We start from the raw sequence: 144,179 nt of genomic DNA, 5'->3' as shown, positions 1-144,179 counted from the left end.
AACATTCCAGAAGTCCAAATGTCTTCCATTGTGTCACCTACCTCTGTTTGATCATAGGACACAAGGACATACAGCTTGGGAGGGTGAAGAAGACAATGCAGTCCTAGTGGATTTTGTGGGTATCTGAGAGAGGAAAACAGACCACAAAAGCCAGGGCCTTCAATGACAAATTGCCTCCTTTTCTTCACATCTAGGACCAGCACTGCCTTTGGATGACACATCAGTGGCAATCACCCCTTCCTTGCTGACCTCTGGGTATCATAAATCACCATCTAGTCATGCTATTAAAATCTACCCAAATATTTCAGGGACCCTACTTAAATATTTCCTCCTCTCCCTGCTCCCATTTCTTCTAGTCCAGAGCACTCAAACAACTGTGTATCTTGAAGGAAATGATTCTTAACCAGGCTATGAGGACAACGATGCCATCAGAGACGTGCTTAAACCATGGTCATATATGCCAATAAATCTCTGGGATCCGAGGGCTCTCCAATAGTTACTCCTTAGCTGGACTTCTTTATGTATGAATTTGCAAACGCAAACACAGGATACTGAATTTAATTCCTTATATTAAGCCTCATTTTCAACAAATAACAGAAACTCAATCTTGGCCAGTTCAGGATGATCTCAGCCAATTTTGGCTGGGTTTGTGCCCACATTTCAGGGACACAGGACTGCCAAAGTCTGGGGTGGGGAGGGAGGAATCTGGTCATGGGACAAGTCTTCCCATCCACACTAATACCTTATGAGATGCCTAAGATCCACTGTGTCTCCAGCCATTGGGTCCCACACATGGTTGTCCTTGTCCCTGCAAATGCAAAGTATCTGCTTTATAAATATTTGCCTGTCCCTCCTGGATACCAAAGAAATACTGGCTGCTCTCTGCAGTTTACTGGGTACAGTGTATAATCTAGGATCTCCTTGGATGACCCTCACCTGAGACTCAGGCCAAGATCGGGGTGTGGGGTGAAGGCCCTATCTCTGGAACACCTACAAATATCTAACTCTCCTCCCTTCCCTCTCCCAATTCCTCCCTCTTGCCTCTCCTTCTCTTTCCTTCCCTGTGGAACAAGGAGGATTTAGAATCATTATTGAAACTGGTTCTAAATAACCAGGTACTCATATATCTTTTAAATGTCATAAATCTTGACTTCCTAACAATGTTTTCTTACTTTATTAAGATTTTTTTTAAAGATTTTATTTATTTGAGAGAGAGAGAGAGAGAAAGAGCACAGGCAGGGTGAGTGGGAGGCAGAGGAACAGGGAGAAGCAGGCTTCCTGTGGAGCAGGGAGCCTGATAGGGGGCTGGATCCCAGTGCCCTGAGATCATGACCTGAGCAGAAGGCAGACATTTAACCAACTGAGCCACCCAAGTGCCCTTATTTTATTAAATTTTACTAATATTTTAAGAGATAAATACACAGATGAGTAGGATACTGTGAAGAAAGTATTAAGGAGCCACGAAGATACTACCCAGGACTATCTCTAGTGATGCTCCTTATCTTTATTCCAGGGCCCCAGGTAATACTCAGCGCCTGCCACTGTCACCAAAGCAGTGAATCCCCACTGAATCTTGTCTAATAATGCACCAATAAAGGAGACTGTTTGCAAAACCACTCGTGTATCCAAGCGTGGCCCCCTTCTGAGAATCCTCTGGTCTCCATCTTCAGAGATGCCCAGGCAAAATTTTAGCACGTGAGGTCTCTCCACGGGAGAGAATACTAGGTCTGGTTCACCCTTCCACACGGAGCAGGCCAGTGTCCTCACCTATGTCCAGGCCCTTTGCAAGCACCCCAGGCCTCCCCTGCTGGGACAGATTCGAGTGCCTGGGTTTGATGGCAGACAGTAGAGTCCCTCAGTAGGCTTGGTAGTCATGTTTTCCTCTTGTGGAAATTCCTTTGTAGCAAAAGCTCAGTGGTACCGGTTACCCTCATGCACCGACCCTAAGAGGGCGTCCAGGCCAGCTTCTTGATCCTCCACAGAACACTCTTTAAATCTCAAAATGTAAAGCATCCAGCAGTATTTTTTGAGCTCACCTTCAGGTAGTCCCCTCATTTTTCTTCTGTGTCCCTGGTTATGCAAGCGGTCATGAACACTGTCTAAATACTGACTCTAATTCTAGTCCAAGTTTTCATTAGCTACGGACCAACATGGTTCCAAAAAGAACCAGAGAGATCCCAGGTGACATGAGTAATAGGCCATTAAATTCAGGCATGGGGGAAATTTCTTATTTTTCCCTGAAATTAAGTTTAGTTTCTGTTTAGAGTCCCTGCTCCTTCAGAAATGGAAACCACCTCCAGCCTCGACTCATAGCATGCCCTAGGACTCCTATGACCTAGACGCAATGTGAGGGAAGGCATTCAGCAATCTCTACTATAGTTGGCGGAGAAACATACATAAGTCAGATAAAACTCTCCTGGAGAGGGGATCCCTGGGTGGCGCAGTGGTTTAGCGCCTGCCTTTGGCCCAGGGCGTGATCCTGGAGACCCGGGATCGGATCCCACGTCGGGCTCCCGGGGCATGGAGCCTGCCTATGTCTCTGCCTCTCTCTCTCTCTCTCTCTCCCTCCCTCTCTCTGTGACTATCATAAATAATAATTAAAAAAAAAAACTCTCCTGGAGAAAAAATAAGGAAGAGAAATTTGTTTCCATTCTATTGACATGTAGTGAGCTACTTGAGATATTTTTTAAACAAAATGGGGATTAGACATGGGGGCGGTTCTGTCAACATGAGCTAATTCCCATGCCCGCTGAACAATCTGAAAGCTATATGTGGGGAAATCACGGAATATATTAAATACATAAGCTATGTGGAACATTTTAACCTCCTGGGTGAATGGTTATTAATAGGAAAATAGTAAATCATGACCAAAATAATTAGAATAGATTACTGCTATAACACGGATCATTATTGCATCGACAAATTCATAATGCAGGTCAAATCACAGAGCCTGAAGGATAACAGCTATGAATAGAAATAACCAAACATAATTCTGTGAAGCTATAAGTTGAGCGTTCAACTACCATAGTGCTGTAGAGGTCTTGTGAACCTGTATTTGCCGATGATGTTAGGCTATAGGGTACTAGAGGAACTAAGCCAGACATGGTCAGCACCTGCTGGGAACCGATAAAATCTATAGGCTTGCTTCACCTGGAGGAGGCAGGGGATGAAGATGGAGACATTGTGAGGCTGCCTGGCTGACAGGTTGTTGAAAGCCAAGGGAGATACAAGCATGGGATTACCTTCAACAGTCTCCACTAACCACATTATATATTTTTCCCCAAAGTATTTTCCTGTGTACAACTAAGCCCCGTAAGATTCCCCTTAGAAAGAGACTACATGGTCAAACCCACCCAGGAAGCACTGACGACAATGTCCCCATAACCCCAAGCAGAGCTGCTGGGCTGCATTGTTCAACCCAGTATCTGCCAGAGTGATGGGCACACACAGCCTTGCATGACCTTTTGCTCTTTTTGCTAGCATCCTGTACATGTGATATCCTGAGCACCACATCAGAAATGCTGGTCTTAATTCCTATCCCAGATGGATAGGCACATCTTTTCCTTTTTTTTTTTCCAGCAAATTTACAGATTTGACCTCTACACAGCATGCAGTTTTATTTCTAAAATTTTGAGTGCAAAGAGGCCCAATGATGTGATATCACCAGGAGGTAGACTTCATCTCAACATCAGAAAATCCGCATAGCAATTTGAACACCCGATTCTGCTGTTATTCTGCTAGAAAGCTGCCAACTCTGGTTCTCGATTCTGTATTCCAGGTCCTTTATTCTGGTGTAGCTCTCAGGGACCAATCTGTCCTCACCTCCAGTCAATGTCCTTTGTGCTAGGGGCTTCTTGTGCAGAAAATAAAATTATTATTTAAAACCGTAGCTGCTTCTGCTTCCTAAGAAAACTGCAATATGTCAAGGGAGAGAGGAAACATCCATCCTGTTCCTTCCCCTGTTCTGACACTGGGTGGGACAGCAGGTTGAAGTGTGGGGCAGATACTCCCTTGCAGAGGTGAGTGCATCAGGCGCAGAAGAGCAGCAACCTGGAGCTGTTTGAGGTATGGAGTGCATGGGCACCATTTTCCAAATCTAGAAATACAGGAAGAAAATTATGGAGGGGAGATGAGAGATTTGAAAAGAGGGTGCTGACCAAGGAAAGTAATGAAGGGCTGAAAGGCCTTTTAGAACGGGGTGGCATGATATTCTCCTTAATTTGTTTATACTTTCACAGTGTAATGTCCTCCCCAGCTCTTCCTATGATGCTCTCCAAGCTACATCAACAGCCTGTGTGTACGCCTCAGAGAGCACACACATAGCTAGAGGTGGGATCCTCATTCCTCATTTGAGTTCGTGTGCATAGAACCCAAGAAATCCAAAGAGGCTGGAACTCGAGCCAGAAGTGAACAAGTTAAACACATGGACCTTCATGTCTAGGTGGCCTGGGTGAAGCTCTCTCCGTCCTGACTGAGGCCTCAAAGGACCAGCTGATGGTTCTCTGGTGTGAACAGGCCGATAAAAGTTGAACATGGTCCTGACAATCAATGGAAGGTGCTAATAAAGTGAGATTTTATTTTTCACTTAACAAACTGGAGAACATTTTTTTAAAGTTTATTTATTTAGAGTAGTTCTAGGTTAACAGGAAAATAGAGGAAAGATACAGAGAGTTTCCATACAGAGACACCCTCTGACCCACATCCTTCACCAAATGGTACATTTGTTATAACCGATGAACCTACACGGACGCACAGTGATCATTAAAAGCCCATAGTTTACATTAGAGTTCATTCTTAGTGATGTACATGCCATGGGTTTAGACAAATGTATAATGAATGACATGTGTCCATAATTTTGGTATCACACAGACTACTCTTCTCTCTATATCACACACAGGCTGTCATAAAAATCCTCTGTGCTCATCCTATCCATCCTTCCCTCCCTCCTATCCCCTTGGAATTACTGGTCCTTTCACTGTCTCCATAGTTGTGCCTTTTCTAGAGTGTCACAAAATTGGAGTCACACATGTATGTATGCAGCCTTTTCAGATCGGCTCCTTTCACTTAGTACTGCTTCCTGCATATTTTTTCATGGACTGATAGGTCCTTTCTTTTTAGTGCTGAATAATAGTCCATTGTCTGGATGTATCACAGTTTGTTTACCCATTCACCTACTGGAGGGCATCTTCATCTCTTCTTGTATGGCGAAAACATCCACATGCAGGTTTTTGGTGGATATAAATTCTCAGCTGCTTTGGGTAAATACCAAGAGCATGATTACTGGATCATATGATAGGAGTATATCTAGTTTTGTAAGAAAATTGCCAAACTTTCTTCCGAAGTGGGTACACCATTTTGCATTCCCAGCAGCAGAGAAATAGAGTTCCTGTTGCTCTACATTCTCACCAGCATCCGGTATTGTCAGTGGTCAGATATTGGCCACCCTAATAGGTGTGTAAGAGAACATTTTTGATGATAATATCCAGGATGGGAGTGAGTAGTGAGTAGGAGGGGGAAAGAGCCTTTTCCTATTTGCCTGGTACAAGGGGACACTGGTACAGCCTTTGTACAAGGAATGTGGCAAGGTGCACCCAAACATGACTTACTCATATGTGTTGACTCAAGAACTCCATCCCTAGGAAATCAACTACAGGAACAGAGGTTCTTTGAAAATCTGGAGACATATATTTTACACAATTATTAATAAAAGCAAAAGATGAATATACTCTAAACTTTTAATAAAGGAGATTGACTTAAATATCTATTATACAATGACACAACAAAATTTGGACCACCATTACGAGACACACTGTGGAAGGATGTTTAATCATATAGTTAACAGGATAGGTTCTCTTCTAGAATGGCTGTGAATATATTATAGGACATGATTATCTCCAGATGATGAGATAAGGAAGATTTTTGTTTTTCCCATCTTTTTTTCCTATATTTTCCAAATTTTCAACAACATGTATGAAATTAAACAAGCACATCGCTGAAGCCCACACATCAGAAAGGATATACAACACTTTTGCTGATCTTACCGCCTACTTAACTGCTTAAACACACACACACACACACACACACACACACACACACACAATTCTTTTGATGGTTTTTGTCATGTTTAGAGGTCCATTTTTTATTCCCTGATGGAAGAATGGGTTACAAAGCTTGAAAGAAAAGTGACGTTTTGGTTTGGTCGGCCCAGTACAAGACCAGCTCAAACTCAGGTTTTGAGCTGATGTATCGTGTTTTAGGACAGTATATACAGTGTCAACAAGCAAAACAAAAACAAGAAGAATGCAAGTAAACTTTACTGTAGATACATTTCCTATTCCACATATAATGTGTTTGGGTCATACTAGCATCAGGCTGCATAATAAAAAAAGAAATACAAGAATATAAAGTAATCTCTATTTTTCTGTAATCAAAATAATCTCCATTTCATTTCAGCCTGCCATAACCCAGCTAAAATGCACAGCTTCCCATGGAAAACCCCGGAAACGGGAGAAGAGAAGAAGCAAGGCCTTCCTTAGGATTAAAGAATAAGGGAAACAAAAACAGAAACAAAAGTCTGTGCCTCTTCTTCCCCAGCAAGCGCCTCCTTCAGCTCTCAGCTAACATCTAACTACAAGTATGTAAAGGCAGGTGATCTCCATTTGATCCCTCCTCCCTCTAGAATGTTTCTCTTCTAGAATCTCATTAAATCACATGACCAGCAGCACCAAGTTGTTATGGCAACAGGAATTTTAAGAGTAAATTAATTTTGCTACAAGGTGTTATTAAGACCAGGTGAGGATGGCCTTGAATCACAATGGCTCCTCTCTGCCAGCAAGAGCACCATGGCTCCCAGGGGCTTGCCAGAGCTTCTCCCAGAAGGAAACACCCCAGATTTACGATCATCCCTAACAATTCTCACAGGAAAGGTGATCATAAATTGTGTTAGTTTTATTACAAATTTGTATATTCCATTTTAATCCTCCATAAAATGATAAAGGAAAGATAGATGAAACTCTGTTGAACTCAAACAGGAAAAGAAGGGATAGTTCAGACAGTTTCCCTTGGGGGAGGTTACAATATATTCTTAAAGGGAAAATGTTGACCTTCCAATTTCAGAGACAAGAGTTAGAAAATGTCTGGGACATAAATTAACATAGGGGCTGAGCTATCACACAGATGGGCACACAACACAGCACAGGCTTCCCGTTGCAGTCGGGGGAGACGGTTCTAGTGCTCCCCGCTACAAATCCCGTATAACCCTGGTAATTCTGGATTCTCCAGACTTCTGTTTCCCACAGTGGCATTTAAAAAAACCAAAAAACAAAACAAACAAACACTATTCCTAAAAAAGTATTCTGTGGTCAAATAATTATGAGTTATAGGTCCATAATAGAGCCCCCCACTCCCCCGCCCCAACCCTTAGAGAGTCATGAAGCAATCCAGCAGATTAGCAGTACTGCCAAGCCCTGCAGAAAAGAACCCATTTCATAAGGATTTTTTTTTTTTTGTCATTGAAACTATTTTTAAATATTTCCTCAGTTTTTAGTTACATTAACATCAGGTAGACACACTTTGAGAAATGGTCCTTAGGGGCACATGGGTGGCTCAGTTGGTTAAGCGTTCCACTCTCGATTTCAGCTCAGGTCAGGATTTCAAGGCCTGCATTGGGCCTGTGCACTGGCATGGAGCCTGCTTTAAATTTTCCCTCTCCCTCTGCTCCTCCCTCCACCTTTCTCTGAAGAAAGAAGGAAAGAAAGAAAAGAAAGAAAGAAAGAAAGAAAGAAAGAAAGAAAGAAAGAAAGAAAGGAAAGAAAGAAAGAAAGAAAGAAAGAAAGAAAGAAAGAAAGAAAGAAAGATCCTCCTTAGATTAAAAATTTGAGGTGGAAATGAGTGATAACTATATAGGACTACTGCATTCAAAAGGCTACTCCAAATTTAGAAATGTTTCCTTTTATTAATTTCTAGTGCCAGTAGAACCATTACCTGTCCCTTTCTCCTTTTAAAAATATTTGTGATGTGCCAGACAGTGACCTTGTAGCTTCACGCTCTTCTGCGTTGGTACAGAATGCACATTCTATGTCCTCGAATGCACAGGGACACACACACGTGCACAGGCACCCATGTAATCACACTCGTGCACACACATACTTCATGAGAAGGCAAAGCAATCAAGGAAGGAGCCACCTGAAATTCCATTCTCAAGCATTATGTGTCAGGATAAAGACTGGAAGGTGGGTTTAGACAACAACAACCTGGATTTCTGAGTGACATTGCAAAAGAAAGAGTAGCAGAGGAATGGGGTGGCCGAGATGCGGAGCCCAGGAGGTGGACGGATGAAAGCCTACCGATCTCCTTTCTCTGCCAAGGACCCGCAAGGCACATGGAACTGGCTGGGAGAGACGATACACTTTACAGGTTTGTAAGCTGCCATAAAAGTATCAGCAGCAAGAATCTACCAAAAAAAAAAAAAAATAGAAAAGAAAAAGAAAAATGTATATGTGTGTGTAGACGCGCACGTGCGCAAGTGCCACTTTACTTCCCTAATGAATGTGCGGCTTCAAGTTTTCTCATCCGTTTTCCTACGAGTCTACCCTGGTCACCTGTCCTTGTTGAAATTTATACTCAGAACTGTATAAATCTGAAATCAAAGCTAATTTGAAATGACTTGAAAAAACACCAGACCGAGAGCAGAAAGAGAGATTTCCCACCCGCATCTGTGCGCATTTCATCAGTCCATACAATTATACTACTCTCCCCACACCCACTCCTTCTGAGGCCCCCGGGAAGCATTTAAAAACCGTCTAACAAGAGGCATAGAGAAGAGTGGCTTTGGGCTGGGATAGCCGGGCCGGGCTGCACCCTCTGGACGTGCCACGAGTGGCATCAGCATCGGGGATGCGGGCAGCATCACGGCGTCCAGCAGGGAGGAGCAGCCCCGCAGGGCCAGGCCCATGGGCGTGGGGACAGAGTGTGAGCCAGGCAGGGGCCAGTCTCTGCAGCGCAGGGTCGCAGAAGGCCAGTGTCGGGGGGCTGGCTGTCCACAAGTCTGGCCGGAGTGGAAGGATGCACAGAGCTGGAAGGACAACTGCCTGGCCTACGGAAAGGACACCCGGTGACAGCCCCGCCGCAGCAGAGCCCCAGACACCCCGCTCATCTGCAGCAGCAGCTCAGAAGCCGAGAGGACGCTCTGCTGGGCAGGCAGGGGTGTTTTCTCCATCCTCTGCCAAACATCATCCAAGGAAGGGACCTTTACAATCTGAGTTAATGGATGGAATCGAGGATCTTGCTCACAGAGAGTTGGCCCAAGGCACCTACATGGATTGGGGGGCTGTCGTCAGAGGGGCAGCAAGGAGAGGGCAGGGTGGCGGGGTCTCGGGGCCCGGCCCAGCACGGCGCTGGTGCTGCTGGAAATGGCTCTTCTGGCCTTGTGGAGTTTATGCACAAAAGAAACTTATTGCTATCCCCCCTTCCTACAGTCCAATTTTTCTACTACATCACTGCTTGGGTTAGACATTATATGGCTTGTAATGAGAACGGTAAAATGCCTTGTTCTTATTATGGCAATTTGAATAACAAATATGGAATGACACAACAAAACAGCCCAGACGATAAAAATAATTGTTAACCCATTTTACCATAGCGCGGTGGCCAAATTATATTTTTATAAATTACAGTGCCGACGGAGGTAAATGTGCTCACAGGTTCCTTGCTAACAAGGTCACCGGTTTAATTTGAATATTTTCCACAGCTGTTGCTCTCACACCTAAAGAGGGAAGCAGCGCCAGCTATGTAGGGCAAGCGACCGGGAATGCTAATGAGTCTAACAGATGGGTTAAAATAGAAGCAAAACCCTTCAGTTCATGAGGACACGACGGTTACGAAACCAAAGCCGGGGAGAAGCGATCTGTGTTGAGGAATTCAACGCTGCGGCATTGCTGGAATTTTTGACATAGTTCCTGGGCCAGGCTTGGCAAACATGTGTGCACCATAAATAGAGGGACAGGGAGAAAGGTTACAAGACACCACACAATCCCATGAACATGAACGTCAGTCTCTGAAAACTCAACAAAGACCCCATTGAGCACATGCATCGGGTCCTCTCTCCCGGAGAGAAATCCTACGTAGAGAGTCCCCCGAGCAGCGCTACCACGTGTTCAAGGACACAGTTGACATTGGGAGTGGCAAGGACACGAGGGGCGTTGAGTAACGAGAACAACCCAAAGTCTAACTGGAGGGTAAGGATAAGCCATCCTAGTCTCTGTGTGTGTGTTTTCTGTGTGTCTAAGTAACTTCAATAACACTCCCAGGTGATAAACTCCACGCAGTTACGCTCTTGCCCTTCCCCGTGGGTTGAGGTACTGCTCATGAGAACTCGCACAGGGCACCCAATGGGATGGGCTGCAGCCCTGGGCACAGGAGGGCATCTCCACCACCACGGCTTCCGGGGGTGGTCCTGACATGGCGTGGAAGGCCAGGGGCTCTCAGGGCCAGACTTGAAAGCACGCGTCCCAGCGTGAGGAACACGCCACTGAACCCCCACAATCATGCAGTGTGCGCGTGTGCACGTGGTAGGGATGCGGGCATGGACTCTGTGCGCCTCCCTCAATGTCTAACCCTTGGGAATTATTGCAAGATGCTGACTCTCCAACGATTCCCTGCTCTTCAGGGGAGGGAGGAAAGGGTTTTTCCAATCACTCCAGGGAACAGACTTGAGATGGTAAACGTCCTAGAGCCAGCTGTGACCCTTCACATGGGTTTCTCAGGACTCCTGGCTGGTGTGTGAGTCTACTTGAGGAAAGGCAGGTACTTAGATCCTGTCACTCTTTCAGACCACTAAATTTGCATTTTAAAAAATCAGCCTAGAGGCTTGTGAACAAGAATGAGAGGGACAAATGGAGATTATCCCTTAATGACCTAAGGGAAGCATAAAGAGATAAATTATTCTGAAATACAAGTGATGATTTACCTAATTAGTCTTTGACAGCTTGAAATGTGTCCTAAAGAAAAAGGTAATGCAGCAATCTGGGAGTAGTTTGTGCTTAAGAAAAGCGAGATTAATTAATTGTAAATACAAAAACAGCATCCATTGGATTATATGATTTCCTCTGAGTGATTTTAATTACTTGGTATTTCAGAACCTTCGGGAAATTCCTTAAGCTAAAATTCTTTTTATTTTTAAGAAAACTCACCTTGACTTTTGTATCATAAAAAATAATTGACTTATCAAGCCGCACCCCCCCTTTTTTTATTATGAGGCTTTTTTTTTTTTCTTTTCCTGATTTGGTAGCAGGGGTAAAGTCAGCTAAAAGAACATCGAGAAATCCTTTCACCATTTGTTTCAATTTAACACTCAACAAGGGAGAGATTTGTTTCCTCTGCAGATTTTAAGAGATTTAAATAGGGCCGTTTATGTTCAGCTCAATTAAGCTACTGATCATTCCACTCTTTAAGGAGCAAAGTGTCCTCAACCCATTATGACTTTAGAACAATAAAATAGCCTGGGCTGTCCAAGCCCTCCTCCTCCACCACGCAGGAGACCCCATGTCTACAGTTGGTGACTATTAATGGGATGATGAATGTGTACCTACAGTTCTGGCTCTGCTAGGTAATGGTGAGTGAGGCTGATGATCTGCAGACTTGCTCCTTGAGCAACACAAAGCCAGCCAGGTCACGAGGAGCAGAGAGGGAAAATCCACATAAGGAAAGAGACATCAAGAACTGAACAATTTCAGTCTTGGGACATAGAGAACGCTAGACAGAGCTGCTGGTGGCATCCTAGGAGAATCCTTCTACCCAGCTGAAGACGGTAGCTGACGTCCATCACTCGCCAGAATGATGAGTCTTGTCTTGCCATTTACCTGAGGTAGCAGCCCAGGTAAATGGCAGTGTGAGGTGGGTGTGCTTGGAGTCTGCAGTGGGTTAATTCATCTCCATCTGGCCAGTATTTATTCTGCTTCTTAGGACAAAGAAGGCAAGTGTGAAATGAGGCATGTCCAGTCCTCCAGAACTCTCAAGTTAGGACTTTCTGCCATGGGCGCCTGGGTGGCTCAGTCAGTTAAGCACCTGACTCTTGATTTTGGCTCAGGTCGTAATGGGGGGGGAGGTTGTGGTACGGAGCTCCGCGTTGGTGGCCACACTCAGCAGGGGCAGGGTCTGCTTGAGATTGTCTGCCCCTCCCCTTGCTCTCTCTCAATATACAAATGAATAAAATCTTTAAAAATATATTTATTTTTCTGCCAAAACAGTGAGAGTTCTTCTTCAGGCAATTACCCAACTATCTGGTTTCTGACCTGCCTTCCAACTCAAAACAATGAGGCACACTATGAAATATATATATATATATATATATATATATATATATATTTTAAATAAAAAGCTAAAAAAATAATAAAAAAATAAAAAGCAAAAAGCTGATGGAAGATATTGTAAATCTACCAAGGTAGGATCTCCCAATTTCACAAATAAAAATACAGGACATAGTTAAATTTGAGTTTCAGATAAGCAATGAGTACTTTAAAAAAAAATTATGTATTTGAGAGAGAGACAGTGATAGTGAAAGAAAGCATGAGCAGGGAGGACAGGGAGAAGCAGGCTCCTCATCGAACAGGAAGCCAGGACCCCAGGATCACATCTCGAGCCAAAGGCAGCCGCCTAACTGACTGAGCCACGAGGTGCCCCAGCAACCAGCAATTTTTGATCAAAGTATGTCTCTGCAATCCTTAGGGCATACTTACACTAAAAGTATTTATTGTTTCCCTGACATTCAGATGTCATGAGGCATCCTATGATATTATATATCTACATTTTTACCAGGATGCCTTTAAATAAAGACACTGACAATAACAGGTGTAGGCCAGGATGAGAAGCAGCTGGAACTCTGCCTTTCGGATTGTAAATTGGTTCGAGTACTATGGGAAACATATTGGCGCTATCTGCAAGGTTCCAACACGCACATCCTGTGACCCAGCAATTCCACACTTGGGCATATACTCAGTAGAATGTGCACATATGTCACCAAAAGACAGATACAAGGATGCCTGCAGCAACATTTCTCATAACAGCCCCCAGATGGAGACAGCTCAAATGTCCATCAGGAACAGACACGTAGAACCCTACGCAGCCCTGAAGTGAACACGCTGCAAAAGCGCACGGCAATGTGAGAAACACGAGCATGATGCTGGGCGTGAGAAGCCAGATGGAAAGGTCTATGTGCTCTATGGTTCTGTTCACGCAACTTCAAAATGGTAGCAACTAAAAACAGTGCTAGAGTTGGGAACAGAGGTCGCTTTGGGGACCCAGGGGAAGTGAATGGTGAGAAGGGGGCATTCGTCTCCTGTGGTTATGCTCTGTCTCAAGCCAGAAAGCAGCTATACTGGTTCACTCACATTGGGATCATTCATCAGCCTGTATGCTTAGGATTTGGGCATGTTTTTCTGTACATTTTGATGTTATTCATTTTAAAGAGTATTCTTAAGTGCTTAAAAATGAGTTTTAGGGGATCCCTGGGTGGCTCAATGGTTTAGCCCCTGTCTTCGGCCCAGGGTGTGATCCTGGAGTCCCCGGATGGAGTCCCACGTCGGGCTCCCTGCATGGAGCCTGCTTCTCCCTCTGCCTGTGTCTCTGCCTCTCTCTCTTTCTCTCTCTATGTCTCTCATGAATTAATAAATAAAATCTTTAAAAAAAAAAGAGTTTACTTATCTGTTAAAAAAAAAAACCCACTTCTGAGAGATGCAGGAATTGTGAGGTATTACCACGGTATTAGTGTTCTCCAGAGAAACCAAACCAATAGGATCAATAAGATACAAATTTCATATGAATTATAAACTATTAAATATATGATTTGATACCTCATTGGTTATAAGGAATTGACTCACAGAATTATGGAGGCTGGCAAGTTCAAATCTGTAGTGTGAGTCAACGGGCAGAGAGACCTAGGAGAATAAGCGGTGCAGATTGAGGCCAAAGGCTGCCTGCTGACAGAGTTCCCTCTGGCCTGAGGATGCCCATCTTTTTAGTTTACTCAGATCTTCAACAGATTGGGTAAAGCCCACTCCCACTGGGGAGGGCAATCTGCTTACTCAGAGTCCACAGATTTAAAGGTCAATCCATCCATAAACACTCTCCAAGACGCCACGCACAGTTACCCATCACAATACACCATTAATAAAGAAAGAAAATAACCCGATGGTATGGTGGGCATCGGGAAGGACTGATGCTTACAGACTTCAAGATAATCTTCAGCAATAATCCGTCCAAACCAAGTCCTTCATAGAGATGCACAGCTTTCATATGCCAACCAGTAGTTCCGGAGTTCTGTTTACTGAAGTGAATGTGGTGGTCACCCGTCATTTGTCCATGCACAATATAGAAAGGTTAACTCACACCTACTGCACTGTGCAACACTGCAGCCCTGCCCGAATTCTGGTTTGACCCTACTAGACTGGGTCTCTTTGTTACGAGTCCACTGCACACACCGTAATCAGAACACTCTTTCCAAATCTAAGTCCACATTTTTTACGTTGGTTGTGAGTGGAAAGTCTCTCCTCAGCAACTCACTGCCCAGAGGCAAAAGCTCCCAAACTCCAGAGAGGATCCTTTAAATCCCTCCTTTTCCTTCATACCAGCTGCTCGCACACCACCTGCACTACATTCTGGGCTCACTTCCCTTCCCATTTTCATGTATTCTACATATTATGCTACCTGCTTCTTCCACTCAGTGGGTGCTGGGCATGCTCTCCGCTTTCCAATCTCCATGCTTGCAGTCATGGTGTTTCGGCTGTTTCCAAATCCTGAAACTAAGAATTCCTAGTCTGTCCCCCTCTCTGCCGGATGGTTGGTGTGGGGAAGAGGCCTAGACCGAGCATAAAGACCCCTCTCCAGCTCAGCAACTGAGCTACCTGACCCTGAGCAAACTACATCTCTTCCCAAGCCCTAAACATGTGCCTCAAAGGAACACACCGAGATGCAGTCATCGAACACTTCTCCTTATGGTCTGTCTGCTTCATAAAACTCTTGTCTTTAAAAATGCAAATGTGCATAAATATACACAATAAAAACTTCCCTTCTCCACCCTGTCCTCCTTTCCAGAAGCAACCAACATCAACAGATTCTCATTTAATGTTTCCAAGCCATATTATCCACATACAAGAAGACATGAGGTTTTTTTTTTTTTTCCTCCTCTTGCACAAGTGCAGACAGACCATGTGGACTACTTTGCATACTGCTTTTTTTTTTTTCACTTAACAGTATAAAGAGATAATTCCATCTTTTTACAAAAAGAGTCCTATCCGTTCTTGACAGCCACCTAACATCCCACTGTGTGGATTTTCATAACTTGTTTAACTACCAACCTAGTGATGGGCATTTATATTATTTCAGTGTTTTGCTATCAGTTATAATGCTGTAATAAGTGGCCCATTAGAAAATCTATTTTACACATATGTGGATTACATCTATGGGGTATATTCTTAAAAGAGAAAATGCCCGGAAAACGGCGTCCACACTCTGCAACTTCTATGCTCGTGGTAACTCTCACTTCCTAGAGGTGTATCCGTCTGATGTAAGGGACTTTCTATGATGTTACACGTTTGCCAACGGAATGTGCATTCCACCCTTTGTGCTCTAACAATAGGATTGGCAGAAAATAGCTCCGGGAGGTTTAAATCTGCACTTCTCACTTATTTAAAATCTATTTCTATTTCCTATCCTTCAACTGATCACAAAATGTGCCCTTTCATCTATTGAGTTCTAGGCATTTTCTTATTGATGTTAGGAGCTTTTCATATATTGATAGAAAGAGCCCTTTGTAATAGAAGTCGCAAATGTAGTTGACTATGGCAATTTTCCACATATAGTTTTGATTTATGGAGCACAATTTAACAGTCTTTCTTACCCCCTTTTTTTTTCACAGCTTTTGGGTTATAGGCCATATTAAAAAGTTTTCCTTGTTCTAAGATTATTTACTTATTTATATAGAGACAGGGGACAGAGGGAGAGGGAAGGAGAGAGAATCTTAAGCCCCCTCCATACCCAGCACTGAGCCTGACACAGGGCTCAATCTTACAACCCTGAGATCATGACTCAAGCTGAAATCAAAAGTCAGTTGCCTATTGACTGAACCACTCAGGCGCCCCCAAGATTATTTTTAAAAATATTTTCCTCTGGCTTTTTATCATAGACTTACTTATATTTTACATTTAGGTCTTAGATTCATCTGAAATTTGTTCTGCTCCAAGGCATGAGATATGAATTCAAATTTACATGTCGAGGGGATCCCTGGGTGGCGCAGCGGTTTGGCGCCTGCCTTTGGCCCAGGGCGCGATCCTGGAGACCTGGGATCGAATCCCACATCGGGCTCCCAGTGATGGAGCCTGCTTCTCCCTCTGCCTATGTCTCTGCCTCTCTCTCTCTCTCTGTGACTATCATAAATAAATAAAAATTAAAAAAAAAAAAACAAATTTACATGTCGAGGTTCAAAAATCTCATGGGCCGACTCATGAGAGCAGTTACATTTTTTTTGCAATTTTAATTGTCATTTGGAAAAAAAAAATGTAATTTCCAAATTCAGCTATAAACTTTATACAGCACTTTTAAGTGTAAAGAGGAGAGGAATCCACACCTGTGAGATAATTATCACATATGGATTTGTGGTTTCCTGTTTATAACACAATGCACTCCCTTCTCCCCCCCGGCCATTATTCCCTTATAACCACCAGGCATTTGGAACCCACAGGCTGGCGAACCCTGTCACAGCCTCTTGTACACCAAATTGTGATTCTAAATCTCTCCCTTCACCTGCCATCATCCTATCATCTTAAACATGATTTATGGTAATATAAAAGGCAACCCTCATTGTTATTTTATCCTGCATTTAGAATTAGAAGGTGAAAAGGTATTTGAAGCCAGATTATTCAAGAAAAGCATTGACCCAGTGGCATCATCAAACCTCCAGGAAGAAACTTAATTATATCCCATTAAAAAGCTCAATGCTCTCTTGTGATTTGAGCATATTAATGCAATTCAAGGTTCTTTATGCAAAACTCACCTCTAAAAACCTAAATGGAGCTCGTGGCCATTTCTTCACTTGGAATGCCCAATTGGCATAAATAACGTCTTCTGTTATTTTTGGAGAGGGGCTCTCACTGCAAAATTTTTACTCTCTTGATACAAATTGTCAGCGTTATACCCTTTCCACTTCAATCACCATGTATTATGGCTTTGTGAGTTTTCATTTCATTCCACCTTAGTTTGACATACATTTTTTTTCTAAAAATTTCTAACACTTTCAGTGCATATAATCTTAATTTCTCCTTAAAGATATGTATATGGTGGTTGAAAGAAGATATGAAATCAAGGACACTTTGGCTTTTACTGTAGATAAGGGAAATGAAGAAAAATACAGAAGTGATTTGGAGGCAGAGTAAGAGTTGGAATATCATTCCTGAGATGTTTGTTAGTCATGGGAGAGGACGTGTCCAAAAGGAAGCCAGGAGTGCCCAGACTAGATATAGAGACTGGGAGATCATCCGCACAGAGAAAACAGTATGAAATCCCTTAGAAAAAAAGTGAAGGCAGAAAAGAGGAAAGACCATGCTCTGGGGCTGGTAGAGGAGAACATCTCCAGGAGGGAGAGAAGAGCCAGGTGCTGTGGGACTCCAGATAGGGAGGTGGTGACCACAGTGGTCGATGTGGTGATGGCCCTAGTAAGTGAACATGGCATGGGGAGGTTTCAGGGATAACGACGACACAGGGCTGATTGGACTGGAAGGTGATTTGGAGACATCAACAAGAAATTGGAGACAGCAAGATCAGACAACCAATTCCCAAATAACCGAGTGATTGGGTGGGAAGAGGGATGGGCCAGAAGGAAGAAACAAGCAAGGAAAGGTCATGTGACTTGTAAGACCTTCTCGACTAGAAGGCAAATATTAGGAAAACAAACCAGGACTGCTAGTTGATAGGAAGTGCCCACTTGGGATTTGTGGGTGTAAATTTACACAGAAGCCTGGTGTGATTTTGTGCATCAGGGATCAGCTGCTGCTGGGCAGAGAAGGAGAAAGGTGATGATTGGCCTTACCCAGAAACACGGCTGCCCAGGTGAAGAGCCAATCTTCAGCGTGAGAGAGAAATGTTGTGGCAGATGGTGTCATGTACCTCAAAGAAACAGAGGGTTTTGAGGGAGAAAGAGGGATGGAGTCTCATGCCTTCCTCTTTCTTGCAAACAGGAACATATCTGAGGAAGGCGATGCTACGCCACCCTGAGTGGTGGGACCTCTTGTGCGCTTCCGCTCCCCATCCACCACACCTGATTCCCCTCTTGCCTATTCTGACAGCCTCTCAAATGTGAGTAAGGGAGACGCAGTTTCTACGTGAAGGTGGAATGGCAAATTCTGCGACCCAGCTGACGGTAAAAATTTCATCCTGAGTTTTCCAGACAGTCCTCTAGGTAAACTATCATTTGGAAGAAAGTAGATCATTAAATTCCCCAGTTTGGAAACTGCGATTGTACTATTCAAATGAGTCAGGTATGTGGTGGGCGTTGGTGGGAGGACCTTCCAAGATTTTGATACATGAAGTAACTGATTTACCTGATAACTCACACGCCTTAGAAATGAGCAGTTGAGCTCTCTGCCAAATTTCAGTCCTAAATCAAGATCCAGTGATTCAATTGTGCATTTATAAAAGTGGAGGGAGACAGCATGATGCATTGGAGCCTGTTTATTGTCATGGGCGTTAAGACGCGAGAGGGAACAGGAAGAAAAAGAAAAAGCCATCAGATCCTGGGAAGCATTCAAGCCAGAGGCTCCACTGAATATCCTTTCTATAAAAAAAAAAAAAAAAAAAAAAAAAAAAAAAAAATCATAGTACAAAACAAACAGAAAACAAAAGAAACCAATCTAAATCTTCTAAATCACCTCCTATTTGTTCAAGTGTCCTTTCTTCCACTTATGCAAAAGAGTGTTGCCTCCTAAATTCTGACCCCACCCTCCAGACTTTGAGGAGGATATTCTTGAAAGTTTTAGCCAATGTTTCCAAGGAATAATGTCAGGTTGGCTGCCTCAAAGTCTCCTCAGGAACTTTGGAAAAATAGAGATTCTAGAGTCCTGTCCCAAAAATCCCTATTCCGTGTGCTGTAGGTAGGGCCTGGGAGTCTGTAATTAAAAACAGACTTGCCCCACTGACTATGATAACCAGCCAGGCTGAAGAATCACTACTCTAGACTTCTTAATGAATAGTACCAACAGGTAATTTTAGGTTATGTGTGTAATAAAACAGATCAAATTAATAAAGTTAGAAATGCTAAACTTCTGTTCCTCCGGGCTGTGCTATTTCAAGGGTGGTTTCAAGGATGATGCATCCCATCAAGAGCGATGGCTGTGATGAACTGTACCATCCCTCGGACTCCACCAGGGAAGGCGGAATATTGAGTTTCAGGCAGCATGAGTCTGGGGGCCTTTCTCCATATTCCCGGAAAGAACAGGTTGTTCCACCTCCTGGCTGCCGAGAAATATATTTTGTACCTGTATTTTATAAAATGGTTCTTAAGGGTTAGGCCGTTCATGAGGATGCTCGACATCTATTTATCTTGAGCTAGAGTTTCTAACAGTATCTATGAAGGAAACTTCAAATTATCAGTGGAATTTCCACTGTCAATTACTGTTTGAATCATCACCACAATCAACAAAGGGACAATTATCTATTTAGGTCCTAAGCAGTTGAGATAAACATGAATTCTTAATCTTCTGGGTAAATCAAGAATCCCTGAAGATCAGGAAATCAATTTGTGCTACTAGCCACGCACCATCTTCATTCTGGAAAGAGAAAGGTGCTGGTGGGTCTGTTCTTTAAAAAATATTTCTTAAATTAATAAATCACCTTAAGTGATTTTATTTATTATTTTTTTACATAATTTTTATATTTTTAAAAATTTTATTGATTTATTCATGAGAGAGACATAGAGAGACAGTCTGGCAGACAGAGAGAGGCATAGACACAGGCAGAGGGAGAAGCAGGCATCATGCAGGGAGAACCTGATGTGGGATTCCATCCCGGGTCTCCAGGATCACGTCCTGGGCTGAAGGCGGCGCTAAACTGTTGAGCCACCCGGGCTGCCCTATGTCTTTTTTTAAGATTTTATTTATTTATTCATGAGAGACACACACAGTGAGAGGCAGAGACACAGGCAGAGGGAGAAGCAGGCTCCCTGCAGGGAGCCAGATGTGGGATTCGATCCCAGGACCCCGGGGTCACAACCTGAGCCAAAGCCAGATGTTCAACTGCTGGGCCACCCAGGCATCCTTATTTAAGTGATTTTTAAATATTGGCGATCAAATTCATTAATCAAGGATTATGGGTATCTATTTGAGTGTATCATCTATCTTACAGAGCAAATGAATGGGTCACTTCACATTAGGCGTAGCATCACATTCACTGCCCTACACTCAATGGGCAATCTCGGTGTGTCGATACCTAAGCTAATCAGGCATATAGATCCAATTGACTGAAGGATTTTGGAGGCTCTGCTGAAGCTCTATTTAGTTGTTCCTCAATATTTGTGCCTTCTTTTTTTAGTAATGGACCTTCTGATTTTCAAGGAACTCCAGAGCCACTTGGAATAAAGACCACATTCCAGCCAGGGGTAGGAGGCCAGGTGACCAAGGGCCACCCCCTTGGATGAGTTCCAGTGATTGCCTCAAGGGTGGGGGCTGAGCATCCCCCTTCCTTCCCCGTCTGCTTTTCAGCTGGAGGAGTTCCAGGGGTGGCAACCCAGGTGTCCAGCTAGCAGGGTGCAGGAGGGCATCTCCCGGTGTCCTGGTGTCCATATGTAGATAATTAATAGTTGTCTGGAGCAGGTAACCGAAGCCGGGTTGATAAAGCCAGAGGCGAGTTACCTCCACGGGGAACGTGTGTCTGCTGAGGAGCAAGGTGGAGTGGAAACCCTGATGTAGTTGATGAAAGGCACTCCGCAGGTCTAAAATATTATTACACACCATTACTAATGGGAATGGTTTGTAGCAAAGACAGTTTCTTGGAGGCGACTGCCTATAGACTCCCTTGTTTTTTAATAACATATGTGTCAGCCAAACAGACATATGCCTTAGCAGCTTTTAATTATTTCTACTGTTTGCTTCCTTCTCTGCATTAAACACGGCTTTGGTCGTTTGCATATTCATCCGAAATCGCCATGCCCTGATCCTCAGTAATCACTTCTTTAATAATCGCTGCCAGGTCTGTGGGGATTTTTGTGAAAACAATCAGCCTTTCTTTAAGCTGAAACCGTTCCATTTACCTTGAAGTTCTTCTTCTTCTCCTTCTCCTTCTTCTTCTTCTTCTTTTTTTTTTTTTTTTTTTTTTTCTACTCATAGTTTCTGCTGATCTTTCCTGGCAGAAGGGAAGTTTCGATTGCTCCCGCACTGACTTGTTTTCTTACCTGCGGTTCAAGTATAACCCTGTTTTACAGCCATCCCCCGGCAGCTTCACGTTGCAAGGTGTGTCTCTGGGCAAGAGGAAGTTGTCCCTGGGACAGGAGCTGTAACTCTGGTTATTTCATAGGGGATTTTGAAAAGGGCCTGTAGCGTTTACTATGACTCTGCTGGTTTGAATTTAATGGGAGGTATGTGTCACGGGGGGAAGGACGAGAGCTGGCTGATGTGGTTTCCCACTGAGTTACATCAGGATAACCCAGATGACCAATTCCAAAGCCACCCCCCAGCAACTACAGGCTCAGCCTAGTGTCGCCCACAAAACAAGCACTGATTTGAGCAGCAGAGGAAAAGTTGGCCTTGCTGCCTCGGCCAAAAATTGCCCTATATGGAAGCTCAGCCCTCTCCGTGAGTAATCCAGACGCGTGATGAGATGCGTAATGCATAAACCTGATACAGGGGCCCCTGAGTGAAGGGGACACGGCAATGACAGAGGAAGCATCTTGAGATTCTTTTTTCAGGACACCTGAGAGAATGGCAGGCGGGCTGCCAAGCAGCCAGGAGTGAGCAATCCCTTGCATATTTTTCAGAGTGCGTCAAATGCTTGTCCTACCCAGGCACATCTCTTCCCATCAGGCAGGGCCGTGTCTCATGTCCCTTGGGCTTCAGTGGACAATCTGGCAGTGCTGTGAGTGTAGCCACAGGACACTTGATCACATCCCTACACGTGCACACATGGCTGGGTCTTCCAGCCAGCCAGCTCCCCCTGCTCTGACTTCTCCCCGCTTTCCTTCTCTAGATGGGCACAGAACTAGCACTGGGTTCTGAGGGGTTTTATACAAATTAGAGCTATCAGATAAAATTCAAGATTCCCAGTTAAAGCTGAATTTCAGGTACACCCTTATTTTTTTAGTGTTCTGTTTCACGTAGTCACTATTGCCTACTTACCTAAAGTTGAAGTTGAAGTGGACATCGTGTGTTATTTATTTGCCAAGTCTGGCAACCTTCATCCAAATTCAATTTCAGCCACTGACTCAAATGCAGCATTGAATGTCAGAGGCTCTCAGTTTCTTTGTGGCCAGAAGGCAGGGGGTGAGGCTTCCGTGAGGTGGGAAGAGATGGCACGCCCCTTACCTGGCTCCGTGCTCGTCGGTTCAACGTATGTTCGTTTGGCAGATTCTTATTTCATATCTCCCATGTGCCGAGCAATGTCTTCTGCAGAAGTCATCAAAGATGAATAAGACATGGGTCTCAGCAATTAACTGCAGCACCCCCTCTTACCTCTGTAGTAATCCTGCGACAAAACAGTTATTTCTATTCTACGCACGAGGAAAAGGAAACACAGGGAATTTGTCACAGAACAAGTCGCTAAGGGAGTTGGATATTGATGTGATTCCAAAGCTGAACACTTTCCCTTATTCCATTCTGCTTCCACACGGCTCTCGAATTACAAGGCAGAATGAAGTCTCAGCACTGAAAGCACTTCGACTCTGCAACGGGTTCGCTCCGTGTTGCTTCATCTTCCCTGTGGATGCTTCACAGCTTGCTGCTATTCCATTTTAAGAGAGCTCTTTTTAATCATGCTGTGTCCAAATGCCACACTATGAAATGTCAGCAGAGAACGTGTTATCAGTAAGACAACTGGATTCTTTTTTCTCTCGCTGACCTTCCCGCGGCAATCATCCTTAGATGGGATTCGGGGAGTTTTAGGAAGGGTTGAGCCCATGGGGAGAGGAGAGGATGTTTGTTGAGCACATTACGTGGAATAAAAATAGCTGAACGTTTAATGATATCTTTTTTAGGTCGTGTCAAAATGTCCCTGGGCTCAACGGTGGTAGCAAAAGGGTTGTATGAAAACATAATGTTCGCCCAGCTGAGGAGATGACAAGGGTATGCCTAATTGTTCATGCACCACCTTCTAAGAGAGGCCATAGCCTTCTGGGTGTGTTATGACCAGGAGCTGCAAAAGGGGCCAGAGCTCCCCCATGATCAACTGACCTATAGCTCCCCAAAGGGACTTCTATGATTGTGTGCAGTCTTACAAGTTGTCCACGTGATGCAAATGTTTTGCTGGTTTGGTTCCTATTTATATATTTTTAAAAATAGTTGCTTATGGTTTAAAAATGTTTTAAAAATGATTCTTACAAAGTTTATCAGGAAAAGAACAGTATCCCAACATCCTCCCCTATTTCTCAGAGTAACCAAACTCAATCTATTTTGTGTGTTTGTTTCCACTTTTAAAAAAAATAAAATGGTTATATTGCTACTAGCCACTCTGGAAACCAGGATTTAGCTTTCTTTCATCATACTGTTCGAGCATCAAAAGCACCCTAACTGTCCTCCCTCCTCCTAATATAGTGGATTTTGGTTTTATCAATCTTCTGTTTCTGTTGTTTTAACTATATGAATACTAGCCACAGGTGAGGCAAGTAGTATAACATGATGGCCTTTCTTTTCCTGTACATTTTATTATCTTTGTTTTAATAATTTTTTTAATTTTTTTTTCATTTATTTATGATAGTCACAGAGAGAGAGAGAGGCAGAGACACAGGCAGAGGGAGAAGCAGGCTCCATGCACCGGGAGCCTGACGTGGGATTCGATCCCGGGTCTCCAGGTTCGCGCCCTGGGCCAAAGGCAGGCGCTAAACCACTGCGCCACCCAGGGATCCCTTTGTTTTAATAATTAATCATTATCTCCACTTTCATTGCTTAGCTATCTATATTTTCCATAGATTTAACCCCAAACAGTCTGCTCATTGTCTAAATCTCCTCCCAACAGTGTCAGATGTATCAGGTATCTTGTCAGTTTGGGCTTTTTGAAGGACAGCTCCTGGAGCCCTCTGACCCAGCCCTGGCCATACTCTGGGTCTGGTCACTCTCTGGTTCCCTCACCAGCATCCTGGGAACCACTGATGCATTGGAAACCTTATTTTTGATTTATGCCTCCTTCTTTTTTGTGGGTAGTGTGCTCTTCAGTACCTCTTCAGAAAGGATTCTTGAAGATAAATACCAAGAACTTGCATATTTAAACATGAATATGTTTATTCTAACCTCATTCTTAATCAACAGTTGGGCTGGGTATAAAACTTTAGTTCAAGGTCACTTTCCTTTAGGATTTTGAAGGTATTTTCTATCATCATTCAGCTTCCACTGTTTTGGTTGAGAACTTTGAATATTTTCCACCTTGTTGCTTTATGTTGACCTGCTTGTTTTCTCTCTGGAAACTAGTCGGATTTTCTCTTTGTTCCTAGTGTGATGGCCATGTTAATATTATAATCATAGTTAAGATTTATTTGCTTAATAAATATGCAATTATATCAACTATTTACTGGACATTGTGCTGGATGTCAGGAAGTCCCTTAAAACAGGACAGTCTCCAGGCAGCTCTTGGACTCAAAGAGGCAGAGTGTAGTGAGAACCAGAGATGCAGCTTTCTAACTCAGACATTTTTGTGGATTTAGACAAATACTAGGAATTTGCAGAGAATTTTGGCTCCTATAGCAGCATACTTTGCATTTGCAAAAGCCATTTCCTGCTAACACATACACTTGGATTAAAACCAACGTGGAATAGAGAAATATAGATCAGCTATGCCAGCCATAAAGCAAGGCTTGGCAACCAGATTACAAGACAGTTTCCTAATATCAAGAAGGGAAATGATTAAAAAAAAAAAAACTTCTTGCCTTTATCTTATGACAACAAACTAAGACATAAATTTGCTACTGGTGAAAGCAAATAAAGGTAGGATCTAATTCTGTAAGGTCATTGCTCTTTTTAAATTGTTTACCGATGCTTTCTTCCAGAGTTGAATACAATTCTCAATAATAAGCAGGAATGCTGCTTCTTCATTACTTCATTAGTAGACTAAGCAACTGCTGATGCCAATAGGAAGCATAGTCATAAACACGTAGTTACATAGACAAAACCCCGTAGGCACCTCTGTCTCCACAGCCAAAGCTTCCAGACACATTAATAAACCCAGTAAGGGAGGTGATGCCAGAGCATTTAGCCCACCTTCTGACTCATCAGTTTGTCCACCAGAAGTAAATTTTTTTACAGTTAAAAATAGGAGACACGTTTGAGGAATTATGAAGTTTGGAAATCAATGTGATAGAGGAAGAGTTAACCATGAAAATAAAAGTGTAAAAAGAGAAAACCTGAGGTTAACCTCAAACATTTAATCTTTGCATGGGATGAGCAGGTGTGAAATGCAGCATCAGAAGATGGCAAGGAATCCAGGCAATCCCCATAGCCTGGGTTTTTAAACTATTCAAATGTTCATACACATCTGAATCTCCAAAGGGGCTTGTTAAGGAAGATAAATGGTGGCTCCTATCCCAGACATACTCTATTAGAAATTGACATTTAGGGGGTTTTGGCTGGCTCAGTCAGTAAAGCATGTGATTCTTAATCTTGTGATCATGAGTTCAAGCCCCACGCTGGGCATAGAGCTTCAGAAAGCAAGAAAGCAAGAAAGAAAGAAAGAAATCTGCATTTTAATGTACTTCCCAGATGATCCAGATAAGTATGGAAGTTTCGGAATGACTGTTTGATCTTGATTTATGATGGGGGGGAACAGAGACAAATACACCACTTACCTGGAGGGGAAGAGAGTTTCCATATCACATCTGTGGCTCTTGTTCAAACAAGATTAAGGGCCAGCATCTAGTCTTTTCCTTGTTTCCTATCCCCCCCATCCCCACAGATAGACTTTAGGATGCCATGCTCTTATTCTTCCCAATCTAAAGCTGCTTTCAACATTCATTTATAAAGACTTATTTATATGAGAGGGGGGAGGGAGAGAAACTTCAAGGAGATTCCCCCCTTAGTGGGAAGCCTGACATGGAGCTCAATCTCATGACTCACGAGATCATGACCTGAGCTGAAACCAAGAGTCAGATGTTCAACTGACTGAGCCACCCAGGTGCCCTTCAAAGTTCATTTTAACCTGCTTCTATTGTTGTAGAGTTAAGAGAATGTGCACATGTGTCTCATGCATGCTTGCCTGCCTACATGTGTGCATGCATGTGTATGCTTGGTGAGGTACCAAAGTAACTGGGAGCAAATTATCTTAGTCTTGGTGAATAAGAAAATAAATAAGAAATGAAACTTTTAAAAATATTTTATTTACTTATTTGAGAGACAGAGAGCAAGAGAGAGAGAGAGTATGGGTGGGGTGGAGGGCAAAAGAAGAAGCAGACTCCCTGCTGAGCAGGGAGCCTGATGCAGGTCTCAATCCCAGGACCCTGAGATTGTGACCTGAGCTGAAGGCCGATGTTCAACCACTGAGCCACGCAGGTGCCCCCCAAAAGACTTTTATTTCATGACAGGAGGTACATTTATTTTATTTATTTATTTATTTATTTATTTATTTAATTTATAATTTTCTTTTAGAGAACTTGGAAGATTGACCTGGGGCTGGGATGGTAGGACAGGTTTGACCGACAACCATATAACAAGTTGAAAGATGTCCCTTTGTGGCTACCAGTGCTCTGGGCCAGATTGCAGGTGAGCCACTATGCTCCCTCCCCCAACGTCCAGGAAACTCTAGCCCACTAGGTGTGCTGGGTGCTGAAACTGGGTTCACAGTAACAGCTCTCACTTGTGCTTCCTCCACTAACTGTAGAGCTGTGCCTGAGAACCAAGACAAGAAGGTCACGTTCCAACACCGCCCAGGGTCCAGCCAGGATGCTGACTGGAAGGGATAAAAATCCAACTCAAACTACATAACTAGTAATGGGATTTGATTTCTCTGTGGCTGAGATAACTAGACATGGAGCTGGCCTGGCTATTTAGGGAAAGAGGCACCTCTGGTCTTGTCTTCCCTCTTTTTGCAGCCCTGTGGCAGAAGAAGCCAGGCTCCTGCAGGCTTTGGGGTAGGACCCACTCTGTTTACCTTGCCTCAGCCTGACGACTCCACCAGAAAGAGAACACAGGCCTTTCTCAGTGGCTATTTCTACGATCCCAGGGAAGGCCTGTTTCACAGAGTGTTTCACTGGGCTCACTTATCCATCTTCGGACCAACTGCTATGTCTGGAAAGAACACAGAATTGGCCAGTCCTTGAGGCTATGCCCACCCATGGATTTGGGGTGGTCCCTTTATTCAGAAGCCCCACAGGGCTGACAGAGGCCATTCCCCACATTAAGAGATGACATTAGCAGAAGGTGAGGGAGAGAACAGGTACAAATATCCATCACTGTCATTCGCTGACTTTGTGACTTCTGCAAATTAATGAATTCCTCTATGCTGCCTAGGGTTGTTATACGACTTAAAGGAGATAAATTATGTCAAACCCTTGGCAAAACCCTGTAGATAATCAATACACAGTTATTATTGCTGCCAACCATTTTCCTTCTTAAGAATTTACAAGCCATGTAAGTATATAAGCTTAATTAAACCCAACTTTATTTATATGATTGAAAATCCCCGAGAATTCTAATTTGATCGTTTTACAAGAAGGTGTTGGAGGTGAGACTGGCACCTCCCTTGCAAGCTAAACGGCAAGTAAATCAGTCCAATTGGCCTGTTGTCCAATAGAATTGCTATGTATCCGAGTCACAATGCAGATCGTTAAACAAATTAAATCTGGAGAAGATTCTTCGCACTCATCTAGTCTAATAGTTGTATATCACAGATTAGGACACCTGCTGGAGAGAGAGAGAGAGAGAGAGAGAGGTCTAAGAGCCCAGACTTTGTTAGAGGGAAATGGATCTGATTCTGTAGGCCAGGAACCAGAAGTTTGCATATCTATTAAGTTCCCAGAAGATGGGAGGCTGCTGTATGGGAGCTACGGTTTGGGACCTGCCACTCTAGCTGGCCCTGCTTTCTCAGTTTGGCCACAGAATAGCCTAGGAGGGAAGGTTCTAGTGCCGGAAAAGAGGTAAAACTGACCCCAACTTCCCTTGGCTCCCGTAAGCATACACTACCATTATAGCTACCATGATAGCTGTAGCATTGGCTAAATTAGATGAGGTGTGTGTGTTGGAGAACGCCATCGATCATTCTCACGGACTCGAGAATCAGAACTACCAAGTCTGAATCCTGATTCTGGAACTACTAGTTACCTAGCCATAGGGACATGAGGCATGCCCCTCCCCACCACCCCCAAATCTGATTTCAGAATTATAAAGTAGGCATTAAAATGCATCCCAGGGACATTACCACATAAAGTTAAATGAGATAAATTGAGTGTCACGCACAGCACGTAAGAAGTGCCTTGTAAATGTGTGGCAGTAACTCCAATCAAGGAAAGAAAGGACGTGCGAGCTGCCAGGGGACACTTCGGAGGGCCCGCTCACGCTGCACCGGGCATTGCTGAATCAGGACCCAGAAGGATCTTAAAAAGTGAGTGTATCCTGCAAGACGTCAGAAGAGGCTTCCGGGCAGAGGCATCGAAGCCTGGAAGTTCATGTTCTAATACTATCGTAAAAATAGTGAACATACAGAAAATAAAGATAACGCAGTCGGGATGCTACCGGAGTGTGCGGGGAGGGACGGTGAGGTATGAGGCTGGGCCAGCAGGATTAGCGGCCTGGAGATGGGCCTTCTGCGTGATGGTGGGAACGTGGGCTTCATTATGTGAGCAGGTGGGACAGCCAAGGGCCCGCTTGGCCAACAATGACATGCCACAGTGCTCTTGAGTCCAGGTCTGTCCATAAACAGTAGAAGGAAGGAAGGCTTCTCTGTCTTCACGGTTTCCTTACATGGTGACACTTTGTTAAGTGTTCTTATTACAACCCCTGTGACGTAGCATGGATCCTTTGGTCTTTTTCTTCGATGAGCCTAGTTTTTCCTTTCCATCTGGGAAGTGTGTAACCGTAACACCTTGTGAGGGACCCTGCTCTGCCTTGGGGGTTCAACAAGAGCAGGAGATGACCACAGATACCTCCCCCAGGTATGACCTGGGGTCTCCGCAGGTTCAACCACTCACTGCTTTTCAGTATCTCCTGATGGCTGGGGACTTTGAATGTAGATTTGTTTGGATCTGAATCTTTTCACTGTCACATCTACCCTGTAGGAACTTGGACAGGTCACTTAACCACTCTGAGCCTAAGTCTCCTTTTATGAAAAGCTGTCCTACTAATGCCCATGTTTTAGGACTACTGTTAAATAAAGTTTTACATGCTCTGGATATATAACAAAAGGCCAAGAAAGGGTGCTTTATATTATGCAAGCATCTTCCTTTTTTATTGTTGAGCACTGCATCCACCATGGTTCTCTTGGTAGAGAGTAAATGTCCTCACAATGAACCCCCTGCTGACATGTACCATCACTGATAACTGGATAACGACCTGCTATGTTATGAAACAGGAGACTAGTTTTCAGGGACTAGAACCCAGGTAACATTTTAGAGGGGGATCTGTAGATGCTTTTCTGGAGGTCAGAGGACATCAGAACCCAGAGAAAGCAGAGTCCTGGAGGAATTTTCAAAGGGATGAAGGAGACCAAGGAGGAAGAGGTGGGCTTGTAGGGAGCTAACATAGGGGGGGTCATGAAATGTTAAGTCTCCATTATTTAAGGGATGAAGTGACCCTCAATGCCCTGGGTCATAGCCCACTCCTGGGACAGTCAGATAAACACAGTATGAGGGCCACAAAGGTGAAAAAGTAGAAACTTTAACTGTCTGTGCCAAATCCGTTCATCCTGGCCACTGGCCAGCCACTCTCCAAACCACTGCCACCTCCTGTTCTTTCCATCTTGTTAGAGGAGGAATCAGCGTTCCATTGTTACTAGAAGCTTCTTTTTATGCTGACAAGTATTATAGGCTCATGCACTTAAAATATTGATGGGCAGACAGGATATATGATAGTTGAGTGATGTTGCGATACTTGTCCTTCCAAGTATGGAAGACGCTAAGTTATGATATTATAAAGGAAGGGCTGAATTATTGGCTAGTCTTTAGGAAAGAAGGAAGTCATAAAATAATTTCTATGTGAAAGAAAATTTATTTTCAAGAAGGAATAGTGTTTTCAGACTTCCAAAGAGGCTAATAATAAAGCCCTGAATCTGCTGATAAATGCACTTTTTTTTGGTAAGTTGTGCTATATCTCAATAGAAGGTTCACATCCAAAATCACTTATTAGGGGATCCCTGGTGGGTCAGCGGTTTGGCGCCTGCCTTTGGCCCAGGGCGTGATCCTGGAGTCCTACGTTGGACTCCCTGCATGGAGCCTGCTTCTCCCTCTGCCTGTGTCTCTGCCTCTCTCTCTCTCTGTGTCTCTCATGAATAAATAAATAAAATCTTAAAAAAAAAATCACCTAGTTAGATATCACATCATCTTCGTAAGAACACCCAGCCCTTTCTGTTACGAAAAAATTCTCTCTGAGGCGCGAGCAGCTCACCGCTGGAACTATTCTGGGGAACCCCCTGATTCCGACCCAGAGCTGAGGCATATGTAAAAATAACCTCGGCAAATTTAATTTTACTAAGTGGTTTCTGTACCAGAAGATTCACCTGCTCCTTCCAAGTTGCCTGTCCACACGAAGGCCTGTAAGTAGATCTTAGGATGCTCTTGAAATAGCACATCCTGCCGAGAGCAGGTGAGGAGTGGGGGAACACTCTCCCAGCGTGAGGCCTGTGTCCTACTTAATCAGATGTGATTAAAAAGAAATCCAAGTTTAGTTGCTGCTCTGCTTAGCCAGGAGAAAAAGGCTCATGGAAGTGCCCAGGTCCTCTTAAGACCGTGCTGTTGCAACCCTAAGCCAGGAGACTCAAAGCCGGGCAGTGCCAATTCCCACTGCACCTCAGAGGAGTCGATCTTTGGGATTAAAGCCTGCCCGTGGAGCCAGCCTCAGTGTGCACACACTGTGCACATACACATGGACGCGTGCACGCACACGCGGGAGCATCAAGCGTCCACTGAGGCTACTGCATGGTGCCACGGCTAGAAGAACAAGTGCCACTCGCCGCCAGCAGCAGCATTGTGATCCCAGGACACATGAGCCCACGGGAAACTAGGTCAGCCACGGTTCTTAAGGGATTAACACTGGATCTTCCTACCAACTCTCCAAGATGAACATGACGCAACATTAAGGACCTGCAAGCTTCCATCTCTCCTGATTATTTTACTTGCTTCAACTTAACCACTTTATGGGGGAATACATTGCGATCATCTTTAATTTTATTCTATATCATACATTTGACTGCTGGGGGATCTAAATTCAGTGGACATAAGGCTCACGTTGTGGTTTAAATAAAAATAAAGAAATAGGATACTTTTCAGACTTTTTGCTCGCTTATTTTTTCCTTAAATTTGGAAACTAGCCTTTCTCCATGTTGCTGAATTCAAATCTACCTATCCCTAAATGACACCATTACACACACACGTAGACACACACACACACAGTCTTTCTTTCCCAAATTAATGACTGGTAAATACATTTATGGTCTTTATCTCCAGTTCTTAGAATGCTGATCCTAAAACCCTTGGTATCTCATGGAGTGATGTGCATCTTTTGCATACTAATGAGATGACCGATAGCTGGGAAGCCCTTGATCATTTCAGAGGAGGGCTGGTCACCAGAAAGGCCTAATCACACCCACACGATCGGAACTTCCCAACCCCCTACAGAGAGGAGGGGGGCTGGAGAGTTCAACCACCACTGGGCTGTGATTGAATCAATTGTGCCCATGTAAGGAAATCTCCATAAATACTCCTACAGGATGACAGTCAGACAGCTTCTGGTTGGTGAACACGGCCAGGTACCAGGAGGGTGGTGCAGAGGGCCTGGAAGCTCTGGGCCTCGTCCCCCCATTCCTTGGTGTAGATGTCACCTCCACTTGGCTCTTCCTGAGCTCTGCCCATTTGTAATAAACCAGCAATAGTAAGTAAAGTGCTTTTGTGGAGTTTTGAGGGCCTTTCTAGCCAATTCAGGGACCTGAAAGAGGGGATGTTGTGGGAATGCCCGACTGGCAGCCATGTCGGATGGAAACGCATGGGCACCCAACACTTGACGACTGGCATCTGAGGTGGGGGACAGTCTTGCAGGGCTGAGTCCTTACCCTGTGGGGTCAGAGCTGAGTCCTGGTGATTAATGTCAGGATTGAATTGAATTACAGGACACATCGTTGGTGTCCAGACAGCTGGAGAATTGCTTGGTGTGGGAAACCCACACATTTGGGGTCAGAAGTGTTGTGAAGCATAAAAACACTTTCAATTCCTTCTCCCCTCCCCAGGGAGCCTTCCCCAGGCTGACTCCTCCAGGTCCCCAGCATCAGCAGTCATATCCTCCGCTCCCTTTTATACAGCATCTTTTTTTTAGCCCACTGTTAATTTTAGTAGTAACTAATGATAATGAAAATAGGAAAAAAAAACAAACAAACAGAAAACAGGGCACTGGGGTAGCTCTGTGGTTGAACATCTGCCTTTGGCTCAGAGTGTGATCTCGAGGTCCTGGGATCAAGTCCTGCATTGGGCTTCCCACGGGGAGCCTGCTTCTCCTCCTCTGCCTGTGTTTCTGCCTCTCCCCGTGTCTCTCATGAATAAAGAAATAAAATATTTAAAAAACCCAGAAAACTAATAAAAATAGAAACAGAAATTTATGACTTACTACCTACTGGGCACTTTATTATGTGTTTTATAAACACTACCTGGAGTTAAGCTTCACAAATGTCCCTGAAGCTGGATATAATCACCCCCCATTTATAAAAGAAAAACTCAGCTTTATTGTCAGTCTACCGCCCAGAGTCTCCCTTCTCTCAGCCTGTTTTAGATCAGAGCTGGGTCTCCTTGTCCGCTTTCCTCATCAGCCACTCACCCTTCAACCCCTCCCATTCTGTCTTCTTTCACAAAAGGTCGCCATCGATGTCGGAATTGTCAGTTCAACACCTTCTCTTTTTTTTTTTTTATTTATTTATGATAGTCATCAGAGAGAGAAAGAGAGAGGCAGAGACACAGGCAGAGGAAGAAGCAGGCTCCACGCACCGGGAGCCCGACGTGGGATTCAATCCCGGGTCTCCAGGATCACGCCCTGGGCCAAAGGCAGGCACCAAACCGCTGCGCCACCCAGGGATCCCCAACACCTTCTCTTTGATTGTCATCCTCTATAATTGTTTTTTCTTATTTCTAATTGTAACCCACTTCCACCCCTTGAAACCCTTGTGCTCTTAGCCTTTGAGTCTCCACTTTCTCATTTCCCCCTGGCCTCTCAGATCTTCCTTCTGACTCTCACATTGTCTTCTATCCTCCCTTAGAGGGATGCCTTCCCCTACTTTCTGCCTTCTCTTTCTCTTTTTCAACCTTTCCTGAACATTCTCAACAACTTCTAAGGTGCTGAGAATCATCTGTGTTGCTAGGACTGAGGTCTCTCCTCAAACCCACACCATATTTTCATCTGCACACAAGATATGGCCCAATGGATATTCCACATGTGCCAGTTTTCCTTTCTGGTCTGTTTTAGCAAGGCACCAACCACCAAGTTACCAGGCATCTCCGTGGGATCATTTATTTATTCTTTTTGACAAATGTCCTAGTACAGCTCACCATCAAATCCCATCAATACCAGCTCATTCTGCTGTTCCCATTGCCATTTTTCCAACTCAAGCCTCCAACACCTCTGGCCAAAATAACTCCTTGAATGCCCCAAAACTTTCTGCCACTTTGGTAAACCCTTATATCACCACCACCAAAGACTTCTCTATCTCATTTCTCCTATTTTAAAACTCCTGTATATTACCCTTACTCATCGAAGAAAATTGATGTGTCCCAATATGGCATTCAAGATTCACCTCATTTACCTCAAAGGTAAGATTTTTACCAATTTTTTGTGCCCCCTGCCCTCTTGACCCTATCATGTAGCTAAAATAGACTTAGGTGTTCTTGATCTCTCTTATTAGACTTCCTTGCTATTCACTCAACGGACTATAGGTATGGCTCTGAGATGAGAGTTCAAAACAATGATTTAACTTTAAAGCTGCTTAAGTGACTTATGAATATTAGCATCATTTTATTTCTTACTACAGCCTAGAAGAAACTAAAAGGAAGTCTTTTTAACACATACAGGTACACTCTACTTATATGATCCACTTAGCCTTGTTATCCGGTGCTGTTGTTGAATACCGTAGCCTTTGTTGTACTTGAGATAACTTACCTGAAGAGTACTGACTCCTTGCTTCTAAGGGAAGAGGAGCCCAGCTGGTTCTTAGAAGGCACCCCCCAAATGGTGAATGGTGGCATTAGAATGGGTTAATGAGGTCAATTTATGACCTTAAAAGGTGTCTTTATATATATTTTTAAATTGCAATAGAAAAAAAAAGTGTTTCATGTCAATAATTCCATGTGTTTAAAGTGGTATCATCGTCACCGAAATACTGAGTTTCCTTGTGAGGAAACAGAAATAAAAATGGGGAGGGGGGGATATTATATTGTATATGTTATATATTAAACAAATATAAATATGTGTTGTATAATTACATAATATGTTGTTATAATTATATAGACACACACATACACAGATTTATTATAGGAATTTGCTGGCATAATTATGGAGGCCAGGAGGGCTCATGATCTTCTTCTGCATCTTGGATAGCCACCAAAGCCAGGGGTGTAATCTAATCTGAGTCCAAAGACCTAAGCCCTAGGAACACTGATGTCTAAGTCAGGAGAAGACACATGCCCGAGTTCAGCTTGAGCAAGAAAAAATAAATAATAAATAATAATAAATTTGCCTATCCTTTCCCTTTCTGTTCTATTCAGGCCCTCAACTACTCAGATGAGGCCCACCCACACTGGGGAGGGCCATCTTCCTCATTAGTCTATTGATTCAAATGCTCATCTCTTTCAGAAACTCCCTCGCAGACACATCTAAACAGAATGTTTTACCAACTATAAGAGCATCCTTTAGCCCAGTCAAGCTGACACACAAAATTAACCATCACGGAAGTAACAAAGTACTCATGTCAAAAGGAATAAGGATCTATAAAACTTACCAAAAGTGCAACCAAACAGAAAGATTAAATTGACTTATTGAATTACTTTCATTCACCTAGAAAATTTACCAGTGTTACTCCTTTCACGTTAATAAGAAAATAATTATAAATTTGTTCTGACCAAATGACTGTGATTAGGTGATTCTTTGAAAAGATGTATTTCCACACAGTGGGAAGGAAGGCCTGATTGCTCAGTATTTCGTGATCAATAATTCTTTCAATATCTCCATCTGTGAAAGGGAAGTTCAACAAAATAAGCAGAGCTATAGAGTATGATGATGAGCTTGTAGCAGGAGCTGGGGAGGCAGAACACACAAAATTCCTCCAAAATAGACATTCACATTTTAATTTAATATGAGCATGCTGGTTGTTCACAGAAGCTATTTAAGAATTACTAAAGTAGACAGAAGACGGGAGGAGCTTTCTGAAGGCTGGTTCCCTCTGGCCCTCCATGTTGGCCTTAGACGGCGACATCATCTATAAATTAGGCAAACCAACTGACTTAACCAAGATCTGATGGGCATAACGTTGAGCAGATGGGGATGCGCAAGACCTGGAGGCCATCTAGCAAACAGGCATTTGGGGAAGGGGTTCAGGCAAACACAGTGACTCTTTGCTGAGAGGAGACTGGAGGAGGAAACGCAAGGTGTGGCACTGCAGTGAAGCTCAACTAAAACAGAGTTGCCAAGGCCCAAGATAGAGGCCAGGTGAGGGGGAAACAGAGCCTCAGTTGTTGGTATCCTTGGGACAGAGTCAAAGTGGGCACAACACAGGTAGATACATATGCACACCCATTCACCTGAGATGCTTTCCCTTGTAAAGCAGGTATGTCCTGAGTCCACAGATATGCTCTGAGTTTACAAGTTCAGTCCATCCTGGGATAGCCAAGGGCAGAAAGTCAAGCAGGTAGATGTAACACCACGGCTCTTAACAGAGACTTTCCTTTGCCTGTGGCTTCCCTGAAAATATAGGAAATATCATTAAGGGCTTTGGTTTAAAACCTCTTTCCTTTTATGTTTCACAAGTCTGAAAACTACATAGGAATAAAACAAAATGGTGACAATATCCACAATAAATAAATAAATAAATAAATAAATAAATAAATAAATAAATAAATTCACAAAAAGGAGTAGATACCATCATCTGGAAGGCTAAAATGACATTTATGACAATCTCCAGGTCGCTCTTGGAGCTAATATAGGACTGTCCTCAGGTACCTACCACCCAAATATGGAGGATAGAGGGAAAGTTGCAGAATGCTTTAAGTTTTCCTCTGAAATATCATCTCACTACTACGATGATGTTTGCAGGGAAGATGTGAAGAGAGAGCTCTTTTGCTTTCTAACTGGAATTTATTTCCAATTCTAACTTCAAAGTTTCCGAGTGAAGCATTTGTTAGGAATAGTATTTTGCCATAAGGACTAACCCTTGAATCATAAGGGAAATTCAAGGAAGTGGAATACAGTGTTTTCCAACTGTTATTAATTTTTACTTACTCATCCAGTCCTTCTCTTTGCTATGGAAGAAGTGACATTTCCCTGCTGGAATAAGGATCCTGCTGTGTAAGAGCCCTGAATCTAATTGTAATAGTTGGATTTGTTTTTGTTGTTGTTTTGTGTGTGTGTGTGTGTGTGTGTGTGTGTGTTTAGACTGTTGATCATTATTTTTGTATTTTTTTCTGCTGCCCTTATCACGGTGAAATACGCCTTTCTAGAATTCTCTCCCCCATATCTTTGCAACATGTATTACGTTTGGATTATTTCCCTTTGCTACTTATATTGCCAAATTCTTAGAGACCATCTACATGTCTTGGCAATGTAAGGAGTGGTTCAAACTGCCATTTGTTTTGCCCTAACTGGCCCGAGTCAGCTGATGGGAATTCTGATTATATGCACTTAGGCCAAGATGTGAAGTTGGTTTGGAAAACTTTTGGAAATATCAATCCAAGAACATTTCTTTCCTATTTATGTCTATCAGTCACTTTATTTCCTACTGAGACTTATTTATATCACTCAGAATTTCCAACTACAGAACATGACTTTGAAATCCCATAGTTTCCAGAAATCTCTTAGAAGTAAAAGGAGATGAAATGAACCCGTAATCACACAGATGAATTTCTTTCTCTGCTCTTTGAAAAGCAAACATTTTCTTTTCTTTTCTTTCTTACAACCCTTCCTTCTCGCTTCTATCCTATTCATATTTTATATTTTATGATTCTTCTAAGTTTACATATGATCAGGATATTGATTGAAAGATGGTCTTAACATACCACACACACAAAATAGCCCAGGAAGTTGTCATGCAGTTATCTGCGTATGTGTGTGTGCATACACGTAAAGAGTGGGACAGATATGATAAATATGATCAAGCTAGGGATCATCTCTTTGACAAAAGCTGAACATCAGTGAAGTTTGTTCTTCTCTCTTACATTTAATCCAATCCAAGATTCCACTGAAACCGAAGAAATAGTCATTAATATATCTACTCCTCTATACCTGGATTGAGCCCCTAATAAGAATCGGACACTGTTCTAGACTCTAGGGATGCCACAATGAGTAAGCAGACAAGTCTATCTCAAGGAGCTTCCACCAGAAGGGAGAGAGTTGGACCACACACACAAATGAAACCTTTAACATCAGATGGAGAGGAGTGGCCTGATTACAACAAACCAGGGCAATGTGAGGATGATTCAGCAGGCTATGTAAGATTGTGTCCTCAGAAGGCACCTCTCTGAGAAGTGATGTTCATGCTAAGACGTGAAAGACAAGAGTGTGTGTGAAAATACGTAAAAAAAAAAGAAATTAAAAATTTTAAAAATCACTTAAAGAGGAGGAAGTGACTCATTTAAGGGCTCTAAGGCAGGAACAAGCTTGAGTTGTTTGGGAAACATCAGAAGTCCCAGGGTGATGGGGTAGGATGAACAATAAGGTAGCAAGGAGCAGTGGAAACACAGATGGGTGATAGTGGCCACCATACAGACCTCTCAGGTTAGGCAAGGAGAAGCAATTGCATGGTATGAAAGGAATCGATACTACCTCATTATAATTTTTCATGGCTCACCCCCTCTGCTTTGTGGAGAGTAATACAGGAGGCATAGGAATGGAGAAGGAAGACCACACAGGGAGCTGACCTGATGGTTCAGGCAGATGATGATGTGCTAGCAAAGCACAGATTTGAGACATGCTTTGGAAGCAGGCTTTGTAGCAGGAACTACAGATATGGATGCATTTTCTGAGATGGGACAACTGAGAGGCAATAACACTGTAGGGTTCAGATTGGCCACGTAGGCAACTGGATATAAGCATGTGGAGAAAAGTTTGGAGTAGAGATATCTGAGAATCGTAAACTCCTGGAGTACTTAAAACTATAGAATTAGATGCATTTATAAGTGGTGCATGGAGATAAATGGGGATCCCAGATCCATGACCTGTGATGCTCCAACATTTCCAGTCAGGGCGAGGAGGAAACAGGCACAGAGAAGGGGAGGCTTGCGTGGGAGCATGGCAGGAAGGGATACCAAAGAACACTGTTCTTTTTCTCAAACCTTTCAGAAGTCATTGAAATCAATACGTAATGAATGCTCCTCCCCCTTTTTTGGGCAGGGGCCTAGGTGGAGATCATATGTGTATTTTGTTTAATTAATCCGGAAGGTAATACAGGCAGAAAAATTCAGCGAATTTAGGTAGCTGGGTAATATGCTTACGAAGTATTGGTGGAGTTATCTTCTCCTCTTTATAGTGAACTAAAAATTTTTTTCTGTTTTTTTTTTTTTTCTTAGATCTTATTTATTTTGAGAGTGAGTGAGAGAGCAAGAGAGAGTGCAGACAGGGGGAGTGGGAGGGAGAGAAGCAGACTTCTCACTGAGCAGGGAGTCTGATGATGCAGAGCTCCATCCCAGGACCCTGAGATCATGACCTGAGGCAAAGGCAGATGCTCCATCCACTGAGCCACTTGGGCGGGGTGGGGGCGCAGGGGGGTGCCCTACCTAACACTTTTTCATGTACTAAAGTCTACAAAGGTCTTGCCAGGAAAGGGACAATGGTGAACCCAGCCACAAGGAGGTGGAGGTGACGAGCAGAGTGGTGATAAGCAGGTCATCACCCACACTCTACAGGCACTCTGGACCTGTGGAAGTTTAAAATCCAGAGAACAATAAATAAATAAATAAATAAATAAAATCCAAGGAACAAATGAAAAAATATAGTCAAAATTTAGAGGACAGGGAGTGGAAAACTGATTTTTATGGTAGTCCATGAGAATGCGTCTCCTTCTCTAAGAAAGAAATCGGCCCCGGGGCCAATGAACTACGATTAAAACAGTCCAAACTACACAGGTGCTTGCATATAGAGTCACCCGTTAATTTAATTGCAGAATGCCAATTTGGTTTTCAAAAAATATATATAAAAAAATCATTTGTTGGCCGATGTGGTCTCACATCGGCTTTAGTCCAGAAGGTCATGCTGATTGAGGACCAAAGTCAGCTCTGGGAAGATGCTAAGACACCACACCTCAAAGCTGGGCTTCCACAAAGGTCTGGGTTTCTGTCCTGAAGACATTTTTCGAGACCGATGTGTTATGTTCTTAGATTTAAAACTTTCCATTGACTGATTCCTTACGGAGAATCTTGAGTCTCCGTAGCTAGCTTGCAAAATGTGAAGATGTCATGCCTCCTTAGTGGTGACATGTCATGATCTTACCAAAATGGAATAAAATGGATACGTGATAATCTGGAACAGTTTCAAACTGCTTCACTTTTCCTGTCAGCAAAGTTTATCTGCAGTCATACACATTTGTGATTCTTTACTCGGTGTAAATATTGAGCGAGCAGGACTGTGCACATGGGCTTGGGCCATGGTCTGGGCGATAGTGTTTAACAACCAGCTCTGGGGGTGCCCGGGTGGCTCAGTCGGTGAAGCACCTGCCTTCGGCTCAGGTCATGATCTCAGGGTCCTGGGATCAAGCCCCACGTTGGGCTCCCTGCTCAATGAGGAGTCTGCTTCTCCCTCTTCCTCTGCCCCTCCCCCTGCTTGTGCTGTTTCTCAAATAAATAAATAAAATATCTTCAAACAACCACCGGCTCTGGGAGTGATGATAGAGCCCTTGCTGTAGTGTTTGCCGATGTCTATGATGTGAAGCTCCCAACAGGGCCAGTTTCAGGCTCCCAATTCCACACTATTCCCCTGAACACAGATTTGCTCATCACACCCACACTGGGTCCTCCAGAGCCCATGGGGGCCAGTTCAGCCAGAGGCCAGAAGCTGGGCAGACAGGACAGGTCACTGAAGAAACCAGACCTGGTCTCCATGCTTCGCAAAGTCAAGAATAGCTTACTGAGCAAGATCGTTCGAACAATGCCTTGTTTTCTTTTAAAAACAAGGTTTTTATGATGATGGGTGTGCACACAGAAGTTCATCAAAAGAACGGAGAAAAAAAATGTGACCTACATGGACTGGAAAGCGTTTTTAGATGTGAATGAAAGCCGTGTGCATGTGTGTGTGCGATTAAGTAAATTTAGCATGAAAACAATTGATAATTCCTGGAATACTTATTTTTAGGTGTCGCACTTCTGCGGAACCCTTTCTTTGGCAGTAGGTCATTTCAATAGGACCTCCCTCTTCCTCACTTCAGAAAACGATGGTAATAAAATCACAAACCTGGAGCATCGGAGCCTGGACAGGCTCTGTAAGAGATTTTTCCATAGCCTGGGCCTCCATGGCACAAAAATCGACGAGGGCCATCACACGTAGGCAGGGCTCATAAGCAGAGACCTGTTGGGATCAGAACCGGCCCTTGGGTGCAGTCCTGAATGTGAATCCACATTTGTAGAGACTTAACCCTTTCTCAGACCCAACCTCTGTGTCTCTTTTTCTTGTGTTTAACTAATTCCCTTTGTCTTGCCTTAAATGAGGCAATTATCCTGCCACCTTTACAGATAATTAAAGATCCTGAAAAACCTGATGATTTCAGGCCCCACTAATTCACAAACTGTGATCAATCCCACAAGGCCTAGATGGCAAAAATAATTAGATGAGCCAACGTAGGGTAAACACATAGGATAATGGGTGCATTGCTGAGCCTGCGTGGGGGAAAGTGCATCCGAGGCCTTGTAAACCTGCCGGAAGGACAGGCCTCCTACAAAACAGGCCGGCGGCAGACCTCTGAATGGGCTCCACGAGCAGACCTCACAGGCAGAGGCCCTGTGAAGAGCCCCGGAGAACCTCGCTCAGGGATCATGAGGAGGGCTGGGGGCTCCAGGGGGCCGGGACACAGTGAAGGTAATCAGAGTGCATTGACCGAAATATTTCTCTAGAAGTCAAGCCTTTTGTGACTTATGCAATGACCTCCATTCCTTATCATGGTAACCCGCATTTTGTGGGCCTCCTTCATCCCCTTAGACGTCATCCACTGGCAGCCCACTGGGCTGCTCCCCAAAGAGAGGGTGAAAACTCAAACTATATGCAGTTCTTTTCATTCAACTTTTCAACAATTAAGTCACGTTTAGCACTAGCAGGCATGGTTTTGAGCCCGTTACAAATAGTGACTCATCCGGTAACGTTCCTCGGCGAGCTCACGGTTTGGTGCAGAAGACAGTTTATCACAAAGGAGATGCGAGGCAACGCCTCCTACCAGCAGCTTGGAGGGTCCGGGGTCCCAGCTGAAAGTGCCCTAAAGGATAAAGGGGAGAGTTTTTAACTGAAGCAGAGGGTAGGTGGGGGTTGGTGAGGCCAGAGATGCAGGCCGGGGTAGCCTGGCATCCTCAAGCTCCTCTGGAGGCACGAAGGATGAGAGGAAGATCTTGGTGGGTTTCCAGCCCCCATTTCAGGTGGCTGTGAGGAAGCTGGATCGAAGACCAGCATCAGCAAGCATTCGGTCAGCCGTCACTTATGGAAACCCAGGAGGGAGGAGATGGGTGTGCGCAACGTTTACACACTTAGGCCAATGATGCATGAGCAGGAGGGTGTTCGGGTTCAAGGGCTAACTCTTGCAGTATGAGAGCATTGGGCAGTCCCAAAGGTTACCTAAGAAATGATTGCAATATACTCCAGCATTTTGTTTTTTATGCAAGAGCAAGGTATCATTCATAAGGCTAGGTACTTGCTACGATTTACTCAGTAACTAGGTAGCACCTACTTTGTGCCAGGCCCTGCATGAGATTCGAGTGGAAATGAGAAGAAGTAAACGGGCATAAGAGGCCGGACTCAGGGGACAGGCCCAGGCTGTCGACAGGTGGCCTTCGTCAGTCCGGGACGGTACTGAAAGCTTGTGTTGTCCCGGGTCCTCACGCGGGCTTCCCTCCGGGCACACCTGTCTCCTAACCTGTTATAAACACAACGGTCACACCCCACGAGGACCCACCAGAGGACCTCGTTTAACTTAACTTCCTCCTTGAAGACCCTCTCTCCAAAGACAGGTCCTGCCCGAGAGCCTGGGCTTGGGGCTTCAGCAGGTGGATTTAGAGGGAACCCGCTTCAGCCCTAAGGGCCACCCACAGCCCAGCTGAAGTCCCGGCCAGCGGCCAGCATCCACTAGGATCCGTGGGAAAGGCGTCGGGCCACGTCTCCCAGACCCTCACACTGAGGCCCAGAGGAGAGCTGGCCGCTCTGGCTACGTCATCCCCTGATCCACAGACTCCGTGGACCCCGGACGCGTGTTTTACTCACTGAGTTCTGGTGTCCCTCACGGCTCGTTCCTTAATAGTAGTGACTGAAGACGTCACGTACCATCTTGCTCTTTGCGTCTACCAGATGCACATCCTATGGTTTGCAAGCTGAGGCCTACAGGATCTCCAGCTGCAGGGTTCAAGTGCCCCAGCTGCAATGGGGCCCTTGAACCCAGGCGGACTGACCACCCGCTCCCCGCCGGCCTCCCTGGGGGCTGGTCTGGGAGGATGCACAGACCCTCAGTGCCAGTGGCTGGACTGGTTTTGTCAGGCCAGTCCTGGTCTTCCCTGGATTCAGTGCCCTGCACGCCTGGGCAGCTCACCAGATGCCTGACCAGCTCAGAGGATGCCCAGCAAGGTCGTGGCCCATGGCTGATGCGCACACGTGTGGCACACGCTGCGGCAGCAGCCAGAGCCCCCAGAACAGCGACACCTGAGCAGCTACGAGGCTTCCTGGGAGCCTGGCTGGCTCTCCACAGCTGTGTGCATGTTTGGAGAGGCCTGGGGAGCCCTGAGTGCAGGGGCCTGAGGATGCACTTAGGGACACGTGTGCAGCAGGGTGCAGGCGGGCACCCCCCCATGCAGCCCACACAGAGCCCCGACGTGGTCTCCTGACCTTATTTCCCAACCAGATGGGCCACGTACAGGGCTCACTGGTAAAAAGGAACAATGCCACTCCCTGGTCTTTTTATTCTAAAGGGTTGGTTTCTACTGACATGAGCAGCAGCAAGACACAGGGAGACCCCAGCTGAAGTTTATTTTTAACCACGCTAGCCTGCTGGCCCGGTTTGTTTTGTATTAAGAGAAATGGATCCAGCATCCTTCCCCTTTGCTCTCTCCCTCTCAAAAACATCCAAAGGCTACAAGACTTCTATTCCGGTGCTCCCTCTGGAGGAAAAAAAAATCTTCATTTTCACCTCTTGCAGTGGTAAACCCGGGTTAGATGCACGGTGCCCCATCTCCACGCCGCTCACTGGCGGGCCCCTTCCCGGCAGGAACAGCCCTGGGGGTTGGTGGGAGGCGGATGCTGTGGATTCTCTGTACATCGCTACCGAATGCTCCAGCAACCGCAGAGGTGATGTCCACTTAGGTGGGGGGCTTTCAGCTCCCTGCTCGGAGCCCCCCCCCCATTGCTGCTGCTTCCCTGGGCTCTGTATTTGGAACCCGTCCTTTGCAGGGGCAGGAGAGGACCACCTTCAATCACATAATCCTATATTGGACCCCATGTTCCTGGTCTAGAGCATTGGATCTGAGTTTGACCTACATTACGGAGCGAAACAGCCACCAGCGCACCCTGGATGGAGACGAATTGATTTTTCTGGCTCTCTTGTTGTCAAGGGGGATCTACTGCAATGATTAATAATTTATCTGATAAAAGCTTTCGCTGTGGTCTTTGTTACACTGGAGATGCCAAGATTTTACTGTCCCAGGTTTGAGCACTAACCGGGAAGGAGTTCACACTTAGAGCTTGGATAAAAACCCGCAACAGAGGATCGTAGTTGTGTTTCTACGTGTCCCCAAAGAAGAGCAACAGAGGCTGGGGCTGGGGCATACAGCAAATCAGATATTTTTAAACTACTTTTTCACTTTATTTTTCATATCTGGCTTCCCCACTGTTTCACCACCCCTGCCACCTGCCTTTTTCCATTAAATGAGTAAGCGCTTTAGATCTTGAGCTGTTTCTCTGGGTGCAGGGAGTCGGAGAACCAGATAAAAGAAAGCACCAGCTTCCAGATGAGAGGGCTAGAATTTAGCTGGGATGTGTGCAACTCTACTCCCGGTCCTCCAATGGGCTTTGGTTCTAGAAGACAAATATGGCAGCATGAGATGACAATGCCCCATGCATTGCGTCCACTCCAGGAGAAACTTGACTAGATCAACAATATTACAGAAGGAAAGATATTTTCACATGGTAAAGAGAAAAGAAATCTCACTTGTATCCTTTGAGCTTGTTGAAGATTTGTCAGTAAGCTGCACAACACTGTTTGGCATTTAGACGATGTATGACTGGGGGCCTGCCTTGAGGCTTTGCAAATCTGCACCCTTGACTGTGTTCTGCATCCTAGAGATGCAGCACCAGGACAGGCCTTCTGAAAGCAAAGCGCCGAGTTCAAGGAATGGAGGTGCCATACACAGCCGTATGAGCGTGCTCAGAGGCTCGGCGTGAGCCGGTGGTGATGCCAGGACTGGTTTCAGGTGATCTCATTTTCAGGTCACAGATCGTGGCCAAACTATAACCTAGACATTAGTATGTTGATTTTGAGTCAAAAAAAGTTATGTCAATAAAGAACTAAATGGTCACCTACTGGAAACATCTCCAAAGATGGAAATAATACCTACTTGGGTGTAGCTGTATCAGATATATGTGCGGTCTCCTCCACAGGCGCTCCTTCCTCTTCTTGCCTCTATCAGAGAAACACATCTTGTATTGCTAAATTACAGCTTGAGAAACTACCATGTTGTGTAAATAACCCATTGTGTATCAGCACATTCTGTCAAACCCTAACGTCGCCTGTGTTCCTTATTAGCTGTTCACAGCAACTACACAAGGGAGAGTCCAAGTCCCGGCTTGACTGTGTCTTAATTATGTGACCTTGGGCAACTCACTTCGTCTCTGTGCTCCGGTACCTTCACGGCTAAACCGGAAAAACAATTTGATGTGCCTCAGAACATGAAGGTGAGGGACATGTGCCTGATGCTGGGGACCATATTGGGCACTCAGGGGGGTGCTGCATGCACACTGCTTGTCACTGGCATCATTATGTAACAGGGGAAGACACTGAGGGTAGCTCCAAAGTCCTTTTCAATTCTTAGAACTTGACCTCAATCACGGAGAGGCTCTGTGAGCTCAGGGTTCACACAGCTAGTTAGTGAGAGAGGCTATTCTAGAGCACGATGCTCGTATCCCCTTAGTCCTGCTTTCTTTATGTGGTTTCCAAGCTGGAAGACTTGCCTTGACTGATTTTAAGACTTACGATAAAGCTGCAGTAATCACGACAGCACAATGCTGATGCGAAGATGGAAATGTGGACAATGAAACAGAACAGAGAAGTTGGAAATAGAAATTATATATATATATATATATATATATATATATATTTGATTTTTTACAAAAGTGCTAAACTAATTCGATGGAAAAAGATGGTATTTTCAACAAATCGTTCCGGAATAGCTCTATAACCCAATGGAAAAGAAAACCTAACTCACTTCTCATTACACACAAATGAGCCATGGGACCAAACATAAAATCTGAAGTTATTGAACTCCTGAAAGCAAACATAGGAGAAAACCTTTGTTCTCATGCCATCCTATGCAAAGATCTCATGGGTAGGATACAAGAGAATAATCTATAAAATTTAAATATGGGTAAGTCGGACTTCACCAAAATTTTAAAATTCTGCATTAGTAACATCATGAAAGCACAAGCACAGATTGGGGGATGAATACTTAAAATCCAGATATCTGACATTTAGGGAAGAGATTTGATCAAACACTTTAGCCCAAGAAAGTTGGTCCAGAAACACATGACGATGCTCATTAATACCAGTAGTCATCAGACAAACCCAGATTAAAACCATAGGGGGTTGGGAGGCATCTAGGGGGCTCAGTCGGTGAAATGTCTGTCTTTGGCTCAGGTCATGATCTCGGGGTCCTGGGATCGAGCCTCACATCAGGCTCCCTGCTCAGCAGAGAATCTGCTTCTCCCTCTCCATCTACTCCCTGCTCGTGTGATATCTCTCGCTCTCTTTAAAAAATAAATAAAATTTTTAAAAATAAAGAAAATCACACCAGGATTCCACTTACCTACTAAACCATCTGTCAAATGAACACATAAGCAAGAACCTAAAATGTGCGGCGGAAGCATGGAACAAATGGACCCCTCCCACATCTGAAGGCACAGCCACTTTGGAAAACAGTGGGGACATTTCTTATAAAGTGAAACCTACACTTATCACTTAAGTTACACATACACTTTCTCAAGCATAATAGCCCCAAACTGGAAACAATTGAAATATCTATCACATTGTGAATGCGTGAACAAATTGGGATTTCTCTCTATCGTGGGATACCACCAACGTACTACTGATGATGTGCAGTGTCACGGATGGATCCCAGAACATTTAATTCAGTGAAAGAAGCCACACACAGGACACCACGCCCAAGGTAGGGTTTATTTTTGTGAAATCCCAGCTGAGGCCAGATTCATCTGCAATGACAGACAGCAGAGGGGTGGTTGCCAGGATTCACGCAGGGAAGAGGACAGACAATCTGCAAAGAAGCACAGGGCGCTTTGACAGGTGATGGAAATGTTCTAGATCTTGACCAGACTGGTGACCTGTAATGGATACATTTTATTGCATATAAACTACACATCAATAAAATCAAATTTTAAATTTGGAGGCTACGTCTGAGAGCTCTTAGGAGCAGGGAATTCTCATTCTTAGGGCTGATACTGCCTTGGATGTTTTGCATATGTTAAACCACCAATTGGTGGCAAGACAAATCAGTAGGTCTTGTTGTATTTATAACTATAGAGAAGTAGACTGAAGCCCAGCGAGTACAGAGCTTGTCCAGGGCCACCGGGCTAGGGTGTTTAGTAGCACAGAGATGTTTATATCTCTTGGTTCTGACTCCAAAGCTTCTCGGAGCTAAGCAGGGGCCATTTTCCGCTGGTGTTTGCAAAAGCACAGAGGTAGAAGCTCAGGTAGGAAGTTACCTGAGCATCAGCTATCACTCAGAGTTCTCTGAAGGACGTTATATGTGTGTGCGTATATACAGACACTGATACTTATATATTATATAAATATATATGCTATTATTTCATTATTGGCAAACCTCCAACAATCGAGTCAAGTAGAGAATTCTGTGAAGCAATTAAAACCTCCAACCACTCAATTTCCCAGGTAGATTTTTAGAATCCCTTAAGACATTCCTCTAGCCACATCGCCAGTACTGTCCTAGGTCAGCAGGGCAGACAGTACTTCAATCATACAGAACCTCAGAGCTGAAATGCTCTGTAGGGATATAATATTTTAAAAAATCAAAATATGAAAAGAATAAGAAAATGTTGAACACCGGGCATAAGGAACCCACAGGGGCCTATGAGCCAGACTGGCCACTTCCCAGAATGGCGCCACACTGGTTCAAACTCCTTACTTCCTTTCATTTTCTTTTCCGATGCGTTTTAGAGCAAATCGCAGACATCAGCATGTAGTTCCCTCCGTACATAAGTACACGTCTCTTAAAAGGAAAGCTTTTTGATGTAAACACGAAAAGCTAATACCTAACAAAATTATACCTAACAAAATTAACAATGCGAGCTAACGCAGAATCCTTATTCCAGGTTCAAGGGAGGCCTGGACAAGGTTGTATTAGGGGTTTCCCCCCCACACAAGCCACATTCCAAAGAAGCCCACACGCTCACTGGTTGCTGTGGTTCTCTAGTTCCTTCCATCTTACCCCAGTCTCCCTTTCTTCTTCCCGTGGTGCTGACGTGCTGAAGAAACCAGGCTGCTGGCCTGGAGAAGCCCACGCTCTAGATTGCTCTGTTTGTTCCCTCCAGGGAGATTTCAATCGTCCCTTGGCCCCCACATTCCCATAAACTCAAGTCACTCTAAGGCCTTCATCAGACTCAGGTCCATTGTCTGGGTCACAGTATGCCACACCTGGAGCTACATGCTGTGTTTTGACTTTACGAGGAGTTACAGGGTCTGTGCTTTAAATACTAAGTTAGAAAATAAAAAAAAAAATAAAAATAAAAAAAAATAAATACTAAGTTAGTTGGAAACCCTCTTTGCCAGTTGCTCCCACTCAGAGTGAGGTGCCAAGCTACTGAGACTTCAGGGCTTCGGTGTCCACTCAGCTCCCCAACAAGTGGAGCTGCCAGTGCTGGGAGCCCAGAATGAATTCCCCACCATGATGAAACACAAGGGCCTGTCCTCCACCAAGACGCCCTATACATGCTGCCTTTCATGCTTTTTGCACTGAGCTGTCCACCATGAAGGACAGCCACTTCTCCTAATGAACAAGAGAAAAGACAAGCTGCGTAGTAATCATTTCTAATTGGATACGGATCCAACAGATTGATTCATTATTCCCAAGTACGGCTGTCAATGTTCTGCGTGGTGCTCCTATTAACCTAATATCCTAAATGTCTCTACTGCTGTAGCTGTCAGATTAGGTTAGCCCCAAATTAGCAGCCTCAGTCTCCTTCCCACAAAATCAGCTGGTGAGGTGGGGCGGGGTGATAAGTTAATTGCTAGATAACACTACCCATCTTCTCCCCCATTTGGGTGTCCCTGACCCAGGCCTCCTTCTACCCACACCTTAAGTTTGCAACAGAAGAAATACCCCCGTCTCTCCTGTCCCTATAATGGCCGTGTTTTCAGGATAGCCTCATCCGTGCTACTGGTAGGAGACCATGCTCTGCCCGAATCATTAAGACTAAAGTGTTAGGGACTGACCATGTAGTTTCCTTAACAGGGAAAGAGAGAAGACAGGAAGGAATGATATTAAGCAGCTGATTTTTCAGTCACCTGTAGGAAACATTGCTGGAGATGGGCTTTGTGGTAGACCTGCCTGTCACCCAACCGATGGCCATATTCCCTCCCCCTTTACTCACACAGGACATGGTTTATTTGGGGCAGCAAAGCACTCAACTCAAAGACTATATATTCAGGTTTGCCTGTAAGAGTATCTTTTCCAGCCTGATGAGCTGACACAATTATCAATAATGATCCACATGGTGCTTTCAAAAGTGTCTGAGTTTGCACAATTAAAATATTTGGCCACCCAACGTAGTAGTGACTAATGATGTAAGAGGAAGTCTTGGTGAGATGCTTCTGGAAAACTCATTACAGGTGTCCGATTCAAATTGGACGTGCACTTTTGTGCACTCCCCACCCTCCTCCTCCCGCATCCTGCAGGAATGCAGAGAGAGAGGTGTGTGCTCCGGCCGGTCAGATCGTGCAGAGGGCTTGAGGATAGAGCGGAAGCCCAGAGCTGGGGCCTAATGAACTGACCTGCTGGTCAACTTTAGGATAATTATTCCTGAATGGCCGTCCCTTCTCTTCAGCCTGCTGCCAACTCATGCTCACCGTCTACAGTGGTGAGTAGACACAGGTCAACTCTAGGTGGCTTTCTTCTTCCTCTCTTTGTAGTTTTATGGTTTTATAAGCACAAATACGACATGCACACAAACCGTCTATTCATTTTCTTCCCTCTGCAGCCTGGCACTGGGACAGGTGACTTCAAATACTGTCTCTATGTTGACCCAACCTGGGACTGTCACAGGCAATGCAGGTGTAAGCCGTGGGCAAGCACACACCACTTGAGCCCCTCCTCACACACAGCACATCACTGTCTGTGCTCAGAACTAGGTTCTGAAAGATGAATTTCTTTGAATAAGGCTCAGTGTAGACCAACCTCCTCCTACATTCTATTCTTTTGCGAACGTGTTACTGTGATGGACAACACTTTTGTGTCCCTGCCAAGATCCGTGTGGAAACCTAGGCTGATGGTCTTCAGAGATGGGACTTTCCAGGGGTGATGAGGTCTGGAGGGTGCAGCCTGCATGATGGGGTCAGTGTCCTTATAAAACAGACCCTAGGGAGCCCCCTCGTGCCTACCCACCCTGACTCCCTGAGATCACAGCAAGAAGACAGTGGTGTTTGAACCAGAGCATGAGCTTTCACCAGACACGAAATCTGCAGATGCTGGGACTGTGGAGCTGCAGCCCCCAGAGCTGCGACAGAGCAGTGCCTGCTGTCCACGAGCTACCCAGTCTACGGCACTTTGGCACAGAGTCTGCACAGAGCCGAACAATACGTAACTCCAGATGAACAGAGATTTATGATTATCCATGCGATGCCACACATTACACACTCAGCTCTATGTGAGCAGTCACAAATATGAGAACATCATAAATCACTTCAATTATCCACATACCTACATGCCTAGGAATAAATTAAACTAATATTGAATACCCAACTGTTCACACCCAGGGCAAAATCTAAATTTTGTTGTGAAGTAACATCCCTGCCTATCACCACAATCCATCCTTCCAGAATTATTTTTCCAGGTTAACTGGACACCTGAGTACTTTAAAGACTAAATCCTGGAGGCCACTGAAGATTTATCAAGAGTTGAGAAACCGCTCAGTGGTTTCCCTGAGTGCATTGCACATCTCAGGCCATGAACAGGGTTCTCCGTTGGTCTCCCAAGGATCCCAGGGTAGCTCTGAAGTCTACGCGGCTGTCACTGCTATGGCATCTTGGCTGTAGCGTGATCCAGCCCACCTTAACATCTTGAAGCCATGAAAATGCCAGTTACTAGACTGTCTGGTAACCTGGCTATTTTTTGACCTGGAATCCTCATCTCTGTGAGTACACCTTCCCACTAATGCACCAGGATCCCTGCTCTGAAAGAGCAGCTCACAGCTAATGCTCTCTGCCCCATGCCATGAAAATCACATCGAGGATAAGGAAAAAAATGTTCCTAAAAGCTGTATCAGGGGCACCCTGGTAGCTCAATGGTGAGTGTTTGCCTTTGGTTCAGGGCGTGATCCTGGGGTCCTGGAATCGAGTCCCACATTCTGTTCCCCACAGGGAGCCTGCTTCTCCCTCTGCCTGTGTCTCTGCCTCTCTCTGTGTCTCACATGAATAAATAATTTTTTTTTTAAAGAGCCATATCTACATTTCCTGTCTCAGCTTACTTGGAAAAAAAGAAGCTTTCCAAGCTTTCCTGCAATAAACACAATGGATTTGGGCAGGTTTTAGCAGAAGCAGGCAAAGAAGTGTTTTTGCCTGAACCACTGATGAGCCTGCAGGCCACTAACCCTCCCCATGGAAATCACTCTGAAGGATGAGAGAGAAGGGAGGGCTGGACGCCACAGGTCTCTGCTAATTGCTGTCCTCTTGGTTTTGTTCGCTCTAAACTTTAAATCTGGGTGGTAACTCACAGGAGAAAAATCACAAGGTGGTTTGCATTTGTTACCTTTACATAAGAAGGATATTAACACGTGAAAAAATTTTTAGGAAAACTGTAATTAGGGATGCGTGGCCTCACGAAGAGAAAGAAAGAGCGCCCTGTCATTGGTAAAATGTCAAGCGGATTGGTTCTGCAGTAAAACAAGCTTTTGTCTCCAAAAGGCTCGGGGTATAATTAAGAGATTGGTGTGCCAACTGGGGCCGCTGATTCAGCAAGCTGGGTCCCCCTCGCTATTACCCCGAATGGCACGTCGCTGCATCTATAAACAGAGTGCAAAGGGGCTGGCCATATTAGGAGTAATAATAGTGATAAAGTTAACAAGAGGGCCGTGAAGAAACGGATCAAGATAAATACTGCCTTCCTCTCCACCTCACACGGTCTCTCTCTCTCTCTCTCTGCTTCTTCTTGGCTCTGAGCTGCATTTCAGGACCCGGTCCTGCATTTGCACAGCAGCATCCACGTTTAGAGCAGTGACCCTGAGCAGCTGTGCTCTGCATTCGGCTGTACCAGCCACTGCGCAGTTACTGGGGTCAAAGCAATAAGGCATTTCTATATTTCCCACTTCTATTCTCTGCAAAAAAAAAAAAAAAAAAGAAAAAGAAAAAGATAGAAAAAGATAGGGAAGCACAAAAGGAAAGGCATATCTTGAAGCTTGAGGTTTTGTCACACAAAAAAAGAAACAAAAAAGCCCACAGTAAATATATATACAAAAAAGAAAAAGCCCACATGGTCACACAGCAGGTGCGGGCTGCAGATTTCCTCCGGAGTGTGCAGGCCCGACAGGCACAAAGCAGATCAATCCTCAGTGGCCTGTCTCATCGGCCAAGTGGTAACGATCTGCATGTTAACACACAGCCCCAGACGTGGATTCCGGCAGCACGGACGGTGGCATTTGGGCCCCAGCACTGAGAGCAAGGGTGAGTTTCCAGGGTAGACGAAGAAAGCCACACAAAATGCAAAATGGTACGACCGCCCTGGAAGACAGTTTGGTGCTTGATCATTAAACTACACATTTTTGCCATATGATCCAGCAGTCGCACCCCTTGCCGTGTACCCAAAGAAGCTGAAAACTCAGGTCCACACAGAAAGCACGTGGATAATTATAGCAGGTTTATTCATAATTTCCAAATGGCAGAAGCAGCACGATGCCCTTCAGTAGGTGGATCGGCCAAGAACTATGACACGTCTATAATGGAGTATTACTCAGCACTGGAAAGAAATGAGCTATCAAGCCAAAAAGACATGGAGGGAACTTAAATGCGTATTCCTGAGGGGCCAAAGCCAGTATGAAAAGGCTCCATGCTGTGTGATCCCAATTCCATGACATTTCTGGAAAAAGCAGAACTATAGACAATAAAGAGCTCGGTGGGGACAATAAAGAGCTCGGTGGTCACCAGCAGTGGGAGGAAGGAGGGATGGACGGTGGAGCAGAAGGATTTTCAGGGCAGTGAAACTACTTGGATACTATGATACCCTAAGTACGGACACGTCACTCTACATTTTCTCCAAACCTGAAGAATGTCCAGCACCAAGAGTGAACCCGAATGTCAGGTATAGACTTTGGGTGATGATGATGGTGATGAGTCAATGTACGTTCATTGACTGTAACAAACGCACCACTCTGGTGGGCACGTGGAGAGTGAGGAAGGCTGTGCCTGTGTGCGGGTCAGGGGCGGAAGGGAAATCTCTGAACTTTTCCCCTTAATTTTCCTGTGAACCTAAAATTACTCTGAAAGACTCAAGTCTTAAAAAAAAAAAAAAAAAACAAAGCCATGTTGGAGCCAAATGCACACAGCAAAGATTACAGAGGTGAAGTTCCTGAGACTCAAGTCCACCTGTGCTGAAGGGACTGAGTACATTACAAGTGAAACCAAAATCTGTGAACAGACTGGTTCTTACTGGTTAGCGAGAATGTTCCAATATATTAGCAGAATTAAAGGAAACCCTTTCTTGCGTTTCTTAGTGAGAAAACACCTGGCTGTATTAAAAATCATGGTTTTTGCCTTCACATATTTTAAGTACCCAAAAAGAAGATAAAATTTTAATTAAGTAGATCCTTCTAATGTATAGATTTTTAGCCGTAGCTCACATAGTTATGTCTTCCTGGGAAATATGATTTGTATTTGGTCATTGTTTTTTTTTTTCCCCCAAGATTTTATTTATTTATTTGACAGGGAGTGAGAGAGAGAGATCACAGAAGGAGGGGCAGAGGGAGAAGGAGACACCCCCCCACCATGGAGCAGGGAGCCCGATGCTGCGGGGACTCAAGCCCAAGACCCCAAGGTCATGACCTGAGCCCAAGTCAGATGCTTCATACCCTGAGCCACCCAGGTGCCCCATGCAGTCATTTCCAGCTTCCGATGTACCTGGTAAGTTCACACTCCAATTATATGTTTCAACAGAACTTCAGCGACTCAAAATAATTCACTAGGCATGTACCGCGTGTTTACCTTAACCAGTGAATCACTCCCCCTGGAACAATAATTGTCACGCCTTCCGTGTGTGGGGTGCAGGGGTGCAGCTCCGTAGACACCAGAAACAATGACTTTCCCTGCAGAAACTTGAGGTATTCTTAGCATGGGGTGATTTGACAACAGCAGACTGGCAGGATTTTAACCAGTTTTTCTTTGGACCACTGTTGGATTGGCATTTCATATTTGAGACTGAAAATAAAAGCAAACTCCTTAAGGCGCGTTCATCTAAACTCAATGTAGCCTAGTCGTTTATGGGAAAGAATACTGTTCCCTCCCTCCAAGTCGTGGTTAAGTAGGGCCACCACTGAGCTGGCTTAGGATGGGGACACGTTAGAGTTCCCGGGTATCTGCAGTTCGCAGCAGGCTGAGCCTGTGGCCCGTGCCAGACCAGCACTCACAGGAGACGACCCCCTGGCTCTGTCTGTGTCTCTGCGCATCTGTAGGTCAGGGTGGGTGGTGCGTCGGGGACAAACACCACCCAAACACCTGAAAAGAAGAAAGAAAAAAATCTAAGGAACCAAAGATGCTCTTCTTCATGAAAGAAGTCATTCAGAGGACCATTGAGAAGAAACTTTGGACCAGTGTCTCTCTTAAAAGGCAGTTTTGGTAGCAGGTGCCTAGTAGCGGCTCAAGCAGCTTATAGTACAGTTTCCAAAGCTGTAAGATGCAGCAAACCACACCCTTAGGAATTGGGCCTCAGAGGTGCAATGCTCACTAGAAGTCACAGTGAGCGTTCCATGCATTTTTCAAACTTTTTTTTTTTTTTGAGATTTGATTTATTTTTTCATGAGAGGCATACAGAGAGAGAGAGAGAGGCAGGGACACAGGCAGAGGCACAAGCAGGCCCCATGCAAAAAGCCTGAAGTGGAACTTGATCCCGGGACTCCAGGATCTTGCCCTGGGTCAAAGGCAGGAGCTAAACCAATGAGCCGCCCAGGGATTCCCTCCATGCATTTTTCAAGTGAAGAACCTCTGCTCTGATCTATCCTTGAACGATGTCAAGACAAAGTTGGGCTCAGGTGACATATTCCTGCTTCATCATGCATCACCTCCAACCGCCTAGCTCTCTACCCACTGTTCTGCGGGGCTCTTTGGCTTCCCAAGATGATGCCTGGGGATGGTATGGGGACTTGCATGGAGGGAGGGGGCCGCTGGAGGGGAGAGGATGAGCTAGCCAGGTCCTGCTCACACCCCGCTCCCTCACCGACTCTGCTTTAATCAACGTGACCCCTCTCCTGTGTACTCCATGCACTATGCAGCTGGTAACTATGATGCGGTATAAGATGTCATACCTCGGAAAACTGTTCTCACCTTTAGCAGTTGTTGTGTCTCACACCTGGTCTCCCCCAGTCACTGGGATAGGATTCTGGTCCGTGTCAGATTACTTTGGGGAAGATTTTAATAATCCGATCAAGTTTATCCCGCCTCTTTCATTAAACTGATCACACTACGGGAGATGAATATAAAAGAAGGCCAGCCTGAGTTTATTTGAGGCCTGAATGGTAAGTTATTTAAAGAAACCCCATGCTACTATTTTCAGACACATACAGTAAATGTAACCAGTCTAAGCTATGAATGTCGGTGATTTTAAGGAACTGGCTCAGCCTGAAAATCACCAACCCACAGGAGAAAAAATAACTAAGATGCAAACACACGCAGTTTTTCTGAACTGTACTTAAATATTAAATTAAGCTGAAGTTTAAAATCAAAGCAGACAATGTAAAATGTATCCGACCCACATAATGGATTTTATGTTCACTTTTGTTCCCTGCCTATTGTGCTTAAAAGCCGTTTAAGAGGAAATGGTAGAAGAAATAAATTGAGGACAGGAATGGGTAAGGAGAGGATTGATAGAAAAAGAGTGAAGGAAATTCAAGGCTCTGGAGGTCTGGAGATGGATGTGGTTTTCAATACCCTTTTGTTTCCCTGGGCATCGGCGCCGGAGCAACTGGTCACCTGTGACCTGGACCTTTACCAGGTCCATTCATCATCATCTTAACAAGCCTCCCTGACTTCTCGTAGAAGCTGTGGGAGGTTCTGCTCAAGGGGTGTGCCTGGAAAAACCCCGTCAGTGGGAGAAGTATATTCTCAGCAGCTACTTGGAAGAACTATGTCACATCATACGCCAGGTAAGAAGGAACAGAGGATGAAGTCTGATATCTGGGGACACAGAGATCCTTTATTCACATTTTAAGAAAAGACGGAGTTTCATCCTATGTAGCCTTTCAATTATTTCTAAACGGGTCACCTACAGCATTGTGTACTGGAGAACAGTTGGCTCTCTGAATAGTTGAAATATTAACTGGCTTTGATAGGTTTTTAACTCATTTAGGAAATCCTTTGGTTGCAGGTAATACACAGCTAAACTCAATTTAGCCCCAATTTCTGTTGCTGTAAATTCTCAGTTAATGCACTGAGAATCTTCCGACTTTTAAAGGCGTGGTCAATGGTCTTCTCTGGCTCACCATCTACGAGGTTGCCACCAGGATCTGTATGCACAGAACACATCCTCTTCCCTTGGACTTTTCTCTTTGTCAAGAAAGGCTGGTTTTAGGGTACCTTTCATTTTCCTTTTTGTGCTCATAGCCACTCTACCTGAACATAAAATTTTAAAAAATATGTCCGTAGGCTAGAAATTAACTTTTCCATAATACCTTGCATGGAGCAGAACCATCAGAAAAAACCATACTCTCCAAGGTAAAGGGGAAAAAAGCTTGAGGAATCCTGAACAGGGTCCAGGAAAGAAGGGAAACATTAAAGAGTTAAACGAGCAGATAAGATATAATTAAATGAGATTATCAGTTTTAGTTAAATCTGGAAGTCAAAGATGGAGTTCTGATTTCAAGTATTAGAATTTTTAACATAAAATGTGGGTAAAGATGAGAAGAGACTCTTGAATGTCAGGGCCAGTCGAATAATAAAGCTCATCCTTTCAAAAATTTTAAATTAGGATTAAAAACATCACACAGGGAAGTACATGACAGCCGCTTCTTTACTTCCCTTCCATTTCTGCCATGTTTATTATTCATCAGTTGTGTACAATTCTTTCCAAAGGGATGAGAGAAGTTTGTTCTTTGCCAAGGTAGTGATTTTGATGACTACAGGGTGAGTGGGATTAGTGGAATTCAAATTCTGGAAGAGTGCCACTATCCTGAGTGTCATTAATGCTTCTCTGTGGCACATCTGCTGGCGTGAGTTCCCAGGGATGAGGTCAAGACCTGCAGTGGTGTATGTGGCAGACATGCGTTGCTTCTGCCCTTATGAGCATTCATCCTCCCTTCTTCCAGAAATCAAAGCTACTCCTTCTGAACTTTCAATCCATGTGCTTAGAATTCATTTAAATTCATTTCCAAGAGTAGGCATGTGATTCAAGCCTCATTTTCTTGGGCAAATGACCCAGTCCACTGCAATTCAACTCAATCCCAGCTCCTTTACTGGAACTCATACGAAACAGGTGGTTTTTTCCTCTGGGGTTTGCCAAATGCCAGTCTCAGCCTCCTAGAAGCCCTTCTTTTTTACTCATTGGAGACAGCCTACATGAGAATCAATCTACACACGAAATACAAAGTCTGATCGATTCCTGACGACATCATTAGAGCACCTGGATTTACTCATGGCTGAAGCCTGCTCCATTCTTGGATTCTGTAGCTTCATGAATCTATGTTATCTCCCACCTTGGTTTTTGTTTGGCTTTTATTTACTTTTATCAATTTGAATTGGGTTCCCATCATTTACATCTGATATTCTTAATTAACAGATTTCATTTTAAGAGGAATATTAGTAAGTTTAGAAGAACATATTGGGGTGCCTGGCTGACTTGGTCAGAAGAGCATGTGACTCTTGATCTCGGGGTCATGAGTTCGAGCTCCATGACTGTACAGATTACTTAAGTAAATAAATAAACCTTAAAAATGACAAAAAAAGAACATATTAAAAATACTATGATGGCTAAAGAGAGTTATAAATGAAGTCACTAAACAAATAAGTTGAAGGAACTGGAGATATTTGGTTAGAGTAGACCTATCATCCTCAATACTTCGAAGGATGTTATTTAGAAGAGAGAGTGGGCACTCTGTGGGCCACATGATGCACATAATGCCCTCACTTGCTACTCAAATAGAACTTGTGGTAAGATTCCTTCCAGGGCAACAGTAAGGTCTAAGGAGGTATTCTGAACTCATAGAGTCTATGAGTCAATCATTTGAAATGGGCATTTCCTTGTTATTTTTCAATACACCCTGCAATCAAATAGGATGGCATGCCAAGAAAGCTCGAAACTCACTCCATAGAGGTCTAGTTGAAGTGGGAGGAGAGGGAGCAGCCAATGAGAACAGACGGTATTTTTTTGTCTTTTTTTTTTTTTTAAGTTTTCACTTTAATTCTAGTTAGTTAACATATTAGTCTTGTAGTCTCAGGTGTATGATATCGTGATTCAACACTTCCATACATCAGCCGGGGCTCATCACGTCGATAACTTTCTGAAATGCTGCCATGGAGCTTTAAGATATATCTGGCAGTCACTCACACTCAACCCCATTTCTCTTTGGTCTTAAAATCATTCTAGCAGGTCCACGTATCTGCTCACAAGCAGTTCCTGCTAAAATCAGAGAGGATGCTTCCTGAGAATTCCCCGATTATGTTATGTTAGCAGCTATGTAACACGAGGTAGCATCATTGTCCACATCCACTGGAGAGTTTACTGTTTAGGACAAATTTTTATCAAGACTCCAGAGCACAAACGATGCTGTCCTCACTGCTCCCACACTCCCTTCTCCATACCTGGATCCTGATATCTGCTGCAAGGTATCATTCTTGTTTCTTTAGATGTTATTCATCCACTCCTCCCCAGGAGACAGAGTTTTCCCGGAGGGCAAAGGCTGTGTGGATGTTATTTCTGAATTCCTAGGCCCTAAATCCATTCTGGAATATACCTGACAGCCAATATTTGTTGAATAAATGGTCGCTCAAGTATTATGGTTTGTGTGCAATGCTTTTTTTGTAGCTAACCTGAGGAAAGCTCACTGGAATTCAATTTTGTCGACACCTTCCTATTAGCCAGAAGTGGGAATAGATGTCATCAATACTGAGGACCTTGAGTGGAATACAAATCACTGCTTCTTGGCATGTCATTAGGGTATCACTGGATAGACTTAAACAGAACTCTAGTAAAGAATTCTCACATTTTTAAAAAAGAAATGAGGATAGTTGCTCAGTTGTTCTAAAAATACTTCATTAATGGTGACTTTGGAATATATTTGTTACGTTTAATTATCTCGTAACAAATTATATTTCTGGAATAAATATACTACAGGTTTATAACACAGTTTCATAACAAGAATAACAAAACTCAATTGCAGAGTCACATTCACAAATAGAAACAGAAGTCTATACCTACGGCATGCAACTGATGAATCTCCCCTCTGCAGTGAATTTTATTTGCAAATGAGGATGTATAACTAGGCAGTTCCTCATAGTTTTCAAAGCTTCACACATTTTTTTATTTGATTCTCAAAAAATTATGTGAGTTATTTTGGGTAGGAGGAGAAGTTTTCTTTCACTCTACCCCTAGAAAAGCCAGAAATGATAAGATAAACAATAGGGCCGGAGCTGAAATTCAGATTTCTAGCCCCAGTGCATTTTCATTTCTTATTCCCAAAGAACTGTGAGGCACAGGGGAAAAGTGCCCTTGCTTTAGAAGCAGGTTAAGCTCTTAAAGATAAAATTTATATACAGAAATTGAATGTTTTGGAAGATCAAAACACAAGTGGCTTCATTGTTAAAGACATGAAATGAAATAACTCCCTTGTTCAGAAAATAGACACCTAAAAGTTAGTTTTAATTAAATAAAGTCATGGGTGAAAATAAGAATCCTGAACTCTTGATTTACCATCATTTAAAGAAGAACTAAAGGGCAGCCAGGGTGGCTCAGCGGTTTAGCACCTGCCTTCAGCCTAGGGTGTGATCCTGGAGACCCGGGATCGAGTCCCACGTTGGGCTCCCTGCATGGAGCCTGTTCTCCGTCTGCCTGTGTCTCTGCCTCTCTCTCTCTCATGAATAAATAAATAAAATAAAATAAAATAAAATAAAATAAAATAAATAAAAAATAAAATAAAGAAGAACTAAAATGTTGACCAACAATGCCTTCATTTATTCGGTCATCAAACTGACATGCAATGAAGGGTACTGCACACCTGTGAAGATGCTCCTGGGAAATATGTCAGTATCCACCTATGTGCCAAAGTACAATGTTACAATGTGAGTAGGACCTGAGGCAAAATAAAGAGGAATAGTCCATATAATTTGCAAATAAGTCCAGACAGGCGTCCCATGCCTGATTTAAATAATTTCTAAGGAAAGAAAACACCTCTTAGGCAGAAGATAAAGCAAGTGAGTAATTAGGTGGAATGCTGTGAGTCAACTCCCTTCTTTGCCTATTTGCACTTCCTGTTCCCTGAGGATCTCTCCACCCCTAGACCAGTAGCAGCAGAAGCACAGCAAACATAGTCGTCCCAGTAAATAGCGTGGTCCCTGTACACATAAGGGACCATGATAATGCAGGTTAGCTAAATCCCATACCTGACCACAGAAATGCACAGGACCACAGAAATCCACAATGCTTGTGCTTCTTAGAAAGACGAAGACAATAACTGTCTGCATGCCAGAAGGGTTACCAAAGTGCTTTGTACGAACTGCTTCATTTCATCTCAAAAACTCCGTGAGGACAGGATAAAGGGAGGTGTGGATGGAAGTCAGAACTCACGTAGCTCATCATCCTATTCTAAACAAACAAACAAACAAACCCTGGTGAGAAGTGTAAGGTGACTTGTTCTGAGCACAGAGCAGATTGTGCCAGAGTCAATGTTCCAACACAAGACTCCTCATCCCAAGGTCATGCTGCTCCCCTGATGGAACACACATGCTTCCATGCGGGGTAGTGTGGTGACCACAGAGACAAGTGGCTCATGCCCTTAGAGGTATAGACAATCTGCACTGCTGGCTCTGTAGGCAGGTGGGGTACATGGTTTTGTCCTAAAAAGAATTAGTGGTAAAGCACAGAGGCCAACTTGGTATTTTACCATCTGGTCACCAAAGATGAAAATGTAGTAACATTCAGGGTTTTTATCGGCAACACTACTTTCCCTCCAAACTCAAGTATTTTGTCTACAATGACAAAATAAAGAATCAAATAATTTACTAGAATGATTTGTCCAACCATCAAGAGCAGCAGCCCGAAAGCTCTCCATTCCTCAAAGAAAGGCACGAACACTTCTCGCCCTGGGTAAACGCAGCCTACTGGATGCTTGAAGACCACTTGCTCTAGCCAATGTCCGCTCCTCACTCTTCTCAGACTTTGGGTCCAGGTCGCCTGTGTATTTATATTGGAGGGTGAAGTTCTACGTAACTAATAAAGGTCACTTTCAGCCAAGAAGACAGAAAACAAACGAGAGGAATGGAAATGAAAGGTGGCCAGCGCTTAGTCGTGACTGAAGCCTGCTTCGAAAGGCGTGGTGAGGTCAGAATATTCTGCAGAGAGGTTTCAATGCTTTCTTAAAAACTGGAGATAAATATTCACAAGGGACAAGGGTGATAAGAAATGTCACAGCAACTTTTGTGTTCAAGGGAGTTGCAAAACAAGCCAAGGAGCCCAATGATTCTCTCAAATGATGAATAAAAAGGCTTTGTCTCGCTTAGAAAGCAGCCTCCTGAACAGAAATTTTAGCTCCAAGGAGGTGCTGAAAGATCAGAACACTTTCAGTTTCTCTACAAATGACGGAAATTGAATAAGGTGACTGAGGCTTAGGAGAGAAATCTCTCTCAAGAGAGAGAGTTCATTATTATCTCAAACCACTGACTTTATTTTTTTTGTGTGATTTTCATTCTCAAAACAGTTGAGTAAAGGCAGCTTGCCCAGTTGAGTGACTAAGGATCTGACCATCTTTGTGACCTCTAGCACGTAGTTAATAAACTAAGCACATGTCTCGGGTACTTAATGTATTTTTTAAGCTGTAACGTCTAAAGCAATGCTTTGTGATTTTAGTCGGAGGAATCAGGAGTCAAATCCTTCCCTTTAGGAATATGTTCCGATATAACAGCCTTATTGAAATAGGAAGCACCGTGGCTTTACACAATCATTCAAATTGTTCCAATCACACAAAACGTTCTACGTGTGCCCATTGCACCATTGTAGCAATTCTGACCATTTCCAATGGACAGGGACTTGTGGGGCTAAAGACATTCAGAGCCTAACCCCCCCCCCCCAGATCTGGTGTTTACAAGGTCTGTCTCTGGCCCTTTGCTCTGGAAATCACCCCCATTTTCCTCCCACGCTGGCTCTGTGTGGGGGGCTGTGGCCCAGCGCACCTGTGTGCTTATCTCCGCATTCACAGGTGCTGCCCAGAGCTGCTCCATCCAAGCTGCCTGACAAAAGGGAGTCCCTCAGAGGGCAGCTGGGACCAGTCACTCATTCCCTTCCCCGACGATCACAATTATTCTGGAGTTCTCACTGGCAAATAGACTTAGGAATCCTTACAATAAGCACACTCTACCTAGACGCAGAATTGTGTTGGCAGATCGGTTCCTAATCACAGAGGCACTTGCTTTGGATCAGATATCCTCACCCCGAACTCATTTAACATTTTGCCCTGTGGTCCCTAAAGCTTTATACATCAGAAAACTCCATCCTGAAACATCTGGTTGATAGGTCACTTAGACCAATGACATCCTGTCCTGACTTATGCACAGAGCCCAGGAAATGAATGACAAGATGCGGCCGCCAGCATAAAAGCCCAACCAGACCCATCTGGGTCATTGGGTTTGTTTTTTAAACAGGACAGGATGGGGATTATAGACTTTCCAATTCATTCTTAACTTACTCTTCTTTGTCCTTCTGTCTTCATGTTCACTAATGGACATATGGAAAAGACCGGCCTGGTTTCACAGTCATTTCTGAGAAACCAGAGCTACCCTAAAGCATGGCAGGCAGAGCCGTGTGCTCCAGCCAACCTCCAGAACCTACTGCACAATCCACCTTCAGACTTCCCTTGAGATGATGCTCGTTCTTCCAGAGTGCCATCAGTGATGCCCGACATAACTGCTGGTCACAGTTCCCGTGGAACTTTTAAAAAGTATATATTACTGGCTGTCACTATCAGACACTCCAACCCAAAAGAGAATCTGTATTTTTATTATTAGACAGAGGGTGTATCATTGCAATAGTGTTCACTTGGTAACTCCTTAGAAAGACAGTGACTTACTTCATTTGAGGAAAATCGCTTCCTTGCTCCCTCCTTGGAGCCCTCATCCCTTTCTTCCCTCACTCCCTCCTTCTTTCCTTCCTTTCTTTTCCTCTATTTTTTCTTTATAAATAACATTAAGTGATATAATAAGAAGAAAATAGAGAACAACTAGCTGCGGATGTTCTACATGCATTTTTTCTTGTTTATCTACTCAATAGATACTTGAGATGAGCAAGATAAAGATAAGGAAGCAAATAAGAACACAGAAGCTCCGAGAAGTTCAATAACCTGTGACATCAGAGAGCTAAGGATTTGCTAAGTGGGGACTGTGTGATTTCAAAACCTTTGCTCTTTCTGCTCTATTAAGTTGCCTCGAATATGAAGAAATTGTGAAATACTTATTCTTCAAAAATGCAATGGCTATTAGCATTTTTTCTTTCCAAACTTTCTTTTATGTGTGGCTTTTTATGTATTATGTACACAATTTACAACCCATTCCTCTTAATGGTATACCTTGCAGAGGGTCTCAGGTTATTACATAATCATTACAACCATCTTTGCATTGTATAAAGCCTGTGACTGTTATACATAGGTTAATAGGTTACTTACATACTCCCGGGTTGGTGGAAATTAGGTAACTTTCAGCTACCCAGCATATCTGATGGGCTTTGCTACAATGGGCTAAATGTGCCCTCAGGCTGTAGGGTGGTTTCAGGTCTGCTTTCTTTTTTTTTTTTTAATATTTTATTTATTTATTCATGAAATACAGAGAGAGAGAGAGAGAGAGAGAGGCAGAAGGAGAAGCAGGCTCCATGCAGGGAGCCCGACGTGGGACTTGATCCTGGATCTCCAGTATCACACCCTGGGCTGAAGGCAGCACTAAACCGCTGAGGCACCCGGGCTGCCCATCAGGTTTGCTTCTTATATGGAGCTCTCATTCTATAGCCCACTAGGGCTGGTTCCTCTCATCGGATGGCACAAGTGAATTTGGAGAGATCAAATCATAGGAGCACATTTAGCGTCTCCTCAAACATTACAGACTACAGCTCTCCACCCATCAAAGCAAAAGCCAATGAAGCAGGATGTGTTATTCTGTACATTCTATTGATAGCACTGCAAGGATGTGTAATGGTAACCCTGGAGAAGTGATGCTTTGGGAGCACTAACCATCTCCATACATGCTTGGGTTGGGAAGGTGATAAGAATAGAATGTGTCTTCAGCAGCAGTAGTAAGACTAGAGTTGAGGCTAATGTAGGAGTAAGTTGGTAACAATATAATTATGGACTGAACATCTGTGTCCTCCAAAACTTGTGTGTTGAAGCCTCATTGCGTTGGTATTTGGAGGTGAAGACTTTGGGAGATGATTGGTTCTGATGAGGCCATGAGGGTGGAGCCCCATGATGGAAATAATGTCCTTATAGGAAAAGAAGGGTAGACCAGAACTCTCTCTCTCTCTCTCTCTCCATCATGCAAAGACAGTGAGAAGGTGGCCATCTGCAAGCCAGGAAGTGAGCTCTCACCAAGAACCGAATCTGCCAGCACTTTGATCTCAGGTGTCCAGCCTCTAAAACAGTGAGATATAAGTCATCATGGTGTAAGCCACATGGGCTGTGGTGTCTTGTTGTAGCAGCCCAAGCTCACTGATGCAGGTAGCGATTGAGAAAAGTAGACAGGTTTAAGAGCTATTTATGCAGTATATCTGCCAGTGTCCTGGCTGGAAACAGATGGCACATTAACAAGAATTAATTGAGGACATTAATAAAAAGGGTATTTGCATCAGTATAGGGAATGTTAAGAAAACCAACAGTGAAGCAGTGAAAATAAGCAATGGTAGTTATGAGCTCTAGCCCTGAAGTGGGTTTTGCCGGCCCCATTGATGGCCACTTCCATGCACGAGTGTCTCCGTGGACAGCTGGAAGTAAAAGTTCACAAACACTGCTGAAGCCACGGGCCAGTGACAAGGGAATAGGATAATAGGATAACACCCCCACGCTCTTTCCTTCTATGCTTCTCCATGGCTATATTCACTAAGGAGGCCAAAAAGACCAGACGATACAGTCCATGGAGGTAACTGTCACAGAGCACAGGCAGGGCAGAAAGTGGCAGACAATGGACTTGGAGGGGACATGAAGACAATCATCAGCATAAGCCACCCTTTTCACCACTTAACATACAATTTGTCCTTCTTTACGTTGGAAAATTTCACACACCCAACAAAAGGAAATTCATTTCTCATCAACCACTGACTCCCCATAGAATGATGTCCGTTTAATCAAACTTTCCCTAAGAACCAAATGATAATATTATCCATATCCAGAGTCCTTTGTGAAAAGTAGTGTGTGGGTAGGGGAAGGCATGGAGGGGGGAAGAAAGGGTAAACATACAACACAGGCGCTACCGACCCTCCATCCAAGGCCTAAATTCGCCATCCCAGCTTCCTTCTCTCACCAATCATGCACATCCCCCTTATCTTCAGCTGGCATGGCGTGTTGGCTCACAAAATGTTGTGCTTGTTTATTGGTTTCTGCCTAAATCCTATCAATAAAGGATATAAATCACTAGTGGACACGCATTTGTTTAGTTCCTATTGTTTCCCATTGACCATGATGATGGGACACAGCAGCAATAGGTGGCACCTCAGTGAATCTGGGGGTTTTACAACCTCCCGGCCCTCATTGTGTGAAATCAACCCAGTGTTCCCTTAGTGATTGAGATTAGCCATACTGAGTAGTACAGTGACCTCCTCTGCTTCTCCTTCTATGCCCCAAATGCTAAGGGGCAGCCTTAGCTTGTAACTTAACAAAACCATGGCAGTGTTCCCAGAAGTTTTCCTCCCTTGGATGCTATGTCTGCAGCTACAGGAAGCCCAAGACTGCAGACATGTGAGGCAAACTTCTGAAACTGGGTAATTAGATGTGACAGTGATACAGGATTCCTGCTTCCGCCCCGTGGCTCCTGGACCCACAGAATTTGGCGACTGCGGAAAAGAATATCATACCTTGGCCCTGGTGTAAAGGCTTGTATTATGCCTTGAAGGACAGTGTCTTAACCTTGCAGGATATTCCATCCTAATTGGTGCCATAATTTAGTATTCATCAAATTTACCACAGTATCATGCCACCTGCTTCTGAGTGGCAGGGAGACCACTGCCAAAATAGGAGTTCCTTAGTCTCAGGGAATGGTCTCTGCGGTGATACGCTTATTAGTTAAGGCATTCTGGAAGTCCACAAATGATGTTGGCACAAATTTTATGGGTAGGGTTAGCAGATGAGTATTTGAGTATCAAGGACAAATCACAGCCCCCTCCACAATGAAGCAGTTCTAGGACAATATCCAATATATGGCCAAGTCTCCCCCTGAGAAATGCCATATCAAGCATTCAAAGTTGGCCTCTTGTGTTGGGAGGTTGGCCCTTCAGGAGTGGCTGAAGCCGCACATGGTACCAGGAAGCCCATGTTCTTAGTCTCGCACAAGATCTTCATCCCTGCTGCCAGGTCACTTGCACAAGGTCCCGAGGGCAACACGGAGCATCTGCAGGGAAAGGTGGTCTCCGTCACATGAGAAGTCACATTGTCCACCAGTTGCTGAGGGCTTCCTGGGAAGGAGTGTCCTCTAGTTGGCATATCTGCAAGACATGGTATCTTTACCCTGTCACCATTCTGAATGGTTCTTCTGCACTCCTCTTTCCTGGCCTCCTGGTCACTAATCTTCCAAGCAGCCACTATCCAAGAATCAGATCTGGGCATCGGGCCATCTCCCCTCCATGAGCTGGACAACCAGCAGAGTGCTGGAGGTGTGTATACTAACTTTTTGGCCATCCTGAGAGGACTGTGGTAGAGCATCCATCTACTCTTAGCTGATGCAGATGAGCTGTGTTGGCCAACCTGTCAGCCAGGTAAACGCTTTTCTTCCTCCATTAGCTCATTACAGGGAACTCCCTATGAGGCCTCTTACTACATGATAAGGGGGTGGTGACAAAGCCACAGGAGCAGGGCTTGTGGGAATCAATCCCAAGCGATTTGCTTGCATCTGGTACACCTGCTTGTGCCCAGTCTTGCATATACAATTTCCATGTTATAATAATGCCACTGTGGATATTCAAAATAAACTTTTATGACCCAATGCTTCCTATAAACCACAATTTTGACAGGTTGTGTCATAGCATACCACATAGTTGCAGATATTCCTGGGTCAAGATGTTCAGTCTCTACCTGGGTCCAGGAGCAAACCAGAAGGGGCTTTCCAAACAGAATATTGTGATCAGGAGTGAACGTGGTCTTAAGCAAAGCCCCTAGGCCTGTGTGTCTATCCGCCACTGGAGCTTGCCAGACCTCCAACAGGCATCATCTCCCTCTACCACAGACACTTCCAGGTACTGCTGGGTCTACTGTGGATTAAGGTCCAAGTAATAAGACAGTTTTCACCACACCTCAGCTCTATGCACAGCCTTCTCTTACTCCAGACTCTTTCCAAATCTTAGAAATTGAAACCTACCCAGAGTCAGAGCAGCAAATCCAACATTATCTATGTTGGGCCCGAATCCAGAGGATATGGCCCTGCAACTGGCCTCTTACTTGGGAGGAGACATCTTTACATGTGAGACAAGTGGGCCCCGAGGAACTCCCCAACCTGGCAGACAGCTGGAAATCCAGAGTGATTATCCCCTCACGCTGGCAATTAGGTAGCTTGTAAAAATTGTCTCCCACGTCCACTCAGTATGAAGTTACTGGTATAATAGACCAGTGTGATAACAGTATGCAGTATAGTCAAGGCTCCTCCAGAATTGTGTCAAAAAGCAGGAGGCTGGGCACAGCGCTGTGGTATGGCAATAAAGGTTTATGGCTTCCCTGGCAGATGAAGGCAAACTTCCCCTGGTTATCTTTACTGATGGGCATTGCAATGAAAGTTTACTCCATCAATGGGTGCATGGATGTATCAGTGGCCAGAGGCTATGTTGATTTATTCCAATGAACATCCTACATCTGGTACAGCAGCTGTGATTGTTATCACTAATGATTAAGTTTGTGATAATCCAAGTCATTCTGCAAGATCCATCTGGCTTTCCTGTCAGCCAAAGGAGTGAGTTAGAGGAGGGTGTGATAGGAATCCCCACTTCTACATCTTGACATCTTGATGGAGACACAAATCTCCATTCCTCTCCCCTGTCAGTCTGTTCACTGTTTTGAAGATGAGGGCACTTTCAGGAATTTCCATTTGGGTCCTTGCTACCATAATAGTGCCTACTCTGATGGTAAGAAGACCTCTGTGGGGATTCTGGTGGTGGTTAAATATATTTATAGTCTCCAAGACTTTGTAAATAGCCACAGATAAGCTCATGGCCTAACTGGATCCTCTGTGAAATAGATTCATGCTGCATGTCTATCACCTGCTGCTTTTCTTTGGCCAACAGACCATCATGGTATTTTGTGTCTCGAGGGATTAACATCCTATCAGAGATTATTTTATAATCCCTAGAAAATCTGGATGGTTTCCATTCCCCAATGTACAGTTGTCCGGTTGACAGGTCACAGGTCTTTCTGGCGATGTATGGAGAAACAGGCATGGTCTGCCTTTTTGATAAGTGGTAAGGTTTTCCCAAACATCTGGTGAAGACAGGTAGATGAAGGAGCCCTTCACTGAGCTATGGGACTCTAAAGGGGGCACAGTAGGTGGGTGCAGGGGGAGGGAGCAAAAGAAACCCAGAGTGTTTAAAAGCATTAAAGATGCTTTGAAACATCCAAGAGGCAATGTCTAATAAACACTTGGATGCAGGAGCTTGGGCCAGAAATCCCAGATGGAAAGACAATAGCAGTCAGACAGTAATTGGGGCCATCAACCTGGATCAGAACTTAGTGGAGAGGCGACATTTAAGATTTAAGTAGAAAAGGGGCACCTGGGTGGCTCAGGTGGTGAAGCGTCCGCCTTCAGCTCAGGTCATGATCTCAGGGTCCTGGGATGGAGCCCCACGTTGGGCTCCCTGCTCAGCAGGGAGTCTGCTTCTCCTCTACCCCTCCCCTCTGCTCAGGATCTCTCTCTCTCTCTCTTTCAAATAAATAATAAAACATTAAAAAAAAAGATTTATGTAGAAAAGAGGACCCAACAAAGAGATGTAAGATCATCCAGCACGGTACAAGAAAAATCAGAAAAATAGGATATTGTAGAGACCATGGAAATAAAGCGTTTCAAGAAGTAGGAAGTTGTCCGTTTATTGCATCAAATGTTGCTAGAAATTCAAAAAAGGAGGAAGATAAAATGCCTTTTTCGTTTGGTGACACGAAGATAACCAGTGACCTTTGCAAGAGCTGTTTCTGTCAAACTCTGAGGGCAGAAGCCAGGAGGGGGTTTCACCAATGCAACAAAACACTGCTTATATCAAATAATCCTGTCCTTCAAAAACCAAATGGCTTAACATTTTTTTGAGCTTTTCTGTTATGTGTGTTGATTTTGATTCCTCCTTTATTGCATTTTTATGATCCATATTCCAGAGGCAATTAGCCACTGACAATCCGTTCACTTAGCTTGTTCTGACATAAATTTGGCTCAAGCCTCATCCATAAACCTGTGAGGTCTGTTCAAAAGGGTTAAGCTTCCTGAGTTATGTATTTGTCTCGTATGCTTTTGTGAGGATTTAACAGAAGTGGCTGGGAGACAGTTGGGAGGCTCTCAGCATGCTAAAAGGGATGCTTTGTCATTAACACAGCATCATCTATCACAAAGAAAAATCAGCCTGGGATATTTCAAGCCTTTAATTCCTCTCACTAACTGCGGCCAGAAATTCAGAACTTTGCACGTTCCGTTACATTGAGCTTTCCCGTGCGCTTATTTGGCTTCTGAAACATTCACCCATGCAGGGTAATCTCTCTTCCCGTCTACGGGTTTGTGTGGTCTGGGATCTCTACACCTGCTGGTGCTCTGCATTGTGACTCAGGGGAATTCTACCGGGCATGAAATCGATGTATTAAGTTCCTTTGCGAATCTCATTATTCCAAAAAGATAGACAAAGCAGGGGCGACATGGGTGACACAAGGATGACAGAGTGGATGGGGCCTCAGTATTGACTCATAAAGAACGTTAATGCTAAGCAGGAAGAGTTTGGCTAACCAAGCATTAACTGGGGACGTAACCACCCGCGATGCTGTGATCTAGGTGAGCCCAGAACAGCCCCAGCCCGAGAAAACTAGACGTTGACCGACAGCACCAGGAGTCTATTAAAATTATTCTCTACGTGATGACGGAGGACCCTTAATAAAGAGACTCCTTCCCAGGGCTTCGGTCATTTAGACATAAACAGCCCCCCGCCTCCCCCCTCCTCCCCGTTTCTGCATCTCGCATTCGGTGCAGAGGTGGTTAGAGCCCTGCTGGGACCCCGGGTGGTTTCCACGCGACAAGAATTTACACACGATATAAATTCCCCTTGACTCGTCCCATGTTTTGACCCTGGGAATGTCGATGACTCAGTAGCAAGGTGGGTGAATCCATCAAATTGTTGGCTGCCCCGGGGACCCAGCTCTTCATCCTAAGCAGGAACAGAAGCGCTCTTTGTCCCGCGGAAGACAGTCTGAGAGACTCGGGTGACAGATTCGGAAGCGATGATGTAGGCTGGAACGCCACGGCGGGTGGCCAGCGAACTTGACACTGGCTCAGCGTCTGCTCCCCGCCCCCGGGTCCGCCAGGGTGCAAATGCTGGGGAGCTACTTATGCAGGACCGAGGAATGGTGACACCAGCGATGATACCTGCCACGTGGTGGGCCCACTGCTGGCAGGCAGGTCCTCATCTGATCCTTAGGCGGGCGCCGGGGTGGAGATCAGAGCCCTTGTTGGATGAGGAAGCACCAGCACCCAAAGGGGTGACCTAGGGAGGCCACTGAGCAGAGCGGTCACCTGAGCCCGGGGCGGGGACTCCAGAGGCCATACTTTCCATCACTGCCCCCCCATAATATATCATTTCTGCAGCGCCCTGCATTTCCCTCAACTGTCCAAATCCCTGACCTGCTTTCACAGATTCTTTTGGTATGGGGAAGATGACACGGAGGAACCAAAAATGGTCTCTGTTAAAAAATTACCTATATTGGGGGTCCCTGGGGGGGCTCAGCGGTTTAGTGCCCGCCTTCAGCCCAAGGCGTGATCCTGGAGACCCAGTATCGAGTCCCACGTCGGGCTCCCTGCATGGAGCCTGCTTCTCCCTCTGCCTGCGTCTCTGCCTCTCTCTCTCTCTCTGTCTCTCATGAATAAATAAATAAAATCTTTAAAAAAAAACAATCACCTACATTACGATTGTAACTCTGTCAAATGACACGCGAAGGTGAACAAGTTCTAGATACATAGATGAATACATACATACATACAAACACACACACATAAAATGAAAAACAACAAAGAAACCCCTCAAATAATGTTCACTTGCAGGGAGACAGAAATTGAGTATAAAATAGTTTTCTTTTCTAAGAAAAGAAAAAAATATATATATATACATATTTTACGTTTTCAGAAGTTTATGTGATTTTTTTTTCTAGATTAGAAAAGCCTGGAGTTTTAGACAAAAAAACAACCTCATCAGACAAAACGTCCCTTTGAGAACTTAATAATTAGCTCCGAGGGAGACAAGCCTGAGCTGGAGTCCAAGAAGAGGCAGCGTAAATCCTGAGCCAGACGCGCGGCGGGTGCTGTGGCCAGCTGCCTGCAGCTGTTTCTCAAGGTGAGCGAGATGCACCTGCCACAGACCCCAGCCCACCAAGAAGATGGCGCTGTGGGCAAAAAGTGAAAGGATGTGTTCTAGGAAAGCGACTGTCACTAGGGAAGGGAGGAGAACACCTTTTAAACCGTGGTGTCCAGGAATGTCCCACGAGGTAGAAAAGACCCAGACCAGCAGGATGGTGCAAGAGGGGATGGCCCAGGGTGGGGGGGGGGGTCTCTTATTCTCTGTTTCTGAAATGTGCAATTCTACACACGCGTGAATGTTTAAGAATACATTTTTAAGTCAAATTCTAAGTTGAAATGATTGCATGAAAAAGGCGAGGACAGTCGTGGGCCTCCTGACTGGCAAGCGCGCGGAAACCTGCCGTCTTCCCGAACGGGCTAGCGGTGCTCACTCACTTGGCGAGGCCCTCGGGTGTGCCAGCCTTCAGGTGTCCACCTGCTGCTCTCTGGAGCTGGCCTGTGAAGCGGCCCCCGTCACCTTCCCGGAGGAGGATGAGAGTGTCACTCGTGGGCAGACAAGTGACGTGTGCTTGGGCAGGTGCCCCGTCCCAGCTTGCACCCCAGAGCTTGGCCTGCACCATCATGCCCCATGGCCTCCTTTGGACTGTGCGGTGATTTCTGGTTGCCCATCAATGTCTTTACCAGTATTGGATGCAAAACACTGCGAACAAAAATTAACTTATTTTTGAGAAACTAAAAATATTCAAAACACATAGCAGAGCAGTTCTGTGTCCTTGCTCTAGTGAACTATATGTTTCCCTTCACTGTTTTCACGTGAAGGTTTAATAATTGTTGACATCGATTTGCAGAGGAATACTGTTAAACAGGCCCAGAGATTTTTTTTCTTTACTTACTTTTCAATACGTTTTCTTTACTTTCTTTTCTTAAGCTAGCCCTTTAAATATCTCAGTAATTGGAACTATAATGGAGATGATAAAAAAAAAAACAAGCTGTCTCAAATTGGCAATGAGAAAACACTGCCCTATTCTTTCTCCTTTTTTCTTTTTCTTTTCTATTATGAATGATTTTTCCAAATGTCTGATGATGTGTTTTATTACGAACATTAGACATAATTATTAAACAAATTAGACATTGGCTAATGTTCACTGTTAATAATCTAGGACTTGGTTGGGGAGATGTTTTGTACAAAACACAGACAAATAATGAAAAGATAGTGAGGTCTAGACACAGGACGGTTATATATTTTTTTTCTTCTTTGGGATATATTTTTATATATTTTTTTCTTCTTTGGGATATATTTTACAAGACAGGAAAAGATCCACATGGAGTGGTCATGAAGAATCCTTGGCCCAGAGACAGCATTAGCTCGGCCAAGATTAGCTGTCTGACCCTTAAGATCATGATGATAATAACAGTAATGCCCTTCGCAGAGCCCTGTGAGGCACAGGTAGGAGACGGCGCTACACGAGCACATAGTAAGTGCTCAGTAAGTACCGCTACGCGAGCACCAAAGCACTTTGTCAAGGAGCACATGGTGAGACCCATTGAAGTCCAAAGGGTGCCATTGATCTGAATGATAAAATGCCAACAATATTTAAAACGGAATACTGTATGCTAAATATCCATTCCTGGAAACACGCTACAACATTCATCGGAAAAGCTATTTTAAGGATAATCAGATGATTTCTGGGTAGTGCTTCAAAGTGGATTAAATAGGATGCAGTTTTCCATGTTCTCAGAGACCTAATGGGCTTCTTCACAAACCTCTAACTTCCACCCGGAAGTCTCCTGGCCTATCCTATCAATCCAAATCCAAAACAAGTAAGACCACAGGAAGGAGAAAACTGTGTTTGGCTCCCTGAGGACACACAGCGATCAGTCTTTATCCCCTGAACCGGCTTCTGGAACTGAACCCCTTCGGTGGCGTTTCAATAAACACAACAAAACACCACTAGTTTCCCCTCTTAACTGAAGCTGCTCCCCGAGTGGATTTCACCCGAGGGACCCACGTGGTCACTCACACTCTATGAAGCAGGATCAAAGTCTTTACTTGGTTCTTGGCTCTGACTTTCTCAGAGTGCACAGACCCAGGGAGGTCATGTAGTTTATCTTATGCCACAGGAAAACCCGCCTCCAGGGTCACCTCACTGATGAATGACATCATATGTTTTTTTTTTCTCATGGCCTCTTGGTCTGCTGGGGTTCCCCAGTATTTCCATGTTGGAACCCCCCAAGAGCTCAAGCGACCGGATCAGGCCTCTTGCATTAACTCCACAAACACAGCCTCCGACGTGTATTATGTCGGTTGTGCACATCATCCGAACACATTCACAGCTGGAAAGGAGAGTGCATAATGACAAAAGGGACCACAAAACCTGAATAATTCCGAAGACGACCTGGCCAGTCTGTAGAACTTCTATGTATTTCTCTGGAGGGAGGATTCGAGAATGGCAGCTCAGCATTGTCCAGACTGTAATCTGTAACACGTGTGCTGAGGTATGCTTGCCGAAATGAGGCCGCGGTCCCGTAATCGTGTAAAAACGCGGTAATGATTTAAGATACAAAGCATGTTTCTGCTCAAGGAGTTCTCAGACTCTTGAACATGTTACTATACATCGTGAACAGGTAGGCAACTATTCAAAGCAACAGAAGAGCTTTGAGGATGGGAGGATGGAGGGAGGATGTGTTGAGCTTTTATAAAACTAGAGTTCTGAGGACGTTTTGGAAAATGCTGCTCCACAATATGAAATTGTTGTCTAGAACAGAGCTAGATGAAATGACGGATTCAGGTGCAGCCTGGTAGCTCCTTGGGGAGCCAATACAAAAGGCGCGAGGAAAGACTGGGGCCCTGAATCAGCCCTGGGAATGCAGTCAGAGAAAAACACGACACTCGCTGGAGCTCTCCAGAAAGAGGACGTTCCATGGGGCCAGAAGGAATATCCCAAGACGCTTGAAGTGGGGGGTGAGAGCCCCAGAGAGATGCTTGATTAACACCAAAAGGTCTTTGAACTGGGGACAGACTGATGAAGACCACCACCATCCTGCTGCAGAAGTTTCTCTAAATAGATATTGACCCGATGTTACACCAGAGACCCAGTGACCACCCTGCTCTAAACCCACAGCCTTGACCTACTCCCTCTCAAAGCTAAGGACTAGGTGGAGTCTGGTTCTTCCTCTCTCTTTGTGTTTTCCTCTTTCCTACTTCAACCAGTCTCTTGACAGATGTATTTTATGTGAACAAAGTGATGGAATTATGAATGTTTCTAAATAATAACTAAGAGTTCATGTTTTTCTTAAAGATCCATTGACAACATTTTAACCCACAGCTGGATTATAATCCACTAAGTCTCCTACTAGTACAAGGATCTCTTCTTCCACTGCTGTAATTCTATGGAAGAAAGTCTATTCTTTCCAGGTATTCTTACTTTCACCATCACGTCGAATTTTAGTATTGTTAAATATCTCATTTGTAATTACATTTATAAGAAAAGAACCGAATATATGTCTCCAAACTTAAATTAAGGAAAATGGGAATGGGAAAATGGTGGTCTATAAGGTAAGTGTTCATCTCCTCCCTTGACAAATAACATCTCATACTGTCATATTCTCTATGCCACATCTACTGCAAACATGCTTTTTTTATTAGGTTGGACTGCTTTGAGCACAGTTCCCTTTGTCTTCTTTTTTCCTTCTTTTACTCAGTGCCAAGCCCATAATCTGCATTCAATGCAGATTTCATGATCAGGAAGATAGAAAGTGATGATTTAAAATTTGCAAAACCTACTTGAAATTCTGAGAATTATTTTCATTTTCCAAAGTGTTTTTCATTTGAGTGAGTCAGAGAAAACATAAAAAAAAAAAAAAGAGCATCTTTAGTCAGAGAAGAATTTTTCTCCCATTTATCGAGTTCAGCTGACTCATCATGAATACAGCGAAGCCCCTCTGAGGGTTAAAGAGATTTTTATTTGGCTGCGTCAAAATTGAAAAACTATTTCTTGTCCTTCTTTAGGTTTTTACTAAAGATATTTTATGGTTAGGGATTTATCTCATTCTTGGGAAGCTCATTTTTTTTGTTGTTTTTTGTTTTTTTCCAGTTGTATTCTAGAATTTTTAGACTTACTCACTGTGTCCTACGTAAAAGTGACTGGGTTTTGTCATAGTTTCTATTACTTCTTCTAAATGGTTTGCATGGAACTCTTTCACGGAGACTGTTTTTAACAGACGATTATAATTCTCGATTTCCTCATCTCTAAATTGGCTGCTGCTTTGCTGGTGAATCTACGAAGACAGCAACAAGTCCCATGAAGAACACTGCTAACGAATCTCTCAAAATTGGAGCCCGAGATGCTGCATTATCAAATTGCCTCCTGAAGAGTTCTTCAAAGCTCTTGCAGTCATCGCTGTAATCACCTTCTGATGTTATAAAAATGGACAAAAAAACAATTCAGTCACCCTCAGACTGTTAAGGGAATTAATAAGGCATGGCATGTGAAGTAAACACTCAATACAAGGGATCTATTCTGACTCTGGTGAAAGGCATGGATACATGTGACAAATCCATGTGTGAAATTTCAATGTGGTGAAACACCTGCCTCTCTTTTTCCAACTTACCTAAAGTCTATAAAACATGGCACAGCAAAACAAAACCGAAAGTATGGTTAAAAAATTATATTTCGGGGGATCCCTGGGTGGCGCAGCGGTTTGGCGCCTGCCTTTGGCCCAGGGTGCGATCCTGGAGACAAGGGATCGAATCCCACGTCGGGCTCCGGGTGCATGGAGCCTGCTTCTCCCTCTGCCTGTGTCTCTGCCTCTCTCTTTCTCTCTGTGTGACTATCATAAATAAATAAAAATTAAAAAAAATTATATTTCGGGGCGCCTGGGTGGCTCAGTGGTAGACCATCTGCCTTCAGCTCAGAACATGATCCTGGAGTCTGGGTATCCAGTCCCATATCGGGCTCCCTACAGGGAGCCTGCTTCTCCCTCTGCCTGTGTCTCTGCCTCTCTCTCTGTGTCTCTCAGGAATAAACAAAATCTTTTTAAAAATTATATTTTAAGCATTTGAAGATATATTAATTCTGACAGACTGTGGGCAGGGTTTGGGGATGTAATTCACTGGCGGTCCAGCGCTCTCCTCTGTGTCCTGCATCACATCCTTCCTGGCTCTTCACAAGCATTTTCTCTATCACTGGCCACATGCTTTGAGCTTCATTCATTCTATTGTTTCTACCTGTTTTCTGTTTCATTATGTAATTTCTTTTGGATGCTTCTTTCTATTTCCATACTGAAATCTGGTAAGAAACCAAGTACTTCCTGATGTCCATGCTCTAACCATTCCTCACATTTGTTCTGGCCTTGTTGAATTTAAATACTGAGACTTTTCTAAGGCCCTATTTCCTCTTCTTGGTGTGTTGTTGTCTTGATGTATTTAATTGTTTTCTTCCATGACATAGCATGGGCCACAAAATTAGAGGTGTCCCTCTGGATAACTGCACAGTGCTGGGAATGCACAGGTGGGGCGATATATAAATCAGATTTCTCAAGTACAAAACAGCTAGTGGGGTGGGATGCCATGTTGGAAATCATCTTTAAGTAAAAATAAAATAAAATAAAATAAAATAAAATAAATCATCTTTAAGGAAATGGAGAGCTTCTGTGCATTCTCGCATCGTGTGGTTCAGAGCCTTGTGGTACCGAAGTTTCTCCTTTTGGAAATCTCTCTTCCTCTTCCAGAAGTCTCTAAGTTCCACTATCTTCCCCCCCACACACACTTTATTTATTTTTTTTCATATTGGGAAAGCTGAACGTAACTCGGTTGTTACTAATATACCTTGACTGGCTAGGTTTTTTTTTTTTAACATAAAATAAAATGCAACCTTTGGAAGGCTATTTATCTGTCTTCAGAAAAGGTCATGGGAAGAATGCCATAGAATTTTCGAATGGTTCATCCATCAAAAATGCAGCTCCCCATTGATTCTTCCTGAATTGTCCATTTCCAAAGCGCCTCAGGGACAAGCCTCAGTCTGTGAGAAGAAATCCTTGATAAGGAAGAGGATGAAGTGATAAATGATTTTTCTGGTGTTTTCCTTTGGGAAAGACAGCCAACTTGGTCTGAGCCTCGGGCAATAGTGTTTCTTGAACAGCCTGGACAAAAAAGAGCTTGTGGTGATAATGACAATGTGAATTCGACAACGTGGCTTAAGAGAAAAAAGTCACTGCCCAAATAAGAGACCCCTAATAAATGACCTGTTGGGGAAAACTAGCAAAGCCCAGAAATAAATGGTTTTAACCCAAACTGGATTGCCAAATACATTGTCTAATATTTCATTAGCTGAATCAAATATTTTTCAAAACAAACTGGAAATAAAATGGCAAAGTAAACCACTCATCTGGGTCATGAGACACAGGACCAAAATAGCCCTCAGTAAATCTCCTAGATTTAATCATTTCTAGCATTAAAAGAAGCATATTCAGTGAGAAAAGGTGATTAAGAAAAAAATGCAAAGGTCATTTTGCACAGAGTATCACTGACATTTTTGCAGACATTTATTGTACTGGGAAGTGTTTTGCCAGATAAAACTGCCCCTCCCTGTCCGCACTCTCTTTTTGACATCACCACCCAAGGGAACGTTAACATCGCTCAGCACTTGTGATTTGTTAAGTTTTGGCGGGTTCTAGATTCCAAATGGAATTATGTCTTGCCGAGCCTCATGGTGAGTAATGACAGCGTGAGGGTGCCACGTTCCACCTAAGACATCAAGCCTCGGGAGCAGTGATAAACATGATCCTACTGTCAAAGGGCGTGTGGTCTTGGGTGATACACGCACATGAACAGCATTTAAAGGGAGGTGTAAAAAAATAATAATAATTAATAAATAATAAATAATAAATAAAAATGAAATGAGATGTGATGGGGGATGCCTGGTGGCTCAGTGGTTGAGCATCTGACTTCAGCTTAGGGTGTGATCCTGGGATCCTGGGATAGAGTCTTATATCAGGCTCCCTGCAGGGAGCCTGTTCTTCCCTCTGCCTCCTCTCTGCTTCTCTCTCTCTCTGTCTCTCATGAATAAATAAATAAAATCTTTAAAAAAAAAAAAGAAAATAAAGAAAATTAAATAAGGTGTGATGAGCTCTGATCAATTAGAGAATGCTAAGACAGAACTGAAATTCTTGTGGAAAATGTGAGGCCCAAGATGAGCCCCAAGGAACCAACAGGAGCTAGCAGGGATATAACAGACACACATACACATCACACCACACCACACCACACCACACCTAGACCACCACACACACAACACATACACATAACACATGAACACGACACATACACCCATGTAGACACACAACACACAAAATAGCACATGTGCATACCCGCAACACACAATACATGTGTATGCCCCAGATGACTCATGGTACATGAGCACATGACACAGACGTGCATGTGTATACATGCAACACAATACATATGCACACATGCATGTGCATGCACACATGTACCCATCCAGCACAACACATGTGACACAGCATGTAACATGCATGTGTTCGTTGGCGCTCACACTATACATGCGTGCACACGTGTATACATCCAGCATATACATGCAGTGCAGCACACATGCATGCACACAGGACATACAGCACACATGAATGGCACACACATGCACCACTCACAGCACACAAGTGAGAGGAGGAATACTTTAATGTTCTAGACACGAAAACCTGCATGTCTAAAGAGAAGTGGAGAGAAAACATTGCCTGGAAAGAAGCTGAATACACTAGATTTCAAAGATGAGAAGAAATGAGAAGATTTCTTTTGCATCTATGGTTTATAGGATGTCGCTCCTAAATGAATGACTGGCACTGCGGTACTGGGCAGGCCTCGTTCACCCTCAAGAATAGAGCAGAGAACAATTGGTGGGGTTGCTGGGCCAGATTCTTTGAGAAGAAAGGATCTGCTGAAAGGCCAAAGGTTAATCTAGGAGAAATAGGATTTTTAGAGTCCAATTTGAGCCAATTTAGGTGTTCTGTGGATATCAGGACTTTTAGCCCGAGCTGAAAGATACAGAACTATCATGTCCCCACCTCTGCAGACTGGCTTCTAAATGCTGCTGTTTTTCATCCTTGGACCTTCCAATTAGATCTTTTTAAATCTTCTGACTCTTTCTTCATTATATCCATCTTTTTCTTTACATTATCTGACGTATTTTCAAGATTAATAATAACCGTTTTAAGGTTTTTCTGCTACTTCCATCATCTCTGCCATTTCCAGGTTTACTTTTCCTGATGACTTTTTATCATATAATGACTCATATTTTTTTTCTTCTTTTCATGCCTAGTAAGTTTTATGTGGTTGCTGGACATTGAGAACTGGATTCTGTTGTATTCCTTTAAAGAACATGGGCCTTAGATCTGGCGTGCAGGTGAGGGACTGCAGTTCTTTTCATCTTTATGAAATTGCTTTTGAGCCTGGATAGGCCAGGTCCAGAACAGCCTTTAGGCTAGAACAGTGAGCCCCACAGTTAAGGCGTGGCCCTTGTTAGGACTCTGACCCTGACTGATGGAACACACCCTCTTACCAGCATGGAGCAAGGTCCAGGGATGTTGGGTCTGTTGCTTCCTGGACGTGGTTTCTCCCAACTCAGGACTGTGTGAGTCCGTTCCCCACCAGAGGTTAGAGAAGACCCACTGAAGATCTCAGCAACTCACTCTGTGCAGCTCCTCTACGAAAACTCCGTCCCACAGATTTTAGCCACCTGGCTTCCTAAATTCCATTCTCAAGTCTCCTCAATTCAGCCCAACCTCCAGAGCTTGTTTCCATTTCCTCTCCCTGCATGGTAGGCTCTGGACACTGCCTCCAAAGTGTCATCTGAGGCAATTTGGGGGCTCACATTTTTGTTTCTCTTTTCTCAGGCTGCCTGTGGTCTAGTGTCTAGAAAGTAATGTTTTATATATTTTTTATATGTTTACACGAGGACATCCTATAGCCTAGAGGCTTCATCATTTTAATGCATGTAAATTTGAAATCAATTTCTGCCATAGATGATAGATGATAGATGATAGATGATAGATAGATAATAGATAGATAGATGATAGATAGATAGATAGATAGATAGATAGATGATTAGTTGATGGATAGATAGAGATTGATAGAGACAGATAAAGATATGTAAATGAAATACCCACATCCGTATATTAGCAAGCAGACACATGTAGCCATACAAAGTGTCTATAGTTCTGAGGGGCTCACTCTCTCTGACGTTAGGTACACCTATCAGCATCAGGTATAGAAGCCTTTTCCTCAAGCATATAGTGCAGGTTCTCACAACCAGCCCTATAGGAGACAGGATCTTCTCTTCCAAGAAATGCAGAAAAAAAAAAAAAAAATGCAGAGGTAGGATGAAAGGTCTCCTGACCTCAAGGTACAACTTCAATGGTAGGGACAGTGGCTGAATTTAATGCCTTATTTATTACGGTGTCCCTATATGTCATTCTAAACAATAGCATAACTAAGGCTCCACGCATTTCAATAATCAAAAACTCCTGCCATATTCGTTATGTTAATAAAGCAGTGCTAAATTGTTAATACCCACTGGGATTCTTGTGTTCGTACTATAGCTGGATTAGCTAACCCTGCCATGCTTATGAACACAGTATCTGTAAGGAATATTTAATCTATGAGAGAAATTCAGTATAATAGGAATGAATTAAACTGAATGTATAGGTGTTTTTATTTAAGATCCAGGAAAATAAATATGTAGGAGGGAGCAAATAATCACTTTGCTGCTTTCCTTCTAACAACACGTAGCACTCTCCATCTTCCTTCTGATCCTGAGGCAGTTCAACATCAGCGTAACCGGTAAATGGGTATTTTGACCTCAAACTATCCAAAGTGAAAGATGGATGGATATTGCAAACCAGATCCTCAGAAGTGGTGGGACTCCTTCCCGGGGTGACTAATTTTAGTAGAAATGCAGAGGCTCCTGCAACCAGGAGGACCGAGCAGCACAGAGGCCGCGCAGGGGCTGCCCGGACCCCTGGTCATTGAGGGTGCTGCCGGGCTTTGCAGAGGGCTACCCTGGGGAGCACATGCCCCAGAACTGGATTAAAAGATCAGCATCTTCTTCCCTTAAAGATTCACCAAGTGCCACAATCCAACGAGGGAAATTCTAAAGCACATGAGAATGTGCATGCAGGTGTGGCGTGCGCTGCTCTTTGGCTTTCCTGCACCCACCCCCAGCCCCCGCATGGATAAAAGAGGGACCCATCTGAGAACGAGGAAAGCACCAAGGCTTTCTGTGAAGCTAGTTAGAGAATGCTGCGCGACACACCAGGAACTCCGGCACCTGGTGTAACCTGAATTCCTTCTGAGAAAACAAGATTCACCCAAGCGACGGCTTTGCAGCTCTGATAAAAGTTGTTTTCAGAAATGACAACTGGCACTAACCTAAAAAAGAATCCACAAGAACTCCCTCAACAATTATGTCTGAAAAACAACAACAACAACAACAACAGCTCTGTGATGGCCCGATCTGCTGCTGAATGGAAGAAACACAGGGAGGAGAAGGTAGGAAAGATGCCACCTCTGCTAAGGACAGATAGACGCTGTCTTCCCGGAGGGTCTGGGTGACGATGCTGGTTTGGACTCTGGGTTTTTCCCTGCAGCAAGCTTCTTCAAGAAGAGGAACTCCGCCTCTGACTTTGAGCCAAACCATATATAGAAGAGTCTCACCGGGAGACTTTTGAAGATTCTGAAGCAGAGCCTGGAAATGCCTATTAGTGGAGGTGTGTGGCGAGAAAGTGCACATACACCATTTCCCTTTTAAGGAAAAGAATCTCCTAAGAGTCTCATTCTTTTCCTAAATGTGCAATATATATATATATATATATATATACACATTTTTTATTCAACAGCTCAGAGCACACTTGGAAGATACATTCATGCCAACTGACAGGTAAAAGGAGAGTGAAATATAAATATCATAGGCTTCCAGAAGAGAAGAAAAGAAGATTTAGACCAAGATTTCCTTTGTTTTATTTGAGGGACACAGGGAACGCCGTCTATGCCTAAGCATTGCTCAAATGTTTCTTCTTCAATTAAAATACTACCGGTTTCAGAATGTGTACCTTTCTGGGCCTTTGGGGTGTGGCGCAGTTGGTGAAGGGTCTGCCTTGGACTCAGGTCATGATCTCGGGGTCCTGGGATGGAGTCCTGCATTGGGCTCCTTGCTCAGCATAGTCTGCTCTCTCTCTCTCTCTCTCTCTCTCTCCTGACAATTAAAAAAAAAAAAAACCTTTAAAAAAAATGTATGTATACCTTTCTTTCACCTTCCATAGACAGTGGTACCCTCTGTGACTGTGGTATCACTACCTTCCCCCTCTACTTCCTCCGAGGGAGAGATGCAAAGGAGAGCTCCCTGAAACAGCCTGCCAACGAACCCACCAATTATGTGAAAGCGTTCAGACCACACTGGTACTTCATACCAAATTTTTCAAGATTAACTTATTTATAGCTTTTCTCCGTAGCTTCAGGAGGGAAGCTACACGTCTTTTTGGGAAGCTAAACAATTGCTTTTCGGCAGATAATGAAAATCATTAATAGTGTAAGCATGCCTGTCTCCTGAGCAAAGGCACAAGGACCCCAAAGACAGGACCCTGGTTAGCAGACAGAGAGGTCCCGAGTCGTCACTGTGTAAGAGCACGACTGTGGGACTTGGATGATTTTTTTAAAAACCTCTCTTATTATTTTTCCCTAGATTTTCTACAACGATTGTATATTACGGTTTCATATTTTTATAAAGGAGAGAATCATGCTGAGTTCGTAGGGGGCAACGTAAAACAAACAACCCATTTCACAGATTCAAAGAGGACAGAGGACAGCCACGGCAGAGAGCAGCTTCGATCCGAGAATTGCAGCCACCGTGATGGGTGAGCGTCAGAAACCCAGTGAGGAGACCCCAGGCAAGCCGGCCAGCAAAGCCGGGTCCGGCGAGGGTACCTGGTAAATACTCCTCTTAAAATCTGAAAACAGGTAAAAACAAAACAATATATCTCATGCCTTTACACACATCGAGATATGCACACTTGCAACTTCTGCGTGCTGGCTGTCAGAGGGTCCTGGGGGACACCCCAAACCCTGAAAACTGTGTCTGTGTCACGCAGAGGCCACGACCAGGGTGGAGAGAGTTCCGTGAGCATCTCTCCAGTGGGGCCCAGCACCCAGTCCCCAGGCCTCGGAGGAGAACCCCATCCTCCAAGACAAGTGAAACAGGATCACCCCCCACCGCCTTCATCAGGAACCCTGCACAATCACTTTCCTTATTAGATTTCCTTTTATGATGCTCAGAACCCAAGTGGCGGCATTTCCAGGTGGAATAGAACAGGCCTGGGGGTTGGGGGTGGGGAGAGATGTAAAAGATTCAATGCCACCTGCATTTGACTGCAAAGATTTTAAAAAATGAAAGAGATGTTTATAGCAGCTCTGTTCCTAATTGACAAAACTGGGAAGCAACCATAATATTCTTCAGTAAGTGGATGGGTAAATCCAGACAATGGAACCTTATTCAGAGAAATAATTAGATGCCTGAAGCTGCTCAGACCTACGAAGCAGCAAGAGGAGGTACCCGCAGGAGCAAGAGAGAAGGAAAGTCAACTGATGCCTACCGACCCCCGACCGATGTCCCATTGTGCCACACCTGCTCTCAAGACCTTCTTCGACCTCTGTGACAACCTCATTAATAGTTGATTGGGTTCAGTCTGCAGGTGATGGCTAGGCGCTCAGGGAAAGTGGGGCCCAGTCATGGGAAGTGGGCTTGGGGTCGGGACTCTGGTCTTCCGAAGGATGAGAGCAGGGAAGAGGAGCCAAACCCGAGGTTTGGAGACCAGACTGACCATAGGATAGGACCGAGCAGGGAAAGAAGAGCAGGCCCCACCAAGGAGTAGGGGCCATCTAGCAGGCATGGGCCACAGAGGGAGCCAGACACCCCTAGGCTCCTCTACTCAGAAGCTTCCGTACGGGGTCTGGATGTGAAAGCACCACTGGCAACAGACGTCAAGAGACTGCAGGGAAGAGATCCAGGCCAGACATTAGGTTGTTGGCCACAAAAGGCCACGAGCATCTCAAATATCTCCTTCCTCCTGAGCAGTGACCTCACCCAGAGGAAGAAACAGCCAGCTCAGACTCCCAGATTTGCCCATGTACCATCTCCATCCTTGAAGATGTTATGGGGTGCCATTGGAAAGTCATATATCAGTTATCCTGCTGGCATGTGACCTTGCCCAGGAATCACTAAAGGGATAAAGAGAGGGACATCTGCAACCAGGGCAAGTCTTTTATGGGAAATGAGAACTACTGAGGCCTCAATAAGAAGCAATCTTAGTGAAAACACCACAGAACCACATGGAGTTGGGGACAGGGAGGGGAATATGATAAAAGTGAATGATAAAAAGGACAGGGTAATAAATCCCATAAGGGGGATCCCTGGGTGGCGCAGCGGTTTGGCGCCTGCCTTTGGCCCAGGGCGCGATCCTGGAGACCCGGGATCGAATCCCACGTCGGGCTCCCAGTGCATGGAGCCTGCTTCTCTCTCTGCCTGTGTCTCTGCCCCTCTCTCTCTCTCTCTGTGTGACTATCATAAATAAATTAAAAAAAAAAAATCCCATAAGGGGTGGGCAAATGTAAAGCAGAGAGAGCTTCTATTGGGTGTAGACCTACACCAGAGTGGACAGTCTCAGAAGTCAGGATTCGTTATATAAACCAGTATTTGTAGTCAGGAACAGAAGAAAGTGAGGTATGTTGTCTGGGATTCAGGTTTCCAAGGAGCATTTATGTAGTGAGTTTTAGGGAAAAAAAAAAAAATCAGTAATGATTAAAATTACTACTCATCCCTGGGGCACATGGGTGACTCATTTGGTTGAGTGTATGCCTTGGGCTCAGGTCATGATCTCAAGGTTCTGGGATGGAGCCCCATGTCAGGATCCCTGCTGAGTGGGAAGTCTGTTCCTCCCTCCCCGTCTGCCCCTCCCCCAGCTTGTTCTCTCTCTCATAAGTAAATAAATAAATAAATACATAAAATCTTTTAAAAAATTACTACTTATCCCCCAAACCAATTTATTATTCTTGTCATTTAAAAAATTTTTTTAAAAAAAGACTAAAGTAGTCGTCATGGTATTATTAGCACAGGAAAGTGAGTACACCTAGAAGGAGGATTCCCTCTGTGGGTTCTGTAGGTTAAAGGTAAACTTCCAATTACATCCAAACATGCCAAATGTTCATTCCAGTTCGTAAAAGCCTCCTCTGAAGCATATTTATTTTACATTAATCTGCTATTGTGTTCAACAGTGTAAGGGTGTGAGGAGCAGTTTACTTGATTCCGTCCTGAGATCTGGACTGCTGATTGGACTTATTAACACCACTTATTACCCCAGGTTCTTAGCTTGCAAAATAGATGAATCATGTTACCACATGGTTACCAAAATGGAATTAGGAAATATTCCAGTGTGACTCTCCAAATGCAAGTCACATATTCGCCATTAGGTCCTGGAAGAGGGGTTGAGCTCTATTTCAGGAAGCAGAGAAAATGTCCCATGACAGACATGCACCAGTTTGAAAGACCCAAACTGGTGGATGTCTTCCTGTTTCACGTGCCCAGGGGTTTCTAAATAACACAAATGTCAGCAGCCCTTATGGGGATGAGTGGCCCCACCTCCCATCACGAGCACGCATCCATGTATCCCATGAAACTACGTGCAAAGATGAGAGTAGCTGACTAGGGAAGGGGGCCAAGTGCACTCGCTGGCTTTCAGGTTGGGATTGAGTTGGAAAGCAGATTTTGGAACTTCCAACGTCTGAGAGACTGGGACATATTGATGGAAATATGGAAATCATTTGGAAAATTGACAGGGGACTTGGTGGAGTGAGTCAGCATTCTAGTTAGATGGAGCCAGATGCAATCTGGCCCCTGTAGGACAGCCAAATTCGATGGTTCCTCTGCTCAGGCGGAGCTCTGGTCTCCTGATACAGAAGGAATACTCAGTCTATGAGCCTCAGGTAAGTCAAAAAGTCATCAGCTAAACCGAAAAGGAGATTAACTCATGGCAGCATATCCCCGAGGTCTAAAAGGGAGCCTCCACTTTCTCTGGAGGATAAAGTCAGCACTGCACTGTGCCTTCATTTCCTCTACTTTCATCACAACACTTTAAAAAAAAAAAGATTTTATGTATTTATTCATGAGAGACACACACAGAGAGGCAGAGACATAGGCAGAGGGAGAAGCAGGCTCCTTGTGGGGAACCCAGTGCAGGACTCTATCCCAGGACCCTGGAATCATGACCTGAGTCAAAGGTAGATGCTTGACCACTGAGCCACCCAGGCATCCCTCAACGCAACACTTGTATTATGTAGGACACAGTCAGATCCCGAAATCTGCAACTTGGGCACCCCGGAAATAACATTCCATGGTATTCGATGCGCCATCATCACATGACTAAAGAGATTTTAAATTCACACCTATTCTAGCTCACAGTTCCTATCCAACTAGTGAGTTTGGTAGGTCTGTTCAATTTCAACAAATTGAAAGACTAAAATTGTTGATCCGCACTGATTGTGAATAAATCATGTAAAGGGACAATGACTTGATGGTTTAACAGAACATACGACCATCATGGTCTCAAAGGTTTTTGCTGCAGACTGAATATTTGTGTCCCTCAAAAGTCCTAAGTCGAAAAAAGCAATGTGATAGTATTTGGAGGTGGAGCCTTTGGGAGGTAATTAGGATTAGAAGCAGTCATAAGGATGGGCCTCAGGAATGGGATTAGTGCCCCTAAAACAGTCAGGAGAGACCTTGCTTCCTTCCTCTCACTGTTCTTCACTCATGTGAAGAAAGTGCTGTGAAATGAGAAGACGGCCCTCAGCAACCTACAGGAGGGTTCCCCTGGAATCCGGCTGTGCTGGCTCCCTGGTCTAGGACTTCCAGCCTCTAGAACCATGAGAAATGCATCTCTGCCCTTATAAGCTGCCCAGCCCATGGTACTTCTGTTATAGCAGCCTGAGCAAAGAGTGTTCCGCCTCCAAACCTGAGACCCTAGGAGAAAACAGGCCCGCTACATTGAATGCATCAGTTATGTGGTAACTGTGTGTGTGTGTGTGTGTGTGTGTGTGTGTGTGTGTGTGGAGAGTGAGCATCAGGCTCAGCCCCAGTATGAAAAAAAAGATTATAATCTTTAAGTCAGAAGTAGCTGCAGAGACTTAGGCCCGATACAGGATCTATATGATGGTAGGAATAGATGACTCGACATATGACCGGCAGAAGAATCTTCTCTTACTCATTTGATAATTGATGTGATGGAAATCGTGCTGTAGAACGTGACTCAGAGATGAGGAAGATAGAAAATAAAACGAGCGAGTTGAAGAGCAGTTCTTCTGCATTCTTTTCCGCACCATTGACTCTTGGAGGGCTCAAAATTCTCTATTTTGGAATACTTGGAAAGTGGCCACAGTGACAGTAAATACAACTGTACATTATAAAACACATCTAATATGTTAGTGCTGTATTTAACAACATATTTTGGGGCACCTGGGTGGCTCAGTCAGTGAAGTATTGGCCTTCGGTTCAGGTCGTGATCCCGGGGTCCTGGGATCGAGCCCTGTGTCAGGCTTCCTGCTCAGTGGGGAGTCTGCTTCTCCCTCTGGTCCTTTCCCTCACTCGTGCTCACTATCTCCTTCTCAAATAAATAAATAAAAACTCTAAAATTTTTAAAAATTACTTCAATAAAATATTTGATTAAATGTAGATTTGTTTTAAAATCCCCCATTTTGAATCAAAAAGGACCAGTAATTAACCTTTTCATACTCTAAGTAGGAGTATATTTATAATTTCATCAAATAAGGGATATGTGCCAGGGTGCCAGGAGGAGACTGAGCCCGTGACCTATGTTTGTGTGAATAACTAAACTTTTGCTTTGCCAGAGGATTCATTGGTAATTTAATTTCAGAGCAATTAAGAGAGATTTTGACAGTCTCAATTAACCTGATAATCAAGAATCCCCATGCAACAGAGATCTCACTTAAGAACTTTCTGAATGTGGGCAGTCGCTTTAATCAACACCTTGAGAAGATGTTCAGAAATCTAAAGTAATGGAATCAGTGACAATATTTCCCCCACCCCCAGAAATGTATGCTATCTTCAAATTTTCCATGTACAGAGTAAATGTTCCCATAAATGGTCAATTATTAAAGTATTTGATCGCCAACCTACAGATATGGGGAATTTACTGAGCTCCTAAAGCATTTGTTGGGAAATATTCTTTATATATGTAACTTATCTAGTGTGATTCTCACCAAGTTTCCCTAAAATGAGATCTTATTATCCTCCTAACTGAATGGAACCCAAGACCTAACACGCTCAAGGAATTGTCCAGAATGACTTGTGGGAAGAGGACTCCCATAGCCCGAACCCACAACCTGGTTCTCCCCACCAGCCTGTTTGAAGAGGCTAAGCAAAAACTCACTTATTTACTTACTTAGTCCCTATTTTGTACCCCAAAATTATTTTAAAGTAGTTCCAGATAGATTTAACGGAGTGGACTTTTTAAAAACAATACCAATTCCAACCAATGTTCACAGGTGCCGAATAAATTTATGTTCCAAATTGGAACATATTACGAGCGCTTGGTGTTCTCCCAAAGCTCTTTAGATGGAAAATGATCTAGAATATTAAAATAGGCTAATCGGACGAAACTAGCTGTCAGGTTGTGACATATCCTTCCCTGGGTGTGCATAGTAATCACACAGGTAAGTGTCGGTGAAATATGCTATATATATTTGTAGTTTGAGAAGAGGAAGGAGGTAGAGGTGATTTTATTCTTAAAAACTTTCAAAGCTCTGTCTACACTAGACCAGGATGATTGGTCCTCTCACCTCCTTTCAAGCAGGTGTCGGCCACTTAAGTGGAAACTAGAAACTGACAACTCGGGATCCCTGGGTGGTGCAGCGGTTTGGCGCCTGCCTTTGGCCCAGGGCGCGATCCTGGAGACCCGGGATCGAATCCCACGTCGGGCTCCCGGTGCATGGAGCCTGCTTCTCCCTCTGCCTGTGTCTCTGCCTCTCTCTCTCTCTCTCTGTGACTATCATGAATAAATAAAAAAATTAAAAAAAAAAAAAAAGAAACTGACAACTCAATCATTCAAAACTCTAGACCTGCCTGCTCAACGGAAATCCCTGCAAACAATGGGGGTTGGTTAAATTCATATTAAAAAAGCAAAGGGAAAGAATTATAATTATTGTAAGTGATTAAGACTTTTAGAAATTTTAGTTAAGGCTAACATGCAAATTTGTTAACACGCGGCAAGAGCCTTTCATTTTTGTCAAGCGCCCAGTGAATTACTCTGGGGGGTTCAGGTTACAGATCGTTCCCTATTAATACTTCTAGTATTATGACAATATTTTCGATGCCTTGAAGAAGACTTCCCACGTTTTATAGGTGTGTACCAAACAAAAACAACTCATCAGAATTCCTTCGGGAGTCTCCAAGAATGCATGCTTAGAGCGGGTGCCAATACCAACTTTTCACATAAATCTACTCATGCTTAAGTTAGGATGTTGACCATATGGTTTGTGGAAATATTTGATGCATTTGCATACGATACACAAGTTTTGGAATAATCAGGCTGACTGAGATGAGAAGAGGGAGGTGTGACCATGTGTTTACCTTCATCTTGATTTTATTTAGCACCTGCAAAAAAATTAAATTTGAGCCACGAAGAACCTGTCTAGGAATGCCTCCTGGGTCCTCCTCAAGGAAAAGAAAGGTCAGTTACAAACTACACTCATATGCACAAGCTGTCTACACCCTGAAATCTAGAGTCTGTGGTTCTGCAGTTCATCCGATAACCGTGGGTCTTTGTAGGATTCCATCCATGGCTGAAACTGCTGAGATCCATAAAGGCAAATACGGAAAATGTGAAACCATTATGTGGAGGAATGGGAGGTGGTCGTAGAACTTGCCAGTTCATAGGATGTTTACATAATGGTTTTCAGTGGATACACTGCCTTGCTGATGCAGGAGTATGTGTCTCTACATGAATATTAATGTGACATGAAAATAAGAGGATTAAACCCAAGTTGTATTTCAGAGCAGAAATAATGCCTAGAACTTAGTAGGTACCTCAATACATACCAACTGAATGAATGAAGAACATTCTCTAGTTTTGGGGAGGAGATATTTATTTATTTACTTACTTATTTATTTATTTATTTATTATTTTTTATTTTTTGCAGGGGCCTCCACCTAGGGAGGATTTCTTTTTAAGATTTTATTTATATATTCATGAGAGACACAGAGAGAGAGACAGAGACACAGGCAGAGGGAGAAGCAGGCTCCCTGCAGGGAACCCAATGCAGGACTCGATTCCAGGACCCCAGGATCACGCCCTGAGCCAAAGGCAGATGCTCAACACAAAGCCACCCAAGCGTCTCTGGGGAGGATTTTTAAATGATAAATAGATTTGAATATATTTTCTTCGTCTGTGGAAATGATACTGGGGCTCTCGTCCTGTAGTTCTTGAGATAAATTATTTGCTAGACTTTCTGAGGGTGAAATCTTTACAATTTCCTTGCATTCTTGGCTAAATATCCTTTTGTGACTGCAATTCTCTCTTTCTTGCTCTGAGCTTTTGTTTGCATTTTCTCTCTCTTCTCATCAGCTGGAGATTTAATTATTCATCTTTACAGAGACTCAGCTTTTGTAGTGGTCCTATTTTATGGATTTCTGTCATCATAGTTCCTTTCTTTCTTGTTTGATTTTGCTGATTTTTATTTTTTATTCTGGCTTTTTGAGTCGAAAATTCAGCTGGCTTTCAGGCTTCTCTGTGTACACAGGTACATGTATAACCTTCCACCTGAGCATCGTTTCCCACTGCCCCTCGCATTTTGCTACATAATGGTCTCTCGGTCATTCAATTTTCGGTAGTATTCTTAGGATTTCCTCTTTAATCCTAGGGGTGTTTTGGTAATATGATTTTAAGTTTTTGAAACAAGGGGTTTTCTTTAGCTTCATTTATTAGTTAGGTCTAATTTGATTATATTTGCAGCAAGCTTAGACTGCTACTTTTTTCCTATAAATGTATTGAGATAAGCAGAGTAGCCTGCTACATAATCTTTTGGGTAAATGTTCCAGATGGGCTGCAGAGTATGGATTTCTATTTTTATATGTAAAGTTATATACAGTGCATACGTGTATGTGCATTTGCACACACACACACATAACATATACACAAACATGAAATTGCTGTATAGTGCATTATTAGTGTGCTTTGCACTTTTTTGTACACGTGAATGGAAAATTTCCCAACAAATGTATTAAAATCTCTAAATAAAATCTCTTTTCCCTGAAATTTTATCAATAGTTGCTTTCTGAATTTTTAAGCTATATCATTCATAAATATTCTATCTTTAATTAATTTTTCCAATATATTACATTTTTCTTTGTCTGTTATGATTGTCTTGAATTAAATTGTATTTCCTTTTAAAATTGCCCTTTCATTCATTTGCTTTATTATATTTAAAGATTTTATTTATTTATTTGAGAGAGAGAGAGAACACGAGCAGAGGGAGAGAGAGGTAGATTACCAGCTGAGCAGAGAGCCCAATATGGGGCTTGATCCCAGGACTCTGAGATCATGACCAGAGCTGAAGGGAAAAGCTTAAACAACTGAGCCCCCCAGGTGCCCCCATTTGCTTTATTTTTGCTCAATGTACCTCCATGTTTCCATACTGTAATTTTCAATCTGTCTGAATATTTTTATATCAATTATAGGTCACATAATGCTAGATCTTTTTCCCTCATCAAATCTGTAAGCCAATAATTTTATTGAATGTGACACAAATACATGTATTATAATTGAAATTATATTAAAATTTATCTTTATCATTTTATTCATGTTTCCTATATTCAATATTAAATTTTTTTTCTCATTTCTTTTTGTTGGGCATAGTACATTTTCTTATTCCCCTTTCAAATAGATAAATTTGTTTTGCACACACACACACACACACACAGAGTTTATAATCAAGCTCTCTTCATTTTCCTTTCTGCCCTTTCTGCTCATGGATCCTGTCCCAACACTTTAAAAAAAAATTTGCACTGGACAAAAAAAATGTATATCAATTTGATAAATTTGATTTCTCACATCTGTTTTTTTTTCATAAACTAAAAAAAGAAATCTCTCCTAACTTCGTATGTTTGGTTTAAATAATAATGGTAAAAGAATACCCAAGTATACTCTACCCAGAGGCACCAAGGAAACACTATTGAAGAATTTTGAAAAACCCTTCTTACCCTCCATCACATATACTCCCTATTCCCACAAGTAACCACCACCTCAAATTTTATTTATTATCGTAGTATTTGTACTTCAGGTTTTTCCAGATGTGGTATATACCTCTAAACAATATGTTGCTTCATTTGGATGTTATCAGAATTTATATAAATGGAATTTATTCTACGTAATTTATTTTGCCTAACATCAGGTGTTGGAGAACATCTGTGTGGATACATAAACAAGTAGTCCATTAACTTTCATTCATGTGTATATTTACAGTTTAAATAAACTACACATTATTTTACATTTGCCTAAAAGTAGAAGTTTGAACTCAGTTGTTTTTATCTTTTTTTCTACTACAAGCCATGCAGCTATCAACATTTGTATACATACACCCCTTTTCTAGGGCATGTATTGTCAAACTGGTTATTCTTGCCAATTTGGTCAGAAGAAAAAGCCATCCTCTTTTAATTTGCGTGTGTATCTCAGTAGTTACTAATGAGAGTGAACCTATTTTCACATGTGATGGTGTGGCCTTCATTTAATGACTCTCACTAGTCATTTACAGCCATGAAGCCACCACCACATTAAGATACAGAGCATCTCCCCTTTCCCAAAAGACCTCTCCCTCTGGATCGGTCGACGGTCCCTTCAACAATCACTACAGACTGGTTTGTGTTTTACCAAAGTGGAATCAAACACCACACACCTTTGGGTGCCTGGCTTCTTTCCGCCACAATGATCATTCTGAGATTGATTGAAGTTGTTGTGGGTTATCCATTCCTTTTTATTGCTGAGTAGTACTCCGTTTTGTGAATACATCACCACTTTTTGTTTATCCATTCATACGTTAATGGACATGGATTGTTTACAATTTTTGGTTATTGTGAATAAAGACATTATGAGTTTTGATATATATGCTTTCCTGTGGCCACGCGTTGTCTTTCTTTGGCGAATACCTAAATGTGAAAGCCTGGGTTATATGGTAGATGGACACTTTTTTAATATAACTGAGAGGAAAATCTGTTTCTCCATACTCAGAATACTTCTCTACTCCATGTCTGTGGATACGCTTCACACCCCACGCACGTCTGCAGGTGTCTGCAAGCACTGACGGTGTGTCCTACGCTTCAACTCCATTCTGACACTGCCTACCTAGAAAGAGCACCAGATCCCACAGGTGGAGGGCTCAGGCCCACAAGACTGCCCCACTTCAGACACCAATGTGAGTCTAGGTTGCCACCCATGCCTCTGACCTGTTATAGACTGTGGAGATCCCCCACCAAAAGTTTTTTTTTTTTTTTATTCATGAGAGATACACAGAGAGAGGTAGAGACATAGGCAGAGGGAGAAGCAGGCTTCCTGTGGGACCTCAATATGGGACTCGATCCTAGAACTCCAGGATCACCCCCTGAACTGAAGGCAGACACCCAACTACTGAGCCACCCAGATGTCCCATGATGATGATTTGCTAGCAATTCTCACAGAACTCAGGAAAAGTTTGCTTACTAAATTACCAGCTTATTATGAAAGATACAACAGAAGACCAGCCAGGTGGAAAAGATGCTCAGAACAAGGTATGGGGATAGAGCGCAGTTTCCACATCCCTTCAGGGCACACCTTTCCACCCCAGCACTCCATGTTCACCAACCTGGAAGCTCTCCAAACCACATCCTTTGGGTATTTTGTGGAGGCTTCATTACACAAGCATGATTGATTAAATTATTGATCACTGATGGTTAACTCAACCTCCAGCCCCTCTCCCCACCCTGAAGTTTGGAGACTGGGGCTGGAAGTTCCAACCATCTAATCACATGGCTTGTTCCCCTGGAATTCAAGAAATGGGATGGGGTACTGAGACACAGTAGATATTTTTTATTTATAAATCACAATAACAGAGTAGCTTTATGGAGCTATAATTCACACAGCATATGATTCACCCTTTTAAAGTACACAATTCCACTATTTCTCATTCACAAAAATGGGCAAATCTATTTTATATTTTCATCACTCCAAAAAGGTGCTGTATCTATAAGAAGGCTATGCATTTTGCCAAACCCCCAACTCCAGGCAACCACCAGTCTACTTCCTGTCTCTATAGATAATGTGCCTATTTGGGATATCTCATATAAGTGGAATTATATGTGACCAATTTGTGATATTTTGTGACTGGCTTCCTTCATTTAACATAACATTTGCAAGGCTCATCCATGTTGTAGAATGGATCATTCCTCATTCCTTTTTATTGCCTAATAATGTTCCACTGTAGTGGCCGTACCATGTTTTATCTATCTATTCCTTAGTTGATAGATATTTCAGTTGTTTCTACTCTTGGCTATTCTGTATAATGCTGTATGAATATTTTGTGTGGAATTGTTTTCATTTTTCATGAGTATTTATGTAGGAGGGGAGCTGATGGATTTATTGCAGCTTTGTGTTTAACATTTTGAGGAAGTGACAAGATAGTTTTCAAATGCAGCTGTATCACTTTATACATTTCCCCTGGCTGTGCATGACAGTTCTGATTTCTCCACATACAGATGGATATTTGACTTTTAAGAAACTGCCAAATAATTTTCCGAAGTGACTGCCCCATTTTGCATTTGCACCAAGAGAGAATGAGTTCCACTTCCTCTACTACTTGACCAACATTTGATACACTCAGTGTTCTAAATTTTACCCATTCTAATGGGTGTATGGTGGTGGCCCACTGTACTTTGGGTTTTTTGTTTGTTTGTTTTTATAATTTTATTTGTTTATTCATGAGAGACACAGAGAGGCAGAGACACAGGCAAAGGGAGAAGCAGGATCCCTGCGGGGAGCCCAATGCAGGACTCCAACCCAGGATCCCAGGATCGTTGTGACCTAAGCCAAGACACTCAACCGCTGAGACACCCAGGTGCCCCTGGCCCACTGTACTTTAAATCCAATATCTCTCTGGTGAGTAATAATGTTCTCACATGTTTGTTTATTTGTTTTCCTATCTTCTTAAAGTGGAACCATGGGCCACTAAATCTAGAACTTTCTTCTTTTCTTAAATAAACATTTAGAGCTATAAATTTCCCTATAAACAGTGTGCATCCCACAAATACTAATGTCTTTTACTTATCATTCAGTTCAATATTTTCTCATTTCCTTTGTGATTTTTCCTTTGACTATGGATTATTTAGAAGTGTGGTGTTTTGAGGGGAACCTGACCGGTGGCATGTGACTCTTAATCTTGGGATTCTAAGTTTGAGCCCCATGTTTCATGGAGATTACTTAAAAATAAAAACTTTTAAAAAAAGTTTAAAAAGAGGAAGTGTAGTGTTATATTTTCCAAATATTCGGGAGTTTTCAAAATAACTTCTCATCGACTTCTACTTTAATTCTGTTGTAGTCAGAGACCAAACTGTGTCTAGTTTCAAAACTTCTAAATTCCTCCAGACTGGTTTGGTGGCCCAATGTGTACAATTTACTTTGATAAACATACCACATGCACTTGAAGTATATTCTGTAGTTTTGGGATATAGTGTTCTGTATCAATTAGATCATGGAGAATAATAGATTTACTCAGAGTGTCCATGTCTTTATTAAATTTTGTCTAGTTGTTCTGTGAGTCGCTAAAAAAAGTTTTTTTTTTTTAATCTCCTACTATGTTTGTGGAATTCCCTGTTACTCTCTGTAATGCTGTGGGTACTTTCCCTTCATGTATTTTGAGGTTCTCTGAGTAGATACATACAGAGATAAATGTTTTCTGTGACGTACTGATGAATTGATCCTTTGATCAATTTGGAGTTACATCTGATAAAGATTTCAGTCTTGAAAATGCATGTATTAGCTATTAGCATAGCAATTCCAGCCCTGATATGCTTATTATTTAGATAGCATTCTTCTTTCTATCCATTTCCTTTCAACTACTGCGTGTATTTAAAGCAAATCATTTTTTACAGACAGCAAACAGTGGTTCTTCCTTCATTATCCATCCTGATCTCTGTCTTTTAAATGGAGTGTTTTAATCCACTACCATTTAATGTAATTATTGATATGGCCTAAGTCTACCATTTTATTAAGTTGTTTGTTATTCCCTCTGTTTTCTGTTTCTCTCTTCCCACTTTGTTCGTCTCTTTTAGATCCCGTAAATGTTTCAAACTCCTATTTTGAAAAAAAAAAAAAAAAAAAGTTGGCTTTTTAGCTGTACAGATTTGCACTTTTAAATGGTTGCTCTAGGGATTACAGTATACATCTTTAACTTTTCAGGCTACTTGAGAGTGGTTTTGTACCCTTAACATAAAATACAGAAATATGCAACCATATTAACCACTTACCCTCTCCAACTACTTTTTTATACTCTACTTATTGTATGTATTACACGCATAATTAGAAGTTCCACAAGATTTTGTTATTTACTTTAAAAAAGCATATAAAAAGTAAAAAATATAAAATCATATGCTTTTAAAGAAACCGAGAAATAATGCCTTTCGTGGCTGCCCCCAAACTCCCCACTTGCAATGGTTTTCATTTATTCCTAAAGACCCAGGTTTCCTCTGGCAAGACTTTCCTTCAGTGGGAGCAACTCTTTAGTGATTCGTGGAGTGCAAGTCTCATGGTAATGAATTCCTTGGTTTATCTTTTTCTGAAAATTATCTTCATTTGTTCCTCTTTTTAAAAGGGTATTTTTACTGGACATTGAACACTGAGTTAATATGTCTATTGTTTCTTCTTTTACCAATGTAAAATGTTTTCCACATTTTCATGGCCTCCCTGGATTCTGATAAGAAATTCATGCTGATGGAGATCAACCCTCATGTAGGGCTTGTCATTTTTTTCTTGTGATATCAAGATATTTTCTCCTGATGTTTGAATTTCAGCAGTTTTCCCATGATGTGCCTCATGATGATTCTCTTTTGATTTTATCCTATTTGGGGTTCACTGAGATTCCTGAATCTGTCAATTACATCTTTCACCAAATTTGGGAAGGCTCTGACCATCATCTCCTCCAATATTTTTGTCTCATTCTCATTCTCCTTTTGTTCTAAGATTCCTCTGGCCTTCCGTCACCTTTCCTTCTAACACTCCTATTACACAGTCCCCTAAGGTCTCATCAATTTTTTTCCCTCCCATCTTCAACCTTGATATTTTCTATGGGATCTATCTTCAAGCTTACAGATCTTTTTTCAGTTCTCTCTAGTTTGCAATTATGTTCTTCTGATGAATTTATTATCACAGGTATTTTATTTATCAGTTCTATATTTTCCATTTGGTCATCTTCATATTCTCTATTTCCTTATTGTCATTTTCTGACCTTTCATTTGCTGTGAGTGTATTTTCCTTAACACACCAAGCATAGTTTTAATATGACTTTAAAGTTCTTATATGATAGACTATTTTTTAATAATAAATTTATTTTTTATTGGAGTTCAAATTTGCCAACATACAGAATAACACCCAGTGTTCATCCCGTCAAGTGCCCCGCTCAGTGCCCGTCACCCATTCACCCCCACCCCCTGCCCTCCTCCCCTTCCACCACCCTTAGTTCATTTCCCAGAGTTAGGAGTCTTTATGTTCTGTCTCCCTTTCTGATATTTCCCACACATTTCTTCTCCCTTCCCTTATATTCCCTTTCACTATTATTTATATTCCCCATATGAATGAGAACATATAATGCTTGTCCTTCTCCAATTGACTTACTTCACTCAGCATAATACCCTCCAGTTCCATCCACATTGAAGCAAATGGTGGGTATTTGTCATTTCTAATGGGAGAGATAATTGGGGATTTAGACTCTTAATTATAGAGAACAAACTGAGGCTTGCTGGAGGAGAGGTAGTGGGGGAGGGGAGGATGGATGAAATAGGTGATGCAGATGAAGGAAGAGCACTTCTGATGAGCACCTGCTATTTGTAAGTGATGAGTCACTAAATTCTACACCTGAAACTAGTATTACACTGTGTGTTAACTAACTGAAATTTAAATAAAAACTTGAAAAAATAAATAAACTTCTTATCTGATAATTCCAACCTGAGGTCATCTCAGAGCTGGCATCAATTAATTGTTTTTTCCTTTGAGATGAGGTCACATTTTCTTGGATCTTCGTAGATCAAGTAATTTGGAATTGTACCCACTAGGCTGCATATATTCTGAATACTTTTTCATTTTTCAGAACAGTGTAGACATTCCTGTCTTAGCAAGCCAGTAACTTCACCAGACTCTGGTGTGTAGAGTGTCACACTGGTGTCACCCCAGAGACACAAGATTGTACTTCAGTGTGTATTGTGGCTGCAATCAGGCTTCCCTGTGCAAATGGGGCTCAGAGTTGAGCTGGAGCCTTGGCTTAGAGTTACAATCAGATATCTCTTCTTTGTCACCCTCCTTCTGTTCTGTCCTTCTCCAGCTTGTATTAGCTACTCTAGGCTTCTTTCCCTGGGTCCCCAACCAGAGTCCTACTCGCCCAGGGTATCTGCTCCTCAATGGAATATTCCTTCATTGTAGAAGCTGGTAAAAAAAAGTGGAAATGTGCTCTGTACCCATCACTTGCCTCACATTCAACTCCAAAGCCTGCTTATTCTTGTCTCATCCCCAGAGCCTTCAGATGATAGGTTTTTAAATCTTCTCTTGTATTAAGTATTATTAGTGAATTTAAGGTTCACAGAAGACCCTAATGCAATCCTCTATGCAAGGCCTCTTTGTGTCTTTTATCCCCTTACTCCTTTGTCAGTTTTACACACACACACACACACACACACACACGGAAAAATACACTATATATATATATATATATATATATATATATATATATATATATCTCCACTATATTATATATGTATATATATATGACTCTAAACACTTGTTGATTTCTTGTGTTTTGAATATTTTCTTGTAAATTATGACTTGTCTTAATTTTTTATGATAAGCAGCATTTTTTAAATTGAATATAGTCAAATGTCTCAATATTTTGCCTAATGGCATGCATTTTTTGTCTTTTTAAAAAATACTTCCCAAATCTCATCATTATGCCAATACTCCTTTCTGCATTGTTCTAAAATTTCAAGTTTTATTTTTTATATCTAAGACTTTAATCAATTCGGAATTGATTTTTGTATGTGATGTGAGGTGGGATCAAATTAGATGGGATTTTGGTTTTCTGGATGGATAACCAAAAGTCAAATATTATCATTTACTAAGAAGCCAGTCTTTCCCCTACTGGCCTACTGTGTCAACTCTCCATCGAGTGGTCTATAAATGAACAAGTCAATTTCTAATGGTCTATTTGTCTATCTTTTGTCAATACCGGAGTCTGCAGATGAGCCCAGTCCTAACAGAATACAGAAGTCTGTGGACACCCAAATGTTTCCAAAATCAACTCTGCCACCTTTAGGACTTTGCTTAGAGTTGGTTGGGTCTGCATAGGGTTGTTTGATCAAGAAACTCCAAGTGCCTCATAGCCTGATTAGGAGGCGCAAGGTAAAAATTTTCTTCTCTTGTTACAAGTAAGCAGAAGCAGAATGTAGGTAGCTTACATAGCCAGCACAGACCCTAAAATGAAATGGTCTGAGTTCAAAACTTGATTTTACAACTTACTAACTTATGTGGTTTTCCCTTAGGAAATGACTGGACCTCTTTCAGTGTTTTCTTATTTTTAAAATGCTAACAAAAATGAATTCAAACTTCAAGAGTTTGGTATAGAATTTAACTGAGAAAATGGACATGAAACACACCTGACAGGACAACCAGCACAGCACCCACCCTACAGAGCAAGGACCAGGCTCACGAAGTAAAATAGCATCCCACAGGGCAGAACTACAACAATTTGCCCACTCGTTCCCATTCTGATCCCCTACCATCCTGACTTCAGTGATTCCAAAACCACATTTGCAGGTTTTCCTGCCACTAAAACTACTAGGGCCACCTGGCTTCTGCCAATTAGGTAAAATCCACCAAGAAGTGAGTGACTGACAGGACCTAAGAGCCACCACTTCATGGTTGATGGTGAAGATGTCTTCTCAGTGGGGACAGTGAAGAAGCAATTCCTGGTCCAAATCGTAGTTAGTAACTATGGCAGTGCTGCTGTGACAACAGTGGTTTGGGGACTTCCCCTACGAGTCCCAGCTGAATAGCTCTAAAACTACGTGTTCCATCTCTTCAGAAGACTGCCTGACCTATGTAAGGTTTTCCTTCATTCAACTAATATTTGCAGTGCACCTACGATGTGCTGAGTATCACTTACGTGTTTGAAATACATTGGTAGGTAGAACCCAACAGAGATCTTGCTCCCAGGTGCTTCCATTTTAGCAGGTGAAGACAAATATAAATATGCAACAGAAAGAGTCCAAAATTTTAACAGTACAGGAGAAAGTAGAAAGTGCTCCAGAAAAAGAAAAGGTAGAGTCAGAAAGAGGGACTGAGTGTGGCGAATGGCAGGAGGGCTGTAACTGTAAGCCAGGGGTTGGCTTGTGCATGTGGGATCTGAAAGGATGCATTTAGGAGGGAGAGAGTTCCCCGTGTGGATGTCTTGGGGAGGCTCCATACAAGAGGAAAGACCCCCTGCCAGCCTAGAAGGTGGGATGTGCGGTGGCGCAGGGGGAGCCTGGGGCGGGGAAGACAAGAGCTGGTCACGGTGCAGCTTCTCAGACCCGGCACCTGAGGCCCAGCCACACGCAGTGGCCGGGTTCCTTGCCGCGCTCTTCCCTGGACCCCCTGATTTTCCCAACACCTGTTCATGGCAGTTCTGTGCTCACTCCTCTGGAAGCCTCCCCAGTCACTGCCCTCCACACCCTCAGCTACTCTCCAGGCTGCCTGCTCCCCACTCTTCCCTAGAACAGTCCTGACTCACTGCTGCCAGTGACCTGGGAAAGGGAGTGGGTCTTGTTGACCTCTGTGTCTTCAGCTCTTGGCTGGAAGACATTCAACCTGTAGAAATGGTTGCTGCAAAGGTGAGTAAGTGGATGGAAAAAAAAAAAACAATGATAATCTCCATTTTCCACCCTAAGATCAGTTAATTGATACAGTCCCCAAAATCCAGTGGTGTATATATGGCATGTGAAACTGTCCCATCTACTGTGTTCTTTACGCGGCCTTGCTAAAGTCTAAGCTCCCTTCCATGGTAGGGTGAGTAAGACATAAACGGCCTCAGCGAATTACCACCCAGAATGAGCCAGTATTTCTTGCACTTAACCCCAGCCGGGGTTAAACACTTGTGGGTGTGCTTCCAGACTGCCAGGGTGGCCAATTAGTGAATCAGTGCCCCAGTGCCTATGCCCTCTTGGTGTCTTCTTGGGTTCAAGAGAGCCTTATGTAATATTAAAATATAGTTCAAAAATTGAATACACTCTCTGCTTTCTTTGGGCTTTCACTTTAGAGACCGTGGTCAAGAAATCTGTATCGGGGCACCTGGGGGGTGCAGTTGGATAAGCATGTGTCTTTGGCTCCAGTCATGATCCCGGGGTCCTGGGATGGAGCCTCACGTCAGGCTCCCTGCTCAGCGGAGAGTCTGCTTCTCCTTCTCCTTCTGCTGTCCCTCTTTGCTCATGTTCTTTCTCTCAAATAAATAAATAAAATCTTTAAAAAAACTCTATCAAACACCTTTATATATTAAAATGTGTACATCTATGGATGAAAAAAATTATAGCACTTACATGTTATTATTGTATTGTGTACGTATATGCAAACAGTTTGAAGGAAACCAGAGAAGCTTCAAGGCCAGACTGATCACACAGGGCCCTCCTGAGTACAACACATTCTCGAGAAGCAGCTGTACGTCACGAAGTTAGTACCTCGTTACCAAACTTGGTAGGACTGAACAGTTTACTCACTGACTCATTTTATTTGGGAAAGACTTAGTGGTAATTTTAAATACTTTATTGTTATGCTCCCATCCTCAAGAATGTGTTTACACAATGCTAATTACTCACAACTGAAAACTGTGCTTTCTTTTATACCAAATACCCCCACGATGAATGTGTCAGCATTGGGGTAGATTAAATCAAAGATTAGACCTTTCCATGGAAAAAGTACATTACATTTGGACTTGTTGCTAGAAAGATTTTTAAAAGGAAGGAGATTTTTTTTCTTTTTTTACATGTACGAAGACTGATTTGGGAGTCATGCATTACATTAAGCCATACTATGGTAATTCTATGTAATATGTTACATTTTTGTCTAAACAGTCTTACAAAAGAACATTTTGTTGGGTGGTGGGCTGTATGTGTGTGTACATATGTATGCGCACGTGCTTGTGTGTGCATTCTGGTGGGTTAAATTCACTTTACTACTCTTCTTTTCAAAATTCGCAGATTTGCTTAGCTCTTTTGCCCACTTATCTCTAAGCTATATGTTAAAATAAATTTGTGAAATTTCTCAAAACAATTCATTCACATTTTGTTTGGAATTACATCAGAATTACAAATTAATATGGAAGGAAATAATGTTTTTGTAATTTTCAGTCTCCATCCTGGAATTTGTTTTATTTGTCATTTACTGAATCAGAGAACTCCTCTGTAAAATTTGAATTTCGTTCATCTAGTTTATTTACACTTCTTGTTGAATTATGCATAACATTAGGAAAGCTACCAAGTCCTAGAAAGACGGAACAAGAATCTGTCTTCTGAATCATTCCTACATTACTATGTCAGGGGATGGGATATCGGTCTTTATAATTTGTCCAAATGTTGGAATGGTCATTTATAAAGAAGCCATCTATGTATTTAGAGCAACCTCATTATCTGGCAGATGGTATAGCAGAAGTTCTCATAAATTTCACAGACTAGATACCATCACAACACAAACAATAAAAACAGCGTGATCATTGCTATATAACTGCAAAGGAAACATTTTATTTGAAGCAAAAATTCAATAATAAAATCAACAAGGATTTTCTATGAATACTTTGTATCTTGTATTTCCTAAGAGTGAGTAAACAGCATTGCACCTTTTTAAAAAAGATTTTACTTATTTATTTGTCGGCAGTGGGGGAACGAGGAGGAGCAAAAGGAGAGAGAGAGAATCTCCAGCAGACTCTCCGCTGAGCATGGAACCTGACACAGGGCTCGATCTCACGACCCTGAGACATGACCTGAGCAGAAATCAAGAGTCAGGCGCTCAACCAACTGAGTCGCCCAGGCACCCCCAGCCTTACACTTTTTAGGGAAAAAAAAAAACACACACACAAAGAATTGCTGCCCTAGCACAACATGGCATGATTCTAACTTTTCATAAACTAAACAATCACGACCATCTTTCTCTCATCATGGGTCCAGGTTGCAAGGAGAGATTAACTTTTTGAAAAAAAAATCACCATCTGGAAATTAACTTGATGGTTTCCAGTGAAAATATGGAGTTTCATTTAAGTAATCTTTTTAAATTACAGGAAATTTTGTCAGCATTTTGAATCCTCTAGCATCACAGCCTTCGCTAGCTATCCTGGGACCAAGTCGTGCTGTGCAGCCACCTGGTTATCCACTAAATCTGACCCACGTTAACCTTCCAGGGAAACGTACACTTAGAATCCTGACAGGTTTGAGGGCGCCTGGGTAGCTCAGCCAATTGAGCATTCAACTCTTGGTTTCAGCTCAGGTCACCATCTGAGGGTTATGAGATGGAGCCCTGCGTTGGGCTCCTTGCTCAGAGCGCAGTCTGCTTGAGATTTTTGCTCTCTCTTTGCCCATCCCCCTACTCGTTCTCTGTCTAAATAAATACATACACACATAGCTACCTACATAAAATCTTAAAAAAAAAAAAGAAAGAAAAAAAATGGCAGGCTTGCGATTTTTCTTTATGACCATTTTAGCTAGAAATACAGGGTTATTTTTTTCCCTAGATTGTGCTACCAAAAGTTTCAGATAAGAGAATCTGTAAAACATACAGCAATTTTATGTTGTGTGAAGTGAAATATTACTTATCATTTTTCAGCTCTGTGCACAAAGAATTATTCCAGTCAACGTCCTGAGAATTTTACAACACAGCTAAAAATGTTGGAGTTGGATGATATGGAATCTCAAGGTAATTCATTTCACTCGAATACATATTTGTCAAAGAGGCTTATGCATCACTACTTGTTTTGTCTGTTTGTTTGTTTACATGTAGTTTAGGGAAGAGAAATTGCAGGTGTCAGCGTGCCTCACCTAAATCCTGCTCGCGGAGCCTAGTCCCGGAGCTGTGGGAATGAGCAGCGGGCCCTGCAGTGGTCGGTCACCTCTGAGAAGCAGCCACCAATCGCCAGTCTTCGCTGAGTAGTGCCCCAGCTGAGATTTACTGCATGCTCGCCACAGGCCGGATGACACCAGGCACATTTGCAGGAGGACCTTATTCAATTCTCACCGCGGCCGTATGAGCTAACTGTGTCTCTATTTTTCAGAGAAGAAACCAGTGTTTCCAGCCCACAGTAGTGTATCGAGAAGGGAGCTCCAAAATTTGATCACCTGGCCCATCACCAGGCACCTTGATTCCCCTCACCTTGACTCCGGGCTCTGAGCCTGACAAATACAACGCAGAGGAACGGACGTCAGGCCCACCACAGAGAGGCTGGGGATTTACAACTTGGGGCACGAGCCTGATGCCATCAGGAGCTTTGTCTTCATGGCTCCATGCTGCTCCAGCCGCAGATGTTGGCAGGTGGGGGCAGAGGGACCCACAGCGACCCTGGAGACACAGCCCAGGACTTGGGTGGTCTGTCCCAGCTTGGGGACACCGGTGAAGGCCACAGGGTGCCATCCGTGTCCCGGCCCACCTCCCCTTCTCCTGCCTCTTCTGACCCTGTTCCCACCTTGTCCTTTCAAAGATGTTTCTTTCTGCAATCTCCACTCACTGGCTACGAGGCTGCCACAGACCACCTGTCTGCTCTAACAACGGGGTTCCTACCCACTTTTCTGCCTCTCCCACCTCATCTAATGACCTGTCCCGACCTATCCACTCATCTTTTTCATTTCAACACCTCTTTCAATATCCTCCCTATAGACCAGGAAACCAAATTTAATTGTAGTAAGGGACCAACTAGGTAACATTCATAGAAGTATCTGGGTGCCAATCACAAGCAGTCGGGCCTTTGGCAAATGTATTCACCATCTCAAAGATTCAGATTCAAAGGTATTAAAACACCATGAACAAAGCGAGTCTAGAGAAATGGAATTGGGTTGCCTCATTTAGACCCATTCATAGACCTTGTCACTATGGCTAAATTACATTCTTGGTACTAATCAGTGAAACACCCTGGTTCTGAAATCATTATGATGACAAGAGATGGGGAAAGAAAGCTGGCTTGGACCCGCCAGGTACGCTACTGACTAACGTACGGGCACAACGCAGAAGAACCTTTTCTGCCTTGCTGTACCTCATGGCACAATAATCTTTAAAATAATTTTGGGGGCCCCTGGGGAGCTCAGTTGGTTTAGCCTCTGCCTTCGGCTCAGGTCATGATCCTGGGATCCTAGGAGGGAGCCTAATGTTGGGCTCCCTGCTCAGCGGGAAGACTGCTTCTCCCTCTTCCTCTGTTCCTCCCTCGGCTTGTGTTTTCTCTCTCTCTCTCTCTCTTTCTCTCTCTAATAAATAAATCAATAAAAACTCAAAAAAAAAATTGGGGGGTGCCTGGCTGGCTCAGTCAGTGAAGCATGTGACTCTTAACCTCTAGGTTGTAAGTTCATGTCCCAGGTTGTGTGTAGAGATTACTTAAAAAAAAAAAAAAAATCTAGGGATCCCTGGGTGGCGCAGCGGTTTGGTGCCTGCCTTTGGCCCAGGGCGTGATCCTGGAGACCCAGGATCGAATCCCACATCGGGCTCCCGGTGCATGGAGCCTGCTTCTCCCTCTGCCTATGTCTCTGCCTCTCTCTCTCTCTCTCTGTGTGACTATGATAAATAAAAAAAATAATAAAATAAAAAAAATAAAAAATAAAATAAAATAAAAAATCTAAAATAATTGTATTCATAATCCTGATACAGTGATCATGGAAATTATGATTAAAATAATTTTTAAAAAAGCTAGTTAGATACCAGGCACAGACATTTAGACATGCCATTAACCTGGGATTGTGTCCTGGCCTTTTGCAAACATTGTACTGACTTACACACACACACACACACACACACACTCACAGTGTTAACGTCCACACCTACTGGGAGTCATCTAAATGGAAAAAGGAGACTCATTCTCTGAAAAGTGTGAGAGACACCCTATTGGAGATTTAACTGATTTAGGGGTGAGCCATGGAGAAAGGAGGTCATTCTATTAGCTAAAGCCAGGGGTGAGGCTCCCATTCAGTCAGAAACCACCCCTGCCATTCCCACATCAGAAAGGTTTATCTGATTTTTCTCACTTACAAATGTTGGCAGAGCATTAAAAGTCAAGACAGCAACAGAACCTCCAGCTGGGCACGCTGTTACTTGTCAATGACCTTTTCCACCTTTTTTTTTTTTTTTTTTTGAAAGATTAAAACAAAATCTTACCTTCCCCAGCTGCTTTTTTTCAAGCTCACTTATCAGAAGTAATAAGGGACATTAAAAAAATCAGTATTTCCTGGACCCTCAAGATCCCATAAATAAATAATTTAAAGGGCAAGTGAAAAGTTGAAGGAAATGTTCCCCACACATGCATAGGGCTACAAAGATCTAAATATGTCTATTATACAGCGGCTTGAAGAATTTGAAAAGAGAGAGACAAGTAAACTACCGTAATAGAGTAATGGGGAAAGGATATGAAGAGATCATTTGGGAGCAGAAAAATACATATGGTGTTCAAAGAAGCATGAAATAGCATGCACTGTTTCACCTATCAATTGCTCAAATATTAAAAATACGTTAGAGCACGCAGTGTTGTCCCAGACACGCAGATGTGGACCCTCTCGAATGTCATCGGTGAGAAAAACAAATCGATACCAACTTTGCACAAATCAGTTTGCTCATTCCTATGGAAAAGCTTAGAAACGACAAATCCTTCGGTCCAGTAATTCCACTTCGAAGGCTGTATTGTAATACAATCGTTCTGCATATACTAAAAAAATTAACCTCAAATATTCCTTGTTAATCTCTGACCAAATATTTGAATAATCTGGTAACAGAATAGCATATAGTATAGACTCAGCTTTGTAAGAAATAATATTTGTCGGTATATAACACATAGTTAAAAAAATGAAAATATGTGCAGCAAAGAGATCATTCCAGAATGGTGGAATTTTAGACAAGTCTATTTTTTTCTCTCTGATAACCTAAGAGGATTATGTTTTCTTTAATAATGATGCGTTATGACAATAGATTTTTGTTTTGTGAAATGAAAAGAAAGGTGGTTTTCCTTGCTTTGTGATGAAAATATAAATGCTTCTAGGAGAAGTCAGTGAAAGTGATATAATTATTTGGTATGGGAAGTGATTCTGTGATGTGTTGACTTGTAATACAATGATACCACTACAGAATAAAAATACTCATTTTCATGGAAAGAATGAGAATGTATAGAAAGTCATGAAAACAGTACTTTCCTGCCCACGTGATACAACAACGAGACTTGTAGGTTTTCTTCTTCATCCTTCACTGCCCAATTTCTGTATGAGAATGTTGATTACTTTCCAGGAAAACCTATTCTAAATCCAGCCCCTATGCCTTTCACAGGTACACTGAATAGCTTCTGGGAAGTGTTAAAATAAAACCGGACTATCCCATGATCTAATATGTTGAGGGGAAAAAAATCATCACCTAATTTGCATCCAAGTATTATAGATGTACAGACATAGACAGAAGCACAAAACATCTAGAAAAGCCACCTGTGGATGGTAAGTTTTCGAGTAGTTTTATTTTTTTTCTGTTTTTTTTTTTTTTTCCCTAATTTACAACCTCCCCCCTCCAAAAAAAATGTATTATATGATCTGGAGAAAATGTTCAATGTACCCTCAAGGGATAAAAAAGAAAGTTTACAAACAGGTAGTTCTGCCCATGGTTGGCAACTTTCATATGAACACGAAACAGCATTAGCATAACGTATCAACAGACTAGTTTATAGAGTCTGTAATAATCCCACAGAAAGTGGTATCAATACATCACTTGAGAGCAGGGATGTCAATATACTTTTTTTTCCCAATTGGGTATTTGACAAATGGTTTTGTTTAAGAGCTCCTCCCTAGATAAATAGGAACACACCAAAATCTATGATAAGATAAAGATGGGAGTGGATTTGCCCTCCACCAAGGGCAGGGTGCTGAGATATAAAGTTTTTGCTCCACCCTCAGCAACTCCCTCACCAACCAGTGTATTTGGAAAGAAAGAGCTCCCAGTGGAGGAAGATGTGGAGCTAAGCTGTCTTTTGGCTGCTTCATTCCCACCTTGCCATCTTCAAATCCTCCAGGTTCTTACCTTTTCAAAGATTTCACACTGTCCAGCAAGGATGCACATCCCTAACAGAGAAGAGTCCATTGTGCAACACTTCAAAATAGACCAAGTGGAACAGGATCCGTAGGAACAGGATCCAAGGCTTCTGTTCCAGCAGGAGAGGGTGGCTTGCAAGCTGAGCTGGGGAACCTTCTCCCGGTGGCCCCTCCAGGCAGCATTTAGGGGAAAATGGACATGCTGGCTTTATGTCTTGCTGCCTGGGTGATCCCAGGCAAATGACCCGAGTTCTGTTCCCTCCTAATTTTTAATGCATTTACTTCCTAAGGCAGCGGTGAAGAGGTACGGGGGATGGGTGTTCAGCGCGGAAGCTGGCCCATGGCAGGCACCCAATCAGCTAGTCACCCATTCGGTTACCGACATGCTCCTGCTGCGGACGCAGCTTTGGAAAACCACAGGTAAAATTCCAGTGGTCCTCATCACGCCGGTATCACCCGGTCACCGGTAAGTAGGAACAGCAGTTTCCGATACAAGAAATTTGGATCAAAAATATCCTTTGGATAATCTAAGAGCCTTCAGGAAAAGATTCATAATAGGATCATCTCCTATGGCAACTTGTGCTTTTCACTCAATGCAACTATGATATCACCATATCATTAATCAACTCTTCAGAGAGACTCTTCTCTAGGGATTATTTCTTCAATACCATGTCCACATGCACTGCAATGCAGCCCCGGTCTTCTAGAGGCTCAAGGCTGCCCTGAGTTTGTCCTGGGCCATCTGTGGGCCTCCCTTGTCATTAACTCCTCTACACAGAATGGGGACACACAGTCTTAGCCACCGAGAGCAAAGCCTGAGCACCAAAAACATGAAAAGAGCCAAACCCCGCAGAACCAGGCCTGGAGAGGTCCTTGCCACCTGTCCCCACCCGCTGCTGGTCAAGGTGCAGGGTGGCCACAGGGCTGGGACCAGGGACTGCGACCCGCTGTGTGCATTGGCTCCAGATGACCTGGGTGGATACCACCACAGGGGGTGCGACACATCTGGAACCTCACACCTGGTCGGGTGCCAGGAAGCAGGTAGTAGGTAGCAGGAGTCTATGTTAGAAGCAATTTGGATATTAAGAGCTCTGGATCCAGGGACTGGGGGACTCAGTCTGCTGAGTCTCTGCCTTCGGCTCAGGTCATGATCCCAGAGTCCTGGGATGGAGTCTGCATCGGGCTCCCTGCTCAGCGGGAGTCTGCTTCTCCCTCTGTCTCTTCCTCCTGCTTCCCTTCCCGCCCTCTTGTGCTCTGTTAAATAAATAAATAAATAAATAAATAAATAAATAAATAAATAAATAACTAAATAAATAAAACCTTAAAAAAAAAAAAAAAAAAAAGCTCTGGATCCTTCCCAAAGATTTTTCCATCTCACCACAATGAGTAAAAATTAGTACGTGGTGACACAATCTAACACCTAATTAAATAATGTGTTGTGTTGTTCCAAGAACTCATTGTTAATGAATGGAAGCAGAGTAGGTAGGTAGAGAGATGGATAGATAGATGATAGATAGATAGATAGATAGATAGATAGATAGATAGATAGATAGATGAGGGGAGCCTGGGGGCCACAGTCTGTTAAGCGTTGACTCCTGGTTTCGGCTCAGGTCATGATCTCAGGTTGGTGAGATCCATCCCTCACTCAGCAGAATCTGCTTGAGATTCTTTCCCTCTCCCTCTGCCTTTCCTGCTCATGAGCTCTGTCTCTAAGAATAAATAAATGAATCTTTAAAAAAAGATAGAGATATATATCTAATACATATAAATATATAAATAGTATAGACATGTATATTAATATATAAAATATATATAAAATTATTTTATGCTAAATTGAATAATGTTTGCTAATTATCTCACAAGTCTTTGTAGTGTTGTTCGTTCCATTAAATACGAGAATTCTGTATCACTCTTTAGTATCATCTCTCCTCGGAGTCTAAGCGCACGCAAAGCACACAGTAGGCCTTCAGCGAACACACGACTGACTAAACGCGCCGTGGAGAACAAGCTGCTTTGGCACCTGGTATCTGGAGGCTTTCTCTGCTGGTAAAATAAAGAGATGGATACTAAGAAGACAGAACGACTTAGGAGATCCCAGAAAAAAAATGTAGAGTCATCTAAACTTCACTAGCTCAATAATGGAAGTGTACAGAATGAGACTCAAAAGGAAAGGAAGATAAGAGAAAGGAAGGAGGGAGAAGGAAGGGGGCCCAGATGAGCAGCGAAATAAAAATTCAAATATGATTTTATTGTTTCTTCCAGTAAGTGGCTGGGAATAATAGAACAGAGCAAAACTGGAAGAGGGGAGTAAAAGTAACTCAGCAAAATAAGAGTTGTTGGTTTTGTTCTGCTTTGTTTTTTTGTTTTTAATGGCAGTGTCTTAGATGAGGTCAGGGAAGGAGCTGATGGACGTATAGACATGAGGTGTCTTGCACACGGAGACGCGGGGCCAGATGCATTGCGACGCCAGCCTCCGCTTCAGCAACTTCGAGAGATTTCGTATAATTTTGAGAGGTTTTGTATAATTTTGTCCAGAGGTCTGGACAAACAACCAAACAAGAACAAACAACCAAATAAGAATCAGGGAACAGCATCGCCCCCTCCCCACCAGGGGAGGAAAAATCTGGATGTGCAGCGTCCTCACTCACGCGTCTGGACAAAATGACTTCAACGTCAGACTCCATCGTCACACTTCCAAAAGCGAAAAAGTGAGGAAGGCTGCATCCTAAAACCTCTTACAACCTGTCTTCAAGCCCAGAATTGTTTACGACAACTGTCTCTCCGTCTGGCTAAGGTCTCAATGATTTCTTCGTTGCAAAATACAACCGCAAAAAAATCCTGTCGTTATCTTCACTCGTTTTTCTCTGCAAAATTAAACGCTGCTAGTCCGTCTCTTTGTTCTGAAACCCGCCTTCCTGTCTCCACATCCTTGAACTTGCCTCTCTCTCTGCTATTGCACGGTTTCCCTCCTTCTTGGAATCCTTTCCCCCTGCTCATCCTTAGGAGCGAGAGCTCCCTAGGTGATCTCCTCACACATTTTCCCAGGTGATCTTTCCCATCACCATAGTTTTGTCACCAGCGGTTTCCATGGAAACACTGAAGAACCAGGCTGGTCTATAAGGAATCCCACAGAAGAAGGCACACACGTTGATGCTGTATCGAGGTCACTTGCTCGGGCTGCATCGCTCTGTAGACACCGCTGTCTCAATAACCGGATGTGCTTTATGGGGAAAAGGATTTTTCTGTTTCCATGTTTCTCCTTCTGTTGGTTCAGTAATAAATAGGGGATTTTTTGTTTGAAAAGGTAAATAAATGTGTCTCTCTACCCCAAAATTTACCCCTTAACCAGTGTCTATTTTTTTTTCAAAATCGTCCACCATCTACCCAACTGCTAATTCCAGAAAATCCAGAGTTATTATTGCCCTCCATATAACAATTGACCATAAAATCCTCTCAAAATGACCACTATAATATCTCTTGAATCCTCTATTTCTCTTTCCTGGTTTCATATCATAATTTATTCTTACATGATTCTTTTCCATTCCATGGAAATAGTCCAAGTGACCTACCTGCCTTCCACTTTACCCCAATGTTAAATATTCCACTCACCAGAGTATCTTTCTAATCAACCATACTTTTGATGATGCCTCTCTCCCCCATTAAAATATTTCAATCCTCCTGCGGTCTTCAAGATAAAGTCTAAATTACTTAGCATGTCAGTCAAGGTATTACTGGTCTAGCACCTGCCGATTTTCCCTCTTACCCATCTCTAACCAAGAGGAGGTCCTTAAACACCACAAGCCTCTCGCATCTGGACTTTGGATATGACGCTTCCTCTGTGTGGGAAGTTCCCCCAATTTCTTAGCTTTGTTTCAACCAGATATCTCCTTTTTAAAAAAAAAAAAATCCAGACTGCTCTACAATGTCAACACCTCTAGGAAGATTTCTCTGCAGTCCCTATTTCCAGTTTGAAATAGATCGCCATCCCATGAGCTTGTCGGCACTCTTTCCACATACCACTCTTATCTGTAAGTTGGATTTTCATTACCAATTTTCTTACTTGGCTCCGAGCAACTACTCCCACTCAGGTTATAGGTTATAAGCTCCATGAAGGCAAGAAATGCACTTAATTTGGCTTATGCACCAGCCGCCTATCACAATGGATGGTATATGGCATGCCCTCCATAAATGCTTGTTCAGTAAATACACACATGAATGAGTAAAAATATTTTAACCTGAGGAAAGAAACCAGAAAATCGGCAAAGCTTTAAAGGAAGGCTGTCACTGGTTACTTAGTTAACAGATGGGTGGAAATTTGGCAGAGGAAAAAAATTTCCAGAGTTTGTGTCCACTTTACCCAAACCAACTTCAACTGATAATGAAGTTTTAAGAGAAAAGCAACATACGCATTCGCTCGGGATTTCTCTTCTAGTAGCTCAAAATACCTGAAATGGGTTGAGTAGCAAGAGTGTCTAAATGTGTTGCTTAATAAATTACCACTCTACAGAATAAGCGTCTTTAGCATAAGCACCTAAGACAGAGTAGCTATATCCAACAAATATTTCAATAATTTCCTGCCAATAATCTGACAGCTTTGCTCTATTGCATTTTGCATCCAATACTGCTGATGCTATTTATTTATTTATTTATTTTAATGATTTTTTTTTTTTCAGTCTTGAACATTTTGGTAACTCCTTTTTAATCTTGAGTATGTAAAACTCACAAGCAGATGCTTAGGTGAGGGTCTTTTATTTGAATTGTTTGGTATTTCTGTAGATCTTTTGTTGGATTAAAAGCTCATTTCCTTAGATTTGAAAAATACTGTTTTATGTTTGTAATTTCTATTTACTTTTCTTTGGACAAAACTCTTACTCATTTTTTTTTTGTTTATCTTTCCCGGATTAGATGTCCATCTATTGTACCTTTCCCTGTCATTTTTCTCCACGTTCATATTTTTCTCAATGAGCTTCCAGACTCCTGTAAATATCTATCTTGACATTCTGAAATTCCCCCATCACTATCATATAAGAAGTAGGATTTATGAGAGGAGAGGAAGGTTGAAACAATGACAGTGCCTTGCATAATATCTTTATCAATAATGCTGATTGGATTAAATGTGCAGGAAGGAGAGCCATAAAACAGCTTCAAGGAAGAGGGAGGAAGAACAATTAATTATTCACACCAGGAACCTCCATGAACATTGATTGGGCCACTCACCGCCCAAGTCAGGTGTTGCAGATTTGGGATGAAAAAGGCTTTACCCTTGACCTCCAGCACTGATGCTTAACATTTCTGCCATCCTTTGTCATATTAAAACAATTCCAGGCTTTGAATAAAGCTCATTAAATTATGATGTAAAAATGTCATTTGATTCCTCAAAAATCTTCCCGTCACTACCCATCTTTATAATCCATCGGAACGCTTATCACCCACCAGTCGGGGACTTGTGTCCTTTCATTTACTAGTATTTCCACGAAATCTCATTCACAGATTTCTTCAAGCATGGGTCATTCACACACGCCCCATCGTTCTTCAGACATTCCAAGCTGCATGCTGCAAAATTCCTAACCTTCAGAGAAAAGTTAAATTATTTTCCAAAGTTCTTCATTCCTCGTCACAATCTTGTCCCTATTGCTTGAGAACAATTTACTCCAAAGGAGTAAATTAGAGGATGTGATTGGCTTTATTAAGTGAGTCACGACCAGGGCAGCAGCCCTTCTAGCGAGTGGAAGCGACGTCTAAAATACAAGGTTTTTACAGGAAGGAAGGACGGGCAAGAAGTTATGAGCAAAAAAAAAAAAAAAAGTTTCAGGTGAGATCACCCTCCCTGAGGGGGAACATTAGGAGGTCTTACATGCAGCTGACCTCATACTCCTTCAGGGGGACAGTAAGGGGCCGGGACAGGTGACCTCACCCTGCAGACCAGAAAGGTCCCGGCTGACCAGTTATGAGACATTCCTGGGGAGGCCGAAACTGCAGGGAGCTCAGCAGGAAGCCCCAGTTCAGTGACCTGACCTCCCATGAGTGCTCCTTTTGGGGCCTGTGGTTTTCTGCTTGATACTATACACATCTTTTCACTTTAGTTGCATTCTCAAGCAAATGATGGGGGTGAGAGAGAAAAGAAGAGGGTCCTTCCTCGAGCCCTCGGAAGCGTGGTTCCTTATGTCAGTCACGAGGAAATAGAGCAAGAGCACTGGGTTCAAACACGAGCACCTAACGGCCAAGAGTACATCAATCAGCATCAAAAGGGCCTTAATATCAAACTCAGAAGGGTGCATGCACCCTTCCCCAAAGCATCCTTCTGCTTAAAAGTCTATTAGACTTGGAGGGTTGGGAGGGCAGGGTGGCTCAGTCGGTGAAGCATCTACCTTCCGCTCAGGTCATTATTATCTCAGGGTCCTGGGATCGAGTCCTGCATAGGGCTCCCTGCTCGATGAGGAGGCTGCTTCTCTCTCTCCCCTCCGTCATGCTCTCTCTCTCTCTCAAATAAATAAATAAAATCTTTTTTTTTAAGTGTATTAGACTCGGAAACTAGCCCATGAAATAAATATGACATCACTACCACTCTCAGGACACCCGCATCCCAGAGATTCATTCACAAGTAGAAGGAGCATGGATATAAAATCACAAAGAAAATATTTACCTTAAAGGAATAATGAAGTTGCAAACAGTCTAATACCCCTCAACATGGAGATGATAAAATGCATTAGATTTCATGTGTTTGTCTGGTTGTGTGTGGGGGGCACAGGGTTCCCTCACTCCACCAAGCAAGGCTCCACACCGGCTGGATGTGCAACAACTCAACTCAACTGTGACACCGTCTCCCTGGAGATGGGTCAGACGCACAGGCTGAGGGCTCGGCCCATAACTCTGCCCCCAGCGCACACACTTCAGATGCCAGTCGGAGGTCCAGGTTGTCGCCTGTGCTTCCGACCCTCAGACTGAAGACTGGAGGCTCCCACAGCCCCCTCCTTGGGTTCATTTGACTTCCCAGTGGCTCATGGAGCCCAAAGAAACCCTTCGCTTGCTGGATGAGCGGTTTATCCTGAAAGGATGCAGCTCAGGGGAAAGCACGAGGAGCTTTCATATCCTCTTGCGGGCGGCTTTCTCCCAGGATCTCCACGTGTTCGCCAACCCAGAACCTCTCCTAGCCCCTTCCTGTGGGGTTGTACAGAGGCCTCACTACAGAAGCATGACCGATTGATTAAATCTTTGACCATTGGTGATTGATTCAATCTGCAGCCCCTCTCCCGTCCAAGGAGGTCAGAGGGCTGTGATGGAGAGTTGCAGCCCTCTAATCACTGGGTTGGTTCCCCTGGCAACCGGCCCTGTCCTCAGGTGGGGTCCGAAAGTCACCTCATTAGCCTAACAAAAGACACCTTGATTGCCCTGATCGCTCGGGAAATTCTGAGGGTTTTCGGAGCCCTGTGCCAGAAACCGGGAACCAAAGACACAATTCTTACTGTAAATCGCGTTATCACAATATCCATTCTGCAGTGTCACATGTCACAGTCCCAAACATGCTCCTGCGGAGTCTTATCCACGGATTTGAGAGGACGCTCCTGATATTTTACAGGACGCTCCAAAAAGGAAGTAAAATAAGACTTTTTGATAAAACTGGGAAAAGGAGAAAAAAAAAATGGAAAACCCGGCAGGATCCCCAAGTAGGGTTAATGCTGCGTGCTGAGTTGTTTTCTGTTCTTCCCCTTTATGTTTTTCACTGATATTTGGAATGAATATATACTTTGTCCAAAATATCTAAACATCTATAATTTACCCAATGAAGTGCAGAGACATTGGGGTTTGGGGGCACAGCCCTAGGCGGGACCCGGACACTCGGGTCCTACTTCTAGATCAGTGGCCAAGACATTTAGGAAAATCACTTAACCACGTGAGTCTGAGTTTCTCCACCTTAAAAATAAACAGGTTGTTGAGTTCGCTAATGGTTATAAAATTTGGATTGATGGAGGTTTGAAACTTGTACCTCCCCGTGGTATCTGCCCACCCAGGATGCAATGTCCAAAGAAACCATCAAATGCTCAAATGCACCCACATAGCAGAGGGGGGGGGGAGGGCGGCAGCCATGTGATGCTGCTGCTTAGGAGCCTCTCAATCTTCACCAAGCTTGATTTGAAATAAAAGGACTTATTTTTATTTCGGAATGGATGCCCTTTTTTTTTTTTTTTGTATCTGGGAAGGGACACCCGATGACGTCAGCAGCTCCTGACGGCATCCACGGCCACCATGCGTGGCTGACTCTCTCAGTGCTGGTTTACGAACCCTGATGAGAACCACTGGGGTGATAGGGCACGTGTCTATGCGGGTGGAGAAGAGCAGTCATGCTCACAAGACTGAGGACAAGGGAATCCCCTTGTGCTGATGCAAAGGCAAGGACGCCAGAGTGCCCATGACAGGAGATGGAGGAGCAGGCAGGGGTGCAAGGGCATCCAGCAGGCGCTGGGAGGCCCACACCAACCAGAGTGCGCCGCTTATCCCTGAAAAAATCCAAAGACAGAGAAACAACTGGCGGTGAAACCAGAAAGGAATTTGTTTCAGTGAGGCCAACACTGGGAAGCCAGCAGACCGAGATCCCAAAGATGGTCTCCAAAGGGCTGAAAACACTCCCAGGTTTATAAAGGAAAATGTGGGGCATGGATGGGTGGGCACACGTCCACGGATTGACAAGGTCAAGTCCATCACCGTCTTGGGGTCGATCCCGGGCTGGTCTTCCTGGCTCCGGGCAGTCCTGGCTGCTGTTTCGCTTCCCCCAGAGAATGCTTTGGGTCCAGGGTCTTCCACTGGAGCCCAGACCCAAGCTGGAAAGAACCCAGCTGACAAGTTTTGGGTCAGAATGGATCCCACTCTCAGAGTGCGGGTCCTGGAGACCAGCTGCCCTGGCGAGGGGGGTGCAGCCCCGGGAACCAGCTGGGACCCTGGGCCGAGGGGGAATCAGAACACAGAGAGGACTGGCCTGGGGCTCAGCCAGGAGCCCACGCCATAGCCTGGGCATGAAGGCCCAAGACCAGGCTGTGCCCACGGTGCCAGGCAGGATGCAGTCAGCGCTCGCTCGCTCCCAGCTGCAATGCTGGGTGCTCGGCGGCAGCAAGCCCATGGGAAGCCTGAAGACGTGCTTCTGAACCCCACGGGCACAACAGGTAACTTGTCTCCCCACCCCCACCCCAAATCCCCCATCCTGCTGCACACATCATGTTCCACTGTCTTCCTGCCTGGGAAGGAAGGGTCCCCGGATACACCCAGGCTGCGGGGGTGGGGGCCTGAATGAGTCAAAAATGGGGACCTGAGAATGTTCTCCAAGTGGGGCTCTGACTTTCACCCAGTTTGATTTTCAGGAATGACACTTGCTTTATTATGTAAACGAAAAGGGATTTTTTTTTTGCATTCCCTCGGGGCATGATCCGTCTTCTGTCTTCTGCTTGCCCAGGAACCATGGGAGTTCATAACCAGGAGGAGCCAGTGGGCAGTCTTGAATCTACGCACTCGCGTCCCAGGGCCGATGAAAACAAGGCCTTTTCCTGGGTATTGTTCCATGGGGTTGGCCGCAGTTTCCAAATTTATGTGTCTCATTATTAGCACAATGTTCTACGTTCAACCCCTAGTAAATATTTTTGCAAGATAATATTTAACGATAAAGGCATTTTGCTCACTAGACCTTTCCCGGCCAACAACTGGAAGCTGACCTCTCACTTGCTGAAAGCTGAGCAAACAGTCGTGGTGGATATTCTCATCTGTCGCTTCTGAAGCGCCTTCCTTTTCCAATCTGCTAGGAGCGAGCTTCCTCCACCCAGCCTCCCCCCCCCCCCCAAAACAAATGTGTCCCGAAGTGAAAGCTTCTTACCCAGCTCGGTTTTTGCTTCCTCTTCTGAAACGCTCCTCCGACCAGCAGAAAGCTGGTTTCCTCTGCACCAGGGGACGGTTGGCGTCGGAGGTGGACAGGGTGCCGTTTGGGATCCCTTCCTCTCCCACCGGCGTGAGGGGAGAGGAGATCCCCGAGCGCCCAGGGCTGTGACATGCCATCACAGAGGACCCCCTCGCCAGGGGGTCAGGAGTCCTCGGGCGCCCTCATGATGTGCCATGACTAGGCTCCCAGTCACCTCCCTTCTCTGGGCATCAGTAGCCCGGGTGTCGAACCAGGAGCCTGCAGTGACACGATTTAGGCAGGCACGGGTTGTAGGGTTGTACGCACACAGCCGGCAACCACTGCAGGCAGAGGTTTTACAAAAAGACCCAGCTTGCGTAAATTTGCATCACGGAGGCCAGTCCTGGGAGCTCACGTTCAGTCCTCCAGGGACGTGGACTTTTGGGAGACAAAAGTGCAGCCAAGATCCCAACACACAACCGTGTGCTGATTGGGTGCAGCGCGGTTGTGTGTTCCCACAGCATAAAGACCCTGTGAGGGGCACGTGGCCGCCCCCATGCAGCCTGTTTGTTTACTAAACACCCCGAGAGGCCCCGGTGTGACCCAGTGAGTCCTTTACAGCTCCCACCCGGTAGAGGGGTAGAGACGTCAGCTGTGAGGACCATCTGCGGTTGGTTTCCTTCTATTTAGGGACCTGACTGACTGTTTAGAAGGGGGCAGGCAAATTCCAGTGCCTATGCTATGGAGAAGGCACCGTTCCCAAAGTGGCTCCATGACTATTTTTAAAGTCACAGCTAATAATTTACCGTCTGACACCCTGGGGCTTGCCTGGGTCTAAAAATAGCTGTTGTTGAGCCTGCTGCCCGGGTCAGGGAGCGGGGTTGACAACAGGGGAGCTGCGCGGAGTCGAACCTGAACCATCAAGAGCGCACGACAAAATCGAATCCAACCAGCCGAGATCTGATTTTTCAAAGATGGATGTGACAGTCGATTTTCCATTAATTAGATTTGGAAAGATAGTTTAAGGGTAGAAATAAATGACAGGCAACCGGACACGTCCTTTGGGCTTAAGACTGGGCCTGAAATCATGTTAGCTCACCTCTTTAGCAGGGGTCGAGCGACACCAGAGAACACGGTTAAGGCAAATGGCCCACTTAGGGCTGACAGCTGCCCCTCGCCCCAGCTGGCAGCCCAGGGATGGGGTCAGGGCCCCCCAGGGGACCAGCTCCGCCACAGGCAGACTTGAAATCCTGGCTTCTCCACGAGCAGGGCACTCTACTGAGGGAGTAATGCGGAAGGAAACAGAATGGCTGGCCTTCCTTTCTCCCTGGCGCAGAGCGTAGATTACCTGGCCCCGGGCCCGCGGAAAAGAGCTCTGTCCAAGTACTTTTCTGAGAGCTGATATTTATTTAACAAAGGAGCTAAAATTTCTTTGTATGTTTGGGCTTGAATTTATAAGGAATATTTGAATAACATACGTATGCTGAGAACGTCCCGTGACCAGTACAGGAAAGACAGCTAGCTCAGAAGGGGGAGTTCAAGCCCTATGTTTTTTTGTTTTGGGTTTTGTTTGCTTTTGCTTTTGCTTTTGCTATTCTTCCTTTGGCAATTTTGTAGTCACATTTATTATGCTTTCTTGTGGGTACATCGAACCCCCTATCTACCCTTCTATCTAGCTACCTATCTATTTTGGGATGGAGAAATTAACTGGGGGTGCAGAGGTGGGCTCAGGTTGCAAGTAGATTGCTTCGCACACCTTCCTGTTAATATATTTTAAATTCTCAGCTATGTGCAGTGGAGTATTGAACCTACACATACAATGAATGTTCAGTCCTTCGGTGGCAAGATATTAAAAGGAGGGTGGGGATGGAAGAAAGACAGAGAGAGAGTGAGCACGAGCGAGCATGGGTGGTTTGATTGATGCAGCTAGACTGAATCTTCATCCCGAAACGAGAGAAAGAATGCCTCCTGTGCACCTGTTAATCCTCTGCCCTCACCTTAGCTCAGGCTGCAGGAACACACAGAAATCACCTTTGTACAGAGGAAACGGTCTCTGATAAAGAAGGCACACTTCATACACACACACACACACACACACACACACACACACACACGGACCACCTCCCTGCCACCCACCAGTGAATCACAGGCCTCGCCTTGGAATCCAGCCTCTCAGAACGGCGACGCGGTGACCTGGAAGGAGAGGGTGAGTGGGGCGCAGGCTGGCATGGTTTGTTTTGCTGGTCGGCTGAGGTGTACTTCCTGGAGTTGGGCTGCTTTCAACATCTGAGAACCATCCTAATAGGCAGGCTGCGGAGCTTTCAGATGGAGGCTCGTGGAATCCAGCAGGGTTTCCAGCATTTCTGTTTTTGCTCAAATGGAGAAAAATGGAGAGACATATTAGTGTGACCAGGCTGTATTGGTGCAAAAATGATGATACCATATTGTTTGATTTTGTAAGGAAACCCTGCAAGAGTCTAATGTGGAAACTAAGCTTAAGTGCCAAGTGCTTTATTAGATCTTTTAGGACAAATACCGTATTTAGGACTAAGGAAAACAGGTACCATGCATTGTAAAATATTTTAAATGGTTTTGAGCAGGGGGGCTTGAATAGACTACAAAAAAGCAGTTATCACTGTGGAGGAAGATGTCTGGTAGCCCTGGTTTTCTCGTACAAGGACAAGTTTTCCATTGTTGTATATTCCAAGCACATTATTCCTTGATTTTTATTAATTGGTAATAGTTTGGTGCAAGTTAAGAGAATTTTAGGAGGTATTTTAGAACTTTTTTTTCCATTAAATTTACTCATATAGTCTTTTTTCATTAAAAAAAACATATTTCCAAAAAAAATAAAAAATAAAAAAAACATATTTCCCATTGTAAGATGCTATATATCTAATACCAGTACCTTTCTCTCACCCCAGTTAAAAATCACACGGACTATCTTACTTAAGATGAGTCCTCGTCGTGAAAGATTTCAGAAACGTTAGAACATGCAAATGTTTTAGAAATACATCTTGTAAGATACAAGATCTGATTTGATCTCGTCCCTTCACCCCTCGTGTGAAGAGAGCCTCCTTCTAACCAAAAACAAACAGCAACAACAAAACCAAGGCACTTTGTCTGGCTAAGTTTAGGTTTCAGAAATTGGAATCTGCCAGTTTTCTCAAGAATATACCCCTGTGGTCTCAGACATACTCTCAACTGGAAAGAGACAAAAGCGGCCCAGAAAATTGCAGACTGTGAGGCAGGATGAAGAAGAGGAATCCCAACACTGTTCATCCATGTTATGCGGAAACAGGGGCTGGCGGTGAAGGGGAGATTGTAGCACAAGGGGAGCAGGTGCTTGGAGAGATTTCTGCTGAATCCCCTGAGCCTTAGAAAGGACGGGGGGTTGCTCTGCTTCTCCGGGGGCCCAGTATTCTCTGGTCAGTGGGTATTCTGGGCCACCTGCTCCCCAGTGGCCTGATGCAGGACCATCCACCAGCAGCCACCCATGCAAGGGCCATGTTGAAATGTGCCAGCGCCTACGTGTAGACGGTACTTATGGCATTTATATCATCATTTTCATCACTGGGCGGTCTGGATAATAAAAACCACTCTGAGGCCTCAAGAACACCATACTATTTTAAAGTCAATTTCTTGTGAGGATTTTTTTTTCTTCCCTGAAGAAAGAAGAAGACTGCTGATAGAATAGTTCAGAGATGATTGGCAAGCCAACAAGAATGCTCCGGATTTTTTTTTTTTTTTTTGACAGAGAAGAAGAAGAAAAATCTAATCAGAAAGTAGTTTGAAGACTTAGAACAAAAGGTCACGCAACACGATCAGATCCTGGGAAAGACTAGACCTTTGATGGACAGAGTCCTGCGAGATATGGAGCAGGTGTCCAGGCTGGAGCCTGATGGAAAATCAGAAAAAAAAAAAAAATCTCTTGCATGATCTCAGAGAAGAGGGAAGAAAACTTTTTGGGATGAGAAAGTTGCTCGGGCCAAAGAGTGGTGACCTGTGAAGATAGAAAACCGTCCAATTTCCTCCCGACCAGCAGGCAACTGTTGGGATGTTGGCCACCAACGCGTTTTATGGTTCAGACTAAGACATGGGACCTCGAGAATAAGAGTGTCCTACAACACCCCAAGCAGTGGTTCTCAGCTGGGGACCATCTGGGGCTCCTCACTGCCCCCGCCGGGGGACGCTGCACAACGTCTGCAGACATCCTGGTTGGTGCAGCTCCAGCGCGGGTGCTGCTATCATCTCGGGGGGCAGGCCCGGGGGTGAGACCGACCCTGCCACAGCGCACAGGACAGCCCGCACGACGGAGAACTACGTGGGCTGAAATGTCAATAGGTCGAGGCTGAGAAAACATGGTCTAAGTTATTTGGGATGACGTGGGCCTGGTATCTTAAATCTATATATGTTGCATACTAATTATTTCTTGCATATAACATACGCGTGTGTACATTTATCTATGTGGCTCAGGGTTTTTAACGCATCTTGCCATTGTATGAACTCGCTCCCTGCTCTGGAGTCCACTCAGATCTTGCAAAGCAGGATTTTCTCGGCTAAGTTGAAACGCTTCATTTTCAAGAAGACGAAGGCGAAGCTGGATTATAAAGATAACCTTTCGATGTGCGGAGAAAGACCGTTGGAGTGCAGCCAGCGGGCTAGTTCTGTGAGGCCCGTGCTGCTGTTTCCTCATCTGCAACCGTGTGAGAAAAACAGCATCTACCTCAGAGTCTCCCGGAGGATTAAATGATATAAAACACTCTCCTTGGTGTTTTGTGCACCGTAAACCCTGATGACGTATTTGCCATTGTTTCTGCGGTCTTTAGCATCGTACCTGAGTTGTCACACGGAGACAAATTTAAATTCAGAGTGATCGACCGACAAAAATTGATATATCAACCCAGGATATTTTGGGTTGATTCAATTAAATAAATAAATAAAATAAAATAAATTCGCAATAGGAGGTCCTTTTTCTTGGCCCTCTTCCCAAAGAGTGCCATGAACAAAGGTGGCATCTGTGGATAGAATGCCATGTGGAGGGGCAGGGGAGGTGTGACAGTCGCTTTTCCCCTTGCGGAAGAACCCGCTTCACATCGTAACAGGCGGGGATCTTCAGGAAAGACGGGCTGTGGGCAGCCAAGCGCCGCTTAACCCATGTTCACCGAGAAGTCAGTCCCTTCTCGAAGGATTCCCAGGACAGGGCCCACGCCTAGAGGAGGAGTCTGATTTTCTCCCTGGATCCCCACCTGGAGTCTGAAATTTAAAAATGGTCTTGCCAGGTTTCCTTGGCTGTGATTTATGCAAGGATGTTGCTAGGACCTGAAGAATCCTCCTGGCTGCTTGAGTCATCGGCTCTGACGTCATGCATAACCTCCCCTCCTGTAGATAGATGCAAGGGACCATGAAGATGGGATGAGCCCTGGGTGTGAGATTGTATGTTGGCAAATTTAATTTAAATTAAAAAAAAAATTGGGGATCTCTGGGTGGCTCAGCAGTTTGGCACCTGCCTTCAGCCCAGGGCGTGATCCTGGAGTCCCGGGATCGAGTCCCATGTCGGGTCCCTGCATGGAGCCTGCTTCTCCCTCCGCCTGTGTGTCTGCCTCTCTCTCTCTCTCTCTCACTATGTCTATCATAAATAAATAAATAAATAAATAAATAAATCTTTAAAAACAAAAACAAATTTTTAAAAAAATTTAAAAAGGGATGGACCGCAATGCCATTGGCAGTGCCTGGCCCCCACCGTCCATCTGGAGCGGGACCCCCAGAGGCTGACCCAGGGGAGCTTCGCCCCACAGTATGAGCTCCGACCACGGTGCCATGGATTCAGTGGCTCAGGTGGCAGCCACAACCATCCGGATCTTCCCCTGGGGGTGGGTAGGGTCCGTGTCTGATGCATGAAAAGGGAGGGCATCCACTCTGCACACACAATGGGCTCGCTTATCCGTATTCCCCCCTGTGGACATATTCGGGGGATGGTTTTCTTGTCCCCAGGTCCCTGGACCGTGTCCCACCGGGGATGCTCTCAAACCGACAGCCGCGTGACAATGTCCCTAATGTAACAGATGTGACACACGTGTCTCTCACGAAGGGTCACAAGTCACACACAGTACAGCTGAGCTGCAGCGAGCCCGTGAAGAGCTCTGGAGCACCCGGCGATGGACGGGCCTCGGGCTGTTGGCCTGGATCACCTCCAGGTCCTGCTCTCTTGGAGACAGGGCGACGGACACACGGACGGATGCACCGATCCGGTCACAGCTCCCCAGGCGCTGGCCGAGGCCCCGGGCTACTGTTCTGACCCAGAGGGCCTGCGGTTCCCAGGCAAGCATGTTTCTCCTGCAGCGACAGTCCCTCAGCCCCCTGGCCCGTTGGCATTTCAACAGCCGATGGTGTATTTGGGGAGGTAGGGATGTGGGACAGGAAAGCCTCAATGGCTACCAGGTGGCCACCACGGGACAGTTCTGACCTCCGGGCGCTGTTAGTGAGCACCTCGTGTAAGGTCCCCACTCGTGCCGCGGGGCAGCAGAGCAGAAATCGCCGGCGAAGAGGGAAGATCAAGTTACAGACGAACATCACACACAGGCTGCAAGAGGGGAGCATCTTCTGGTGGACGCGGTGGCCTCAGGCCCAGGCCTGTTACCAGCAGACGTCATTTCCCCTCAAGGGACCTAAAAGTGACGGCTGTCCTGAGGCAGGGGCCCCGGAGCCGGGTGTCTCCCGCCCGCCCAGAGAAAGGCCCATTCCACGCGGAGCGGGGCCACCTCCCGGCATCTGCCTGCTAGGCGCTCGAGGACTCAGACTGAGCGCAAGGAGGCCTTTTTATTTTTCCGAAGAGAGAAACGTCCCCTAAAAAGGAGAGTATCCCGCATGAACAAAAAGACAGCCCTTCCCTAATGGGCAAACGTCACAGCCGGCAGGTGCCACCAGCCACTCACCTTAGGTGCAAGTACGGGCGCCGTCGAGCGGGGCCGCCCCGTCAAGGGCAAGGCTGGCTGGGCACCCCGCCTGGGGCCGGGCTGTGACAGGCCCCACTGACCCACCCGCCCTGTCCCCGGCACCGCAGGGCCACTCCCGGCTCGGACGCAGATTCGGGGGGCGGTGGCCAGCGTCCGGGGCGCGGCGACGGGAAGCAGTGGCTCACGGCCGCTCACGCTGTCTCTACGGGAACGATGTGTCCCGTTAGTTCCACCCACGGTGCTGTTCCGTGTCTTCTCGGAAACTCTGAGCAAACGGACTCGTGCAGAAAATGCGATAAATAAGTCAAATGCGATGAAGAGCCGAGACAGCGTGTTTGCAGGTGTCAGAACAACAGTGACGTCCTCGGGCACCTGTCCTGGTGGCGCCGGCCCTGCTGGCTGGTGCGGCTGAAGCACCCGGCCAGCCAGTCGGTCGCCCGTGCCTGCCACCTGAGGCCAGGCGTCACATCCGCCCTGGGCCCCGCGCCGTCCTTTGGCTCCTGCCGGTGGCTCAGTGTCCCCCTGCAGCCGCTCTGTGCAAGCTGCCTCCACCTGCCAGGTGGCCGCTGGGAAGCCTCGCAGACAACAGCTGTGCCCACGCACGTGGGGACCGGCGCCTCGGCTGAGCGGTGGCCCTCCTGCGGCGTGCAGTGAAGAAGGACGCCCAGGGGCAGGCCGGCCCGGCCCGTTGGGGACGAGCGTCTGAGGACCCTGCTGGATTGTCCTCTGGGTCCCCCGTGAGCTGGAGTCTGACGGCCGAGGTGACAGTGTGACAGCAGGGCCTTCGGCAGGTGACGAGGTCCCGAGGGTGGGACCCCAAGAGGGATTTGCGTCCCCACGAAAGAGTCCCCGGGGAGCCCCCTGGCCCCTTCCCCTCGGGAGGACACGGCTAGAAGACCCGGCCGGGAACCAGGACGGAGGTTGTCACCAGACGCCAGGTGTACAGATTCCTGGATCTCAGACTCCGGAGCTGGGGGCTCCCCCAGGGCTGTTGTCCGGAACCCCCTTCCCGCCCCCCGCCTCCCGGTCTGGGGTTTGTTGCGGCCGCCGCGATGGGCGAAGAGGAAATTCCACGTGTGTTCGAAGGCGGGGTCCGTCCCATCTCATTTAAGGTCTGAGACCCTGGGAGTTTCTGGGGCACAATGCTGAGTGTGCCTGCACCCCTCCATCGTGCCGGCCCTGCTTGCAGGAGCTTAGATTTGGGGATGAGGGGGAAACGTGGCTTAGCCCCGAAGTTTCTGGTTTATCATCATCAGAAGCAAACGGCGATTCCAGGAAGCATTATAGTAAGTCCCCTGAGAGAATCTTCTCAGAAGTTCGGCGGCGAGATGACCCACTGCAGGGGACTCCCCTGCCCTTGCCCGGACGTCACGTGGCGCCAGGACAGGCCTCCTGCCTTGCCCTTCTCGGCGCGCCCGCACCGTGGGCTTCAAACAGCAAACCAGGCTCATTGGAGCCTCCGGGGCACATTCGTATTATCTCAACTAATGGTCATTTATGAGAGATACGCGATTATTTCCAGATGAAAAGAGAGGCCGCAGAGGCCTGCCCAGGGTCGCGGGGACCCCAGCCCTGCCCCCCTTCCCCCCCAGCCAGTTTCCAAGCTCTGGAAACCACAGACATGGACATTCTCTCAAAAACATCAAGAACCTCTTGGAAGATGTGGCCGGAAGGAGGAGGGGGAACTCCGTGCAAGCCCGTTCCTGCCTCCCCCGACCCGCCCTGTGCCCCCACCCTCTCTGGGGCTCAGGAGTCATGTGCATCGCATCCCCACGGGCCCGCGGGAGACAAGGGCTGGGTGTTGGGGTGCTCCGTGGCTCCCTGGGTGCAGTGACCCCATGCCCCCCCCCCCCCCCATGCATCAGACCCAGGGTACGCCCTGCAGCCTTGAGACGGTTTCGAGATGCAGCTCTCAGGCAGAGCGAGGCTCTGCGGTGGTTGACAGAGTTAACTTTTCATCAAGTTTTCTCCTGGCCTTTCTCCAAAATGAGATAATTGAGACACTGCGTTCATTGCTTGAAACAAAAATAGAAGTGGGGAGAAGGGGGGGCACCTGGCTGGAGCAGTCGGTTGAGTGTCCGACTTCTGATTTCAGCTCGGGTCCGACCTCAGGGTTCTGGGATCGAGGCCCACATCGGCCTCCGCGCTCAGCACAGGCTGCTGGAGATTCCCTCTCGCTCTCCCTCTGCCCCTGCCCATGCTTGCTCCCGCGCTCGCTCGCTTTCTTAAAATAAATACGTCTTTAAGAAATAAATATAAACAAAAAATAAACCAAAACGAAATAAATAAAACCAAAGAAATAAAGAAAAGGGGCTTTCTATTTCCTTTATTCAGTCACGTTCTGGATAATTCTCAGAACGCCCTGAGTGATCACAGATGACCTCTCGCACTCGGGACGTGTGGAAGGCCAGGGGACCCGGCGAATCACGACAAAACTATAGGGCAGGTGGCATTTCCCTCTCCCCACCTCTGCGCTCAGACCACTTTTCTTCTGAAACCGTTCGTTTCGTGCTTAACTAAGGACTTTGGGCTGAATTCTTAGCATCGAGGAGGAACCCGAAGGTGGGTAATGATGGGTCCGTCCTGTTCTCGACGGGCACCCAACATGCCTGTTGGTTTCTTTCTTCTTCGGTGCGTGGGGTCAGGATCTGTATGATATTTCGAGAGCAGCTACATTTTTCAGCTCTGAGCCAAAGGCTTTGGGGGACTTTCAAGTTCCCCCTGAATCTTCTGATTCTTACTCTGGTTGGAAACCACAGCTCCATGTGCAGTAGAAATGGCATTCGACTCCTGCCAGGGACTTCTGCATTTCGGGCCGAGCCTGGGCCCGTGCGCGGCTGTGGGAGGGAGCCCGCCTGGAGCCCCGGGGTCGCCTCTCCGCGGGGCCGGCTCCCCGCAGCCAAGCCGAGGCCTCCGTCCCCGCGTCCCCGCTCCTCTCGCGGCCAGATGCCGTTCCTCGTGGGGCCCTCGGTACAGGAAATGAAAGACGGAACCAACGGTTTCCATCAAGTTAGAGCAGAAGCGAAAGTCTGCAAATAAAAATTACGGATCCTGCATCACACCCCCGCCCCACCCCACGCGGCCTGAAAACACGCGATTCTGTAAGAGACTTGCCTTTTTTTTGGAGAGCTCTTGAGTCATCTCAGGTTCCATGTCCTCATTTAGATTTCACTTGGAAAACCATAAAATAAAATAGGAAAAGCTCGGCATTTACCCTGCTCTGATATAAGGCTCTGCGAAGGTCTTTCTCCGTGAAAACACCCCGCTCTGGGACCCGACCTAACTCTGCTCGGCTTGGCCTTCCTTCCTGGCATTTTTGCAAAAGCAGAGAAGCACCTGAAACCCTAACCTTTGATTTTATTTCTGGGCCAGACACTTGGGGCTTTCTAAAAAAGTGTATTGAGATAAAGTCTGCACAGACTCGGTGGAAAAGAAGGTTAGGAAGAAAATAAGCTGTGCATGTTTATTAAAGACACGAGGGGCTGCACAAGAGATGGTAAACCCAGGGAATCCGAGCAGGGTCTGTGCTCCAGGCCCGTAAGCCCCTCGTCCCTTCCATTCTTGGTTCTGATTTGCCGAATTCCCCAAAGTGAGCCAACAGGACATAGACAAAAAAACGATTTTTGCCTCCCCTGGGAGACTGGCTTTGGTCCGTGAAGCATTAGAAGGTCGGGCGTGCGTGTTTTTCTGCACTTTGGGGAAAAAAGGGAACCGACCATTATTACAGCCTTCAGAACTGGCCTAGATGCTAATAACAAAGCTCGCATCCCTTCCGCGTTCCGCTACGGCTCCAGCATCGGTTCTTGGGAGGCGCTGGCAGAGCTCCTCCCTCCACCTTGCACCCAACCTTCCCAGCGACCTGCACGTTGGAGCTGACGGTTCAGTCAAAATATGTTTGTGCATTTGCTTTTCTGTCCACAGAGGATGCGGCACAGGGGATTTCAGAGGAGGAGAGATTTGCAAACCCAGGCTTTCATGTTATGAAGGCACCGTGGAGAATATTACCAAGTCAACATATTTTAATAAGCCTTCATTACTTGTTGGGCCTTGGAGCGCTCATACAACACTCCTTTAAGTGTGTTTGTAGATTTTATTGTCTTCAATGAAGCGTCCTTGAAGGCAAGGGTCCCAAGTGTCACTCAGGCCTTAGCAAAGGCACGTGTGTGGCAGTCAGATAGATGGAAGCCTCAGATTTCTTAGGCGCATCGCAAACTGTCTTGAAAATGAGGAGAATGATAGTTTCTTCATCAGATTAACTATGGGGATAGAATAAAGCTCGTGAGTCCTACGTAAGCTAATATAAAACCACTCCCCAAAATAAGTGTCCTAAGTATAAATTCTTCCGGCCAGCCGTCATCAGTAAGGTGAAGACACCATCCTTGTCACTTCCTTCTCTTTTTTTTAATTAAAGATTTTATTTATTTATTTGAGAAACAGAGAGAGAGAGAGAAGGGGGCAGAGGGAGACGGAGAAGCAGACTCCCCACTGAGCAGGGGCTCGATCCCAGGACCTGATCATGACCTGAGCCGAAGGCAGACGCTTCCCCGACTGAGCCCCCCAGGCGCCTCCGTCCTTATCACCTCTGCACCTGCAGCGTGCAGCCCACACGATTCTAAAGCACAGGTTGGGCATCCCGGGTGGCGCAGCGGTTTAGCGCCGCCTTCAGCCCAAGGCCTGACCCTAGAGACCCGGGATCAAGTCCCGCGTCGGGCTCCCTGCATGGAGCCTGCTTCTCCCTCTGACTGTGTCTCTGCCTCTCTCTCTCTCTGTCTCTCATGAATAAATAAATAAAATCTTTAAAAAAATAAAATAAAATAAAGCACCACTTTAAGTCTATGACAGCAGGACACCTGTCCTGTGACACTGTCCTTAACAGTCGTTCTCTGGCCATCCCTTTCTTTGTCCCTGGAAAACTAAAATCCCTACATTTGAAAGCAAAGGAAATTCATATTTACCAAATACCAATTATATAAAATCCCCGTTTTATATAAGTTTTAAGAGGAAGATACTGTCTTTTTTTTTTTTTTTTTTTTTTTTGAGCTGTTTGTTGCACCAAAGGCTCAGAGAGGTCGAGTGACTCGCCCACAGGCACACAGCTCAGACGTGGCAGGCAGGACTCGGGCTTGGCTCCCATACCCACCCCCTCCCATGACTCGCTGCTGCTGCTGCCGCCCACCCGATCAGTCATGCCCCAACAATCCGGTTTCACAAGGGCACACCTCACACCTCACATTTTTTCAGGGAGTCTCACCCGAGCCCTTCCTTTCTCTATAAGGTGAAGGGTGCAGCTCCTCTGTGTGCACATGCTTAGGAGATGAGGTCCCCAAGGGTGGGTGTCAGGCCGCTGTTCCGGGGTGGACAGACTTTCCCAGAACAGTACAGATGGGCAGGCCGAGTGCAGATTCCTGCTAGACTGCCCCACCTTGGGCGCCGGGGTTCTGAGTCACAGCCGTGTGTATGGGTGCAAGCCAGGGCAGCCGAACCCCCTCAGCTTCATCCACTGCCCCTCCACCACACTGCTCCCCGTGGGCCCAATGACCTAGTCTTGCTGGGTCCCTATCTCTAGACAAGGCACTGAGGATAGGAGCCGGACATGAAGCCGAATACACTCATCAGCGCCTGGGGTTGAGCACTTGTCAAGAGGTGGATCCCTCCCTTCCCACCTCCCCAGCAGAGGCATCCTGGGCTCTGGGGTCTGGGAGGCACACCAGGGGATCTGGGAGGCACACCTGGGATCTGGGAGCCATACCTGGGGATCTGAGAAGCACACCTGGGGATCTGGGAGGCACACCTGGGATCTGGGAGGCACACCAGGATCTGGGAAGCACACACGGTGATCTGAGAGGCACACCTGGGATCTGGGAGGCACACATGGGGATATGGGAGGCACACCTGGGATCTGGGAGCCACACCTGGGATCTGGGAGCCACACCTGGGGATCTGGGAGCACACCTGGGATCTGGGAGGCACACCGGGGATCTGGGAAGCACGCCAGGATCTGGGAGGCACACATGGGGATCTGGGAGGCACACATGAGGATATGGGAGGCACACCTGGGATCTGGGAGGCACACATGAGGATATGGGAGGCACACCTGGGATCTGGGAGGCACACCTGGCATCTGGGAGGCACACATGGGGATCTGAGAGGCACACCTGGGATCTGGAGGGCACACCAGGATCTGAGAGGCACACATGGGGATCTGAGAGGCACACTCAGAATCTGGGAGGCACACCTGGGATCTGGGAGGCACACCGGGATCTGGGAGGCACACGGCTCAGTCCCTATCTTACACATCCGAAGGTGGACGCTCCCAGAGTTTAAGTGACTTCGCCAGGTCTCATGGCCACAGCTTCCAGAGCTGGTGTTGCACTCCAGGTCTGCTGGATTCCACCTCCTAGTCTAGCTCCTGTCTGGAGATGTGTCCCCAGGGGCCCTGCGCCTGTCCTGCCCCTGATTTTGCTGCCCTTGTAGGAACGGGGTGGAGAGATGGACGGCTGGCGCCGGGGCCACTGAGCTGGACGGGGGCATATAAGGAGGGTCTAGAATGTGCAAGGGGACCTTGGCCGAGGTACCGAGCGCCCGGTGGTGTTGGAGTGGCGAGCAGGGCCTGTGGCCTGTGACTGTGCCGTGGGTCTGCGGCCGCTGCCTGCGGGCTGGGTGAAGGAGGCGAAGGAGCCAGGTGCTCCTGTGAGGCCCTCCTGCATCCCATGTTTTCCCCGTCCTGGGACCGCGTGAACACGAGCCTCCGGGTGATGACGCCGCGTGTGGACACTGCACTCTGTCCTCCCGACTTACATGGATGGAGAGGATGGTCTGCAGGGCTCCCCCGGGGAGCCCCACTCGTGCTTTGTCATGACGTCATCTTAGGTGGGTCTAACACCTGGCCTTCCCCCTGCCAGTGGCCGGGGCAGCGCGGGTGAGTGGTAGGCTCCCGGCACGGGTGTGCAGCAGAGGTGCCCGTGTGGCGGGGGCAGGGCTGCCCCCCATCTCGGGCTGAGGTCCTCACCCCATGTGGTCACCGGAGGTCACCTGTAGGGCAGGGATGGCCGCGCGGGCACGTGCCGCCCAACGAGGACAGCAGTGTCTGCACCAGCCGATGCCCACCCCCTGGAGGTGTCTCTGTGCCCGAGGCCTCTGGACCCATCCCTCTCCTGGCGTCCAGAGGCTGCTTCCAAATGACTGTGCCTGGTTTGCAAAGAAGAGGCTGCAGCAATCACCCGACCCCGAGCGGTTTGGGTTCGGGCCCGGTGCCCGCTCGCTCGTCCCCAATGTCCTGTGCTGCGCCAGCAGCCCCCCATGCTGGCAGTCATGCCCCAAGACGTCCTGAAAGGCTGATTCCCGGTGGCCGATCCAACAACCGATGGAAGAGAGAAGGGTCACCAAAGGGAATCACGCAAGTGAGAGGAGGTTGTGCCCAAGGCCCTGAGACACAGACAACGCGCCCTTAGGTGAGCCGCCGGGAGGACGGCAGCCTCCTGGCACCGGGGAGCCTGAGGAGCCAGGGGAACCTGTGTCCCCCGCTGGCAGCTGCGCCCGGACCAAGGCAGATGGAGCTGCAGCGCCCGGTCCACGGGCGACACACGATCCCAGAGGCAGGAACTCGAGCTTGGTGCTCTCGTCTCCGACAGTCTGAATCCTGGAGCCTGGGCGGCGGGGGGGGCGGCCAGCACGGGCCAGGTCCTGCCTGAACCGAGCAGGTGATGAGCAGCGGCCGCTCAGCGCCCCATGGCCTCGGAGAGGAGGGCCATGCGGTCGGGGACCAGTCGGCCACCTCAGGCGGCTGGCGAGGAGCAAACGGGAGGCAAAGGCGCCTCGCTCCTGAGACAGGAGGTTGGGGTTTGCAGATGGGAGACGAACCGCCCGGGAACACGCAGCCGATCCCACAGTTTAAAAGGCTTTGTATTGAGTTCAGGAGTAATATGTCCAAACACTTGATTATTTCAATGTGAACAAGCACAGAACCAGCTCGAAGAAAGTTTCATTTTCGTTTTCCCCGGGGAGCTCCACTCCGAGGCATGGGGCCCTTTCCGGAGCGTTCAGTGCATTTGCAGGAGGGATAAGTCCTTTTAATTCATGTCAAGTTGAGGGAAGGGGAACCTGGGTAGGTAACGTCCCCACGAAGGGTGTGTTATTCGGGACCGAGATTTGGAGGCCTACGCATTTCCCTGACCATCTTCCTCTGGTCTTCTGCAGCTTCAAATTCTCCAGGAGGGGACACCTGGGTGCTCCGGGGTTGAGCGCCTGCCTTCAGCTCAGGGCGTGACCCCGGGGTCCTGGGATCCAGTCCCACTACAGGCTCCCCGCAGGGAGCCTGCTTCTCCCTCTGCCTGTGTCTCTGCCTCTCTCATCTCTCTTATGAATAAATAAATAAAATCTTAAAAAAAAATTCTCCAAGAGCTTCTGTATCTAGGGTGATGGGGAGAAGGAAGAGAATGAGCACAAGCTGGGTGAGTGACCTCCTTGGGCCCCTCTGGGCAAGGGATTTATCAGAGATGCCTAATATTTTGGACCAGGTGAGTAGCCGGGCTCCATTGAGGAGTCTGCAGGCTGCTGGCTACAGGAGTGGGGCATTGGTTTGCTCATGCATGGGACCAGCAGGTGCAGCACGCCCACGTCGGGGCCGAGCCGGCGGAGGTATAGAGCGCGCCACTCACCGCCCAAAGGGACTCCTACTCTGGGGAGCGAGAGAGAAAGTGAAGAAACCCAGAGAAGAAGCAGGTGGTGGCCGTTCAGAAGAGCAGGGGGACGCGCAGGAGAGACTCGGGACGCCCTCCTCCATTTCTGAAATGCCATCGCGCCTTGGGAAGGATGGGCAGGGCCTTCTCATTATTAAAACGATCCAACCCCCTCCCAGTAGACGTGAAGACACATTCCAGAGCCATCCTCGGTGTTTGGTTGGTGGAAATTCCAACGCTGGTCCAGAAATGAGGGCATGCGCCTTCCAGCTATGCGTGGGGGCATAATTCCTGACAGCAGGGGATGCTCTGTGGCCAGGAGGAAAGGCCCTGGTGACTTGCCATCAGATCTAATCAAACGTGAGTCACGGGGGCTTGCAGGGCACTGGTGGAGGAGCCAGGGGCATCCACAGGCATATACGCATCCATCGTTGCTGCCAAATCAGCAAGCGGTTATCGGGCACTGACTTGAGAGGCAGCAATGTGATTTTTTATTATTTATTTATTTATTTATTTATTTATTTATTTATTTATTTATTTATTTTTGGCAGCGATGTGATTTGTGTGCAGGGGCCACCGCTACACAAGCGTGGCTCTGAAAGGCCTAACTCTCCAACCGTGCATCTCAAATGAAAAATAAAAGCACAGAGGTGTCTTGCATTGGGTGTCAAATAAGGCCAATAAAAAAGCGAGGCCCAGAAGCTCAGAGAAGGAGACACCTGCTGGCCGGCGTGGCCTGGGAGGCAGGTGGAAGGGGTCTGCTTACACCCTAGAGAGCTTGGATAAGAGGGTCCAGACTCCGTCACATTCTGCTCTGCAGGGGTTGGGCTCCTGGGACGGTGAACAGACTCACTGTCTGTTGAGTGAATGAATGAAATATGGGCTTTACCCTCAGATTGTCACTGGCTCATGCGGACTTCAGCCAGGGGTAGGTGGAGAAGGTGGACTGGGTCTGGCCAGGCGTCCACACATGGGTAGCACAGGTGCACCTGTTGCTTCTGTGGAGTCTAATTCCTGACACGAATAAGAAAGCCACGAGGAACCTATGGCGTTGGTCGGACGGGGTGAGTTGGCCTGGATTTCTGGCTCTGCCTCCCACAGGCTGTCGGCCTGCTGACCGTGCCTCCGGTCCAGTCTGCAGCTGAGAACACTAGCCGCTGCCTGTTTGCCACCAGTGGTTTGCTTGCAGGAGCAAGTGAGAGCCGTTCTCACATTCTTTTTTATTTTTTACTTTTTTTTTTTTTAATTTAAATTCCATTTGCCAACATCTAGTATAACCCCCCAGTGCTCATCCTATCATGTGCTCTCCTCAGTGCCGGTCGCCCAGTCACCCCATCCCCCTTTCACCCCGTCCCCCCACCCACCTCCCCTTCTGCAGTCCTTTGTGTGTTTCCCAGAGTTAGGAGTCTCTTATGGTTTGTCTCTCTTTCTGATTTTCTCCACTCAGTTTCCTTCCCTTCCCTTATGATCCTCTGCACTATTTCTGTTCCTGGTATGAGTGAGACCATATGATGATTGTCCTTCTCCAACTGACTTACTTCACTCAGCATCATACCCTCCAGGTCCTTCCATGTGGAAGCAAATGGTGGGTGTTCATCCTCTCTGAGGGCTGGGGAATATCCCATTGTATACATAGACCACATCTTTTTTTTTTTTTTTTTTAAACCACATCTTCTTTATCCATCATCTGTCGGTGGACACCAGGGCTCCTTCCCCAGTCTGCCTATTGTGGACATTGCTTCTGTGAACATTGGGGTGCAGGTGTCCCAGCATTTCATTGCATCTGCATCTTTGGAGTAAATCCCCACAGTGCACTTGCTGGGTCGTAGGGCAGGTCTATTTTTAACTCTTTGAGGAACCTCCACACCGTTCTCCAGAGTGGCTGTACCCGCTTGCCTCCCCACCAGCAGAGCATGAGGGCTCCCCTTTCTCCTCACCCTCCCCAACATCTCCCATTTCCTCCCTTGTTAATTTTTGCCATTCTCACATTCTTGCTCATCAAACTTGTTACCTGGAGTGGTCGCCTGCCCCAGGACCTGCTGGAGTGGCTTCTTTGTCAAAGGACGGTGTGGGGATCCCTGGGTGGCTCAGCAGTTTGGTGCCTGCCTTTGGCCCAGGACGCAATCCCGGGGTCCAGGGATCGAGTCCCACATTGGGCTCCCTGCATGGAGCCTGCTTCTCCCTCTGCCTGTGTCTCTGCCTCTCTCTCTCTCTCTCTCTATGTCTATCATAAATGAATAAAAAAAAATTACTAATTCCATTAAAAAAAAAGGATGGTGGCCAACCATCAGACAGTTTTGCCAACCAATAACTGCAGCTGCGCCCAAACAGAGTGGACCAAACAAACAAACAAATAAAGCAAAAAACCAAAAGACCTCTCTGCAAACATACAGTATTTTATGTTTCCTAGAAGTGCTGGAGGCCTGGAAAAAGGGGGTGAACATTAAAAAAAAAAAAAACAAGCAAACATCACTTAACCAAAAGAAAAGAAACCAACACGTGTGTCTGACTGTAAGCCCAGGAATTCTAACTGGACAGGACACAGGCCGAATTGGAGTGGCCCCAGGCATTGGGGGGCTGCTGGGGACCAGGGACTCTGTACCCCCAGAGTGGGCACGCGGGCCTGTGGCACGGGATGTCCTGCAGCAAGGCCAGGGCCTTCAGGGGGCCATCCACAAAGGGGGCCCCACTGGCCGGTGTCGGGCGGGTGTCAGGTGGGGAGCCACCCGCGGGCACCGCCACCACCTCGGGACTTGCAGGATCTTGGCCACGGGCCACCAACACGGCCACCGCTCTCAGAGCCCGGGGTCCGTTGCCCCCGAGACAGGGGTCAGCGTGTTCACGGCTTCTGGCAGGAACGGGTTTTACTCAGAGCCTTGCAGCACTTCCTTCCCGTCAGATTTCAGCAGCAAGAGTTGCGAGAAGAAGCTACGTTATGGATCAGAAAAACACCCCGGAAAGCCTCAGCTTGTCCTCCACGGGATTTACCGGAAAATGCTGTAGAAAGCGAACACGAGTGAAATTTGCCTAATGCTGAGTTGGTAGTTTTTTTTTTTAATCTATTGCTAAGGTTTTTTTTTTTTTGGTGTTGTTGTTTTTTTTTTTGTTTGTTTTTGTTTTTAATCTATTTTTAAACAAATTCAGTGGGAAAAGTAAGGGTTATTCTCCTGACTGAGAAATAAACATCCACCCCGCAACGAGAATGATCAGCAGCTCTCGAGTACGTGCTCCCGGACCACGGCCTAGGTCCCCGGCACCATTTCTCTCCTCTTTCAACCATCCCAAGAGCATTTCCCTTATTCGCATTCTGGAGATGAGGACAACAGAGTTTATTTATTTATTTATTTATTTTTATTGGTGTTCAATTTACTAACATACAGAATAACACCCAGTGCCCGTCACCCATTCACTCCCACCCCCCGCCCTCCTCCCCTTCTACCTCCCCTAGTTCGTTTCCCAGAGTTAGCAGTCTTTACGTTCTGTCTCCCTTTCTGATATTTCCCACACATTTCTTCTCCCTTCCCTTATTTTCCCTTTCACTATTATTTATATTCCCCAAATGAATGAGAACATATAATGTTTGTCCTTCTCCGACTGACTTACTTCACTCAGCATAATACCCTCCAGTTCCATCCACGTTGAAGCAAATGGTGGGTATTTGTCATTTCTAATAGCTGAGGAATATTCCATTGTATACATAAACCACATCTTCTTTATCCATTCATCTTTCGTTGGACACCGAGGCTCCTTCCACAGTTTGGCTATAGTGGCCATTGCTGCTAGAAACATCGGGGTGCAGGTGTCCCAGCGTTTCATTGCATTTGTATCAAGGAGAGATAAAGAGCTTCCAAGACAGACAACAGAGTTTAAAGAGTTTAAGACGCGATCCCTGGGGGGCTCAGCGGTTTAGCGCCTGCCTTCTGCCCGGGGCATGATCCTGGGGTCCCGGGATTGAGTCCTACGTCGGGCTCCCTGCATGGAGCCTGCTTCTCCCTCTGCCTGTGTCTCTGCCTCTCTCTCTCTCTCTCTCTCTCTGTCTCTCGTGAATAAATAAATAAAATCTTAAAAAAAAAAAAGGGTTTAAGGAACCATCACAAAGCGGAGAATGAAGGACTCCTTTTATTTGTAAGGCCTATGTGGGAAAGTACACCATGGGTCCCCCAGATCCGGGGAGGGTAAAATGCCCAGTCTTGGCAAATATAACAGCTAGGGTTCCCTTAAAAACAATTAATTTGAGCCGCCTGGGTGGCTCAGTGGTTGGCGTCTGCCTCGGGCTCAGGGCATGACCCCAGGGTCCTGGGATCAAGTCCTGCATCGGGCTCCCCTGCTTCTCTCTCTGCCTGTGTCTCTGCCTCTCCCTCTCTCTCTCTCTCTGTCTCTCATGAATAGATAAATAAAATCTTCAAAAAGAAAGATAAAATAATAAAATAAAATAATAAAATAAAATAATAAAATAAATAAAATAAAATAAAATAAATAAAATAAAATAAAATAAAATAAAATAAAATAAAATAAAATAAAATACAGGCCCGCAGAGGTCTCATAGTGCGTGGGCTTGCTCTCGGGCTTTAGAGCCGTGAATAAATGCCCCACTGGGGGAGGAGGGTGAATTGTAGGGGCCAGGAGGGGGGTGATAGGGAAGAGCTTCTCAGCCTCCCGGCTCAGGGGGGAGGGAGGGCAGGTCCCCTCACGGCCCGCAGTCACATGGTCCCACTGCCTCACCTGCGCGGCTGGGCCGAGGGTGACACCTGGCCATGCTGCCCGCCGTCACGGCCACCTCCTTGCACATCTGTGAGGAAGTCTTGCACAACCCGAGTGAAGTGTGGTAATGTGAGAGTGAAGGGATGCATGAGAGCAGACCGTGCTCCGTCGGTACCCGCCACCCCTGAACGTGCCGGGGCGCCCAGCACCGTCCAAAGCTGTGGAAAATGCTGATCTGCGCGTGAGGAGCAGTTATCCATTATCTAAGCAGCCAGGCTGTTTAAAAAGTTAATGATTGTTTATGGGGGCTTTGAATCGGAGGCTCTTGATTTAAGGAACAGTCCCAGGTCGTATGATATGTACTGTGTGCGTGTGAAGGGAGTCAAGGCCTAGCACCCCACGGGGCGGGGGGGTGGGGGGGTGGGCACTGACAGGGACATCGGGCATCCTGGTTAAGCCTGCTTTCATCCAAAATTCTGCAGGGACTGCTCAGCCCGGCCTGGCTCCTATCAGGACATGTGGTACCCAGACTCCTTCTCCTCTTTGTCTCTTTTCACTCACAGACGTTCAGAGAATTCTCATTAAAATTACTTAGAGCGAAACGGAGAGACCATGTTATAAAATAAACCCAGTTAAATACACTTTGTTGTATTGCCTCATTTAGGTGATGCATGGACTTAATTTTCCTCTCTTTGTGTCTTAACTATGTACATTAGGTGATGCTTGCCAATTAATGCAGGATGTCACATCCCCAATTGCTTTCTCTATCTTCTTAAACATTAAAAATAAATACACGCCATCTGTCTCATATCTTGAAAGCAATTCAAAATGGTTACTTTTGTTTGCTCAGGATTACAGCACAGTTTATAGCTTGAGTGCCTCCGAATCGTAGAAAAGTTCTGTCTGTTTCGTAAACGCAACTTCATTTTAACGTGCATCCACTGGAACGAGCAGGAGGCTCTCAGGAGAGCTCGGACCAGCCAGACAACAGGGGACGGTGGTGCTGGAAACCTTGCTCTCTGGCATTTGAGAGAGCTGGCCTCAAGGCTTCGCCTGCTGCTTCCCAGCTGAGCCCTCTTGGGGAAGTGAGCTTTAACTTCCTGAAGCCTCAGTGTTCTCTATCTGTGAAATGGGCATAGCACCTACCGTGCGGCGTGCTCTGGGAAATATATAAATACAGAGAGAGAGAGAGAACCCACTGCCTACCCAACTCTTCGTTAAGGTGCAAGAAATAGTAATCATCTTTATCATCACCCAGATTTGGGAGGGGAATAATTTCAATTTGAGGAGGATTGTGGTGAAAAAAAATAGCTCAGAGTAGCAGAAGGTTAAATTCCAAGAAAGGAACTACATAGGAAAGCAATGTTCTTTCTCCATAGCAATTAAAATATGAGGGTAAACAACTTGACTGCCATCTCCCCCACGGCCCCTCGGGCACCCAGGTCAGCTGGCATGTGCAGAACGGGATTGGTGCCCCAGGACAGCTTGAGTCACTTCGGCTTTGCCATGGCTACAAAGGCACTTTTTAGAAGTTTTTTTTTTTTTTTTAATTAAAAAAAAAACAGGTATGCAATAAAGCACCAAATGCCTAAATACCTTAACTAAAAAGGGGCAAGGGACAATTTGAGAATGTTCCATCTTCCATTCTAAGTCGGAGCAATTTTCCCAACAATACTTTCGACTGTAGCAGAAGAGAAGTTTTCTAGATCTGAGCCGAGCGTTCTGAAAATGGTGAACGTGTAATTTGAAATCCACCCTATACTCACAGACCACAGAATTGTAGTGCTGTGTAAAAATGCCAGCCCCACGTGACCTGGCCCGAAATATTTCAGCAATAGGAAAATTGAGGTCCAGCGAAACACAGCAAATCGTCCAGAGCACGCGGCTAGTTCAAACAGGAACGTATCCTTTGTTTTAGCTAGGTTTCAAAAAATTCGTTAAGCACACTGACATTTTTTCGACTTCTATAAATATCCTTGGTTTACAGCTGATTCTTTCCACGACACGGCTGCTAACAGCCTTATTTGAACATAACTGAGCTGTTCGGCATAGTCTTTGCATGACAAAGTGGTCAAGTCTTACTAGTAGCCGAGAATGTATTATCAAGCCTTTATTTAGCTGTACTGTCAGGGCAATCCAACTATTAGTCATCTTGACATGTGCTTCAGAATACCACACACCCATGAGTCCTGGCAAAAATTGCATCTGCTTCCTGCTGCCTCCCACACTGCAACTCTTTGCAAATTGCAGATATTTTTACTGCCGTTCTAGAAAGAAAATTACTTAACATTCCTAATCTGAGGAGGCATTTAAACCTCCCCTCCCTAATTATAAAATTAAAAGCCAACTAGTGTAGACCCTGCACATGCAGCACAACGAAGATCCGCTAGGGAAGAGCAGTCGTGAGCAAGAGAGAATCAAGAACTTCCTGCCCTACGGAAATTTCCGTAGCCCCCTTCTTCTGGAAAGCACGTTGATTCCATCCTGTTAACTACTGAGTCTTGATGTGATCTGGAAACGGACTCATAGGCAGACCAGTTGCTACTCATCACACAGCAAAACCCAGACTGAGAAGATCTAAAGCTATTTGCACGAAACATTTCTGAAAACCAAAATCTGTTATATTTTCAAACACATTCTACATTTAATACATCCTGCTGGCCCTAAAAATATATATATATGTTATTAAAATATATAAAATATTTATTAAAAATATATAAAATCATTGGAAAGCCTATGAACAATCTTTTACTTTCTGCCCTATTTTACTGGGCTGATCTGTAAATATATAGTTTATATAAAAGAGTGAGTTGAAGGCCAGGGGGTGACTTTTGGGTCTGCTGCCCTTCCTGTCATTTCTACCTGCCTCAGAGCAACATCAGGAGTTTCTTTCCACCTTAACTCCAAAGACAGGCCGCTGAAAAGTCAGGGGGAAAAGGCAGGCAAGTGGCTGTCAGGGTTGCCCAAGCACTATTTCCCAAGGAGGAGCCAGGATGATTAATAGAACAGGAATCTGTGTCGACACCCTCGCCTCCCCACACCCCCTCCCCTCTCCCCCCCCCAAAAAAAAGAACCACCAGACTCAAGATGCTGATAAGAATTCTTTTATGTTATTCCAATAAAAAATACATTCATACAGAAATATAACAATCTTGCAAAAAACAATTTCAAATAAAATCTTGTAAAACAAAATTTTACAAAAATCTTACAAAGATTCTTTAGATAACAGGGTGCTTCAAAAAAAAAAAAGAAATTTCACTAATAGAAATTTTTTTTAATGTCAAGCAAAAAGTTTCTGCTTGATTGAGGCTCAGTTATCACCTGAACAGAATGTAATTCTTTATGTACTTGCTTATTATGAAAATTACAGGCATTGACACACATGGCACCCAGCCCCACCCAATCAAACAACTTCATGGTGTTTCATAAGTGAGACAAGCCAGTGCAAGTTGTTGTGGTTTTTTTTTTTTTTTTTTTTTTCCTTTTTTGTCTTTTGTTTACCTTCTTGCTTAATGGAATTGTTATGGCTAAGCAACACAGCACGGCCAAATAAAGGAGTTTCCCAAAACCCAGCAAATCAAATGCCTGGATTTGGAATCGCCAAAAGAAAAGTGCATTTTCCCCTCAGCAAAATGAAATGAGTTCTTCAGGTAAGTGTATTCATCAGCCCAGATTTAAAAAACAAAACAAAACAAAACTACCCAAGACCAGTTATGTGAGCTTTCATCATTGCTCATTTCCAGGAAGATCAAACAAAATACCAGCCCAGACTCATATGTGTGTGTGTGTGTATATATATATATATATATATACACACACACACACATATATATATATATATATATATATAAAGAAAAGATCCACACCCACAAGCCAGCAGCTGGATAAAATATCAGCTGTCCATGCTGCGGTATGCCAATTCGGGGAAATTACTCGTTGGAAAAACTGGAAGATTCTATGTGCTGGAAAAAATAGC

General features: G+C 44.8%; 3 long non-coding RNA genes across 4 annotated transcripts; 2 read left to right on the top strand and 1 right to left on the bottom strand.

Moving 5' to 3' along the window:
- Positions 1-27,806: 27,806 nt before the first annotated feature.
- On the bottom strand, positions 27,807-120,540 carry LOC140633449 (uncharacterized). Of its 2 annotated transcripts, XR_012031066.1 has the most exons (3): positions 119,848-120,540; positions 41,004-42,015; positions 27,807-36,308 (listed from the first exon to the last, which is right to left on the bottom strand). It is a non-coding gene; the product is annotated as an uncharacterized lncRNA (long non-coding RNA). The 2 variants fall into 2 exon arrangements; XR_012031065.1 differs by lacking the exons at positions 27,807-36,308; positions 41,004-42,015 and adding an exon at positions 112,219-113,253.
- LOC140633450 (uncharacterized) lies at positions 103,302-110,638 on the top strand. The gene is made up of 4 exons (XR_012031067.1): positions 103,302-103,419; positions 105,562-106,263; positions 109,243-109,403; positions 110,282-110,638. It is a non-coding gene; the product is annotated as an uncharacterized lncRNA (long non-coding RNA).
- A 1,330-nt stretch (positions 120,541-121,870) lies between the features above and the next one.
- LOC140633448 (uncharacterized) lies at positions 121,871-122,963 on the top strand. The gene is made up of 2 exons (XR_012031064.1): positions 121,871-122,074; positions 122,793-122,963. It is a non-coding gene; the product is annotated as an uncharacterized lncRNA (long non-coding RNA).
- Positions 122,964-144,179: the final 21,216 nt, after the last annotated feature.

This window comes from Canis lupus, chromosome 5 (assembly GCF_048164855.1).
Source record: "Canis lupus baileyi chromosome 5, mCanLup2.hap1, whole genome shotgun sequence".
In the NCBI taxonomy this organism is placed as follows: Eukaryota; Metazoa; Chordata; class Mammalia; order Carnivora; family Canidae; genus Canis; species Canis lupus.
This window is presented reverse-complemented; position numbering and strand designations above follow the sequence as displayed.